This window comes from Amyelois transitella, chromosome 16, assembly GCF_032362555.1.
Source record: "Amyelois transitella isolate CPQ chromosome 16, ilAmyTran1.1, whole genome shotgun sequence".
In the NCBI taxonomy this organism is placed as follows: Eukaryota; Metazoa; Arthropoda; class Insecta; order Lepidoptera; family Pyralidae; genus Amyelois; species Amyelois transitella.
This window is the reverse complement of record NC_083519.1, coordinates 6,543,013-6,677,931: the sequence shown is the minus strand read 5'-3', so window position 1 is coordinate 6,677,931 and position 134,919 is coordinate 6,543,013. Positions and strand designations below refer to the sequence as shown.

The 134,919-nt window shown below is 34.8% G+C and overlaps 9 protein-coding genes and 1 long non-coding RNA gene across 11 annotated transcripts; 6 read left to right on the top strand and 4 right to left on the bottom strand.

Annotated features, from left to right (window-relative positions):
• The first annotated feature begins 14,057 nt into the window (after positions 1–14,057).
• Positions 14,058–22,024, top strand: LOC106129743 (regulator of nonsense transcripts 1). Its single transcript, XM_013328405.2, has 10 exons — positions 14,058–14,415; positions 14,644–14,831; positions 15,580–15,780; positions 16,072–16,142; positions 16,421–16,488; positions 16,813–16,928; positions 17,243–17,452; positions 17,664–17,834; positions 18,403–18,562; positions 19,146–22,024. Exons 1-10 carry the CDS (start codon positions 14,236–14,238, stop codon positions 20,883–20,885), a joined length of 3,105 nt encoding a protein of 1,034 aa, XP_013183859.1. The 5' UTR covers positions 14,058–14,235; the 3' UTR covers positions 20,886–22,024.
• A 1,108-nt stretch (positions 22,025–23,132) lies between these two features.
• On the bottom strand, positions 23,133–29,778 carry LOC106129700 (arrestin domain-containing protein 17). Its single transcript, XM_060948683.1, has 8 exons — positions 29,423–29,778; positions 29,173–29,328; positions 27,943–28,154; positions 27,489–27,671; positions 26,718–26,900; positions 25,021–25,200; positions 24,530–24,620; positions 23,133–24,145 (listed from the first exon to the last, which is right to left on the bottom strand). The coding sequence occupies exons 1-8, from the start codon at positions 29,535–29,537 to the stop codon at positions 24,000–24,002; spliced, it is 1,266 nt and encodes a 421-aa protein (XP_060804666.1). The 5' UTR covers positions 29,538–29,778; the 3' UTR covers positions 23,133–23,999.
• Positions 26,232–26,687, top strand: LOC132902678 (uncharacterized). The gene is made up of 2 exons (XR_009657199.1): positions 26,232–26,450; positions 26,557–26,687. It is a non-coding gene; the product is annotated as an uncharacterized LOC132902678 (long non-coding RNA).
• Positions 29,779–29,967: 189 nt separating the features above from the next.
• LOC106129701 (UDP-GlcNAc:betaGal beta-1,3-N-acetylglucosaminyltransferase-like protein 1) lies at positions 29,968–31,397 on the top strand. Its single transcript, XM_013328351.2, has one exon. It carries the CDS (start codon positions 30,088–30,090, stop codon positions 31,126–31,128), a length of 1,041 nt encoding a protein of 346 aa, XP_013183805.1. The 5' UTR covers positions 29,968–30,087; the 3' UTR covers positions 31,129–31,397.
• A 260-nt stretch (positions 31,398–31,657) lies between these two features.
• Positions 31,658–35,490, top strand: LOC106129702 (stress-induced-phosphoprotein 1). Its single transcript, XM_013328352.2, has 5 exons — positions 31,658–32,098; positions 32,299–32,452; positions 33,070–33,170; positions 33,457–33,580; positions 33,816–35,490. Exons 1-5 carry the CDS (start codon positions 31,847–31,849, stop codon positions 33,917–33,919), a joined length of 735 nt encoding a protein of 244 aa, XP_013183806.1. The 5' UTR covers positions 31,658–31,846; the 3' UTR covers positions 33,920–35,490.
• Positions 35,491–35,751: 261 nt separating this feature from the next.
• On the bottom strand, positions 35,752–42,437 carry LOC106129741 (integrator complex subunit 3 homolog). Its single transcript, XM_013328399.2, has 5 exons — positions 42,246–42,437; positions 39,459–42,080; positions 39,029–39,154; positions 37,878–38,006; positions 35,752–37,326 (listed from the first exon to the last, which is right to left on the bottom strand). The coding sequence occupies exons 1-5, from the start codon at positions 42,318–42,320 to the stop codon at positions 37,261–37,263; spliced, it is 3,018 nt and encodes a 1,005-aa protein (XP_013183853.1). The 5' UTR covers positions 42,321–42,437; the 3' UTR covers positions 35,752–37,260.
• Positions 42,438–42,824: 387 nt separating this feature from the next.
• Positions 42,825–52,366, top strand: LOC106129725 (heterogeneous nuclear ribonucleoprotein M). 2 transcript variants are annotated; one of them, XM_060948479.1, is made up of 15 exons: positions 42,826–43,073; positions 43,210–43,413; positions 43,519–43,681; positions 43,970–44,048; positions 44,483–44,597; positions 44,835–44,981; positions 45,373–45,711; positions 46,280–46,517; positions 48,224–48,336; positions 48,715–48,850; positions 49,164–49,234; positions 49,931–51,224; positions 51,596–51,680; positions 51,957–52,040; positions 52,269–52,366. In XM_060948479.1, exons 2-11 carry the CDS (start codon positions 43,228–43,230, stop codon positions 49,217–49,219), a joined length of 1,572 nt encoding a protein of 523 aa, XP_060804462.1. In that variant the 5' UTR covers positions 42,826–43,073; positions 43,210–43,227; the 3' UTR covers positions 49,220–49,234; positions 49,931–51,224; positions 51,596–51,680; positions 51,957–52,040; positions 52,269–52,366. The 2 variants fall into 2 exon arrangements, with proteins under 2 accessions (XP_060804463.1, XP_060804462.1); XM_060948480.1 differs by lacking the exon at positions 49,931–51,224 and having other exon boundaries at positions 42,825–43,073.
• An 8-nt stretch (positions 52,367–52,374) lies between these two features.
• On the bottom strand, positions 52,375–58,413 carry LOC106129570 (sodium channel protein Nach-like). Its single transcript, XM_060948643.1, has 10 exons — positions 58,247–58,413; positions 57,599–57,677; positions 57,261–57,379; positions 56,322–56,442; positions 54,787–54,959; positions 54,185–54,290; positions 53,733–53,881; positions 53,112–53,236; positions 52,622–52,915; positions 52,375–52,538 (listed from the first exon to the last, which is right to left on the bottom strand). Exons 1-10 carry the CDS (start codon positions 58,411–58,413, stop codon positions 52,375–52,377), a joined length of 1,497 nt encoding a protein of 498 aa, XP_060804626.1.
• A 17,049-nt stretch (positions 58,414–75,462) lies between these two features.
• LOC106129571 (putative odorant receptor 85d) lies at positions 75,463–80,465 on the top strand. The gene is made up of 6 exons (XM_013328166.1): positions 75,463–75,910; positions 77,793–78,099; positions 78,856–78,952; positions 79,553–79,663; positions 79,888–80,058; positions 80,412–80,465. Exons 1-6 carry the CDS (start codon positions 75,463–75,465, stop codon positions 80,463–80,465), a joined length of 1,188 nt encoding a protein of 395 aa, XP_013183620.1.
• Positions 80,466–96,974: 16,509 nt separating this feature from the next.
• LOC106129646 (odorant receptor 46a-like) lies at positions 96,975–104,568 on the bottom strand. Its single transcript, XM_013328251.1, has 9 exons — positions 104,273–104,568; positions 103,695–103,906; positions 103,045–103,157; positions 102,629–102,704; positions 100,785–100,953; positions 99,885–99,984; positions 98,549–98,662; positions 97,219–97,374; positions 96,975–97,028 (listed from the first exon to the last, which is right to left on the bottom strand). The coding sequence occupies exons 1-9, from the start codon at positions 104,566–104,568 to the stop codon at positions 96,975–96,977; spliced, it is 1,290 nt and encodes a 429-aa protein (XP_013183705.1).
• Between the last annotated feature and the right edge of the window lie 30,351 nt (positions 104,569–134,919).

The following is a 134,919-nucleotide window of genomic DNA, read 5'->3' as shown; positions in this document are numbered from 1 at the left end:
ATATGCCCAATATAAAAATAAAAAGCTAATACTAAAGTTTTTCTTCTGTCTACAGGGAAAGTGAACGCATAAGCCGAACCATCGTTTTCATTGAATTCAACTTCGAATATTGCTATAAAAACTAAATAAGTAAAACAATAATTTCCGACTCTATGCACACTTTCGCTGTCTATATTTCGTGTTCCTTTCAAAGCGACGGCATGACGGGTAGATACTTTTGTATTTTATTGCGGAGATCTCCATTGTGAATGACTTAAAAAATCCAAGTGTCAATAAATGTAACGTAGCGTAAATATCAATAAAATTCGGGCAGAGGCCTTCCGTCTTGCCATTGGCGACAAAGCGTTTTGGGAATATTAAAAAGATGAATGACTTTATGACAACTGAGTGAGTCAACAGACTTCCTTGTATTGTACCACTAGGAACAGGTATAAAAAAGCCTCGCTGAAAATGGATGACGAGGATATCTTTACATAATCAGATTTTGAACTAGTCTCCGCTTTTTCTAGTATGACATATGTATTCTTGAAAGCTCGACACAGCGCATTACTTCTTAACAAACAAAATTTAATGCAAGCAATTAAAGTTGTTTCGATTAGTTATTATATTGCCATAAAGAAACAGTTGGATGTCTACCTATATCAATTAGATATAAGATATAATGAATGAAGCTCTCAAAACACGCGCCAAATAAGGTTGCTTCAATCGCTCTCAATTTAAAGATTTGTCTCTACTTAGGATATTTTGTTATCTAAATTTTTTATTATTGACATTATGTCCTTTTTTTACAAAACGTGCGTAGGTTATGCGACACCCACTGGGAAAATTAGACATTGGTGTACATAGATATAATTTACCGATACGTCAATCATCTATTGTACTGCAGGCTAATCATCTGATTGACATTTAAAACAATTGATGCGATGTTATGATTATTAGTTCCTTTCACTTTATTATGTTCCGTATGTCCTGATAAAGGTTTAATGGAGAAGGTACAGAATACTCAAAATAATCTTGCATAAAAAGATTTATGAATGTAGATGAGAAACAACAAAACATAGGCAGGGATCGTGGCAATTGCCTCTGTTACCCCTCTAGAAAAGAGGCATGATAATATGTAGATTTATGTATGTCCTTGTTACGATTGATTGAGATATCATGTGCATTGTTCACATACATATACAGGACCTACTTGTTGACCAATGCATTGTGCAAGCTTATTCGAAAATAGTACCTAAGTACGTGCATTGGTTTCAGAAGTTTTCAGTGCAACTGCAATAAAGGCAGCAATCGTATGAATGGATGTGTGCGGCGATGCATTGTTAATGAATATGCTAATGTCATGCAATGCAGATTCAATACATTCTCTGACACTACTCCGTTATTCACCAAAGAATTGCAAAGGCTTATGCAGACTACAGAACAATTCTCTATAACATCTGAGACATATCAAAAAAGATACTTTTGAGTAACTAACTAATTCCGGATTGAAAGTTAATGTGTTAATGAATCAGTCAGTGTCTTTTAAATGTTTACTTAGACATGCGCAAAAAATAAAAAATTTTCTTTGTTGTCTTCGTTTCTTTCTTTCATACCCCGTGTAATTAAACTGCCTAAACAAACATACAAATTGTGAAACCTTTTTATCTGAGAAACAGTAAACTTACAATAAATTGAGCAGCGCGTCTCATCCTATGTTGCCTAAATATTTATCACGACGTGTGTGGTCTCTGTACAAAATCCATTTGGTATTCAGTGCACAAAGATTCTTTAGTGTAATCGCTAGACCTTAGCAGGATCTTTAGGTTTGTTCTGTAGATAAAAAATCCTTTTAAAGTTTTTATTTTTATCTTTTAAGCAGGTAGCTGGGGTGAGTAATTTTGACTCATTAAAGGTTTTGAAGCTGAGCTGCGAAAGCAGTGAAGAAAACGATTATACTATGATAAGGAAAATTAAGATAAAAAGAGAAAAATGGTTAAAATAAGAATTGAAATACTTACAATATGGAAGCGTTACGGTGTCACAACCATCAGTTCGACGTCACATTCACCAGTATACTTCCACCACATACATAGTGTTATTTTAATAGTCTCTGTATTTTCTGCGGGACAAGGCATATTATTTCAAGATTTGAACAGCTAAACCTACACCCATTATCACCTATTTTTTCCTTGCGAGGTAACCAGAGCCAATAGACTCGAAATCTAAGTCCACATTAAGCTGAATATCATAATGATGGAATCGTGATTAAGATAGTTACAGGTTGCTATCCCATTGCCTGAATGCAGAATCCCAAGTTAATAAACCTAGTAGGACAATAAAACTAGTATCTTTTTTCGTTATGATTTGTGTATACGGCATGGTACCATAGAAGAGGTAATTTGTGAGTAATGGAGCGTGTAATGACGAGGGCGTGGGTTGGTACAACGACTCTCCCATAAACAAGACATACTCCATTGAGCGGCCAGCGGACGGATTGTGGGTGTACGAAGGTAGACATTGTAACGCCATTAGCTGTAAAATAATTCTGTAAGTTATTTAAGTAAAAGCTAGTATAAGTTGCCAGAATAGAGAAGCGTGACGCACCGAGTGACACAGTACCAATGACTCTTTCATGACTTGTGACAACATTAGTTGGATTGCTAACTGATGCTGTTACGATGACACTATTCAACCACCAATGGCTCAACAAACCTTCCGGTAATACGCGCTGAATGATGGGAGGAGTGCGCAGCTCTCTCCTCCTGTCCACCCTTTCTTGACTCTGTAGAAAATCTATTTTATATCCCTTCAGTCCTGTATTAACCCTTATCTAGAGTTGACTGACGATACTCGTACACGTGACTTACCAAATTCTTAGGATTATATTCAAAAGGCGCACCTCGAAGTCTACTCCAGGCAGGTAGCAAATAATTATCTTCTGTTAGGTGTGTTAATTTCTATTATAAACGTCGTTAATGACTCCTTTAAACAAAGTATCTTGACAAGAACATTTACCTAAATATATGTAGTTGGATCAATAATCGTGTTGAGTTGGGCTGTCTATTGATACTCAATAGGTCAAACTTCCGGCGACCCTGAGGCCACACTCCATTCATGAGCTACACTTGCAACAGATAACATCGAACAACGTAACAGCTAATTGATTTCTCAATTGGCTAAGTAAACCTTTTTCTCAACTTATGTCAATCGGTCTTCATACTTTTTTTTCGATAAAATACATAAGATACATAGCAACTGACTTAATCAATAAATAAGAAGAAAGTATAAATAATAGAAAATCTGAATTGTTAGTGTAGAATAACATAATCAATCAAAAAATAGTCATGCCAAAAATACATATTTTTTTAATTTTGAAGAAAAATTTGGTTACAAAAAACTTTACTTAACCACTAACGATGCTTTCATCAATGAGGACATGCCATTATTTGGCACGCATCGTGATTTATTTAACTTTATCGAGTCGTGTACATGACTTGTTTAAATGACAATCATTAATTACTAATACATTAATTACAATGAAACATAGATCAACATAATTTGTTTAACATGAGACGAGATAGACACGATGTGAAGTCGTTTCCATGGTTTGAAGGAAGAATACTTCGACTCTGAACACATTTTGCTTTTTGACTATTTTTTAAAGGCTTAAGTATACCTTATATCTACTTTCTTTAAGAAAACTTATCTTATAACCTATCGTGTACCGTACTGTACCTGGAAATAATTAAAAAAAAGAAATTACTAAGGGGAATATCTAGCCGATGCTAAAGCAATTGCACCATCAGGCAATTTTATTTATTTATTTAAAAAAATATTGAACGTCTTAGGTACAATAGGTGGACTTAATGATAATAACATTATATATCAGTCAACTTTTAGAAAATAACCATAAAATAATCCGGTGTAAAGTATAGATAATGAAACAATACCGTATGTATTTTTGAGTTAGAATTTTATGAATACGCATTATTTGTGTGTGTGTACCTGTGAATTGTATTAAGTAACTTGTTATATCACTTACATAATTTTTTACTTATATAATTATGTGATTTATGCATGAGTTTGATGCTCGATAAATTGCCATTTCGCCACGCCTCCTTGTAGGAGCCTCCACTATGAATGATGATAATTACTGGTTATTGAACGAATCTAATACTATAAACCATGAATTCTTTATTAAGTTAATTGTTCCATACAAAAAGAGGTGTCTTTTACGTCACACTCTTCGAATGGCTGTCATCTACTGCAATTTTATTAATGAAAATGCATCAAATAAGTACCTGCTATCCATTAATTGTACCAATAGCGCACTTACGTAATAATGTTAACTGCTGTACGAATCTGTACTTCAGGGCATTACCTCTGCTATACATGGGTGTTACAATGCACGTCGTGATAATCAAATTAAATACAGTTACGTCATGAGGATAAATATGGGAGATTCAACTGTCATAACCTGTAATGAGTGTTAGTACATTTGCTGTCAAATAAGGGCAGTCGAGGTCAGAAAACCAAAATGGAACGAATTTTATAAGGATAAACAGGATATCAAAGCACATTTAAGTCAAAAAAACGAAGCGTTAGCACTTCAGCGTAATTATTAAATTAAATCGGTAGAATATACAGAAGATAAAAAATCTTTAATCTAAGCACGTGGCGTGGTTTTTGCTTCTCTGCGCGCGCGCCGCAAACACTACAAAAAAATACATACATTAAACGTTATCTTTGCTCAGACAATAAACTCCAAACATCATACTTACTCTGTCGTTTTAATGATGGGATCGTGATTGAGTTTGAAACAATGCTCTTAGTACTGCGCCGATAGTTTACATATAGCCCACGTTTATAAAAATTATTCATCTGATTAAAAAGTGCGACTATTGCTTTTGCCTTTGATTTATATTTAGGAGTTGATGAGAGTGAGAGATGTTTATTACATTCATTTAATTCAACTACCTTTTTACTATAGTTTCTTATTTTAGGAGCTTTTAGTGGGTACCATACATAATTATGCTTAACCTTGTTGCCTATTAAAATAAGCTTCAAATTCCTAGCTAGCGTCAAGCACGCAGCTCGTTGTAGAACTCATAAACTTATCGGCTATAAATAGTGATAACAATCAGGTATTTATACTGATGAGTCTAAGGTTAAGGGATTATCCCCTAGGCGACGTGCACGATTTGCGCCGTCTGTGAAAGGTGAGTCAGGGTTGTTATATAAATGACAATAGACCCAAGGAAGACCGTTTCGTCATTTCATCTGCAGAGAAAGCTGTTCTAATGAGGACTGTCTTTGGGATTCTATCCATCTCATAAAAAGAGGTAGATAACTAACAAAAACAACTACCAACCTCACAGTTGCTACTGAGCCGTGAACTAAATTGTCTGCAAACATAAAACAACCATCTCGTAAATTGTTCTTAATTTAGTCTAGGTAAATAATACTCGGTCTAGTCTGAGTTCTAGATACCATTCGGCTTGTTAACGTCTGTTCACTGCAACTTGCACAACATTGAACTGAGGAATTTTAACTAAACACACATAACATGCTAATATTATTGCAGTTTATGATATTTTATTGCGAATGAACTACTAAATGTTATTATTTAAGACTGCATTTGATGTGACAAATTTTATGAGAATTGAGAACATTGTTTATCATTAGTTAGTTACACAATAGACCTAAATGTCATTATTTCTGTAGGAACCCGAATACCTGAGTACCTTCAGAGAGGAACATTTATCATAATATTATTATTTACCTACCGCGGGATATTCACGATCGTTGACAAGAACTCTACAACCTTCCACGCGTATTATGGTTTAAAAACATTTTTTAAACATTTGATAATTACACGTTATGATTATATCCCCTTTGTAATAATCTTAGACGAGGGATAAATAATTTTGAACGGGTAAATAAATTCAGTAATTCGGGTCCATGACAGAAGATTATTGTATGTACGATGACCACAAGCAAACATCGTTAAATGTTAATCCATTGAAAACATTGGTTCAAATAAGTCTATTGCTTTTTATTGTGAAGTTATAATTTAGTAGTGAACTTTCTTCTCATTAAACTCCATGAAAATTATAAGCACACATATAAATCAATTCGTTGGTAAATGAGGTCGGAAGACTAATTTTAGTAATTGTCCAACTCGTAGACTCATAGATGTTACGAACACTAAATCAATTCAGACGTAAGCCCATAAAATCAATTCATTTTTTTATTGTTCCAAATAACTATTATACTTAGCTATGATCAATTTAACTATGATCAAGTTCGAAATTTGAACAAATTATATAAGGACAATAATAGTCAAAAAGTAGTTATCTTTTTAATACTGCGAGTGCCAGTTGTTGGTGAATCATGATAAAGACTGGCGCCGAAAATGAGTATATTTCCCAGACTAATCCTTAGGCCTACCTGTGCAAAAATAAAAAAAAATTAAGATCGCGCGGTTGGTCATTCAATGGTCTAGTTACATTCCTTTCTGAAATGCAAAAAAAATTACGACAAATTGGTAACGTGAGATCATGGTGGTGAATCCTGTTGTAACGTGGCGCCGAAACTGCCTAGTTACCAAGTGTTTCACATACATACATATAATCACGTTTATATTCCTTGGGGGGTAGACAGAACCAACGGTCTTTAATAAACTGAAAGGATACGTTCAACTGTATGGCTTAAAGAACGACTTGATATTCAAAAAGGTACAGTTTCCAAAAAGTTGACCACAAGAAGAATCCCAAGCTTATAGCCTTTCCCTTGCATCGTCTTTACGATATCCTCGGGAAAGTTTTAGAGTGTTTAAATTCTAAGGTACCGCGGGAACCACACGGCACTGTTTGACTAGAGAATAAAATCGAAAAAAGATCGGGCCGTAATTCTTTCTTCGATTTTATTCTCTGGCCGAGATTCGATTTTATGCTTGAGGCCGAGCATCAAGTGGTCATTCAGTGGTGCATTCTGAAAGAAAAAGAACAGCAAAAAATAGTGATGACAAAGATGACAGTCACTGCGTATCCTTCCGATACTGTGGGGCCATGGTGGTGAATCCTGATGAGCCCTGGCGCCGACACCGGCTATTTGTGTATGACACACTCGTAACTAATTATTTGTACGTGCCGACTACTCGGCGCTCTTATTCGATCAAACAAGGTTAAAATAATATTAGGTAGCTTATGGCCGTAAATATAATCTATAATGCATAAAAATGCAAGTATCTAGTTTAGTGGCTAGTGGAAAGAGGTAGTCTCTGCCTACCCCCTTAGTAACGATAATAGCTTCTTAATTCCATCATTAAGCCATACAGCTGAATGTGACCTTTCAGTCTTTTCAACACTGTTGGCTATGTCAACCCCGCAAGGGATATGACGTGATTTAATGTACAAAGGACGACATCATATTTTTGAACGGTTGCATACTGCTGGCAGTATCTACAAGCTATAACCTTATTAACCTTAATACCAAGCTACAACTATGTACTTACCTTGGCTACCACCAACCACGGCATGATGTGAAAAGAACTTTTTCTGATTGGCCTGCGTCTTGGACGTTTATCTATTTCAATATTTATTATAAAATATAGTATCTCGTAACACAAGTCTCGAACTTACTTCGAGGCTAACTCAATCTGTGTAATTTGTCCCGTATATATTAATTTATTTATCTAGTAGGTATATTCCAATTCTTATTTCGAATTCGACTCGTATAACCACATGCGCATCTACGAGCTGTAAAGTGTAATATGAAGTCAGAAGCAAAAATATGTCGTCACTGTCTAATCTAGGTTTTAGGTAGTCTTAGCTTTCACGACCACTGATATTAGGTCAGCTATCTACACACCTAATTACATTTTATTTCGCGCAATAATATAATTCAAATAGATTTCGCAATTGGCAAAATTTAGGTTTACGATTAGTACCCACGCGCAAACTCTCCTCTATCCAGTAACGATTTCTCGTATCTAATTTTACGATACAAATCCGTCCAGCGGAATAGATTTACGATTGTGTGCATACAGAATACGGGTCGGCTATCGTCATGATGTCATTTATGTTTTATTGCCTACACATAATACAGCTGTTCGGCGATTTCCCTCAGATTTGCATATGAATAGATCCCGATCAGTGCCCTTGCATTACAGTATGGCAATTTAAGCAAACAACTCATGGCTCAATTACATCCCATTGTCCCTGTTGCCTATTACCTAGGGAGGAATCTGGGTTCGTCAGTGTACGGGAAATCGACCCACGGATAAGCAGGTTTCCATCGCATAGCGTTCTTCGCTTACGTCGTCTTTACGATATCCATACGAAAGTTATAGAGTGTTCTTCACTTACCTTCTTGTAAAATTTAATTTTAAATTAAAACATTAATCCTTCCTTTCAAAGGTACCACATAAATATACATCATATATTTCCAAAATCTAAGCTTCATTTTACACTTAAAAAAGTAGATTAAAATAAATAAATAAAATAAATAAATATAGAAGTAAGTTCGAGACTTGTGTTATGAGATACTAACTCAACGATACTATATTTTATAATAAATACTTATATAGATAAACATCCAAGACCCAGGCCAATCAGAGAAAGTTCTTTTCTCCTCATGCCCTGGCCGGGATTTGAACCCGGGACCTCCGGTGTCACAGACAGTGCGTACTACCGCTGCGCCACAGAGGCCGAAAAATAGAATTTTCATGACGGTCTTTCAAGAAATCATTGAATAATTCCATGAGATGTTTCTATTAATCATACGAGCATTATTATTAGTTCACACGAGCCCATCTCATTAACTACTGAACTTGAGCAATGATGTTACCCAAGTCGGAGGACGTCATATACTAGTTCACAACTGTTCCTTAAACAGAAATACGGCTTCTAATTCCGTGCCCATTGCTCTTTCTGTTTTCACATTAGACAAGACATTTAGTTAAGGACGTAATGAACAATAGGCTCTCTTAACTTGTCGCTATTGAGTCAGAGATTGTAAGTAGAGTTGGTGACATCACGACTGGCGCCGATCCGCACCAATTGTCCACAATTGTCTCGTGCCAGTCTCACAGTACGCACACGTATAATTTACGACCTAAGTACTTAATAAAATCATAGCGAGCAAATAATTATATTGACTTTTATTGGCTAAACGACATCGTAAAATTTATAGTAAGTTTTAGTAGCAGTTAACAATCTGTATAAGAACGTTCGATTGTCACACGAGATGTATGAAGCAAATAGACGCAAATAAGTTAAGGGCATCGTTCTCATCAATCAAGTTGTTTGCATCAATTAACTTAAATTTTCAGTCGACAGCGAGAGCGCAAGGAAATCTGACACCGGTCATATTGTACCGAACGCATCAAGTATATGCAAGATGCAATCCCTTAATTGGAAGTACACACATGTTTCATGTCAACTTGTGACCCTGATTTATTGGAGCTGCACTGTACATAAGCTGGATAGAAAATTTAGTCAAAGTTGGATACATTATACTTATGTAATTATTTGAAGGAAAAATGTCACAAATTTGATATACAATTTTAGGATTTTGTCTATACAGGAACTAAAAGTCTTGATGAAAATGCCAAGGCAAAATTTACAAACATACCAAGTGCAATCTTGTTACAGTGAGGAGCTACTATAAAATCTCATCCTTTTCCACAGGCCGGCAGGGATCAGATTTACAAAATTCGTTGCTTAAATTAGGGCTAGATTCTAAAGCAATTGAAGAAAAAATTACATTAATCATACAGCACGAAACCCCATATTCGATTTTATTATTAACTAGCTTCAACCTGCAGCCTCGCCCGCGTGAATGTCGCGCCATCTGTAAAAAGCGATGAATTTAACGCCATCTACAAAAAGCGATGAAATTAGCGGGACCTACACGAGGATACATTCGCAAATCCCACACGAACTATAGTTTTTACCAGGATGAAAGTTACCCTATGTCCTTCTCCAACTCTTAATTATTTTGCTATACGTGATATTTCAAGAAAATTAATTTAGTAGATAACCCGCCATGAAGCGGTAACAAATAAACTTAGGTACTTTCAAAAAATCGATTTTGTTAAACTTACTAACAAAATCGAAATCCCAACTAATATTATAGAATAGAATAGAATAGAATAGAATAGATTTATTTTCAAAATTGGATACAAGGTATCACTTATTGACGTCACATAACTTAAATCTAATTATAACTACTACCGCTTCCAAAGCGCATGTGTAGAAGAAGCGGCGAAACAAACTACACTGCAGCATATAAATGCTATAATATTAGTTGGGATTTCGATTTTGTTCATAAAGATAAGATATAATCATAAAGCGATGTTTTATGACATGGACTTTGTTTTTCAACTGCATTAAAATCGGCATTAAACATTAGGGCGAATATTATTCAAAAGCCAAATTATAAATCTTGGAAACAGAAAAATTAAGGCACACTTATTAGTACCTATTATACTTTGCTTTGTATGAAAGGGTACTCGCAGCTTTGGTACGAAAGGAAAAAGGTAGACGACCACATAAGTAATAAATATCAAACATTTTTGATTTATTAACTCGTAAAAGTATACTTACTACATCAAAGCACCAATGAACTTTTGAAACACATTTTTTTTCATTTGTTATTTTCTTTGCACTTGTTTCGATGACGTTGGATATTAATAGCTGGAACTTAATCCTTAGGTTTATCGCCTTACTGGGTTCCTTAGGTTTAGACCGCTTCTTTCTTTTACCATTTCTTTTACCGGTACATAAGTACGTTTCAATTTGGTCCAAAGGTTCGACGGGCAGATAATACCTCATGGCATCAAGTACACCTTTTGTTAATTGTACGTGTAATAGCAAGTTCTCATAGGTATTATATTATACCATGCAATTAAAGCGAGAAACTTAGGTAGGTATCCTTTTTTAAATCGATTAATTAAAAGGTTATCGAACAGATACTTTTTTACTCGGTTTTAATTTTATTTATAAACTTTTGATGTTAGAGTGGAGACCAGGAGTTCAAAACCAAAATATTAATTAATTTATTGTTTTAATTTCATTTACATACCTAGAGATTTAGTTAGCTTAAGGTTCTTCCATTAGCAACAGAGGGAACCCTTAGCTCTCAAACAGCCTTGTTCGGAAATCTTTACAATAAAACAATATTGCAGGCATAAAAACATCAACGATCCATAAAGCATGATGAACGCCCTTTTTATGGCAAAGCTGGCGGCGCTTCGCTTTATGATTTTTAGAAAATAATTTCAATAAACGTTATGTATCAATGATAATAAACGTACTTATGCTTGCAATAAAATACCCATCCATACGCATATCATTTTATTATTACCTACAGCAACTAAAGCATCTATTTAAGCTTGACTAAATAAAAGCATACCGTTAATTCCTAACATAATTTTATTGGCGTCCCACTCAATAAATGTTGTTTGCAAAAATTACAGCGTTTTTACCGCAGCATTTCAATGGATTTTGATGTTGGTACTTAGCTTGAAAAACGGCAAATAAACCTGCACCTCTTTGATGGTCAGCGACTGGCTGGCGGCCAACTGTGGGTTTCCGAATTAGAAGAAATGCACTGTATCTATTTACATCAGTACATTTGTGGTCATACCTCTTAGTAACAGTTGAAGTTAAGTAATTTAACATGAGACGTGTCTACCTTATTACGAATTATCACGCCTTCATTTTTATGGGTATACCTATAAAACTTCAGGTACTAGGTACACCTTTAACGCCACATTTAAGGGTTAATTCCTTGTGAATTAATTAAAATACCTCAGTAATTTTTAACATAGGTGCGACTTATTCTTTTAGTTAAGGTTTACACAACAGGTTACAATCGATAACATCGTCTAAATTAATATAGACTTAACACTATAATCTGGAGTGAAACCCCAAAAACTTATCTTCTTATTATTTTAATTCCTTGTAAGCAAGTGGCACATACCTACCTACGTAGATTAACTAATAGACAGTACTAATAGTAATAATGCAAAATAAAAAAATAGATAAGTAATAAAAAAAATTGAAAACCTTCTTCTGTTGTTTTGTTCCAACTCATTACTATAGGTACAGTCTAATTAGAGGTGGACTTTCTTATTAGACTGATTCCTATGCATCTCGACTTGCGTCGTCAAATTAATGGATTTGGTTGTCGTATGTCTAAAAAATCCTGCCTTTATAATTTTTTGAATAATCGGAGCACCAACAGAATACTTCCTTGCAAATTGTTATATTTTATTTTCTCATTTTTCAAAAAGTACTAAATATTCTGTGACAATAGATACTACTTGAAACCGTCATGATAAAATTTTGCGGCACGACGTTTGGCAAACCGCATTGTTTCTTGGAAACTGGAAATGCAATAAAATTTGGCGGGTCGTCAAATCCGCGGTCGATCCTGCCGTTAGACGACCGATGTGACCTACTTTTTATTATGGATACAGTGCTGACCGACGCTTCGGGTTCACGCAAAAATAACCACCCATCGAGAGCTTGCCTGCTCCAGTAGCCGCGATTGCTCGGAAAGCGGAAGATATTGCAAATTTTATTACTTAACCGTCGTCGACCAAATTCAAGGAAAAATCTTTCTAATATTTAATTTTATTAATGGTTGTAATCGTGTTATTGCTTTAACACTTGTGTCATTATCATCTTCATAGCGTTAGTTTCGTCCTGGGGAAACTGGTTCACTTGTGTAAAATCCTGATTCACGAGTGGCTAAAAAGGTAGTAAGGTCAGTTAGTTATAGTCAAATGAACAGCTACAATACAGAAAATAAAGATTCTATTATAATCGAAAAGGAACTGAAGGAGGAACGGTTTTACTCTATTTGCTATCTTTCTCTCTACAGAACCAATAATAATTCATAAAAACCTATCTGAACTGGTCCAAACTACCTACCTACTTGAAAACTGGCATAATAATGTTATAGTAAGACTACGGAAAGTATATCGGGATATTTCCCGTGTTCAAGAAAAGTGCAAACGGTTAACTCCTACTGCCTCACTTAGGTATGTTCTCATGACACTGTCACTACGAGTATCTCTGAATCTCATTTAAAAACAACCATCCAGCTATGTGTGGCCATGGAATCTTGAATTAATGAAGAAATAAAAGTTTATTAGCATCACACAATTATATCTTAGGTATAAAAACAGTTGCCTAGGTACCTACCTACAGTAAACAGTTGTAATACTAATTAAATCTCTTGTTACTATTGGCTCTGTTTACCCAGACGATTATGTGTATGTAATTTGTGTTACACCTTCAATATAGTCCAGTCCAGTCTTTAGTTTCTCCGTAGAGCTTAACATAGCTTTTTTCATTCAAAATGGGTACTTATATGAATTCCACAATATTCTAAAGTAGCATCGTAGAGAAATGTAGAATTCACATTTTTTTTTATTGTTGTTTTTCTCGGGCCTTCTATTATAAAAGGACTGATAAATAATATCACAAGAATATAGAAGAACAAAATAGGATAAGTTACATCAATAAATGTTATACCACTACCTGATTATGCGATTTAGTTATAGTTACTCCTTGGATTATTTATTTAATTGCAAATAATTAAAAGCCGGAGAATGAAGAGCTAAGCACTAGAACAGGAACTTAGTATGCAGACCGTAAGAGTTTTAAATATTGCCGCTTCGTTTGTTACCTTTTCCGTGTCCTTTATTTTTTTTAATAATACAAAATCCAGTTTATTTTAAACAATGCGAAACACAACATCCAAATGTGCGAAAGAGGAAAAAAGGAACTTTTATGCATCTGAATGAAATTTATATTTTATATAAATGTGTATGTACATACATCAATATTTTAAACTTTGAAACTACATTATGATGTATAAAATTCCTTTACATCACAAAATAAAAAAATATTAATTCTTGTTTATGGTATGACGTCTGCGTAATGTTTTTCAACATTTCAAGCTGAATTCGAGCTCTCATTGGACAATCATTTATTGCACCATTATTTTAAAATTATTGATTGGTGTATTCGCGAAGAGCTGAACAATTCAACCAATAAAAGACCAGAAAGTAAACGGAAACAATCCATGTGCTAACATGGCGATTTCCCATCATTCTTCACGAGTCGTTTGATAATCATTGCGTGGCTGTTATGGGAATATACTATATCAAGCCTGTATTTATTGTTTTTTAACATATTTTCTTTGTTTTATGAAAAATAATTACATTGTGTAAGGATGAGTGTTGACGCGTACGGTCCGAGTTCGCAAACGCTCACGTTTCTTGATACCGAGGAGGCTGATCTTATCGGAGCTGATACTCAAGGCTCAGAGTTTGAGTTTACCGATTTTACTTTACCTTCCCAAAGTCAAACGCAAACATCTCAGCATGATCATGGTCTGACTACCTCGCATCAGGTAAGTGTTCTAAAATGTCACTTTGTTGTCATAACCTTTACATGACTACGTTGATATTTTGATATCAAATTTACATAGATACATACATACATAAAATCACGCCTCTTTCCCGGAGGGGTAGGCAGAGACTACCTCTTTCCACTTGCCACGATCTCTGCATACTTCTTTCGCTTCGTCCACATTCATAACTCTCTTCATACAATATCAAATTTGGTTATTATTATTCAGGTTAACGGCTTGGGGCGCTCAGAATTAACTTCTAAAGTTTCTAGTGTCACTAACGCAATAGCAGAATTGCAATTTGAAGAAGAAGATGAAGCACTATATAGCAGCAAGGAACTCCCGGACCATGCATGCAAATATTGTGGAATTCATGACCCTGCCACGGTCGTCATGTGCAACATATGTAACAAATGGTGAGTATTATTATCGCCAAAGCTAATGGTGTCAATATTTAAAACATTATATGGTTATATTGTATCATACTAGTTTATTTTGCAATAGTAATAACTAAATAGACAGCAAAAAAGTATCTTATCTATTGCTTAAATTTTTTACATTTTGTTATTTTGGCTACAATGCTTTTCTTTTTAATTTTTACTTTTGTATAGAGCAAATGAAAAAAATCTGTTAAAGACTTTCATTTCAATGTGAGTAGTACTATTGCCATGCTGTGTGGTTTCTGACACTTTAGAATCAAACCACTCTTTCCCATTGATGTCGTAAAAGGCGCCTAAGGTATAGGCTTATAAATTTGAGATACCTCTTGTAAGCAATGGGCCACCAACCTGTCACTTTTTGAATCTCAATTCTATCATAAAGCCATACAGCTGAACATGGCCTTTCAGTCTTGAAGTTGACTCTTTCCACCCTGCAAGGAATATAGACGCGAATGTATATAGTATTAAACAGCTTTAAACCAACTTCTCACACTATATGCTGCCACAGTTGATAGTACAATATTTTTTGCAATACCAGCTATAATCAGCAAATCATACTATCATATCACCACATGTTATAAGCGAAGTCCCACTATGTTCTCCTTCAGTATGTATGCACACCCATCTTCATGATCTTAAATGCTGTACATATTTCATACAGAAATGACTTACTTAGCAAATCTGTTAAACATTTCTTGATCTCATTTCTGTTCACATGCAACAGGTTCTGCAATGGACGAGGTAACACCTCTGGCTCTCATATCATCAATCATCTGGTGAGAGCCAAACACAAGGAAGCGGCGTTGCATCGTGATGGACCTCTGGGAGAGACCCTGCTTGAATGCTACTCATGCGGTGCCCGAAATGTGTTTGTCCTGGGCTTTATTCCTGCTAAGGCTGACTCTGTTGTTGTCTTACTGTGCCGGTATGTTGTTCAAATAAATCTTTTTTCATACACTTTATGCCTTATTTTTATGCAATGGACACGTAAAATTACCAAATAGCCGTCATTAGTGTGGAAATGAATTATTTAAATGGCTTACTATAAAAGACATTTTTGAAATGAACAGATTCAACATTTGGAACAGAAAGAAATTACATCAAATAATCTAATTTCTTTACAAATTTTTGAACAAACGAGATTGTTTTATTTGTTTTATCACAAGTGATTTTGATTTCTGAATGTCAGTATTATTTGTATTGCTTCCAATTTCAGCCAACCATGTGCTGCTCAAAGCTCTTTGAAGGATATGAACTGGGATCAGGAGCAGTGGAAACCTTTGATTTGTAAGTTATTTTTTTATTTAAATTTACATTTACATTGGTAATAAACACCCTACAAACCTGGCTTAAGAATGGGCCAACAAGACTTTATTATTTAAATTTTGATGCTCTATTAAATTAATTGCTTTATTAAATTTCATCTCATCTGGGACTGGAATTATTTGGTTTTATTTTAGAGTCTCAAAATTTTGCCTAACAATTTTCTTTTATAATCCTCATTGTACTTCGAAGTATTTTATTTTCTATACATAAAAAAATTACAAAATGTTTTTTTTTTACAGCTGACCGTGCTTTCTTATCCTGGCTGGTGAAGGTACCCTCTGAAGCTGAGCAAATGAGAGCTCGTCAGGTGTGTTTATATATTTTTTTATATACAATATTTTTTTAACATCCCTATATCAAACTAGTGCAAACTCCTGAATTTATTTTAGATATAACTGATACAAATAAAAAGGTAGTTCAATATTTTTAAATGTATAATAAGCATTTGAACCCTAAAGATTTTCTGTTCTTTAAAGATTTAGTTTCACCCAAAAAAATATGACTTCTGCGCTATCCTAATTTAGTAAAAACTGAATCTAGTATTGCATAGATTTATAAAATCTTTTTGCATTAAAGTGAATAAGAGACATATTAAAATAAAGGTATTATATATATTTGTCACAATTTACAGGTGACACCGCAACAAATAGGTCGTCTAGAAGAGCTATGGCGCGACAACGTTGACGCGACGTTCCAAGACCTGGAGAAACCTGGGGTGGATGAAGAACCTCAGCAGGTTTTGTTGAGGTATACACTTAAGCATTTCTAAGCTGAGAATCCAACATAAAGCTGCACAGAGGTTGTGGTTCTCTTTAATATAACTAGCGCTGTTAATGTCGTAAAAAATCATCTAGTGTGGGCTTCCACGCTTTTGTGGTATAAGAAAAACATAGTGTGCGCCACCTGCTTTTTCCTCCTCAAATTGGAAAAGTCAGTCGAAAATAAGGTAACGCAATTTAGGCTAAATTTTTCACTATCTCTGAGTTTTAGTTCTTCTTTGAGCTATTAATAAAATTTAATTAGAGTGAACAAAATGTATATTTTCTTAATTCAACTTCCAGATACGAGGATGGATACCAATATCAGAACATCTTTGGCCCACTTGTCAAGCTGGAGGCAGATTATGACAAGCGTTTAAAGGAGTCCCAAACTCAAGAAGGCATCGAAGTGCGTTGGGACGTGGGTCTGAACAAGAAGACCATAGCATACTTCACTTTGGCAAAGACGGATAGTGATATGAAGCTCATGCATGGAGATGAATTAAGATTGAGGTATGTTTTGGCTTTTATTAGTATCTAGCTAGCTAGACAAGTAAATTTTTTTGTAGACATGAAGACTGGCATTATATGAAAAATGTGTAGATTCTTTATGTGGTGTAGAGCTGCACTAAGGGAGGATTTCAAGAAATTCCCTCAGTAACGGGAATTATTGTGTTTTTTCGTTTTACACAGTCCTATAATAATATGTAATATAATGAAATAGATACGTGGGTGAGCTGCACAAGGCGTGGGCAGGTGTGGGCCACGTGATCAAGGTGCCCGACAACTACGGCGACGACGTCGGCCTCGAGCTCAAGAGCGGCGCCGGCGCCCCGCTCGACTGCACCTCCAACTTCAACGTCGACTTCATATGGAAGAGCACCAGCTTTGACAGGTCAGTGAACTGGAAACTTGTACTTCTATAGAAGAGACACTATCGCGCCGTAAATGTTGTAATAGACAAAGAGCTAAAGAATTTTTACTTAATGTAATCATGATCTAAGGTGACCTGTCTTCTACTAATAAGCGTTTGTTGGCCTCTGACCATATTATCACCAGACTTACCTAGTACATTATACAAGGATCCACTCATCATGGAAACCACAAAGCACCCCTCTTAAGAGATAATAATCTTAGATTTTTCTTTACTAAAAATGCAAAGAAGATAACAATTTGTTATTAAAGGGTTAGTCCCACCCAATATTATCAATAGTAAGTTTGTATATTTTTTCTTCACACCTATCTTCTAAATCATTCTTCTTTATATTGCATAAGAATATATACATATATTATGAGTCTGGAGATAACCATAGGGTACTTTTCATCCCGGTAAAAAGTACAGATGTAAATAAAGAAAAAACTGTATTCATTTCTAGGCGGCGCTTATTACGCTCTGGCAAACATGTCATCGACATATAGTTTCTTTTTTTATAAAAACTGATTTAAGTTGACCTCTGTTCCAGAATGCAACTGGCGCTCCGCAAGTTCGCGGTGGACGACTCGTCGGTGTCGGGCTACATCTACCGGCGGCTGCTGGGCCACGAGGTGGAGGAGGTGCTGTTCCGCGTGCACCTCCCCAAGCACTTCAGCGCGCCTCACTTGCCTGACCTCAATCGCTCGCAGGTGAATTTTTTTTTTTTTTTTTTACGGGACAAATTACACTGATTGAGTTAGCCTTGAAGTAAGTTCGAAACTTGTGTTACGAGATACTAACTCAACGATACTATATTTAAATAAATACTTATATAGATAAACATCCAAGACCCAGGCCAATCAGAAAAAGTTCTTTTCTCATCATGCCCTGACCGGGATTCGAACCCGCGACCTCCGGTGTCACAGACAAGCGTACTACCGCTGAGCCACAGAGGCCGTTAATTACGAATTACGTGATTAATAATAATATATATGGGACTAATTATCTGAAACCATAATAGTATACTTAGCAAAGTAAGAGCAAAGCTGAGCACAGCTTACATCTGATTTCAAACACAAATTACGATATTGTCACTGGTTTTAGGAGAAGCTTTAAATGGTTTAGTGATATGGTTTGAGAATTTAAATCAGTCCAATATGTTACCAATTGATGAGTGATGCATTACGCATTAGATACTATATACTTGGGTAACATAGACTATCATAGCAGCATCTGAAACAACCAAAAGATTTTATTAATTGCGTAATTTAACCAACTATTTTATTGCTCTAGGTTTATGCTGTAAAACACGCGCTCCAACGTCCACTTTCGCTTATCCAAGGGCCTCCCGGAACTGGAAAAACTGTTACATCAGCGACCATCGTCTACCAACTTGTGAGGCAAAACGGAGGCCCCGTTCTCGTCTGCGCGCCTTCCAATACCGCCGTTGACCAACTCACTGAGAAGATACACAGAACTGGGTTGAAAGTTGTCAGATTATGCGCCAAATCCCGTGAAGCTATGGAGTCTTCGGTTTCATTCTTAGCCCTACATGAGCAAGCTCGCGTACTAGGCTCCGCTGATAGTGAACTACGGAAATTGACTAGACTCAAAGAAGAAGCGGGAGAATTGTCTGCAGCTGATGAGAGAAGATATCGCGCTTTACGCCGCGCCGCTGAAAGAAGACTGTTAGACGCCGCAGATGTTGTCTGTACCACTTGCGTGGGCGCTGGAGACCCGAGAGTGGCTCGAATGAGATTCCAATCTATCCTTATTGATGAAGGCATGCAGTCTACCGAACCGGAGTGCATGGTGCCCGTTGTACTAGGAGCTAGACAACTTATCCTTGTAGGAGATCATTGCCAGTTGGGACCAGTCGTTATGTGCAAGAAGGCGGCTAAAGCCGGCCTCAGCCAGAGTCTTTTCGAGCGTTTGGTCGTGCTCGGTATCCGTCCTTTCCGACTTGAAGTACAATATCGTATGCATCCGGAATTGTCACGTTTCCCATCCGATTTCTTCTATGAGGGCTCCCTTCAAAATGGCGTTAGTGCAGAGGAGAGACGCCTTCTAAAAATTGATTTCCCATGGCCGCGCCCTGATCGCCCGATGTTCTTCTATGTGACTCAAGGTCAGGAAGAAATTGCTGGGTCTGGAACATCGTACTTGAATAGGACTGAAGCTGCTAATGTTGAAAAGTTGACAACACGCTTTTTGAAAGCCGGTGTGCGTCCCGAGCAAATCGGAATCATCACGCCTTACGAGGGACAACGCTCTTATCTGGTACAGCATATGCAATATCAAGGAAGTTTGCATGCTAAACTGTATCAAGAGATCGAAGTTGCCAGCGTAGACGCGTTCCAGGGTAGGGAAAAGGATATCATCATCATGTCGTGCGTTCGCTCGAACGAGCACCAAGGAATTGGATTTTTGAGCGACCCTCGCCGATTGAACGTAGCTCTGACGCGTGCCAAATACGGGCTCATAGTAGTCGGCAATCCGAAAGTGCTCAGCAAACAGCCATTGTGGAACCATCTTCTAGCGTTCTACAAGGAGCGCCGCGTGCTAACTGAGGGTCCTCTGTCGAACCTGAAGGAGTCCGCGATACAGTTCGCGAAGCCCAAGAAGCTGGTGAACGCTCAGAACCCGGGGTCGCACTTCATGTCGACGTCGATGTTCGACGCCCGCGAGGCGATGGTGCCCGGCTCCGTCTACGACCGCGCGCGGCCGCCGCGCGACCCGCTGGCCTACGTGGGCCCCGAGCGCGCCGCGCTGCTGCACGCCGCCGTGCCGGCCGCCGCCTTCGCCGCGCACCGCGCGCTGCGCCCGCCGCCCGCCGCGCGCGCCCGCCGCCGCGCCGCGCGCCTCTCGCAGGAGCCGCTGTCGCAGCAGGCGGCGGCGCTGTCGCTGTCGCAGGGCGCGTCGCAGCCCGACTTCAGCCAGGAGTCGGGCGCGCCGGACTGCCCGTCGCAGCCGGACGGGCTGCTGTCCCAGGACTCGTCGTTCCAGGGCGGGTTCCGCGCGCGCCAGTACTGAGCTCGCACGACGGCGCCCCGCGGGCGGCACCAGCGCACCCCTCCGCGACCTCCGGAGCGACACGCGGCGAGGACTCCCTGCCGGACGAGGTAAATTCTTCGTATATGTTACAGGGATAGAAAAACGTAGATAACGCAACATGAACTCTATGGGCCGGAATTGTCTGACGGATCGAAGACTGACGCGCGACATGCGAGCGGACGTCTGTAGATTTCATAGTCGAGCATGTTAAATTTAACTAAAAATTGACCGACGAAAATGCAACAAACGTTTACATCGTGAACTCGTTTTACGTAAGCGTTCTTGACTATTTCAAGAAACAATAGAATTATTGAGTGTTGAAATCGCATTCTTTCACCTTATGACATTTTGTTTTCAATTTAGAACAACGAAAAGATTGGCTAAATCTTTACTCACTATACCTATCCTACTTATTCGTTTTTGACCTTCAAACGGCTTTCTCACATCAACTCTCATCATCCTAAATGAAATAATTATTCCTTTTATTTTTTAACGTCAAACCTTCTAAATAACGAAAGTACATATTTTGTTTATTAGGCTGAAATATATTAATATTCTCGATATGTCTTTTTATCATAGGCTTCACAATTTTTCCATTTCACATTGAGGTATCAGTGTCAGATCTAAACTGGTAGTAATAATGTTTAACATAAACGACTACTTAATTGTTTTTCCTTCTCAGAATTATGTTACTTTAAACTAATTCAAGTGCAATTTTAGAATAAACGCTGCATAATAAAACCTCATCAATAGTTTTACTTCGGATCAGTTATAATTTAAAATATTTGTTCTTACTCTTATTTTACGTGATTGTATTCTTTCCAAATTTTATATATTTTGTTATATCAATTTTAAAAAACTTACTGATGCCTTTTTCTTTGGAACACTGTGAGAGAATTTAAAAGCATTTGGCGCTACGTACAAGAGAATGAATTTAATTCATCAGTTGTTGTAAGAATTATGTTATTGTAAAACCCAATTTTTATATCTAAATCTTAGTCGTTTAGTTAAGGAATTAAGAGTATTTTTTTTTCAGATTTTTGAATCTATACTGTTATCTTCTGGTAATCTTATTTATTTTTGTGAAGGGAAATCAATAAAGAATCTGTCATGAAGTATTTCGTTGTTTTCATTAAATATTACTATCGAATCTTTACCCTTGCAATGCATTTGTTTTGGTTTGTATGAACAAGTCAGTTTCTCTGCCGACGAGTGTACATAAAATATTATTCAACATAAATACAAAATAAAATATTATTCATCATACCTTCTTATAATCGGGTGATTAAATGTAGGTATGTGTCTTCCTCACAAGGGTTTGCGGGAAAGACAGAGACCATGCTTGAAAATACTGAAAGGCCACATTCAGCTGTATGGCTTATTGATGGAATTGAGATTTCAATAGCGACAGGTTGCTTACCTATCGCCAACACGAAGAATCCCAAGACTATATATCCCCTTACTTAGTCACCTTTTACGACATCCATGGGAAATATGGCGCGGTCCTATTCTAAAGTGCCGGGAAACCATGGATAACATTTGAATTGCATAACTTTTACAATAAAAGTTTATCTATACTAATATTATAAAACTCAAGAGTTTGTTTGTGCGCGCTAATCTCAGGAACTACTGGTTCGAATTGAAAAATTCTTCTTGCGTTGAATAAACCATTTATCGAGGAAGGCTTTAGGCTATATAACATCACGCTGCAACTATAAGGAGAAATAAAAGGTAAATGTGAAAAAAAAACGGGGAAAACTATTCATCCTTGAGAGCTTCAATGATGCCCAAAATAACTATACCACGCGGACAAAGTCGCGGGCACTATGGCGGTATGGTGAGGGAAAAAGGACTGATTGAACGCGCCGCTTTATTATACTGTTCCTATCCTTTTTCATTCCGCACAATACGATAGTGACAGCATATGAGGTTTCTTCGGAGCTCGAAAACACTCGATGGCTTAAGAATGGAGCCATAGAATATTCAAAATTTAAACCAGTGATTGATGAAAAAATATGGCCGCGTATTGATCGCTCCGCTCACAGTTAATAAAAATAGTAAAAGTGCTGCTCTACTTATTAAAGGAGGGAAGATAAGATTTGCCTTTAATCATTTGTGAATTGAACCCCAACAATGAATACCGCCAATGGGTAAACAGAACCTCAGAACAAAACATTTGGTTGAATAAGAAATTATTTATTACAAAAGATACAATAAAATTTGTTTATAAATTAATAACATAACGACTCACTTCTAACTTAAATACAATAAACTGTTCCTATAAATAATAATCGAGTTTTCTAGTACATTTGAGATTTCTAATACATGAAGCCCTTTCAGAAATACTTTGTTAAAACATTCTGTGATAAAAATTATTTCATCAAATAACGAAATAATATCAAATGGACGAATATTTTTTACGGTAATAATTCAGCCTTTTATAAATAATCTAAGGCATTGGCAAATCACACACACTTGTGCTCGAGGTATACTGTTAAAGCAACATTACATAAACATTATTTTATATTAAAATATTAAATGCCAATAAGCTCGAAGCATTTTCTTGTGTATAGATTATTTTAATATTATTAAAATTATGATTACAATCAAAAAGTTATATATTGTATTGTAAATATAAGATTCTTTAACCTATTTGTGCAATTTTGACTGCGACTCCTCAAAAATTGGGAAGACATTAATTCCTTCCACTTTAATTTACAATTGATTATAAAACTACTGGATGGATAACGCCACTTCATAATGTGAGATTTCTTATTTGACTTGTAATATTTGACAAATTTGGTTTCTGTCTATTTTTCTGTTTACAGCAAATAATACATTTCAATTCCTCTTGTGGATATCGTCGAAGGCAACTACAACAAAAAGCACTGACGACTAGAAACCATCCTAAATTAAACAGCTAAAGATACGCCTCAGCTGTTCACTACAAACATCGAGACATTATAACCACTTTTTAGGTAAAACACCAATTTGAAGTTTGCATAATTATAAACTCACCGAATTATACTTTTTAAACTGTTACTTAATTTAAACTTGGTCAGTGGCTCAAAAGGTTGTTTAATTATTTTTTTTTTATTGTGGCAATGGTGGAGGTTGTACTGCAGCATATGTGGGGTAGTAGGGGGCAAATTGAGGAGCCCTTATCATCGTGTGTTCATTGTCACCTCTGTCCTGGATGGTTCGCGCCGTGTACTGAGATTCTTTGTATACAGGTTCCGCTGGAAAATAAATTTATGTGTTGAGAAACTTTGGGAAAGTACATTAAGATTTGTATTTATATCATATAGTATGTTTCCTACATAGAAGAAAAGTATGATAGTTATGTAGATAGCGACTAGGTATAGGTAGGTATGTATATAAATCTTATATGAAAAAAAAATTTTAACAACTTTATCAAAAGGCTCAACTTAAAAAAAATTTACTCTAATAGTAATAAAGTAGTTTCTCTATTCTGTGCTCAGTATAAAAGTATACCTCGAAATAACTGTGTTAGCAAACCGACACAATTATATATTATCAATTATTTTCACAGCATTAGAAGGATTCATTCAATGGCCTTCAAAGCGGAGACTTTGATGCTATAAAGATAAAATAATACTCACTAAGTGTGGGGTACAATCCTTGATATGGAGGTTGCCCTGGCATCACCCAGCCCTGGGTCGGCTCGCCTCCGCCATTCGGCGCCGGTGGTGCCTAAAGGAAAATGAATAGGCATATGTGGTGCACACGGAAAAGCTCATAAAATTATTTGATTTTCCCAATTTACCGTTATTGTTTTTATAACGGTAAAATAATTTTATGAGCTTCCAATGTTGGTCTTAAGAAGAAAAAAATATAGTGTGGACAGTTTCTCATTCCACACATATTATAATAGGAATCCAGCAATAGGCTTATAAACTTGGCTGTACTTGACACTATCTGAATAAGCTATGAATAACCTATTTTATATGTAATGATAATCAAGAGCGCTGTTCTGCCTGCCTGTGCCTACAAAACAGATTGTGCTGCTATCTTACGTCTTATCTAGACCTGGCTCTGTCTACCAAAGTCTCGTTAAAGACATCATGCATGTATAATTAATAATATAACTCACCGAAGGCAGTGCCGGTTGGCCAGGGCCGACGGGCAACACCGCCGGCTGCCCGGGGGAGTATTGCCCGCTCGGCTGCGCCGGGACGCCTTGCCCCGGCATACCCACTAGTGGTACTGTACCAATGGTTATGTACTTCTTGTCTTTTAGATTTATATGCATTCCTGATACTACACATTCCACCTGCAAACGTAGGTTTGGTTTAGTTGATGATAACAGTGAAAAATCATGAACGGTCTTATGTATGTCTGTATGCTTACTTTTATGCCCTCGTAGTATGGCACGCGCCAAGAACAATGGCTGTTTCACTTTTTATTATTACGTGACATGAAACAATAATAGTGTAACGCGCGATAATATCGGTATCGCGCGTGCCATAGTACCTACGGGGGCTGGTGCATGATATATGGCTTTTAGACATCGGTATTCTTGAGCCATATAGCTAAACGTAGCCTTTGAGGCTTGAACTAATGGCTATGTCTACCTACCTCGTAATATGTATGTGTGTTAGTGGATTTGTAAAGAAATTACGAAATAAAATTCCAAACGACAGCTGATGCTGTTCACTTGGCTCTTGCTTTTGGCTGTTGTCAAAACCTTCGATGAAATTATTTTTATTCATGAATATTTAATACGACAACCGGAATCGGACAGTTCTTTAGTAATACAAATAAAACAAAAAGTCACTCAGTTGTCGACCCGGCTCATTCTATCGTAAAAACTTGTCAAACAAACAATGCATCATCATGTGTCAGCCTCACAGTATTGTATAGTTTATACAAGCTGGATCTTAGATGACATAATCACTCAAAATACGAAAGCCTACTATAAAAACACCGTCAAGGATTTTGTTTAGGAGCGATATCTAATAGAATTAATGCTAATTACAATATAACAGCCCGAGTGCTACTGCTGAATAAAGTCTCAATGTAATTTTTGGTACGCAACCTTCAGAACACGATACCAAAATGTCTTAATTGTACAATCTAAAACATTCATTCATACAATGGTTTACACTATTAAATACTTAGTGATTGCGATGTTTTATCAAAATAAGTTTCACTCTATTACACCGGGACAACGGCTAGATCAATTTTGATGGGAGTTTTAGTAGTAGATAATCCAGTTAAAGGATATATATAAGGGTTGTCCACCCTTAACACTTTTATTAAACTAGAAATTACTTTAAAATTATTTATATGGCAAAACAACATTTGCCGGGACAGCTAGTTATTATCTAAAAAGCTTTATCTAATCCTGTTTCAAATAGTTCCTCTATTTGCTGATAAAACTTTGTTTTAAAATAAACATGACTGAGTCACTTGTTTTCTTTGACATTACTTATCAGAAACTCATTAATGCAAGTTGTATAATGTGCATCACAAAACCTTCAATAAAAAGAAAAATAAGAAAGATCAATGAAAAAGTTATTAGTTGGTATTATTATTAACCTTTATTTGTTATTTGACTAATTTGACTATGACTTTGGCTGTACATCTGTATATCATAAGCTTTTAATTGATTCATGTTTTTTTTCAGCTCATGTATTTTGTGACCCATTGCTGATCTTGGCAATGCACAAAAATCATTTAAATTCCGAGCAATATCCGTATTAACCGTGAAAAATATTGTCTCGCCATTTCCTTTTTCTTCTACCTCTTTATTTAAACGGATGTTCGAAAAATAAAAACTAACTTTACCTTAAAATCATAGTCCAAGTCGATGATATTGCAATTGACGAGATTGGAAGGTGGAATCGGGGGTATTTCCATATTCAAGTTCCAATGCTTCGTGGAGCCCGCGGGGGCGGGGCCTTCCTGGACCGTAAGGATTATGTCTTTCGTTTTCTTCGAAGCGCCTGATGACGCCCGGTATGTTACAACCTACAAAAGAATTATACTGAACACCATTTATATTCATTACTGTTGTTTGATGGATTTTTGTTTCCTTGGCTTTTTTTTATGTTCACAGAATGTAATGTTATCCAAAGAGTTGCCCTATCTAGTATATATGTATACTATCTACATGTAAAGTTGCACACATATTATTTAAGCAGACCCTGAGTTTTTAGCTAAGGTGAATAAAATGAGAGAGAGAAAGTAAGTATTAAAGCATTTAATTAAGAAGTTAAAGTTTGAGCAGCGCTGAACATGCCAAATGCTCTTCGGTCTATCAGAATGCATTTAAATATTAAATTAGTTATCTAATATGTGGTTAGTTGATCACTCTATAATTAGGTTGACAATGATATTATATGAGGAAAGATCTCTTTTTTGTAATGTATTATTATATATACCTATACATAAATCACGCCGGAGGGGTGGACGAGACCACATATTGCCACTTGCATCCCTATCTTGCCACTAGATCCCTGCATACTTCTTTCGCTTCATCCACATTCAAAACTCTCTTCATGCAAGCTCATCAGATTCGTCTCTATTTTAATCTAATCTAAAAACAATACCACTTACTTTTCTTAAAAATATTTTGACCAAATGCACTTGTACATTGCTTTTGTTCTCTATATTAACAGTGATTGGTATGACTTGCCCTGGACAGTACCCGGAGACTGGCGCAAGCACATCTACTGAAAGTGGGGGGGAGGCACAGCAGAAACAGCAGAAAGTCTTCTCCATTTGAATGTGAATTGGTTCCTAAAAAAATTATAAAATATATAATTGGTAAACAAATAATCTTGCTGTAGCTTTTATCTATTTCAATATTAATACTATAATAAAGATAAATAATTTGTATTTTTGATAAAAATTTCCAGTTTGACCAGTTCTGATAAAATTTTGAAGGTTTGCTGTACTTGTCAAATATTTAAAAAAAATTCTATATAATAATTATATACAGATAAATATTTAGGTATTTAAGTTCAGTAAATTAAAACTAAATTATCTATATAAATTTAAAAACACTTACTCTGTAAGAAGGGTTGAGATTCAAATCCAAGGCATTGATCACTGTAAAGGCCATTTTGGTGTCCTGGTTGAACTTCCATGGCCTATCCAGGGTCACCTTGACAGTGTAACGCACATATCCATACTCTCCCTCAAAGGATGAGGGTAAAACAGGTGGCAGAGTGCATGTGAAGTTATACACTTGCTTTCCAGCCGGGATTTCTATTTCATTCCCTGTTGAAGAAATAATTAGTATCATCATCCATTTATAGGAACTGTCATTTTTTAAGTAAAGTAAAATTCTTTTCAACTCAACATGACAGAGACTAGATGTAATATAAAGTATGAACATGGCCTATGTAATTTTTTGAGACTACTACCCCACTCTGTATAACCTGTATGAGCTATCTCTTATCTGAAGACATATGTAGGTTTTTAATGAAATTCATGTGCAGAAAAAACCTTTTTTTAGATATCAGAGCCATTTTTATGATGCTGAACTAGAAGAGTAGTTAATAAATGTCTATTATCAAGCATTAAAATATAATAAACAGTTATGATCAACATAGCCATTTCCATATTTGATTCCTAAAAAAATCATGCTAATGAAATTAGTTATCTTATGGAAAATAATGTAAATAAATCAAGTAGGTGTACAAAAAGAGAAATTTAGAAGCTAAGAACTATCATGAATTACAGGAGTATAAAGTAATAATTTTATGCATGTATACACTGTCAACAAGAATCCTTTTGGATAAATCACATTGATGACTCAACAACACCAAGAACCAGGAGTCTATCATCATTCAGTAAGATAAATTGTGCGCTGCCTCTTTCATTATGGATTTTCCTTTTTATTTTGGTTGACCGAAAGAAATCCCGATTGGGATAAGTCCGTCATTGTATATATTCTTCTATATCCAATGACTGTTCTATTTTTGTTACATTTTATGTGCAATAAAGAGTTTACAAATACAATACAATAAACTGTATACCTGTGTTTAAGGTATGCACTAAAAACCAACAAACCAGATAACATTTATATCTTTTCCATAGGATTCTATGATTACCAAAAATATATTTTTATTTATTAAGCATAAAATCACATACCTTACTTCTACAATTTATTAATTACTTTACTTTAATATATTAAAAATTTACTTTTTCTAAGCCTGTGGAAGGATGTTAGATGTTCTGTGATTAGAATACATTATTAATAATTAAGCTTCCTATAAAAGACAGGTGTACTTACCATTGCTACTACCGAGAACATAATAGGACACTTGAAAGTACTCCTCATTTCCCGTGTGAGTTGTATCGTTTGATTCTGTTTTCCCTTGTTCGTTCTCTTGTTGCTTACTTTCATACCATTCGGTATGAGCTTCGCCTTTAAACTGGACTTGTATTCCTAAAAATTAAGTTTACTCATAACATTCCAAAGCAAATTCATCAGTACTAAAGTGATATGAGTCACAAAAATTAAAATTAAATATTACGCTTACCTCGAACTTTCTTAGGACTATCGAAAACGTACTCTATTCTTCCATTTATAGTTTGACCCGCATAAAACGTATTTAGCTGATTATCTAAGTAAATATTAGCTTCTTTTAGCCCCATAACTTATTAATCTATTTCACAATCCAAAAAATAAAATATAATAGGTAAACAAAACCGTCGCTGCCTTTTGAGTTGAGTTTGCTTGTAAATTCTCTGACTGGGAGCTGGCTAACTGGGCTAGAACTAGCGATGAGCGATTTCTACTAAAAGTAATCGAATCAGTCGATTGTTCAAATAAACGTGATGTCAGTCGATTGTTACCGTAAATACAATTTTTTACCGCAGTTTATTTTTAGTACTAAACTTATTTCTAGTACTAAACTACTAAAGCTTTTAGTATCTTGAACATTATTATTAGCAATTTAATATAAATGATGGATAATATAGTCTGTGACACAAAATTGTAACTTAATTTATAAATTTAACTCACAAATCAACTGGCGGCGTGACTACTTTTTTTGTTTATATGTTAGATAGATGTCACTGTCAGTGTCACAAAGAAGAGAAAAATAGAGAATTTTCTTTATAAATAAAAAAGTTTCAAAACATAAGTCCTGTTCCTATTTGTAAGTATTCAAAATGTTTAAATGGGAAACAGAAAATCATAAAAATGGTCGATATCTCTGTAATTATACCTGTGTATAATGGAGAAAAATGGATAACCTCTTGTATGAAGTCTATTGCAGAACAAACTATTTTGGATTATAATTTGAAGATAGAAATTGTGGCTTGTAACGATGGCAGCAATGATAACACACCAATTCTACTTAAGAAGTGGCAGGAGAATTTTAGCCGGCGTCAAATAAATTTTACCATTTTTAGTTACCAGAAATCTAAAGGTGTAGGTGCTGCTAAGAATGCTGCGGTTAATAACAGTGTGGGCGAATTTCTGTGCTTCCAAGACATAGATGATTTAATGCAACGAGACAGATTACTTTCGCAATGGAAAGCAGCCTTCTATAATCATAATGCCCTTGTGGGCAGTAAGATATCAAGAACACCTGTGAATTCAACTCCCCGTCTTACTCGTTGGGTAAATAGCCTTACTCCGCAACAGCTAAAGTTACAAATTTATACATCCAATGGACCTACTATATTAATGCCAACATGGTTTTGCCATAGAAGTGTGTTTGACAAAGTAGGGGGTTTTGATGAAACAGGTCATGGAACACCTGAAGATCTAATTTTTTTCTATAAACATTTAGACTTGAATGGTGATATAATAAGAGTTGATGAGGAATTGTTAATATATACTTATCACAGAGAAGCCACTACATTTTCTGTAAAACGAGATCACATTTGGAGAATACAATTACGCAGACTTGAAAATATTATCTTTCCTGAATGGGATAAGTTTATTATCTGGAATGCAGGAAAAGCAGGGAGAAGAGTAGTTCGCGCCTTAAGTCAGAGTAGTTTAGAGAAGGTTACTGCTTTTTGTGATGTTGACAAAAAGAAAGTAGGTCGTTTGATTGAATTGTATTGTCCTGTTGAACGCAAAGTTATCAAAAAGGTACCAGTTATTCACTTCAATGAAGCAGTTCCTCCATTGCTAATATGTGTTAAGTTTGATCTTACTAATGGACAGTTTGAAAATAATCTCAAATCTATGAATCTCAGTGAAGGTCGAGACTATATTCTATTTAACTAAGTAATTGTTTGTTAACTAAAATTTTTTGAATTTTTACATATTTATGACAAATAGAATAAAAAAATATTGATACAATTTATGGATACTGAGTGAGTAATCAGGTTGTTTTTCTTGTGATACCTTTGAAATAAGCGGCAATAAACTAAGTTCAAAGCAATTTATTTGACGTCAACCAATGTTGTGAAACCAAAAGTTAAGACAGTTTAAAAGGGATGTTGAAATGTCCCATAATGAAAAAAAAAGTTTTGAATTTGAATACAGACCGTGTTCGAACTAAACGAACAGTACTACGGTACAGTAGGTAGACCTCCGCATTTTCTTCTGCCAGGCTGCTTTAGTACAATTTATTTGTGCCAATTCAAAGATTCAAGTGTAGTAAAATTTGTAATGTTTCTTTTTTGTAATAAGTTCCTTGTATCTATGGCCATAAAGTTGAACCCAAGTGGTTTACCAAGCTGAAATGAAACAGCTGACATCACGCACGAAAATTGACAGTGACACCTGTAATCAGTTTACAACTTTTCAGTTTTAGGCAGGTCAGCAAACAAGTCGTCCAAATTAACTGAGAATCAAACGAACTATACATATTTTAATTTTATTTTCTTGAGTTTATTAAACTAAATTAATACCTAGTGGATGCTAGTGTAGACTCCCTGTTTAGTGTTAAAACTGAATAAACAAAGCTTTATTTGATTACGGTATCTACTACACTGTAAATATGGATGAGACCAAAAAGGGATCATCACAAAGTACCCCAAGTATCGAGGAGCTAAAAACTATAGGAAATGAATGTGTTAAAGAAGCAAAGTATATTGAAGCTGTGCTTCATTATACACAGGCGATAAAGATGGATCCAAATAATTATGTATTATACAGCAATAGATCTTATGCATTTTTGAAACTGGACCAGCATTACCTTGCACTTCAAGATGCTAATGAAACGGTTAGACTACAGCCGAATTGGGCCAAGGTAAGATAAAAGTATGGTCATTTACTTTTTATAATAATGGTAAAGATTTTCTGAAATGCTGTCTAACCTAATTGTTAGTACATTTCATTATCTTAGTCATAATGCGTATTTCTGTATCAAAAAAGCCAATTTTAACGAATTTCAGCGAGCACTTTCATATCACAATAGGACCTATTATTAAACTTCTTATACATTTGCAGGGATATTTTCGACGAGCAGAAGTTGAAGCTGCCAGTGGACTTTATGATGAAGCAATCATATCATACACCAGAGCCTTACAACTAGAGCCTCATAATCAAAAATTAATGGAGTCTATAAAAACTATTAGTGACACGCAGAAGAATAAACAAAAAGGTTTGTATCATGGAGACAATGGAAAAGTGGAAAATCTATTGTGTGGTAAAAAGTGTAGATTTGTGAACTCTAACGAAGTAAAGTAAGATTAGTGTTTATGCCATACGAGATAGAAGGGCCATTATTAATTAATGTTTAATATTCCCAAGTAGAAAATATGGTAAGAGTTAGTTGATATGTTCTGTGCATTGTTCTTTGATGAAAACAGAGAGAAATCATATTAGGGAGAAATTATCTAATTAGTATTATAAAAAGCCATGGTCATTGGACAAAACGGATGTATTGAAGTTACAGGAAAAAGGTAAAAAATGTGTTTAGCTAGCAATCTGTTACTATCACTATCACTGAAACTTAATCCCATTATTTAACCTGAACATGGCCTTTTACTAACACTATAATTTCATTAATGTTTTATACTTAATTTTTCATTCCTCATATTTTTTTATCCTTTGATATTGGCTCTCATTAAGACATTCATTTGTGTGTGGCTATAATGTTATAATATATGTTATAATAATGTTATAATTTGTTTGTTTGTTAACTCTTGATTGCCCATAAAAAGAGGAAACAGTCATTTATATTAAGTTAGTAAACAAGACTTTTGTTTCTTGTTACAGTAAATCAAAATATCATATGGATTTGTACATGTCTGGGCTTGATTGCGGGTATAGGAGTTGTTATACTAGATTTTATGTTGACTTCAAATCCTACACTAACGGTAAGTAGAACTATTGAAACACTTTGAAAAATCATTAAAGACATAGACTTAAAAGAAAGTCTCATTTAAAAAAAAAATATTGCTTCTTTATAACAAAACTAATTTTTATGCCATATTTCATCACCTACCTACATAATTAATTCAATTTATTTTGAAAATTGTTTTTGAACCTGTATATTAATAAAAAAAAATTGTTTTGGTACTAATAAAAAGTTAAAGTTTTATTGAATGTTGTGTTTGTTTAACAAATATACAAAGACCAATAAAATGTTTATTTATATTTCAGCACCCTTTAAGTATGGTAGCATTTTCGATCGCGCTTTCAGGTCTTGGGTGGGCAATAGGCAAATCTGCAACATTGATGACTGCATGGAATGCTGGTAAATCATTGCAACCTCCTGAGGATTTAGGTATTAATTTTTTATATTGAATTGATACAGAATACATTACAGCAGACTATGATGATACTAATATAGATTCCTTCAATATCTTGGATGCATAATGCTGGATTCTTGAAGAAATACCTTCATTAAGAAACTCAGTTTCCAACAATATTGGAGGATGACTGGTTTATATTTCTGTGTTTAGTACACAAATCTCATCTTTTAATCAATACTGGGGTAATTAATTGCCTTTTACTTGCAGGTGTAAGTAATTCATCTGAAGAAAAGGAATCTCCTGTTCACGAGAAAAGAACTAAATATAGCAAAGCACAGGCTCGGAAAAGATATAAACAAGGAAAAATTTAGTCAAAAGATGTTTATATCTGTTGATATTCAATTTCAGCATGTATGCATAATGTCAAACATTTATATTTGCATTTTTGATTTTACGAAAGTGGTTAAATAGGTTTAACTTAGACATTTTTAGTTATATACCTTTCAAATATTGGACATTCAATTTAGGAAGGCTTATTGATTTCATTTATTCAAATAACAATAAATCTGAGTTAATATGATTTGTCAAGATAATTTCCAATTTATAGCAAAGATTGAACTTAAACAAGGCCAATCAGTATTTTAAGACAGTTGGCTCTGTCTACGCCGCAAGTGTTATAGACGTGATTATATGTTTGTATACCTGTTTGCTGTAGATCTAAAAATGGTATTTGACATTATGCATATCATCAATTTTTATTAGCCTTAAATTTGCTTGGTGTGGGTGAGTTAAAAATAAGTCTTATAAAGTATGAAGTGTTAAAGCGTATTTTATGACTTTCGTTACATAATTATGTACCAAAAGACAAAACAATAGTGTTGGTGTCACTATTTTCAATTTAATTGTAAAAACAAGAATGCGTTTTAATTTCGCAAAATCATTTAATACAGCGTACCTATAGAGTTCTTATGAATATGGTGATATGATGGTCTAATACAAGTTTGTAAAATCAAAATCTGATTTTTTTATTGATTATTTTCCAATAATATATATACATAATCAATAATAAGTTATTGCATAATTATGACCATTATAGTCGCATTTGTAAAACCATCTATGTATATAAAATTATATAGTGACACTAACCTATAATATTCCAGTTTTAGTAATAGTAAGTTACATATCTTGTTTTAGTTTTTATAAGTGTTATCAAATGACCATTTTGAAATAAGACATTTTATATGAGGTAGTCATTGTTATAAGAATATTATTGTCGTTTTGTCAATACACAGGTCCAAGGTATACGGCTAGAAACATGGCGAAGTTTATTTGAATGAACACACAGTAAGACATAATTATAAAACTTGACATCCTTTAGTTTATATTAAATTACAGTCTTAAAAAATGCAGCGTCCTCGCATGCAGCATTGTGTCTAGGGCCAAGAGAATATTTTAAAGCGTAAGTTAAGAGGAGGATATATAAAACCGGGTCAACCAAGTGGCTAACATTGTTACCATACCATACCATGAAAAAAAGAACCAAACAGCGTGCCATCGTGTACAGTATACAAGTACATAGTGATAGGTACAAAAGACGGCCGCTATGCAGGATCGGCTATTACATACCACGTACTTTGTCTCATAGTATTGGCATTTTAAGTTATCCCGGTCTATTTTATTTCTTAGCCATTCGGTTTGGTACACGAATTATTATTTATCCTTTTCAACTTGCAACCTTTTGGTGTACTGTGCGTATATGTTCATGCGCATCATGTTGTTTTGATATCGGAAATTGTTGTGCAAATTTTGTATAATATTATAAATTTTTGTACTTAATGTAACTGTCAAATCTTGCAATATTTGTTTATCATGTGATTTTTTTTTAATTGAAGAAATATATCGACTTAAACAGATAATTTCGTTTTTTTACATATTTAGGCTTTTTCCTCACTTCCTGATTTGATCAAAGTACGTTCATCTAGTCTAGGCCTACGTGGCCAAACCATTAGTAGTTATTTTCTTTTCTATATTTTCTGTTATCATAGTTTTCCTGTATCAAATGGACCGACAGGTAAATTGAGTGCCAGGACAGCAGTCCTGGCACTCAATTTACCACGACTCCATTTCGATAGTTGAGGCATGAAAAAAAAGCAAACGCTCTGTTTTTTTATGCCTCAACCCCAGAACCTTGTGAATTAGGGTAAATGAAAACATATGTAGGGGGAAATACTTTATTGATCCTAGTGTAAAACGTATTTCGAAAATCGCATCAATACAATATATCCTTTGAATAAAAATCTTGGTCTCATACTTTACACTTAAAATAAATCGACACTGTATGCGGAAATTAAAAGACTGTACACCAATATCGTACCTAGCTTTACAAATAATGACTATTTATAGGCTAAAATATACAGTATATGACATGACCAATTTAATTTTGAAACATGTGCACGATACCAAACAGTTGATTGGTTATTTTCATTTGAAATAACACTTTATAAATTAGACAAAAAATACTTTTGTATTGTAAAATACTTTTTATTATTAACTTTGTAAATAAAAATCGGAATTAAGTACTTGTGATAAGCTATCTTATTTTAATTAAAAACTCATAGTTGCATTTTTTTTCGAAGTATGAATTCCATATTTGAAGCGTATTTATGAATGTGAAACCACTTTCAAGTAAACTAAAGTTCAATGTATAGGCAACACTCGATTCATTTCTAATGTAATTTTGGCTCATTTTTGTACAAAAACGTCTCGTGGCCAAAGCGATCGAAAAGTAATTTTTACTGCGTCGACGATCTTTTGGCGTAGGTATCTTTGAACGAACATAAAGTTGTATGATTGTTCGCCTACGTTATTCAAAATACATGTCTTTGAATGGCCCTTGCAGAATGATATGATCACAATTTTCATTTGGAATTGAAACAGAATACATATACATTTTTGTGCTCATTTCAAGGATTTCCCTTATATACTATTTCCTCTCTTTGAGAAGAACTTAACTATGTTTACAACTTGTTCAGTTCGTGCATAAAATGTCAAGTCATGCTAAACAAAAATCGGATGTACAAACAAAACTTAATTTCAGCAAATATATCCTAAACCAGCCAGAATGGTTGAAACAACACATACCAAGGCAGCTTTACATGGAAATAAGGTACTATTCTTAGAATTGCACCTGTGTGTTTGATAACAAAAGGGGTAACAAATAATTTATTGTATAGAATGGCCCATAGTTCTTGGAATATGGTAATCAACGTACAAAACAATGTACTAATGAAAAGCTCTTTGTCTTAGTTATCCGAGAGGGGATTTCTCTAGTGGAAAGAAGATAAACTAATTATTATTTTTATCTTGTTGTTGTTTTCTAGAAGCAACCTCTAAAATTATAACGAGTTCTTAAATAATGACAAGACGAGTCCATTATTTGATGTAACTATAGCTTCTATCCAAACATTAGCGCGTATTTTCAGATCAGTGTTTTATAAGGAAAATCTGAATAGAAATAGCTGACATCAAATTGTATTCCAATGAAGTTTTAGGCTTGCTTCGAACATTTAACTTCATTTACACGTATTTTATTTATTCTAGTTTTTCCTTAAGAATTCATGGGCCAATAATCGAACAATATCTACTAATATTGTTTGTATTGTAGAGTTGCACTTTGGTGTTTAAAATTACCATTTTTTTTCCACAAGATATGTCAATCGCTATCAGAAATCGCCTTCTTCCGACGTTTAGCTTGTTTGGGCTTTACGATCTCTTCCTCCTGAAAATAACACGATTGAATTAATTAAAATTATTTTACAAATAAAAAAGGAACTTGATTGGACTAACCTATTCTCGTATCCAACCGTAGACCGTCATCGTATCTCCCATCCATTCGGGAGATACGATGACGGTCCGGCGGAACCGATTATGATTTGTTTTTTTTTTTTCTTGTTTAAAAGGTTATTTTTTTCAAAGGGTTTGGATTTAGTTGGGTGTGTTATTAGCTAATTGTGTTGGAAGTTTTTAAAATACTTATATCATCACTACATAGTATAAAACAAAGTCGCTATTTTAGTCTTGTTTGTCTGTATTAAATTTTTAAAATTACGCAACGGATTTTGATACGGTTTTTTGTAACAGGTAGAGTGATTCAAGAGGAAGTTTTTTATGTATAATAACATTGATTTTTTCCGAATTTTGCACCCGTGCGAAGCCGGGGCGGGTCGCTAGTGTTTTTATAAATTTAGTAAAATATGCTCTTTGTTTTTTTGTATCGACGAATATATTGTTTTATTGGATGTGTAAATTAAAAAAGAAAACAATATTTACCTCGCTATCATCATTGGATGAATGCAAGTTCTGGTTGATCGGCATTGACATGGACACCATTTTCCTAGCTCGCCTTGATATCGGCAGTTCATCTTCCCATACTAGGCAAAATAAATCGCCGTATTGTCTCTGTAAAAATAAAAAGCCAAGTAGTTTATAGCATGCAAAATTAAATGGTTGCAACGCTACTTTTGATTTTTTTTTTTTATTTGAAACATTTTATTATTACGTACCTATTACAAATTTAGTTTATCGGTAGTGGTTCGGCACGGGTGACCATTCGATGAATATTTTTCTCGAGCTATTTTTTCAGAGGTTTATGTATCCTAAGCCTAACTAAAAACACTCAAGGATAAAATATATTTTAAAATAATATTTAAACTGAAAATATTTTCTTAGAATTGGGCCCGAAGTAGACGATTACGTGCTTATTGGCAAATTCTCTATTTTCTTAACATTTGAGGTGTTCAGTTTTCAGCTCATGTTGACCCTCATATATAGGTACTTAGATAAGAATAATAATTTATTAGAGCTAGTTACGAATTATGGATATATACATATATATAGCTTTATAGCTATATGTATAGACAGCTTTATTACTGTTTCTCCACGGCGGAAACCAAATATAGTTAGTTATATTTATTTATTTTTGTGGTCCACCATTGTTATGCTACATTGGTTATTACATGTTTTTGTTAACTTAGCCTGTCACGGCTTCGACTGTGGTACATAGCCTATAACACCTGTAGACGATGAACCTTTTTAATGGTAAAAGAATTTTTGTAACTGTACAGTATTCCCAAAGATTATCCTATACAAACAATCAAAGTAACAAACCTTACTCACGAGATAATTATACCATGTACCCATGACTACTATCGAAGTTATGTACATTAGTTTCAATACTAACCGATGCTTTCCGATGAAGGAAAATATCGTAAGAAAACCTGCACATTCAGGTAACTGGATGTGTTGCCATGATCGATCCATCGATCGACAGGATGGGTTCAAGTTAGATGGAAGTAGCTTCGTGTAAAAACCTGAGTCACCGAATCTAGGATCCATGTTCAAAGGCAAACCCCGGTCTCATCTCCAGAGCGGTAACTAAAAGCCAAGTGAAAGAAAATGGCAGGAAATACATAAAATCTTACCCGTAATGAATCACTACTGTTGGACTGCGCTTGCTGCAATGCTTTCTGCATACACTGCATGTTGAAAAGAGACATGTCATCCTGCTCTAGACAACATAGTCTTAACTGTTCCAAGTGCCCGAGCACCTGCGGAGATAACGACGAAACTAATTAGTGACAATCTTAATCGCTAACAATATATTAACACATTTTAAATAACGAATACGTCAGTAAACTTGACCATCAAGGTTTGGTTTGTATGAAAAAGGGTTCATTTATTTCTCTTCAGTTTACAATAAAATTAACAATTTTATCCGATTGTAAATGGAGGGTTATGTTTGTCGCGGATATATTTGTAAAGTTCATTGTATTTCATTTGGATAGTTCATAGTAGTTTATGAAACTTTTAGACACACATACAAATAATGATAATAAAGATCGTGTAACTTACCAGTTCCGCGGAGGGTGGCGCGTTTGGCGGTATGCTGTGCTTGCCTGGGCGTTTTCTCTTGTTCGGACTGGTGCCTGGGTATCGTGTACTCAGCAAAACCGATATTAAATCTCCGACTTTGTCCTCATAATCCTGACACCAATACATCAATGTTGACACAACAAATGTGTCCTCTTGATCTACTGGCCTACAAAATAATTGTCGCAAAACATCTGTGTTCGGTTTCTCTTGCTTCAGCATTAACAATACTGATGTGAGCGCCTCTGAATGATCCTTATAAGACAAGTTAGGTATTATTGGTAATACATCTTCAACGGAAATATCATGGGCAGTCAGTAATTGCCACAGGCAGTATTGTTCAAATGTTTCCCAACCGAGGCTAGTTGATAACATTGTTGTAATATCATCAGATTTAAACATCATCAGATTCCCTTGCAATGTGAGGCAGACTAATTGCTGCAATTGACTGGCATCCAAAGTGGAAACTATTGTATGAAGGAGTCTTATATGATTTTGAGCTTGGTCTTTGAACTCTCTGTACACATCTGGTATCAACCAAACTAGAACATTAGCATCACATTCCTGACACCTTTCGAAGTCATCTGCGAGACTTTCGCCTATTTTTAATTCCAAAAAACTACAATATTCTCTATACAGTTCAGCTTTGAATTTCATCTGTCTTCTTTTCGTAACATCCCTTTCTGCTCTAAGTTCTCGTTCGTAACATACTTTCAAATAGAACAACAAGTAGAATCCCACGTTATGATATATATCTTGTTTGTGTATTTCTTTGAATGTTTCTAATACTAGTTTTCGTCTAGCTTCTGCTCCATCTCCAGATGCTGTTAGAAAAGGGAACATAGAGAATATTGGGGAGTTCAATGCTGCATCAAGTTCTGCTGGTTTCGGACTACTATTGATGTGTAAAGGTGGAGAGTCCTGCACTGCGGCGGTCACTAAATCAGCAAGAGCCGTGGGTGTCGGCATGGGAGCACTACAGGCATTTAGTAAAGCAGTTGTGGCAGACGATGACCGTTCATCTAAAAGAGTCTCGGCAAATGGCCTTAATAAAAGGGGCATAGCATCTGCCAGTTCAGGCCGTTCTCGCGCACGCACTTCCGAAAGGGGTAAGTCATCATCATCTGTATCTTCTGCTATTACTGCGGCTTCCACTATAGCTGGAGGAGACTCATCTTCGTCGTCAGAAAATGCTGGCTCATCAGGCCCTCCCCTTGGTATTTCTTCATTCCCTTCTTCACGAATACCAGAAACTCCTTCACCATTTCCATTGGTACAAAATTCTTTAAAAGTTTCTCTTACTGTGGTTCTTAATTCTCTATCTAGTTTAGGTGAATCAAACAGTGGTTGTAAATTTGGCAACACCCGCTTTTCTATTATTTGCTGCAGTGAATTATAAATTCCTTGCTTAACTTTGTCAGCATATTGGGGATAGAAATTTGGAATGATTCGACACAGAAAATCTAGTAATGTGGCGGTGACTGCTGGATGTGAGCGCATTGAATGGTGCATGACCAGGATTGCTGGTTCTATATTCATTATATTGTCCTTCTCTGGATCATAGAACAACCAATCATAAAAGAGGGCAAGTTTAGCATTTGATGCTGCTACATTAGATGTACAAGTTGTGAGAAGCCAACCTATTACTGCCCACCGTGGAATGATGTCAGAGCACAGCAATTCATTAGTAGGGTGAATTACGCCAACTATGAACCTAATCATGTCACTGCGAAGCGACTGAGACTCCGGAGTTGCTAGATACTGTCGCTGGAACCATTCTTGATATTTTTTGTGGCTACCAAATCTGACTTGTGATGTCAAAAAAACTAATTTCCTCTCCATGTCAGGTGTCAATCGGGATTGTAAATATCTCCGTGATGTTCTTGATTGCAGTAATTGCAAAACATTTGTGAAAGTGGGACACAATGATTTCGGATTTAACAAAATATCTTGCCAAAGTTGGTTGAATTCTGGAATGCAGGCAACATTTTGAAGTAATCTCACTAAATCTCTTCCTAGGTTTATAACTTCTGAAAACCGCTCTCTTATTAGTGCTATAACAAAATTGACTTCCTTCTGACGTAAATTAGCCAGATGTGGTAAATTGTGGTCTTCTATCAATCTTAAATATGTGTATACTACCATACAAATAAGTACAGGTGATTTATCCAACCATGCACGATTTTCAATGTATATGTCCAAGAGAGATTCTACTAAGATTATATTCTTGGGGGTTATGTCACCTCCGGATGCATAACGCATCAGATTCCAGCACACGCTATCTACGCCAGTAACTACATTCCTTATCATTTCCTTCAGAAGCCATATTAATTGGTTACGGGTGGTGTCTTGAAATTTTAAGTATCTGTCTAGAATTAAGGTAGACAAATTGTTGAGCACACAAGTAAGACCATCTCTGGTGACAAGGGTAAGATCTCTGTAGCATTTTGTAGCATTGTGAGGTTCAGTCAGGATGGACATCAACATACCCACAGAAACTTCTTCATGGTTTTTACAAACAGCATTATTTAACGCGTCATGGGCTTCTTTCTCGCTACAATCGGCAACCAATGATTGAAAATAATTATAAGCTCTTTCATATCTCTGGAAAAGAAAATTAAAAGTTGTTACACTCAGATAATTGGGATAAAATTAAATTTCGCGCCATGTAGACAGTAGCGCCACTACTGTCGATATCAGAAAATAATGGTTGTACATGGCTGACTAAAACGATTCTTTGTTGGGAAATTGCGAAATTGAACTCGGTACCTCTTCTACGTCATCCTTGTTTTCTATGGCGGTGCACACGAATAGTTTAGGAGAATTAGATTTTCGCTGCTCCATAATTTGTAATATACTACAACTACTTATTTTATTAAAAATCTAGCGCAGGTTGTCTCCTGCATGGCTATCGTAGGCGAAAAATATTTATGAAGCAATACAATCAGAAACATGAATGTGTGCGTATGTCATGTCATCCGCCGCCGTGGAAAAAACAAAACGTCAAAGTCACACGCTAGGTGGCGCCATACGTGAGATTACGTTCCGTTTCATGTTATCTAAGCGGAACCAAGACTAGAATAGAAAGTAACTGTCTAAATTAACGAATGTTGACACTTGCTCAAGCAGAAATTCGGATTATAGACTATTGTTGTTTATTTGAAGTATTTAACACATTTCCAACAATATTATTTACTATATTATTTAGTTGTTAATGTCGTGTTGTGTGGCGTTTAATTACACACGTTTAATCCAGCCTGTCCAAGTCGATCAGACTTAGGTCGGATGAAGTCGACGGCACGCTGCACGGATCGTGACGGGGCCTAATGCTCCACTTCACTAGAACTGAAGTTGTTATTTTTCCGTTTCCGCTGTGTTTATTCATATATGTTTATCTCATTCACTCTCTTTATTCATTTCGTTGCTTGGTTGAGATTTTATCTTTGTCTTCTGCTCACATTGTTTCGTTTTCGTTGACTTTTGTGCTGCCTTCCGCGCTTCACCGCCATTTTGTGTATTGATAGATGTGTTGACTACAGTTTATTTATTTTAGGAAAAATTAAAACTAATTATTTTTACAGCATAAATTGCATAAAAGTAAGTGGAAAATATTTATTTTATATTTCTTGTTGTGTATTGAACTTCCTGGTTCGGTATGTATGTGTGGCTATGGCTATGTGCCGGCATCCTCGTTTTATTCAGTGATTATTACATACACACTGCTTTTTTCCAGGCTTTCGTAATTGAAATTATGGAAAACGACAGGGAAAGGGACCGTGATCGCTCGAGGCGAGGAGATAGATCGACTAGGTTTTCTGATGCGCCAGTCAGGGATCGCTCTAATGACAGAGAGAGACCTGAAGGAAGAAGGCTAATTGTTTCTAATATTCCTTATGAATATCGTTGGACCGAATTAAAAGACTTATTCAAGGAAAAGGTAAGTGTGCATATTTTGTGGAATGAGAAAATATTGTTTGACACTAGCAATAATAGTATTAAGTGCGTTGTTTTATGAAAATGTTAAAAGAAGTAATTATTTTAGGTTGGAGATGTTGGCTATGTGGAAATTTTCAAAGACGAAAACGGCAAATCAAGAGGCTGCGGTGTTGTCCAGTTCACAACCTCTGAGGCTACAAAGAAAGCGTTATTTGTCATGCACAGATATGAACTCAACGGAAGAAAAATTGTTTTGAAGGAGGAAGGAGGTGCATATTGACTTTGAATTCTAATCCTTTATTAACATCCAAGAAAATGATTAAAATTGAAAGGGATAAGCAAAATGGGAAGGGTGCAGTAATCTCAGTCCCAACTTTAATTTAAATAAATTAATTATTAAAGAATTTTAAGAATAATTAGAATAATAGAAGAATAATTTTTCTTAAAATCTAGGGGTACCTTAAAATATTTCATAGTTCAAAAAGAACAAGTCCAGTGGTATTTGTAATTTATATACATGAGTGTTCATATACATAATATAAATGATTTTTTTTCAGAAAATGAAGGGCGAATGAATACCTCAAGAACAGGAGGTGGTGGAGGAGGCAACAGAATGCCCAGAGAAGATAAAGATAGGTAAATAAAACAATAATATTTTTTAAATGAATATAATTATAGGTACAGGATAAATTGCACAGATTGAGCTAGCCCCAAGGTTAGTTCGGCGATTTGTGCTATCTCAACAATATTTCACACAATAGCCTAAGTTTAGGATAAGTTACTTTTGTTATAATTTATGTGCAATAAAGGGTATTCTTTCTATCTTTTTTACAATAAATACTAATAGATGAACATTCAAGGCCCAGACCAATTGTGTGTCACAGATAAGAACATTAATGCATGCAACACACAGACTGTCAATATGGGTTATATATTAAATGCATTGACAATTTGATTCAAAGCAGTGACATAACTGCCTCTTAAATATGGGATATAAAATTAAGTTAAACAAATCTCTAAAATACGGAGAATGTGATATAATTAAGTAAAACAAATATTTTTTTTTTCAGATGGGGAGCAAAGCAAAGAGAACCAGAAAATTTCAACACTTATGGCCTTAGTTTGCAGTTCCTAGATTCCATCAAAGTACAACCTCCACTAGTGAAAAAAGTTTTTGTTGCTAATGTAAGTATTATAAATTTGAAAAAGTATGTAATTAAATTTATTTGCTTTGATATTTTTAAATCATATCTAAATATTTTTACCTTTCTCTTTAATGTTCATGAAAATTATTTAATTATAGTGAAAACAACAACATAACCCCTTTAAAATGAAATATTATTTTAAGTTGTGGTCAGACCTATTTTAGCCTGGGCTTTTCAAATTTCTATGACTGTAAAACCATATCTTTCATATTTTCAGTTGGACTACAAAGCTGACAGAGCAAAGATAAAGGAAGTCTTCAAGATGGCTGGTAAAGTGCGTAACATTGATCTGGCTGTAGACAAGGATGGAAACAGCAGAGGGTTTGCAGTAATTGAATACGACCACCCAGTTGAAGCTGTCCAGGTAAAAATGATGCTTAAGGCTGAATTCTCATATAATTGTATATATTGGGGAATTATAATAGGGTGTACATGACTTTACCAGAGAGGAGCACAGTGTGTGCGTTTTGTCTACAATCCTCAATTGGGTAAGTCAGGTTACATAAAGCAACTCCCATCTGATAACCATAAACCTCGTATTGGATCGTGCTAAAAGCTGCACTGCATTAGATAAATGTGCCTGTTTAAAGTGAATTGATAAAATAGGTCTGGTTATGTTGCTTACACCTGTTGCACCAATCTGTTCTTTTAGGAACTTAATATGTTTATCATTCTCACTGCATTATATAAAACGAAATCACCCTTTGACTATCTGTATCGAAGCTTCTCTTATATAATTGTATAATTTATTGCAGGCCATATCAATGTTTGACAAGCAAATGCTTTTCGAGCGCAGAATGACAGTCCGCATGGATCGTGGTGTGGAAAAGATTGAGTTGAAATTGCCTGAAGGACTGAAAAGCATAGGTCTCGGTCTGGGGCCGAATGGGGAACCACTGCGTGACGTCGCAAGAAATTTGCCTCAACCCAATACTAATGGTAGTTTGGGTTTAAATAATGCCGGGGCATCAATAGGAGCCGGTGTTTTGGGTCCAGTGCCTACTGCTAGTGTGGCTTTGAATGGCCTCGGGACCGGATTGGCGGCAAATACTTTGAACACAAATTCTGCGTTGGGGGGAAATTTGGGTTTGCAGGTGGGTTATTTAACTTTCCTCTTTAAAGTTCCTAATGTTAGAAACATGCATTAATTATTTTAAATGTGACAGTTGGGTGGAGACAACTTTATTGCCAACTGTACAGCTTATTAGTATTACCACTAATCATGTAGAGATACATGTTTTTGGCAAATCCCACAGAAACTATAGTTTCTACTGGGATGAAAGGTACCTACCCTATGGACATAGGGATATATTAAGGACATAGGGATATATTAATGGAGAAGTCCTTTATATACGCCCCAAATTTTAAGATTGGTTCTGTATATAGGGCATACCACTTCTTCTTCAGATTTTCGTTGTAGCTATGTTGTTTTCTGAGTCTCTCGACGAGTCACATACACGAGAGGTATTTTCTTTTTCGAAATAATTAAAGGCATGATACTTGTTGTAGTTTTTATGCTTTTTTCAAAAATTCTAATAATATTATTATAGGATACTTCATATCGCTTAATAGTCAAATCTTATGGTTTCACAACATTGGTTGACGTCATATAAATTATAAAATGATTTAGTATGTTTAGTAAAAAAAACAATTTTGTTTCAGGCACTTGGCCTATCAGGTCTTGGCGCTCTTCAAAATCAGTTGCTTCAACAGGGTTTGACTGCATCTGATCTGGCGACGGTGCTGACTGCGCAAGCGCAAGTTCAGGCTCAGGCGCAGGTGAATACAGCTAATTTGGGGCTCAACAACACAGATTTGACTTCGAACATACTTGGAAATACGAACCTTGCGAATAATATAATGGGAAATAACTCTGGTTTGAGTAGCGGCCCTCTATCTGGTAAGTTTATGATTAAATTTGCGTATGTAAATTAAGTTAGGTATATCCCAATTGTTTCCTACCTTCGTTCTTGGCTTAAATTTGATGTTCTTGATAATGAATCTTCTCTAAAAATAATGATTTGCTTTGACATACAATTTCTACAATATTTCATATTTCGTGCCATGATGTTAATAGAGTGTGAACTATGTCTTTTCTCCTTTACACTGTTTCTTTGAGTGTCACCTATAAAATTGTTGTATTTTTAAATTTAGTATACTGTTGCTTTTTTTCTGTTTTTGTTTTGTGAAACATCATCTTTTATGTACACATAGAAAAGTAGAGGAAAAGGTGCAATTGTGGCCCCCGCATGTATTTTGGCCCCCATTGATATTAATACTTTCTAATAACGCTATCTCGCATATTTTTGATGGAACTAAATGCTAGTTGTGGCAGCAATATTTAGCACCCATCAAATACGTCAGATTTAGCTTCGTTCATCGGTCATTTGAATCAGTCGAAACACGTTTGTGAGAAAACTTTTTAACTGTTGTGATTATAATTTCTTAAAAATTGAAAACTATCGAATTTGTGTTTTTGTGTTTGTACGTTATATTCATTAAACATTCTTCTGCGGGATTTCAAAGGTAATTATGAAATTTAAGCATTTTATAAATATGTTAGGTATGTTTGTTTTGATAATATCAATATTTATAATGCGACCCCCTCACATTGGTTGTATTGTGGTCCCGGGGGTCACATTACATGTAAGACCAATTTATCAATTTCTTTTTTTTGTTTTCTCTTTCAGATGCCTAGACAAAGCGTTTTATCTCCATCTTCGAGGAAGAAACAAAAAACGTGGGACCCAGAAGAAATGAAAAAGCAGTTGATGCGGTGAGGAATAAGCTCATGGGATATAAAAAAGCTGTTAAAATGTTCGCTGGACTTCTAATCGTGGTAGAAAGACGACAACAGCAAAAGTAATTACATCATCACCTTACAAAAATCAACTGACTGAATCTTTGCGCTTAGAAGAGACTCGAGGACGAGTGCGTGGACGAGGACAAGGATGTCCTCGTGGAGATGGTGTCAGCGTGATCGCGGTTGAGGAGGCACTAGCCAAGCTGGTCGGCGCCAGAGAGATGTTACATCCAGCAGTAGCTCTGACAGTGAAGCAGAAAATACCGATTCCGGTGATGATAGCTCACATTTGAATAGAGTTCCTGAAAATACAGATGTTCTCTGCGTGTTCTGCGAAACCAACTATTCAAATGACAGACCTGGAGAGCAATGGATACAGTGTCAGAGTTGCGAATTATGGGCTCATACAGCCTGTGCAGGTCCAGAAGGCGACTATTATATTTGTGATTTTTGCCGTTAGGTTTCAATTGTGCAATACATTTAATATGACCCCCCCAGGGTGCCACATAACCATCACTTGATCTCATTATGCCAAATTTGATTACTTAAGAATAAATATTATTTCTGATTATCCGGTACGAGTTTTATTTATTCCATAGTTAAATATGCATAAACAAATGATTAAAGAACCCTATAAAGTATGTTTCAAGTTTCTAGGTACTTTACTTTTTTTATAAAGCCTCAAAAACAAAGTAGGGGGCCACAATACCACCTTCTCCTCTATACCATTTTTTATACATCTGTGATACGCATGTGGCCAACCGTACCTTTGACTTGATGCAAATTTTTCAATATACATTTAGGTTCAAACAGGCAAATGGGAGGCGTTCAAGTGCCCGGTCAAGGCTACGGTCGCGACTCTGGTCAACAGCCAAGTGGCAGAGATAAAGTTTCCGACATGGTTATGATCACAAATGTAAGTTTACAAACATGTTTCACCCCTCAATTTGTCACGTGGTAAAAGAGGTCTTGAGAAAACTCGAATGCTGCGTTTAGTTTAATTGCTTATTGGTGGAATTTAGATTCAGTATATCAGTATTTGGGAAGTGTAAGTTCCAAATCCGTAAAAACGGAGGTAAACTTGCACACACTTCCCATGTAGATTTTTAAAGTAAACTAAGAGTAGCGCTTACAAATTTAGAATTCTACAAGGGGACGGACTAGCAACCTGCCACTATCTATGAGACATTCAGTTGAACGTGGCAGATTGTAGGTTCTATTTATACCGTAAGGGGTCACATAATACATAGACATGATATGTCTATGTGATGTACATCTACATCTTTTTTAACAGCTGCCACCGACAGTGACTTGGCAGTTGATCCGGGAGAAATTCAGCGAGTGCGGCGACGTTAAGTTCGCGGAGATGACCGCGCCCGACACCGCCATTGTTCGCTTCCACAAGGAGTGGGATGCTGAGAGGGCTATCAGTATCCTTTAAAAAAATTCATTATATCGTCAAATTTTCATATGAAATCTAAATGGACTGAATGTTTGACTGACATTATAAGCCCAAGTAGTTTTGGAGGTTTAAAATTTGGTACAGTCAGTATCATATCTTTGAGAAATTACACTGATGTACCTGTGCAGAAGTAACATTTTTGTATGGCGCGAAAATATTCGAGCGCGCCATTTGAAAAAAAAATGACGGTATTTTTTGTCCTGCGCTTACTTTAGTAATTTAAGCAACTATGAACGTGTTTATGACATAAAATTTGTGAAATTCCTTAACAACATTTACAGACATGTTTGATAGGACACGCATTGATGGAAGAACTATTGATGTTCGTTTCTTCTAATTGTTGCAGAAAACGGTAAGTCTAAAACAATGCATTACCAGGAATTTGTAACAAAATAGGTTTTAGTCGCCAATTGATTATTATGTCTTATTCGGAATGGGTGAACTGGATTTTGGTTGTATGTTAAATTTTAAATTCCGGCGACGTAATCTGATGAATGTTTTTTGCATTTTATTTTCAATATACATCTTCGAATCATGATTGACATTAAATGATCTGATCACTCTTAATTGTTATAAGCATTTCAATTACCTATCCTGCTATCATTTTCTATATAGACGAGATGTAGTATTAGGAATCTTTTACTTTATGCCTGTTGATTTCTGCATATGTGTTGCAAGCGAAACAAATATTGATCAAGAACTGATCATAAGTCACACAAGTGGATGTCATAGATAATGCGCAATTATCAAAGTCAAAGTCATTCCTCGTTGAATCACCAACGTTAAGATAGTGAACACCGCTAAGGATGCAACGATGGTGATTCCTCTGGTTTTAATATGAGAACTATACTTTGTTTTATGACAGAATTAAGTGTCAATTTTTGTGTATGTGGGAAGTCTATACAAAGACTTGACAAACAGCTTTACAAGGAGGAGAGGTCTGTCTGTCCACGTGTTTTATTTATCGTCTAAAAGATATCATATAAATTGAGCAACATACCGCGAGCGCGGCATATTAAGTGAAATTGTTTGTTTTTATCTTTTTCAGGAATATGTCGTATAGAAGTCGATCTATTGTGGGGTTTGTATAACTCAGCCGCCTGGATAAACTCTTGGATTTTATTTTCATCGTATTTTTATCTTATCTCCAGTAAAATTGACTTATTCACAATTCGTAAAATGTTTGTTTTAGCTTATAATTAGATTAAGTGTCCTTTGATTGTGTATCAGTACATAATAAAATGAATTAAAGACGGTTTGATAATTTTTGTCACAATCCAACCATGGTGCATGCTGGCAGCATTACTTCTAAATTTGAGGCAATTGTTAAAGACAAAGGCATGATAAAGTGATGCTATCAAGCGGCGTCTTGTAACAAACTGTTTTTGGTATGATTATTGTTTGCCTATCTTTACTGTATCGATAGCTACGCTCCTATACGATATAAATGAAAGGGTCAGTAAGGTAAAAAAAAATGTCCAAAAGTATAAAACGGTGGTGTGTGAATTTGGTATCTCAGTAGAATTACATGTTTTATCGGTGGCCTGTCTATTATAACTCATAATCTAGTTAAGCAAGAAGAGCGAAATCATCTCTTATTGTCGATGAATACTTCAAGCTTTGCCACTTTTCGGCATTGGAATAATCCAACAATTGTAATATATTTTCATTATTTTTATAGTGGTTAATTTGTGCGAAATCTCTGGCTGAATGAAATCTCGGTTAAAATTTGGATTCGACGCCCGGCCGTATATTCTCTATTCGGCGTTTCAATTGTTTGTCAAAGTTGATACTCTTTACTCAGCAATTGTCAATGAACAAAAATTTGGGAGAGGAATTTGTCAGACACCGGTAATTGTAGTAATCCATTTTTCTTTTATAACGTACCATCAAGTCTATCAGTATGAATGATAATATTGCATCACACATATGCGATCAAAAGAAGTGTAAAAATGTGCTGGAACGCTACGGCTACCGATTGAAACTTAGGGTGCGCGATCCTTTGTAATATCCTGCACATTGTATGTACATAAAGGTTCTTTGTATTGAGGCGTCTTAAAATGTAATGAAATTTCGTGGTGTCATAACTACGGAGGTGTGGGAAGTTTCTTCGCCTGATAACCATAATGCAGACCAATTTAAATTTCAAACAACTATTACGATCGAGTCGGTATATCGTTATGGCTTGGAGTTCCCTGATCTAATTTGGGGAATTTTGATAATTTTGAGACACAGAAGCTAATCGTCGTTGGAAGGTGTCTTTTGAAGAGCGATATTTTGAGACGGCGGCTTTCACTGCTGCGTCTATCGCCTGGGTTTGGATATTCCGACTGATACTTCTGGTAAGTTGTTTAGTCATTGAAAGATTTTTTGACATTTGTGAGAGTTGCATGGGGTTTCGAATGTTTTCCAATTATGGATTGGACAAGTTTGTAACACCATGTTTATTGTACGGACATGCCTATCGTATGTTCGAGTGCTGTCTGTAAAACGTCGCAAGTCCTTGGATTCGTACGTTTACGAGTAGCATGACGAATAGTTGCGTCGGTTGTCACCTTAACGTTTTGTCGATATCGATGCTGCATAAAGTTAAGGTGTTGTGGGCTCTTGGCGTAAATAAATAAGTTCTTAAGAAAAATAGACTACGTCGATATGTACTTGGTATTATGAGTGTTTAATGTGCCCATTGTAACAGTAACTTCATATTTTTCAGGGTACGCAATGGCTTAAATGTGACGAATCAAGTTTCGTGAAAGAAACAAGAAATGTGTTGCGCGATTTGTAGCTGAGTCGTAAAGGTATTTGACAAATTTATTTAATTTATTAAAAAATATCGTTTTCTTAAATATTAATTACAAAAGACCCTTTTCGCTGGAATTTTCTTTTCAAACATTAAATATAAATTAGAATTTTTATTATATAAATTTCTAATATAATTTACATACTTAAAGCAGGTTGTGAAATATTCGATTTGCTTATGTTTTTTCACTTTATTTTTTCCATTTAATTTTAATAATTTTGTATTTATGTATTTTTTAAATTATAAAAATATTTAGTTTATTTTTTCATTTCAGATTCAAATAAATTACATTCACATTGTAACTCGCAGAAGAATGCATTCTTCTGCTCGCTGTAAGCAAGAAGTAGCGACATCTCAGGTAAATTGAGTTACAGAACCGACAACTTTCCACTTGCCATGGTCCCTGCATTCTTTTGTTTCAGCTAAATGCTCGTCGGTTTAAAATATCTTTCCTAAGATACGTATAATAAATTAGAAACCTGTTACAACTTTGAAAATATGCGCGGGTAATCAGAAAATTATTTTTAAAGTATATCTAATTTATTTTAAATTAACGAAAATTTTTATAATAATATTTTCTTCCCAGGTGCGAGTGGTCTTGTCCGACTGAAGAGTGAAGACAGAAGACTTCGAAAGTTGACTATTTTCTTTATTTTAAAAATCGAAATAAAGATTATAAATAAAGCTTCTGTTTACTTTTTTGTATTGCCCCTGAATTGACAACACAGATAGTTTATCCCAAGTTCGATTGAAGTTATTATTCTCAGTACAATTATTTTCGTAATAATTAATATTAACTCCATCAAAGAAATTGCTGATGTGCCCATTATTAGATTCATAACGCCAAATCCTCTCACTGCAATAAGAAAAAGAAATTGAAGATTGAAATATTAATTTTTTTCATTCGTTTTAAAGGACCTGGTTAGCAAAGGTACTTACAAATAATATCGTAGATGCTAAAAATAACGTCCCGCATTACTCGAATCTTCGGGAACGAGGTTATACTGATCCTTACTCTGTCATTTTCCTGCCCCAGCAAAACTGTTTCGACGTCCTTCAGATAAACATCTGATTCGCAGCTACTTGGACAGTTGCAGTCACGCGGCGATTTCGGCAAATCATCTTTGTTTGCGAATCTTTTCCATGTCCTCTCAGATGTTGATAATTTCATTAATTCGTTTTTATATTCCTTTATACATTTGAGCCGTTTTAGATCACATACTTCCTCGTGAGCTGATAAATATAGGAAATGTAGGTATCAAAGTCTTTCTGTACGGGAAATATAGGTTTCCTTTTTTTAAGTGGATTAGTGCCACTACACTAATAAAAAGTTTATGTCGCAGTGAAGTAGTTCAAATTGGCAATTTAGTTTTACAGATAAGGGTTTGATTGAACACCGGGCAATCATAAGTTAAAAATAATTACTTACATAGATATTTGTAAAAGTGCGGAACGCATCTGCATAGTTTCAACATCATGCGAATTCTACATTCCAAAAGACAATGGTTGTAAGAATAAACAGGATATCTTTTACTTATTGGTTCGTCTAAAAACCTGAAAAAGAAATGAAGCTCAATTTTAAAATAATCATCATCCACCCGGCGTTAGTGCCTGTTGCGTCCTCACCTTCTGCCCGGGGTCTCTACTACTTATAAAGTAAGTCTAATTTTTACACGTATGTAACACCGAAAATCTATATATTTTATATTCGATCATTGAGATCGAGAGGGCGCAAGAAGCATCCAAGTGGATTCACATGGATTCTTCGTCCGGGCGATAATTCTAGTTATATTCTCACCATGGATAGGAGCCCGGGTTGCTCCTTCTGACCATGATCCTGGATTGAAGACAGGTTTTGAATTGAAGCGACTCCCGCCTGACCTTCGTAACCGTTGTATGGACCATCCAACCCATATTGGATCATGGTAAAAGCTGCATTTAATAAATATGCCTAATACCTTAGTCGTTTTTAGGACATCCATGGGAAAGAGATAGAGTGGTCCTATTTTTAAGTGCCGGGAACCACACGATAATTACACATGGATGTTACCTGCACTTTCTGTATCTCTGATAAAAATAGTGAACCAAGTCTGTCACACGGGTGCTCCAGACTTTCACCGCTAAGGACGTGTAACTTCTACCAATTTGGTAGGAAGGAGAGGTGGCGAGAATAACCTCGTCAGGGTGGTGGATGAAGAGCTAGAAATAAGTTGTGTTCTTATTAATCTACAAAAACGTCATCCCTAACAACGTAAAGATACATACGTCTTAGTCCCTTTCTATGCACTAAAAGACTCGCCCAAAACCAAAAATTTATGTTTTAAGAAGATGTATCCACATACTGCAACCATTCAGCATTAGGGAATACCTTTGTTTTGTTTCTCAGCTGATTTAGCTTGTGGAGCAAATAACTGTACCTAAGGATTATTAACCTATCTGTGCTGTTGGTATATATATATGTCTTATAGTAAAGAATTATGTATTATTCGAGAGTAAATAAACCTTGAACTCCTTAGCATAATCCAAAAGTTGAATAAAGAAGTCCTTGTCATAAACGGACAGATCAATGTTGGTTTTCTCGTAAGGAATTAGTTGTTCTTCCGATACACTAAAACAAAGGAAAAAAAATCGCATAAATTGATGGAGTTTTTCAAAAACACCTCGGAGGTGCAGTCGCATTGACAGTCCGAAGAAATACTGGCAATTGGACAATGGTCTTAAAACCGAGACGCTGTACTACTAAAGCGGATCCCAGGCTCCGAAATATAATATAGTGGCGGAGGATACAACTTGGAACGCCCAAGATGAAAGAGCATTGTCTAACACCATAATGTCTTTGTACCTAAACTTAAACTTACAAACGATCAGCTTCAGATGTACCTATGCATAAATTTTGATAAAATTCCCTAAAATACACGAAAGTTTTTGGAAAATTTTATCAAAATTCTTATATGTAGATATCATTTGAAAATGATTGCAAATGTTGATGTTGTGAGTGTGAGCGTAGGTAGGTACCTACATAGTTTTACTACTAAAAGAGGTTTCTTTTTCAGTAGGTAGCATAAAAAACCACAGAATACAGAGATTTAGGCAGTCGTACTTACGAGGGATCATCATAAACAGCGACATTTGAATTGAGAACGTGGCACATCCCTACTTCGGTCAAGACAGAGTTGACCGAGATTGGCCAGTTGGTGCTCGTGGTCAAGCAATCGTTACTAAATTTCTTTATCAATAAAGATGATAATGCTCTAAAGTCACGTGGGTCTATAAATTCCTGTAATATGAAGAATAAGTAAATCAAATTTCAAAATATGAAAGAACTAGCTGTTGTCCGCGACTTCGTCCGCGTAAATTTCGAGTTGAATCTTAATCATACAGTCAGATACAGACAGACAAAAATGTAAAAAAAATTAATTCTCTATCCGTTTCAGGCAAAATACTAAATGTACAGACAACATATTTTTACCGTTTTATTATACATATGTAGTATTTTGATTTTCAGTTTTTTTTAATAAAATATTCAAACAACACAAAAATATTTTATTATTAAAAAAAATATTTTTGTTGGGGTTCGAACTTGGACGCCAACTTCACAGTATCACGCACCAACCACTGGACCATCGAGGTCGAAATTAAAGTTGACCACATACATATCTACATATTACATATGGTCACGTCTATATCCCTTGCGGGGTAGACCGAGTAGTGATAGGTTGCTCGCCCATCGCCTAAAAAAGAATCCCAAATTTGTAAGCCTATCCTTTAGTCGTCTTTTAAGACATCCATGGGAAAGAGATGGAGTGGTCCTATTCTTTTTTGTATTGGTACCACAAGGTACTAAAGTAGACTAACAAACCAAAAATCTTTTTACGTGAGAATTACGCATGTTATGTGCGGCAAAACCAGAATATTATCAAACTGATTTTCACTTATATTTATATGTTACAGGTATTATGCTGTCGTACAATGATAAATGACTTTGAATTTTAAATTTCGCAACTTATTTGCAGGCAAACTTATGCCTTTAGTTCACTCAAATGTCATGTCATTAGGACATTAGGTGTATCAATGCCGAATCCCGGAATTTTTGAGGTACAGAAATACGTTCCATACTAACCAAACACCCCAACTTTAGGTAAATATGCATCCGAATATCCGATCTCTAGTGATCATACATACAGACAGACAAGAAATTAAAAAAAATATATTTTTGCTTTTTTTATTCATTCTAAGTGTCCCTCTATCCATTTCAGTCAAAAATACTAAATGTACAGACAAAATATTTTTTCTGTTTTATTACATGTAGGTATAGATAAATGAAACTCCATTTGTTGCACACAAAATCTAGGAAAAAATTAAAAATATTCCTTAAATTGTATGAAAAACAAAAGCCACCTTATTGCAATAAGTACTCTTTTCCAAGGAATTTAAAGTATTGGAATTTTATTCGAGTTTCCATGAAAACTAAATTTTATTAGTTTTTATAAGAGTAACTGAAACTGATTAGCTTCCGCACCAATACCGGTCTATCTAAATCAAAGCCTCGATAGACTGTTAAATTTATTCCTAGAGTTGTTATCAAAGCTTCTGGTCCACCTACCTACGTAAAATAATGTACAAACTAAATTTAATTTACCTTAGAAAATATGTTATCGTTGAAAGTAATTAAGTCCAGGTTGTCTATATTATTCAATGTTAAAGTTGCCAACGTTTTCAAAGCGTCCGTTAAATTCGTTTCTGTATTTTCCTCGATTTCGCTGAAATCACTAGATAACAATTTAGTGTATCTATTATCCACACTAATAATCCACATCCACATCCACACTAATAATAAAGAGGAAAGATTTGTATTTTTGTATGTTTGTGTGGAATAAACTCAAAAACTACTGGTTCGATTTTGATAAAATTTGGCACAAATATAGAATAGACCTTCAAAAGTGACATAGGCATAAATTTGTTTTTACTCTTTGTTTATTTCAAAATATAAAACACAAAAATATGTCCACCCGTGCGAAGCCGGGGCGGGCCGCTAGTGTTAAATAAAACGCAAAGGTGATTGACTGGTCTATCAATGTACGCTGAAGACTGCTCTATCAATGTACATCCCAAACTACTGGCCCGAAGGGATATGCTAAGAAAGAATTTCCAAAATTCCCGCGGGAATGAGCGGGAATTTGAACGCGGGTGGAGCTGCGGGCGTACTCTAGTGAACTATTAGTAAAAAAGTGCAAATAGCAATGACAAAATAAGAAACAAATCGGAATAAATATAAGATTATTTATTATTCCAATTCAAATGATTAAAAAACAGTTAATTCCAGTTTGGCCTACAATGACGCTCCTCTAGTGAGGCAGAGTGGAACGCCTAAAATATTCGGAATGCAATCTGGAAACTAAAATGATTTAGTATATATTGGTTCCAATTTTTGCCAAACAGAAACTACTGAAGAATATAATTTTTCTTACACACTTTCTATAGTTTAATCTGTGTTTATTAATATTCCTATCCGCAGCAGATAGTAAAAGAGTGATAAGGACGTGATTATATATCTGTATGTATAATAATTCACACTAACTTGGCTAAATTTTGTAGGTCCTCTTCATCCAACACGTCGTCTGCACACAGCGTTATAGCCGGGTAAGATATGTTCCAGTTAAAGTAATCTATTTCCAAACCCATCACTACGGGATCTTTCTTTAAAATTGTTAATATAATAATAAATATTAAAACTTTATAAATATAATTATAATAAAAGATTTTTTTTAAATACATACTTAAATGATTGTATGGAACCCTTATTGTGTAGGTAAGTGCGAACCGCACTTGGCCGGTTTTTTAATTTTATTTTGTGACTTGTTCCATTTTTCAAAATATACGATACAATTTATTATTTATTATTATACAAAAACTCACAAAATATCTCTCATATTGTGACGCGATCAGCGAACCCACCAGACCGAGGCTGCATATAAAGCTGCATATCCAAAATAACCTGAAATAAGTACGTATGTAGATGTATTGGAAAATCATATTTGTTCTCTTCTCGTCCCATTTATGACAGTAATTAACTACCAAGCTATCGAATCAAGTAAATCAAGTAGAACTTTTAAGTAAAGAGCTTACCATTAACAATTATTTGATTTGAGAATGTAGTGTCTAATAAAGATAATCAATTGGCTATACGAAGTTGGTACCATTTTAATTAAGTAGAACTCTATCTAAGGTTGGTGGTAGGTACCTACCTACCAAGAATTATTTTTCTAAATTGAGAATATATTTTTTTTCAAGCCAGTATCGGCCTGTTACTACTTACGACCTGTTTGATGAAATTGTCGGATTCTCGCTTCTGAATCAAAAGGTCCCGGGGTTCGAAACCAGGTCTGGTCAAGATGGAATACGATCTTTTTCTGATAAGCCTTGGTCTTGGATGTTTATCTATTTAAGTTTTTATAATTAAATATAAGTAGGTAGCATCGTTGAGTAAGAATCCCATTAAGTCTCGAACTACTTTGGGACTAACTCAATCTGTGTGATTTGTCCCATGTATGATAAAGTATTTACCTCTCAATCCAGTGGATCTCCGTGTCGACAATGTAAGGCAGTCCCTGCGTATAGCAACTACGCAATTCTCCTCGTAAATAATCCCTGATTTGTTTGTTCCTGCTCCTCCACACGTTATCGCGTTTCCTTTGGAACTGTTTCCTTTTAACCTTTGTTAGTTTTTTCATGACTATTTTCATTTGTTTATACGATCTGATGAAAGAATAATAAAAAAATATTTTTAAGTACATGATTTTATTACTATCAGAATTCAGATTTGAACTATATGTAGAATTTTGAAATTTGATATAGTATATTCATTCTGTCACTATTTGAATCTCAATTCTATCATCAAGCCAAAAAGGAGAACGTGGCCTATCAGTCTTTTCAAGACTGTTGGCCCTGTCTACCCCGCAAGGGATATTGACGTGACTATATGTAAATGTATGTATGAAATTTCTTACAAAACGAACGGATAAATTTTGTTGGTATCTAATTCTGAGTTTTAAAAACAAATTCATAATAACACTTTCGTTAAATATGGTAGAAAGTGATAAAAGTGTACTGATATTTAAATAAAGAGAAGATTGGAGTATTTTACTTGTTAATAAGATACTAGCTTTACCCCGGGGTTCGCTCGCGCATGTTATCGTTTACTGGAAATTCTATAAATGTAGTCCAATAGTTACAATTGCGTTGTTAATACAACGCAATATTTTACTGTAGGTACATATTTTGTAGTATTTATAAGCAATTTGTAATGTTCAGTACATCGAAAATAGTCGGTATAACTGATTATGAGCACTTCGTAGCTTATTGCAGAATCATTGTGTTAAATTCATCGTAGGATTTTTGTTCTTAAGATGGCCATTAGTCATAGAAAAAAGTCTACTATGGCTACCCGTTCATTAAACAAATAATAACGATACAAACCACACATTACCCAACTGGTTGAAATACCAATTTCATTGCAAAAGATAAATTCTCTACTAACAATGCTTTTTCACGATAGGTACTTACCCGTTTCAGTGTGTTTACGTATCGGTCGTAGAAATGGAAATGTAATGAGCGTTCCACTGAAGCTCGTTCTAATTACGAGGCGTTAAACCTTCGTAATCTGTGGAGCTTCAGCATTACAATTTATTTTATTACTCTTTCTTCAGTTCCCTTATTGCCTCGTCTCTCGGATATGGCCGCTGCAATTAAGAACAATTACTTGACGTAGTAATATTCATGAGAACATTTTAATTGGTTGCGGAGTTAAAATTTAAGTGCGGAGTGGAAAGACACATAGCGGCGGTATATACATATTTGGAGATATAGCGACAATGCTATGTGGATGAAAATAAGATGGATTGGTAAATTAGTGGCAAGAAGTATCGAAATACGAATATGAAGAAAATATATATCTTAATAATTTATTAGTTTGTCCCAGCTATCCGCATATGTAAAGACGTGATACTTACATATATCTACATAATATGTAAACATGCGGATAAGAGGCGGAATTTATGCGGATATGTAGGTATACATCTTATTAAATTTTTAATTCAACAATATGTCCTCTAATTCCGAGGTATCCGTAGTGTTGACTTTGACCAACAAGGTCTTTGAAAGAAGAAAGCAACATGTAAGTTTCAATAGATGTATCATGTACATGTACATAAAAGGCAACGTTTAAAATTTCTGCCTGACAACGACCCTCTTCATCACAAAATAACACACTATGAACAGAAAATTACAAGTACGACTCCATGTCTTTTTGTTCATTCAACTGAAACCACAATAGGCATATCGAATAATGGGTAGAATATCAGAACATAATGATGTATTTACCTTTTGAAGATACACTAAAATAATTTTGGTTAGCGTATCAATGAACCATCTCAGATCGAATATGATGATTCAATTTATTGTTCGGTTGGCATTCAAAGAATTACTGTTTTAAACTGAGTACTAGGTTCTAATTGTTTTAAGTTGATATAATTAAAAAATATTAATTGCATACTTGATTTACTTTTAAAAGAGGAATGCCAAACTCATAATTTCCCTTGATTGACTTTTACAATCTGAGCGGGAATAAAAGCAGCTGACATAATATTCACAGCGCTTATAGACTTACTAACACTACCGTAACTATGGAAACATAGCATTTAATCACATCTACGTCCCCACGGGGTAAACAGAGCCAACAGACATCAAAAGGCAGTTCAGTTGCTTGGCCCAAGGATAGAACTATGGAAATCGGAATATTAAGAGAAATGATTCCGAATTGTAAATATAAAATCCTATCACTGTGGTACTGATTCTTATGGCTAGCAGCTAATGGATATATGAGATAAAACCGTATGAATATGTGATGTGAGTGAATGTCTATAAGTATGTAACAAGTGCAAAAAAGGAGTAAAAATTATGGCCACTTCACATTGAGTGTGATGCGGATGGAATGAACTTAGAAATTAACATAATTAAACCATAAGCTTTTAATTTCTCCAATCGTCGCTAATGAAAGGTCTAATGGAGAGAATCTGGCCAAGTGGAATTGAGCGAATTATCTTGATAAGTAATAACGTTATGTTCGACATTTAACAATATTATGATAAGTAAGAAATGTCAAAACTGTCTACTTAGAAAAAAAAAAATAACATTGTTTTGTGCCCCAATATACATATCTAATGAGGACAAAACAAGCTCTTTATTGTTAAATGTTAAAGAGTGCTTTATATTAATTAATTTACATAAATAGATCCGTAAATATTATAAGGTCTGTATTTTATTCAAAAATGTGCAGTTTTAATTAACTTTTATAAATTGCAGTTTCAGTTGGTTTTTAGAGAGGATAGATTACAAAGTAGTAATATCATTTAAAAGAATAATCGAGTTTGTTATTTATTATGAATTTATTTTATACAGCTACATTAAGATCACACCCTTTCATTGTGACGTCAATCAGAAGATTGAATCGTCGAGACACAAGAAGGTACAATACAAGCGAACTTCATTATTTATTGACGAAATCTTTGGCAAGTCGCTGCTTCCGACTGTCTGTCGTGAAAGCTTTGCGGTCTGATTCTCAATAGACCCCGTAAATGTAATTAGTGATGTAGTATATACTCTATAAATGTCTTGAAAGCTTGCTACTAATAGATTTAGAAACATATTCAGAATCAGCAATAGAGTCTACCTACTGTTTAAATTGAAACTACCAACTGATTGATATAGAAACATATATAGCTACTATGAACATTTGATATTGTGATCTGACTATTTTTAAGTGGGAAAACAACATGACATTAACTATGTCTTTAATTCATTATTATCTCTAAATTGATTTCTATTGTAAAAATTTCTAAAGTAAAGCCTATGTCATAAACTTGGATTCTTTTTTAGGCGTTGGGCTAGCAGCCTTTTTGAATTTCATTAATAAGCCGTGCAGCTGAACGTGGCCTTTAGTCTTTCAAGACTGTCGGCTTCTGTATACTTAAGTGAAACCTACCAATTAAAAGATGTAGAGTTATTTTTATTTACTGCGAAATAATAATAAATTATATGGACATTATAAGTGGATAATGTAATGTTTAATAGAATTAAAATGTGACAAATTACACGAGAATCGAAATATTTCTATAGTAATAAGACCTACATTTTTGCAGTTTTTTAGTAGGATAATAACCTATTACCTAATATTATTTTGTCTACTAAATGGTACCTGTTCCATTTATTTGACAAAGTGGCTTCGTAAACAATTTAGTAAAATTACACGCTTAATAAATTATGAACGAATCTACTAAGTTGCAATAAACAAAACAAGACTTCGTTCATCTCAGACAATAACAAAGTTAGCAAACGTAACATACAAACTAGAAGTGATTCCAACTTAGGAACGTGAGTGATTTGACGGGGGAGCAATGTATTCGCTTGCTATAAACCCCGCGAGCCTCGTGTTTTGCAAACACTAACTTTATCAGAATGCCGGTGTTGTATTCAAGAATACCCTAATCGGCCATTTGCTAGAGTTAAGCCCCTATTTATTATCGTAACTAGTGAAGCACTATCGCTTTCGGGCGCAGTCAGAGATCGTTTCGTGTTTCTTACACGACCATTTGTCTGAAACCCTCTTACTAATTCAACAAAACGTGAATGCTGCCGAGATAACAACGTTTCGGGGATTGCCGATAGAATAGCCCAATCGAAACCAAACTCTCTATTCCTACTATTTATATCGCGCGTATGTTGGAGGTGTACACAAGGAATCCTTTGTTAGGTTTCAACTCGAGAGAGTGCGATTTATATCTCGTTGTTTAAGTTTCTGGTTTTAGGGTTGATTTGTTTGTTATCCTTGAATTGCAAATTACTACACATTAGTTAAGAGAAATCGGAATATTATATATGACAATAGAAAATATAGAAATACTTTGGTGTATCTAAATAGAAATCTATGAAATATGTACATTTTCCGCGCAGTTTTAACGCTTTCAAATAAATCTTAGAATGGAGATGATTCCAGATAAATGTGCCTTACCATTTCTATTATCTATTTAGAATTATATGTAAAATGTTTTTAAATTTGTAAATGAAATGAAATTGACAATTAAACATACAATTTATTAAGTTATAATAGATGCTTTAGAGTAAGGGTAGTAGTAGTGATAATAGTGATATATGAATAAACAATAAAAATATTTTAAAGCAATCTCATACTTACATACTACATAGAACTGATAAAATGAATTCTTACTATGCAACACTGGCTGTCCCGGCAAGAGTTGTTTTGCCATATAAATCATTTTTAAGTAATTTCTATTTTAAAAAAATGTGAAGGGTGGACAATCCTTATCACAAAGAGGTATGGAAAATAGCTGTTGGCCGATTCTCAGACATACTCAATATGCTCACAAAATTTCATGAGAATCGGTCAAGCCGTTTCGGAGGAGTACGGGAACGAACATTGTGACACGAGAATTTTATACAAGTATATTAGATATTCTATTGGTACTCTTAAGAAAGTCTCTCAAGTCGATTATCTTAAGCCGTCTCACATTTAGATACATTTGACTCAAGATATCTGCATAACGTCGCAATTACGTTCTTATTGAAATTTCAGCTAATTTTAAGCAGTGTACGAGTATACCGCAATACAATAACATTTTATTGTAATGGAACGAAGTGATACAAAATGAAGTAGGTATGCACTTATAGAGGTATATTATGTTTTAATAAACATATGTACGTACATATAACTCGATTTTATCTCTTGTGTGGTAGACAGAGCCAACAGTCTTGAAAGGACTGAGAGGCCTCATTCAGTTGTATGGCTGAATTGAAATTCAAAAAGTGACAATTAACTAGCCCATCGCCTACAAGAGAAATCCCAAGTTCATAAGCCTATCCCTTAGTCACCGTTTACGACATCCATGGGAAAGTTATGGAGGGTTTCTAAAGTGCCGGAAACCACTCGGCATGTAGGTATAGTTTAAAAGACTTGTGTGTTTTTAAAAGCTAATTAATCAAAAGTGCACGTATTTATTTTAAATAAAAACTCGTAAAACAGTTACGTGCCGACCTGGTTGTAAGGTTCATCTATATATATAAAACTCTTCCGTTACTGAGTGACTGACTGACAGACAACGCACAGTCGAAACTACTGGTCGTAGACAGCTGAAATTTGGAATGTAGGTTCCTTGGGATACGTAGGGGAGCACTAAGAAAGGATTTTTGGAAATTCAACCCCCAAGGGGGGGAAAAGGGGTAAAAACGTTTCTATGAAAAATCTTATTCCTTGGGTTTATAAACTTGAAACTTGGCATGAACAGGTACATAGGCAAGTAAATATGTTTGACATTATAAGTTTTTTCAAACTACCCTCCAATCGTGATTTAGGGGGTGCGATTGGGTGACTGATTTATTAACGCACAGCCGAAACCGCTCGGTATAGGAGTCTGAGATTTTGAACAGAGGTTCCTTTAGTAACATAAGTGAGCACTAAGAAGGGATTTTTGAAATGTCAACCCCCAAGGGGGGGAAACGGGATAAACTGAGCCGGGGCTGCGGGAAAGTTCTAACGAGATACCGTGGCCCCGGAACGCAAAGGGCAACTGAAGGAACGAGGTGGGTTTTAGTCAGTAAAAGTCTGACACTCCCTTCCGTTCCACCCAGAGCGGGAGAGGTCATTTGATGATTTCCCATCCTTAAAAAAAAAGACTTTGTATGACAACTTTCAGCCGTCTCTTTAACATACATAATAACATACATAATTATGTACATACATGCATAACATTAATAATATCACGCCTTTAAATCCCTATTTTGTGTTAACACTACCCATACAAACAGCTAAAAGGAAACAAGTGAAGAGACGAAATTTGTCCGCATCCATTTTCACCTAAATTCTTAACGTTAATGAGATTTACTTTTTATTATCAGGTCAACCTAATAGCCTCACATGTACGTATAACTTCGTAAGAATTTTCTTTCAACTCCTAACCGTTGAGGAGTTGTACCTTCCATCATCAGCTCATTCACATGGGATGATGACTATCAGACGCAAATACTTAAACAGAAGGAAATCCTGTAAGGCCTCTTCGTCCTATAAATCCTGTTTTTTTTTTCTTTTGAGACGATGATTTTGTCTCGCTTTACTTTTTCTATATAGATTTGTATGTATACTAATATTATAAAGAGGAACAATCTATTTTTTTATATGTTTGTTTGTTTACACATGTAATCGATAAACTCCGAAACTACTGAATCGATTTCAAACATTCACCATTAGAAAGCTACATCATCCCTGAGTAACACAGGCTATATTTAATTCCAGTTGTAACAAGATTTCAGCCTGTGGAAGAAAAAGCCCTGTCGAGATCATTACAAAACGCTATATATAACCGAATTACACGTGGGCGAAGCCGCGGGCGGAAAGCTAGTAGTTTATATTTCTTAAGTTTAAATAGCTTTCAGGCACCGCGCTGGATAATCCACAAAGCGGGCAACACCGGAGATTGGGCTTGTGAAACCAACTTCGACTAAGAATAATGACCTAAAACTTTGACCAACATCTGTTATTTCGTAGTGCCTTATATAAGTACATAAAATCACGCCTTTTTTCCGAAATGTAGGCAGAGACTATATCTTTCTATTTGCCACAGTCCCTGCATACTTCTTTCGCTTCATCTACATTCAGAGATCATGATAAGTTGGAATAATTTTATAGGCAATCCATTCTTTTTACCCCTTACACCAGACTGACTTTAACTAAACGGATGAGAAGATCTGGTACACATAATATTTTTCTCTACCACACGATCATAGGAACTTTACAGTATTATATTTTAATTTACCTATTAAAAAGTATAATTGAGTCGATGATGTACGATAGCAATTTTCACTCGGAATCAATTATGTCCGCAATTTATTTATGGGAAGCAATTTTCTGTCACGCCTTATTTATTGTGGGTACTCGTTAAGATCGTTTTACAGTATTTAATTAATCTGATATTATTAATTTCCTGTCACAAATGCTTGCATACCGGTGGTAGGTTGTAAAATTAATTAAAAAATGTATATAAATTTCACGGATGATTGGAAATTGCGAAGTTATTTCTGTATATATTTATGATTAGTTTTATTTTGAGTTGTTGTTTGAGTAGTTGTCTGTGAATTGTATAAATTAGGATTCTTCTTTAAGGCGACGGGCTAGCAATCTGTTGCTATATAGGTTATATCAATTCCACCATAAGCCATACGGCTGAAAGTGGCCTTTCAGTCTTTTCGAGAACTTATCCTATGTCTATTCTATAATTATTAAGACATCTGCGAATTGGAAAAAGTATTCTTCTTCACCTAAAAGCGCTCACCATCATCCTCCTAGCTTAAGTCCCGATGGCGTCTTTACTTCTCGGGTTCATTTTATATTTTATCTTGTTTAACTTTTTGTAAAACGCTATTAAATCGCGTAATTTTTAATAATAATATTTGTCCCGAAGCAATTGTAAGTGTATAATTTTTTTGTAGTCGCCAGTTTTTTAGTGTATTGAGCAGTTCGCTGCTTTTGTATTATATTTGGAAGATTTAAATTGCGAATTGTTTGAAAGTCGTTATCACACCTACGGATAAATCCTCTTGACAACAGTCGTGATTCCGCATACCAATTCGGCAATTTTTTTCGCCGTCGTATTGGATTTGCTTGAGTTTTTGATTCTATTAATAAAAGTGTTTCTTTTGACTTTTGTTATTTTTAGACTTTAATACTGGGAATGGAATTTTTCAATCATCGCCTGCGAACTGCGTATAAAAAGTTAAAAAGCATTATCTGCCAGTGTTTCAGAAAAATGTAATCGTAGCTTTTGATTATTACGACTGTAAGCTCTGTGTCACCCATAAGACAAAAAGTTATGTATCTAATTGTGATAAATGAAAAAAAAAACCCTGAGTTTGTTCGCTCGCTGTATGCGGCCTTTTTAAGATATCAGTATTCACATTCACGAACTCGCATCAATACTCTGAAAGTGCTGAACCTCTCACCGACTGCAAGGATATTCCTTAACTGCATTAGGCTCTGAAATATGGCAATCGGCGCGAGTGCACCCACTGCACATTCCCGGAATGTGCAATAACAGACGAAATAAATCTAAGCGGCCCTTGCTTTCGGCACCGGATTGGCATCGACTATCCGATAGCTGTGCAGAGATTTCACTCCGTAATTTGCGGACTGGTTTTGACGATATATTCCACGTTTTTCCTTTGAATCTTTGGAAGTGAGCGAGATCGAAATAATGGAGTCAGACATACTACATACGTAAAGAACGGATAGCTAGTATCATCGCAATGGATAGGATAAAGAGCAAAATAATTGGTTGGCAAGGGAAGGTTGGTAGACAGGTGAACTTTTATCAAATCAATGACGTTTTGGTGGATGGTCCGGGCGAATATACTTAGCTCGCAAGATTGATGAATGTAGATTAAGCTAAAGCAGTTGGCGGGGATTGTGGCAAGTTGAGAGATGTCAGTCAGTATCTCCTTGTCTTTTCGGGAAAGAGGCGAACTCATAAGTTTTATTAGAATGTCTGGCCGAATATCAGTAGTAGACAAAACCACGAACATCTAACAAAAGAATAAGAAACAAATTTTATAATAGATACAACGTACAAGATAGAACTTATTCCATCCATATAAAGCGTTTTCATTTTAACGAAGCTATCTTAATAAAGACAATTGGAAAAAATACAATGCATAATACTTCACATTTTCAACCGCGCGTCATTAAAATGTCTTCTATTACAAATAAATATCATAAAACCTCGCATAAAACGTGGAAAGAGGTGGAAAATATAGAGGAAAACTATTGCGCTCCATACTTGATAGACTATTTTGCGATATAACCCATTTATAACTTTGTTATGTTCCGTGAAGAGTTTAAAATACAGATAAAATTTATATAGACTTTAAACGAAAATATGGAAGATCCGATAGTGTGTGCTGTCATGAGAAAGGAATGGCATTAAATATTAAAAAAAAATATTTATAAGCAGAAAAGTGCATGCTCGTTTGTCTTGGTCACGAACATGGTCTGATTGAAAATTTATAATAAAAAGGCAATGTTTATTCGGCCGGCTTCCTGATCTTTCAAGGGAACTTATCAGTAGTTTAAGTATCACGCAACGACCATTATGAATTTATCAGCTTCGATTTTTCGAGCTTTTTAGATATCCTATTCGTATTTGTGATCGTTCCAAGGTACTGCGGCAGTATCAAGCACTCGTTTAAGTAACCTACTAGTTAGAGAAAAAATCGTGAGGAAATTTCCGCATTCCGGCAAATGCAAGCGTTAGTAGTTATAATTAGATTTAAGTGATGTGACGCCAATAAGTGATATCTTGTATCCAATTTTAAAAATAAATCTATTCAATTCTATTCTGCAAGTGCAACCATGATACACCCAGCAAGATTACAGAGATCAGTTGGGAGACGAACGTGATTTGTGAAAACGTTACTTACTCACTCTGGGATTGCGGAAACAGGCAGGCCTCGGGCTCTACTCCAGAGAAGAAAAAGTAACCGAAACTTACTTGAGGGTTATATATGAATTACATATATTTAAAAGGAAAACTTACGAATATTGTGAATAACAGTTTAATGAAAAATGATACCTACTTTACAAAGGAGAGAGTAAAGTCAATATTGACTCGTTTACAATTTCCCAGCTCAAAAGCGACGCGACGGGACAACGGAGGCATCGTGCAATCGTACTGGGCAAACTTTCAACTAATTTAACTTTAAAATTGTATTTTATATTCTTATATCCTTACTATAAGTATAAGAGAAAAATATTGTCTTCTTTTTGTATAATTATTACTGTATTTTCAATTAAAAATATTGTCTTTTCGGAGTGGAACTTTCAAACGTGAACTCGACTTTTTATTGACTTTATAGGCATCTCCGTAACTCACATTAGTTTTTCATGTGGTAAATGACTTTTAAACTGAAAAACTAAACCTTACTTTTTATTACAATTAGTCCATTTTTCTCCTCTCACTTTTACCGATATGAAATTACACACATGATAGAAGTTATTGAATATGAAGTTTTTACGCGTCTTGTTTTTGTATAGGGATGATTATGGCACAAATATAGTTACAAAACTTGTGAAACAACTTCATACAAGTTGGCCCGATAACCTAACTTGCCCGCTTAGGAAATTCATATTGGTCTAACTATTGACAGAATGTGGGCATTCATGTGTGGGATTAGTTTGGTCTACCTATCAAACGCACGTTCGGCTTTGTGAGCGAAGTATTGAAAACCAAATTGCTGGGAACTATGCTGGTGGTAGTCACAAATATTTTGTGAGTCTTTCTCATTTTTCACGTAAAATTAAAAGAGAATTGTCCTGCTGTTGTCTTTCTTATCTTTGCGTATTCCCAGTTGCATCCTCTGCCACCAAGCTGCGGGATCCGGGGTTCGCTATGCGATTTTTGCTATTTAACTCTAGAGATGGGTCAAGTTTTACTTTATAGCGTTTTTTTATAAATAATGGTCGAAATGCGTTCGCCTTTTTTCGCTTACACAATTTTCTTTTCCACTAAGATATAATTTTATCTAGGAATTGTGACATAAATCTTATAATTATAACGAAGGTGGCGGTGACATGTATTATTTCGGTTCTAAATGAATGAGATATGGAATAAAACATATATGTTTTGACTTTTTGCAACTTGGCTTGTCTAAATTTTTGATAAGTTTGGTATAAAGGGACACAATGTTAGAATTGCAAAGAAAGAATTTTTAATAAACAATTTGAAGTGGCTTCTTATGAAACGTAACTCAGACAGTAATAATCATTTCTCCGGAATCTTTGCGAAACAAATTCGACATAATTTGAAAAACAAAAGGAATTGGGTAGGCACAGTTATTTTCAAGTAATATTTTATTTTCTTTTATTATACTTGTTCTGTCTACAATAATCTATTTTGTTCAACAAGAGAATAACATAGTATGAAACAATGAAACAAACGGCGTATTTATTTTCATGGAATATGACTTGTAGAGTTTTTATAATAGATTTCCGAAGATTAAATAAAACAGAGCAATCATTCGTAAATATCTAGAACAAATTAGCTTGTATAATGTCTTATTTTCTGTATTCAAATAGCGACTTTGACCATATACCTTAGAAAAGGAATTGCATAAAACATATTCAACTCGAGCATTTTCTAGGAACTCTACTGTGAATTTGTTGAAATAATACCGTCAGTTGGGATCAGATGTTAAAAGTTTTTCCTTCTACGGGAGATAATGCTTGGGTCCGTCGAAAAACACTTTGAGTACGTGACCTCCGCACTCTATCCTTTGGGAGTCCGCATTGATATATAGCAGTATTGGGTAGACCGAGACCAATTTCACCTAACTATTTCGTGGGGTGTGTAAATCTTCATCCGGCGGGAATTATCGCTCATTAGAGGTGTTTGGGTGGTTCAAAAGGTACCTCCTATGTTTGTCGAGACAACACTGTTACTACGCAAAATGTTACAACTTGGTGATCCTTAGAGGATTACTAGAATGATGTAGATACTTAGCGATAATTACAATTAATGAGAAAATAATTACTGACATAAACTTGTAAGGTAAAATCTGTTTCATGTCAAATTTTGTAATGATTATGTAAGCAAAATCTAAAACGGGAACGTTTAATTGAATTTTTTAGGCCGCCTTTCGGTTTTTTCGAGACTGCTGGCTTTGTCTACTCCGCAAGGGATATAGATGTGATTAGATAGATACATTTTTTTTTTCTGTTGTTTATTATTTTATCCGGCAATTAGAAACATGATGCGCAACACATCTCGCTCTCGTCTTGGTATGTGCTACCGAAATTCTGGGAATAATTTATACGTAGGTGGTGTGGTCCATCGACAAGGTCTGAATTAAACCTGTTTTCTCGGGTGTACGTCGTGATTTATCGCGCTACAATGAATAGGCATCCAACTGGGATGTGTCGGGGTGCCCAGTATCTTACAATTGAAATCCCCAGTCGATCGCTTTTGTACGAGTATTATTCTACGAAGGTAACACCGATACCCTATTTTCCAGCTCATTTTCATTTTAAGCTCGAATGCTAGACTCGTGTTACCATGGTCGTTGTTGATTCTTTCTGCCTCTTGTTTGTGTTCCCAGTCACAACTTAACAGCTACTTTCTCTTTTATAAAAAAATAAGTATTATAAAAATAATAAGTCGTATTAAATACTGACTTTCGAAGATTCTACTTAATGCGATACGTACACACGCACTAATTCTATTTATGTACATTGCCGATAGGATAACAATGGATTGTAATTAATCCAATCCAAGATCTTGTATTGACGTTAAGTCATGCGAGCACTGGAACATTTGGGAGGAAGGAAGCTCTGCGAAATGAACATGTATTTGTAATGGGGAGGAAATGTAACTGAACAGGCGTCCAGATATCTTCGGCAAATGGAATGTTCGAGAGAATTCTAGCATTTCCAGCCGGCCTGGCTTGTGTATCGCCACGTAAGTAAATATTGCGTGATGCCGGCTCCGGAGTCCCGAATTGCATTCGATTGTGGTTAGGTAAGGTAACCTGCAATACGAATCCTTTATTGTACCAAACAAATGCAATATGAGGTGAGGTAATAAAAATGTTAGCAATTTCGCCTTCAAATTTGTGTACGCCTCATTCTGTGAAATATACCTGTCTAATACATTTCTATTCCATGGTGGAATGCATAATATTCATGTAGGTATAATATTCATATATGTGTCTTATATTAATATAAATCATCCAAAATTCATTTTACTCGGAGTGATGAAATTACTGCACTGCAGAGGTTGATGATATTAGTAAAAATATCATAAATATACAATAATTCTTATCTCGATTAGATATTATGCAATTATTCCATTTACGCCAGTAATGACGACTGCCGACAGCCCTGTTATTTCATTAATTATTCTGCCACCCTACAATTTACGATTTTCATTAATATTTTTACTATTTTGGTTTTAAATTAATAACATAAAAATGTGTTCAAATATTCGAAAAAAAATCCTTGTCTTTGATGATGACGTTGGTCTTTTATAACAATAAAATCAATTTTTTTATTTCATTTTAAAATTGTCACCTGCGTTTCAACATTTTTAGGGCCTACCCTATCCCTACCCGGTACCCTAGTACCGATAACCAAATAGAAAAAAACTCACTCCTTACGTCACAAACATTTTATTTGCAAATTGAGCTTCTGTACTATATATCTGACAGGAAGGTAGAATGTATGATCCGCTACAAAATTATTCAGTGTGATTTAATAGTAGAGAAAGTAACTGAGGGATATTTTTTTTGAGAACATAGTGTTTAGAGCTCTCTCTTACTTTTAAAAAACTTATGCAGTAAAAAAATGTGAAAAGTAAACAGACTTGTCATTAAAATGGTTTGAACTAAGTCGATCAAGTAAATAAATATATTCGCGAAAGATTGAGTTAGCCTTGAAGTAAGTATAAGACTTGTGTTATGCGATACTATAATGATAAATACTTATATAGATAAATATCCAAGACAAAGGCCCAGTAAGTTTATCAGATATGGGATAAATTCCATAGTGGTGCGGAGCCGACTCTGACTTGACCAGTTGTGAGTCCCATAAATACCGAGAATATAAATCTACAGTCTAGTAAACAAGTTAAGAACAGCCGCAAATAATGTTCGTGGGTTTATAAATAAATCAGGATCGAAACTTCGGCCATTCAGTAACCTCTTTAAACCTCCTCGACGCGGCAACTTTTTAAACAATTTATAATAGTAGGCAAGTATAATACGGTTCCTCTAGCCGTAATCCCGATAAAGGCGTTAAAGCTGTTTATAGTGGGTTCCGGACACAAATAAGAGATGATAACAGATAGAATTCGTATTCAAATCATACTGCGGTCATTCTACATTACTCTTTTTGAGTTATCGAAGGTCTTACCGTGAGAAATCTGCATATTCAATCAACTGTATGTGTAACCATGATCTAATTAGTCGGGTTACTACTGCAAAACGTTGCGATGATTAAACAGGAGTTTCTTCGTTTAAAAACCTAGGCTTACCCAATCTAACTGGGTGGGGAGGATGCAACTGAGACTAACGTGAAAATTATGACAAATAAAACTTCGTACAATTGAGACTTTCACAATTTGCGTGTTGATTCAGTGTGAATTCAGAGAAGAATTTACAGAAACGCTTACATTTAATTTTTTCGAAGAATATGAGAATGACAAAGCAAGTTGGTTAGATTCAATTCAATTTCAAACTAGTTAGTGCTAAAACATTCCTATTTGTGTTTACCAATTTAACCACGAAGAATAAAATAGGTACATAAAGATTTATACTTCTGCTGTCAAGTTAATTTGTGACGCCGAACACAGTTTTGTAATCCCCTGCGGGTTTGGATCCCCCCTGAATACCAATTGGATAAAGGGTGGTATATTATTGGTCAGGCAGATTTCCACTACGTGATCAGGTAGTACAATACCGAGGGCCAAGTCTAAGTGTTTTTCCCTGTTACCCTTCTTAGGTGTAAGTAAATACCCACTTTGTCGGGTAAATGTTCTTGCCGATGTAACAGCCTGACTGACCAGTGTTGCATTGAAGTGCCTTTAGATATAAAGATTTGTGTTACTTATATGAAAGAAATTTATGTATTTTATTCAATTAAATTTATTACTCAAGTTCGACTGATCGACAGTCTAATGAATTTATTAAGGGCAGTGCCGTTCTAATAATTTTAGTCTAACGTCTTCAGAGAATTTGTGATGCAATACGTAAAGCTAGGCTATACTTAACATCGACTGCGGAAATTTATAAAACTTTTTTTGTAAATTTACATGAAACTCAATTAGTGATAGGTTGCTAGCCCATCGCCTACAAAAAGAATACCAAGTTCCTTAGTCGCCTTTAACGAAATCCATTGGTAAGAGATGGAGTGGTTCTATTCCCTCCTATTGGTGCCGCCGGGATCCGAGCGTTGAGCGCGATGAACAAAACGAGTTCTAAGGAATGCTCCATGAGAAGTATCCTTTGTTTTATTTATAAAATTATGAGCGTGGGCAAAATATCCCTGGTGAATTCCGAACCAAAATTAATTTCAACGTTAAAGCTGAAGAATTAACAAGATAAAGTGGAGTTAAAAACTAAAACAAGGCTAAAAGATGCTTTGGAAAGATAATGAGGTCCGTTCCGCATCCTTGAGCTTCGTGTTTTGTGAAAATAAAATAAAACCTATTTGTATAATTAGACCACCGTTGAATGAAATATGAGATTATTATCATGGAAAATTAAAATGATTTTATAAATCCTATCTAATGTTACTACTATCTTGTTCTGCCCGTGGCGTCTCTCGCAAGAATTCAGGTTAACGCGAACTAGTATTTGTTTTACTTTTAAGTAAACTTTTATTTCGCGTATAATAATTAAGAGTCTATTGAAGGATAAAGGGTACCTTTTACCTCAGTTAATACAATAGATCCTTAGGGATTTGCAAATAATCTGTATTCCTTTGTAGGTGCCGCTGATTTCGCGCGGGGCGACTTGTATTTTTTTGTGGGTGGCGCTAAATTTGCGCGGGCGGTGCCGTTGGTAAAAGCTAGAAATAACATAAATAAATGCACGTAGATGTTTAACGCTCCGTCTAATCAAAAATAATTAACCTATATTCGCACAAACTACGTCGATGGAAGCAGAAAACGTGACTTGGTTCCATATGACCTTTAGCTAAATTTAACTGAAATATGTGTCACAATTGTAAACAAACAAACATCGCATCGAATTCTGTACTTGCCAGCAATCAAAACGTCATTTGTATGAATATGGGCTTAATTGAGTATGCGTGTAACACCCTTGACATTAATTAACTGGGTAATTAATTGCTACGAACAATATGTCATGATACAAAACTTTCTAAATTTTCCATTACGAAGTTAATAGCTGCCTTCTGTTTGTGATTAATATTTTATTAGCCTTAATTTTGTAAGAAATAAAGGTGAATACTCATTGAGAGGCATGTCTTGCGAGTTGTTTAATAATAATAACCAAAAACATACAACTTTTATTTACGAATTTATGGAAATAATCAATACATAATCAAAATGAATACAAAGGAATGAGGCACTGCGTATTTCTAAAGAAATCTCTCCTAGCAAATCCAATTGAGGATAGATGAAGAAAAGGCGACAGGCGTGAACGACGTAAGCAATCGCTACTACAGAAAAGAAAAGTCTTTTGTACTATAATTACGAGCTCTATAGCTTTTTACGGGTAAGGCTGGCATGTATTTATCTGTTATCTTCGATATCCTGTAAAAATAGATTTAGATCTTATGAAATGAATAGAAAGATCCTTTATGCATACAAAATAACAATAAAAAATGAAGTCACTAATAAATATTAAATACAATTATGAAAAATTTAATGAACTAAAATTAACTTTTCATCTTCATACCAGACACAAAAGCCCGAAAATGCCCTTTGTTCGTTCAAAACCGTTGTTCAATTCTGATAAACTTTTCATTACCGTGGAAAAAGTTTAACCACTAATTAACCGCCGAACGAAAACTGGTCAAACCACTAATTACGAGGTGTAACGTTATCATTAAACTTTCTGAACGCGAAACAGTAATTTAATTCGTACAGTGTCCATTAGCTACCAGTTGCCAATACATACATTTTAGACATCTGATACGACGTAACAAAATGAAAACTAGAAAACTATTAAAGGATTTCTGTAAATATGTTTATTACGCTGGCATTGGCAACTATTGGTCTGAAAATATGTACCCAGAGACTGTCCTGTATAAGATGTATACAACGGTCTCATTTTCCATTTACACCACAATGATTTTCCTGGAAAATCTAGCGGCTTTGTTCGGTGATTTCCCTGAAGTGGAAAAGAATTCAGCCAATATGTTTTTCGCTATTCATAACATCGTACTAACTAAAATGGCCCTTCTTATGTACCATAAAGAATCTATAAGAAAGTTGAATTTCGAAATGGCTGCCGTTGGTGAAAAATTTGAAGAGGAACACGTTATGAAACGGCAGTATTTGAAAGTTAAAATTGGCATTTTATTGTATGTCGTTTCGGTTTATTTGTCGTTGGGCGCTTACGGAGTCGAGAGCACGAGACGGGCATATGCTGAAGGTACTCTGTTATTTACACTTTTATTATTATATTATTTCCTTGAATTTCTGTAGCCTTGCCTTGTCTTGCCTTTATGAGCAGTTAGAAACTAGCCAAAAAGGCTCGACTGGCTGTGCATAGGGGCGTGTTGGTCCCGACATTAATGTATGGGAGTGAAAGTTGGGTGTGGCAAAAGAAGCACAAAAGCAGAATAAATGCAGTGGAAATGAGAGTGTTAAGGAGTATGATGGGTGTGAAATTGAGTGACCGGATAAGGAACAGCGTGATAAGGGAATGTTGTGATGTGAAAGAAGATGTAGTTACAGGAATAGAAAAGGGTATGTTAAGATGGTTTGGTCATGTGGAGAGGATGAATGAAAGCAGGTTAACTAAGATATACAAGGAGAGTGTGGAGGGAAAGGTCGGAGTGGGAAGACCTAGAAGAACGTATCTTGTTCAAATTAAGAGGACGTCCTGGTAAAGGGTCAGGTCAAGAGAACCCGGAACCGCCGTGCTTGCATGAAGAGAGTTACGAATGTGGATGAAGCGAAGGAAGTGTGCAGAGATCGTGGCAAGTGGAAAGAGGTAGTCTCTGCCTACCCCTCAGGGAAAGAGGCGTAATTTTATGTATGTATGTAATTTCTGTAAAAATATGCTGAAGAAGGAAGATATTAACTTCTGTAGAAGGTACAAAGTTAAAGCTTTAACCTTAAATCCGGGTGTGACCATAGCTTACCTAGCTATAATGAAAGAAAAGGGTACTCGTATTTAAAATAAACAACTTTAGGATGAATCAGCTAGGTCAGCTAGAGAAGGCGTTTTCTAAAATTTCATGAGTACATATTGTACATAGTTCATATTGAACCAAAGTAGGCTTTTCAATCAGTAAATTAGTATACTATAAAACTCTAGTCCATGGATTACTTGAGGTGAATCCTTTTGGAAACAATCAAATATCCGTCCGCTTTAACTGCACAAAGTTGTCTGGTTTAATCATCTCCAAATTTGCCAATCACCGTGCCGAGTCCGTCAGAAAGGGTCGAGCAGGCGACAATAATAGCGCCGCCGCCGTTGTGCCAACTTGGCTTATTAGCATTGAAAGCGTACATAAAACCTCTTATTCAATTCCCAAGTCATAAGGTTATGAGAACATTAAAGAATATAAAGAATAGAATAGAATAGATTTATTTTCAAAATTGGATACAAGGTATCACTTATTGACGTCACATCACTTAAATCTAATTATAACTACTACCGCTTCCAAAGCGCATGTGTAGAAGGAGCGGCGGAACAAACTACACTGCAGCATTTTCATCGGACGTCAATTTAAAAATATAGATCCCTTAATCTAGAATACTTGAATTTGTATTTTTTGATATCCTAATAATTTTTTTAATTCACATAAAATAAAATAGGTGTACATAATGTCATACGACATTGTTGGCCTCCAATGAGACGTAGGTATGTATATAAAGCAAAATGACTACATGAATTTAGTTTTTAGTTATTCGTTTTTAAACCACAGAGTATTAAAGTAAGTTTACTTTATCTGGAACCGTGATTTTCCGATATCTGTGTTAACTAGCTAATCACCAATTCAGAATGATGTTACTTACGAGCTACATAGTAGCTAAAAAAAGATCGACAAAATTTACACCTTTTTAAAATTATGTGCATATTTCGAGTGCCCGTTAAAGTATCTTAAGTCAGAAGTTTAATAGTTCTCATTTAAATGCGGGTGAAATTAGCATTTGATAAGTTTTAGTATGAAAATATTTTACTAAAATAAATAAGTATATTTAGACAGAAAATAAATACACCCAAGAAATAAAAGCAACTATTAAAAATATCAACCCTACCTTTTTCTTCATTACTACAGAAAGAATATTTTTTATATCCTTAGGTGTTCCATTCTACACAGTGGTGACCTACTTGCCTTATTATGACGATGACTCAACAATTGCTTCATTTTTCCGAGTATTTTTCTACGTTACCTGGTTATACATGATGTTGCCTATGATGTCAGCAGACTGTTTGCCCATAGCCCATCTCGTCATGCTAGCCTTCAAGTTTATGACCCTATGTCATCATTACGACAGGATCAGGGAAGAGTTCGACCATGACGTTTTGACATTAAATAAGAAGAGGGCAGTAGAAAAGCTGAAAGCTGGGTTTTTGGAAGGAATACTAATGCATCAACAGCTTTTACAGTAAGTACACATATAACTTTTGTCAGTATCTCTAATACATGGAACTGCTTCTTTAAAAATATATTCTGTTTACCTATCTATATCTTTCCATGGATGTCGTAAAAGACGACTAAGGGAAAGGCTTATAAACTTAAGATTCTTCTTCTATCCGATGGGTGCCAGCCCAATTTGAATTTCAATTCCATTAATACAGCTGTACTTGGCCTGTTAGTCTTTTCAAGTCTGTAGGCTCTGTCTACCCCGCAAGGAATATAGAGTTGACCATATGTATTGTACATTCTGTTTCGGCAGTGTATGCATAGAGAGTCACTATTCCTTCCCTTTAAAATCAACGTAGTGACTATGATTTAATAAAATACTAAGTTTGTATTATATACTGATATAATACTGAGTTTTGATTATTAAAGACGCCTTTTTTAACTATCTTATATAATGTTAAAGCTATGATATAATAGAGATATAATATTTTTATATCTTAAAGCCTAGTCTGTCTGCCTAGTCTAAAAAAGTGAAAGACGTGACAATATGCATGTCCAAAATGTAACGGAATAACTATTTCCTGAAATTTTGCGTGGCTTTTCATCTGTAAAAAGTCTGATGAAAAGTTTTAATGGAACGTTCCAATTGTGGTCGTACGGCTCTAAGTACTAACGTTAAAATACCTAGTAAACTGCTTTTCTAGCCAGACGTACAGTTGGGCTCAGCACAGCTAAATTTCGAGTCTCCGACTGTGTTTAATTCACCTGTATTATTCAGTTTAGCCGACGAAATACATCGTGTTTTTGGGATAATAATGTCACTCCAAGTTTGTGAAAGTTCTGCTGTTGCGGTTCTGCTTCTGCTACGCTTAGCGGTGAGTATTAAAACTTTCCTAATATTATATCTTTAGAAGAAAATATAAAACCCACTTTAGAAGTAGAGAATTGATAAAAGAAAGATTCTTGAAGCAAGAAATTAATGTCGTTCCTAGCCTAGGAGCAATTTGTATTCGATGTTGGAAAAAATTTCTTGTGTGAAATGTTAAAACAAATTCTTTATGAGTAGGTAATAAATGGAAAATTTTAATTTAGAACTAAGATTGACGACGGATAAGAATACTTAATATTCTCTTTGAGTCAAACTCAACAATACACCTCGCTGTATATTTGATAAAATTTATTCATAAAAGGTTTAAATATAGTAACTTGTTTCTACCTCAATGTACAGATTCAATCACTACTTTTTTTTTCTTTATTGATTTAGTAGCTTTTTATGCGGGGTTTCGCTTCCGTGCGAACTTAGGTTTAGTCTGTCTCTGTGCCAAAAATCATCGAAATGTCAATTAGTTTTTAATCCTAACAAACAAAAAAAGTCAATTATCTTTTCTCTTTTAAATATAAGATTGAAGAAGAGAAATGATTCTTAGTACTAGGGTATACGTTATGCAAATGATGAATTCAAAATTTGTTTTCAGTTGTCTCCTCACATGGATCTTACGAACGCATTTATGACGTATACGTTTGTATGCTCTTTGTTTATTCTCTTGGCTCTTAATTTGTGGAACGCGGGAGAAATAACTTATCAGGTACTTTCAACAGGTCTAGCTCTATATAAAAATATTTTGTTGATGTTGGTTGCTTTTTGTGAGTTGTAATCCTAAATTTTTGATGCTAGAGTTTATTATTCGCACTGACTTAAAAGAACTGCTATATTATAACGGCTTGTATGTTAAAATACTAAAGAAACTTTCAAATTGAGCGAGGACAGTAAAACAGTTTGTAAAATGGAATTAATACTACATTTTTACAGGCTTCGTTACTATCAGGGTCCATGTTCTACAGCGGATGGTATCTGTGTGAGATGGAAGAGCACGGTAAAGACATCCGCCATTTTGTTCTCATCAGCTGTGCGCAAGCGCAAAAACCACTCATACTAAAAGCGTTTGGAGTACAAGAGTTGTCATATGAAACATTTGTATCGGTATAGTATTATTTTTTTTAACAAAATAATAATAATAAAAAAAAAATATCGCCAGCAAACATTCAGAAAGTAAATATGATTGTGGCAACATTCAGACTACAATTACACTCGAAGATATTTTTTTATAACACTCAGCTTTATGGTGACTAAACTTATATTATTACTGTAATACTTATAAGTTATAACTAGAAATCCCTTAAATTTACATTGATTCACGCTTATTGTCTACATTTATAAATTATTAGTTGTGTAGTGATGTTATCCGAATAGCCGCCCTTACGCTTATCTTTTATTTATAAACTATCCGGAGATGTTTGTTTTGTAAGAGGAAAATAAAATAATCTGTGTTGCAGGTTGCAAGGATGACTTATTCAATCTTCGCTGTATTTTATCAAAGAGGCGAGTAATGAAGTAAAATTAGAAAATGGAAAATTCAGAGGATTTTGCATTTTATTACATAAATGGAACAGTAGTATTTAAAATATTATGCAAAAATGTGAATTATGTCAAAGACTCCATCGTTCGTGTTATTTACTTTTCAGCCTTAAAAATCTCTCATTTAATTTATAGAAAGAAGAAGTGGCTAGAAGTTAAAATGTAATTGTTTGTGTATTATTATTTTTTAAACCTACATCAGGCTACTGTCCAAAGAATTCAAGGAACATTTAGTTTAAAACCTTTTCAATTAATAATTGGTTTGTGCTCGGGATATTTTGAAGCCTGAAGAATATTTAGTTTTCTTAAAACATACCAAAAAAGAGCCACGGGCAAACAGCTATATTTATTTTATTACATGCTATAAAGTTCAAGATATAGCATGCAATTATACATACATTAGTAATTCAAATTTACATTTAAGCCAAAAGAAGGTTTATCAACAAAACCTTGTATTTATTTATAAAAAAAAACTATGTATATAAAAGATTGAGAACCTTATGGCATTTTATTGTTTTCTGGAGCGAGAATAACTTTTGGTATTTGATTTTCAAACGTCGGCGTAAACACTCGGTACTATTCGACGAATCCTTTTACATTCTTTTATTTAAAATGGCGTCTTGGTTTTGCAAAAGAGGTTTTACTCTTTTCCATAATTTCTATTTTATATTGAGCTCTTTGAAGTTCGAAACATTTTATTAAAAGATTCCAGTGTGTGAATGAGTCTTGTTGCATTTATAGATGTGATTTTGCCCAATTTAGTTTCTTGTTTATTTATAAAGGTTTTTGTAGTATGTTTTTCTCCAATATGAGAAAATTACTAGTTATATCTTAAAGAGGACTATATAAATATTTATGCCCTGTATTTTTTCTATAGGTACATCCTTTTTATACTCTGAAGTTATTTAACAGGTATTTGGAGTTTACAGCATTGAATAGCACAAATTTTTGAGTGATGGTTATTCCAGATAATGAGCGTTTTTACACCGTCTTACTTTGTTACTTTTCTTTCCTTGTTTCACCGTCTCTTATGTCAACGTCGATAAGGTTGCTTTTAAAATCGAATAGATTGAATTAAATCTTGAGGATTCAATATCCTTTTTATTAACAAAGTTGGGCAGCACCTGCGAGGCCGCCTTCACCTACTTCTTGATAAGCCCACTCCAAACTTTGCACTTTCATTTTAATATCATCAAGATTGCAGACACAAATTGTTACTTAACTAATTATATTGATTGATAAAATAAACATTTCACAAAATTTTGTTTACATTAATATTGTAACGTTCCATAACAAACAGAATCAGAAATATAGATGAAATGACATTTGTTTGTTTTAGACTTTTCATGTAGTTGTTAGAGATATTGTTGGTGACAATTAAAATATTCTATCAAAGCCACGTCGAGCGTGTAGTTGATATTAGCACTAACGTTACAGATTTGGGGTAAGATCGCTTGGGTGGCATTACCATACGTCAATACTTATCTTTGTGGCGGCGCACTAGGTTCGATTTTCAGCTGGTAAATTGTACTACACTCTTTGTACCTACATATGTAGATGCTTAGATGCTTATAATGTAGTTGCTCCCCGTGTAACGCTTTTTAATACATCCCATTCAAAACAAACTTAATAGGATCAATATGTCAAACCGTTAATATTCAAAGAGGCACGACATAAATTACGGAAGACAACAGAAATTTAATATCGCCGGTAAAGATGTAATTTTACGTTAAAGTTTAGCAATAGATAGCAAGTTTGGCTCATTGGAACTCCTGTTCGGATAGGGTTATTGAGTGCTACTTTCCACCTAAATCAATATGCTTTCAGGGAACAATGCCTCTCCAAGTTACCGTTGAATTTACATCACAACTTATTGTAAAAGGCTCTTTGAATTTCATACCTTCTATAGCATTGGATGGCAAGATAACTTGTCCGGTTAGTTTCCGCTGATAGGATAGATGGCGGTCTTTTTCAATTTATAGCCTAATACGGTCTTGGACTAAGTAGTATTATCTAGTTCTTAAGTTATATATAAAAGCTATAGTATACTGGGCCTTTTATAAAGTTCCGGTCACTATGTGCCATGCACTTACCACTTACCGTATAGATTTATAATTATATAAATTTGAAAAAAACATATAAATATATTTGAAAATGTCATTTGATGGTTTTAATTGTTTTATAAATACATACATATTTCACATTACGGACAATTAAGTTATCGGCCTACCTTTTGTCTATTACATGATCACCGTGTCACGCTACGGGTTGTGTCACGTTATCGTCATTTGAATCTCGGGGCCGAGTTGCTCATCCAATGTTTATTATACTTTCTAATTAGGTAAGTTTCGTCTGATAAAGTTTATAAAAATTTCAGATAGGAAATGTAATCAGGTGTCGTTTGGTTCCCGGCACTTAATTGGAATAGGATCACTCCAACTCATACCCTTGGATGTCGTTAAAGGTGACTTAGGGATTGGTTAATAAACTTGAAACTTTTCTTGTTGGCGATGCGCTAGAAAATTGTCACACACACACACATCCGAACGTGACCATTCAGTCTTTTCAAGTCTGTTGGTTGGACGCAAGGGGTATATACGTGATTATATGTATGTATGAAGAAAATGTAAGCAGCGTTAGTTTAATCACACTAAAAATGGAATTGGAGAAAAATCGATACATCATACAATCAGCAGTGCAACTAATTAACTGACGTAGATACACTTAAGTTTCATTCGAAGGTGCAACTTCTTACGTAACATTTGTTGAATTCTCAAGACTAGTTAAAGTAATCCTAAAATAAAACTTTGCGGAAACGGTATTTATGGCATTCTATTGAGAAGAATACTTACACCCTCCTTTCTTAAAACTATAAGTTTTTACGGTTCTAGGAGTTTTGGGTTCCAATAATAGTGAAAGTGTGCGGCTATTAGCAGTTCGGTGATCGCCGACTAATGTAGTGTGGTCATCCTGGTTAAAGGACAATTCCGAGTTCATCCACAACCCTTTAATATTATTTGTTAATAGATTTTGCCTGCGGTTAAGCCCTCATTATAAGTACCTTATGTTATTCTCCGTACTCCACGCTATATGAGTGCAGTTCAATGTAATTTCACGCAGATCTGTTCATTGTTTTAACTGTGAAGAGGTAACAAATTTACATTTATAATATTAACATAGAAAGTATGGATTTCGAGGACAGTAACTCGTTATTAAATTTTATTTAAGTAATTAATATGCAATGCATGCTGTTTGAACCGAAAAATTTAACAATTTTTGTTTTTTAACATTTTATATAAAAATCAACCCTTGGGAGTTGTAAAAAAATCTATATGTAAACAAAAAAAAACAAAACTGCAAAATATATCAATTATGATATTTGTTTTTGTACCTTTGTTTTACAGTCAATTGCTTCGCTTATTGTCAACTCTTTGAATCTGCAAATAAATTTTGCGAAAAATTTACCAATTTGATAAATATCTGCTAAAACCAACAGCGCGAAGCAGAAAAAGGCAATTGCGAATCTACAATTTTCTTAAAAGAAGAGATCCATTCAAGAACATGAATAACGTGAAATTATCTTTACATTCGGAAGTGCGCCTTAACGCATTTAGTTTTATAACTCCTAATAAAATTTTAGGTACTATTGGAACGGTCGTCTTACCCTAATGTAACTGATCGTTCTGGAGAGGCTGATGTTGAGATATTGAACTCTTTATCAGATGTCCAAAACACTTGATTAAGCCTTTGTGAAGAGGTTCTTTGATAGGATTTATTTTTGGCTACGTTTGTCAAGTACTCTTGGAGCTTATCTCTGTATAACATGGTATAAGAATTATATATATCTTGGCATTTCTCTTACTATTTTTCAATTATTGCCAACGTAAAATTGCTAATTGAAGAATGGGAATATATCAAATATTGTGATAACATAGGCAAAAGTTAATCAGTGCCCTTTAAATGTATGTCTAAACAAACCGGTTTTAGAAATTTAAAATTACTGCGATTCAATAAGCCCAAAGTACTACGGCCTTATCAATTTAGTGAAACAAAATCGATTAAGTGTAGAGCTAATAATTTCCTCGCAGAATCTCGAGGTGTAATGTAAATCAATCTCGTCTTAATTTCGTTACTTGCAATTAATTGGAGAACACGCAGATATGAGTGTGTTTGGAGCCCTCTAATTGATTATATCTCATAAATCAAATTAGACGTGGCGAATATTCTCGCACTAGGTATATTAATTTCACGTAGGAGACATTTCATAGATTATCGTGACGTGTGACAGTAAAGAGTATGGTTATTTCTTTATTAATCAATTTTTTGATGCTTATTTTACACCCTAGGTAATCTAACTTTTTTTTTTGAGTCAAAGTCAAAAATTCCTATCCCAACTAGTTTTATAAATGCAGAAGTAAGTGTGTTTATTTGTTACCTCTTCGCAGGTGACCTACGGAACTGATCTTAAAATCTCACGTATATATAATTAAAAGTCTCGAGAAGGCCATAGGGAATATATCTTTCATTTCGGTAAAAAGTACAGCTCCAGTGGAAATTTAACCTAAAAACCTTTTTCTTTTGTAGATGGCATTAAATTGCGCAGGCAACGCTGCGGATAGAAGGTATTTGTATTATAATTACCTCATTACTCAAACTACCTTACATAAGGTACCTAGGAATCAGAAATATTACAGGGTATATTATTTATTTACATTCAAAGGTTTTCACATCATTAACGTCAAATTAACCCTTTTCCGACCCGGGTTAAAACTGAGAGCACACTTGAAAGATGTAATGGAAAAAGCCACCGACTCGATTTTAAGATCATTTGTAAGTCTATACTCGTGCAATCTGATGTCACATTAGCACAGTTTATGGCAGGTTTAACGCAGAACACCTACGGCTCGTTAACCCCCTATCATTGGCAAATAAATTTCACCGTGACGTCACGGAAACTCCAGCTTTTCTCGATTACACGAACTTAGTGTTAAACTCGATCTTATTGCTCATCCATATAGTCCAATTTGCGGTGTACTAACGACGGACACAGTTTAAAATATTGGAATTCCCACTATAGTAATAAATGGCAGTGTGCAAACAGTTCGAAGTATTTTATATAAATTCGTCATTTTTGCAAAATGTTGAACTTTCTATCAGAAATTCTGTTAGGGTAGTTTATTCCGTCGAAATTTATGGGATGTAAGAAAATGAAATGAAATTCACATTGGAAAAAGTGCGTAATCTATATGACAAATGCAGAGGCCTATTCCCGGGGATCGTGAGATATGGATGTCATTAATTTAAAACAAAGTATACGGTCCCAGGAGGTTGCAAATGGATCTGTGAGTATTGGCGAGCATTTGTTTGATAGGTTGAATGTAATGTAAAAGTACTCTGTTTACGATTGGTAAGAACATATTTCTCATTATTTGGAAGATTTAACAACCCATTCAAGGGATAAAGCTTTCGCAGTATTTTAAAACATTGACAAATATTTTTACATTACAGAGACTTTGAATTCTAGCTATAACTGTTTATAGAGACTTAGAAATTAAATTCTTCTTTATTGCGATTGGCTAACAACATGTCATTATTTTTAAATCTCAATGGAACACTGTAAATACATAATAATAATAAAGAGAATTAATTCATATTTTTGTACGTATGTAACAAAAAAATAGGACTTTGTGAGTGACAAAGGCTACATTTATTTCTAGAATTACCTGACGGAAGCGAAGAATCTTACGCAAGATAAACATGACCATCCCATGATATACATGATATCCCATTAAAAGCTAAGACGTGATATATATGTATTTTATGTGAGGCCTTACTCTCAAGAGCAATAGATACCTAGATTTACTCAAAGCGATCCCAGTGCAACATCTGTCGTTTCTCAATATGCCTAAATTAATATTGACAGTTTAATTTAAGCAGTCCGTTTCTAGTACTAAACGTACATACAGTACAGTCAATAGAATATCAAAGGATATCATAAACACCACTATATTCGAGGAGAAGCAGATCTATTGTCCTGCCCTTTGCGCCCTTTCACCGCGGTGCCTTGATGAAAGCCATAACACGTGTAGTATAGTATAATGGATATAATAAGAATATTAAAAAATATTAAAACACTTGGAAGTTTACTTTACATAAATACAAGTCAAGTTAAATAAAAGCTTCTTATTAAAAGCAGGAAAGATATCGATATGCCAGCAAGCACATTTTGTATAATTCCCGAGCAATGCATTCATTTAATTAATTAGTTTGTGTATTTTATATATCTCTTTTGCCACAAAGTTTTTCCGATTGCTTTCTTGGCTGCTTAATGCTTGGAGTCCGTGAAAGACAATAAAATTCTATTTAAACTAGCGTTCAGGCCTACGTGCTGTATAAAAATTGACAAAGATTGAACATCCAGAAATGGCGACCACAACGACCTTTTGAACATCGCTGTCCTTTTCTACCCTTTTTTTCTTGGAATTTGTGCCGGTAACATTTCATCTCTTAAGACAGGAGCCTGTTTAAACTCTTTCACCATGATCTTGGATTGGGTAAGTAAGGTTTTTACATATAGTGCTTACCATCTGACGTCTACAACCTTTGCAGGGGGACTTAACCCATATAGGATCATGGTCAAAGTTGCACTTGCTGAAAGTGACTATTCACATAGCTTTCACTAAATTCATGGGAAAGATATGGAGTGCGGGGAAGTTACACTTACATTTACGTTAACATAATAATATTTATTAATACCTTTTAATAATATTCGTAACGAAATCACGCTGGTTTGTTGCACCTTTGCAACCACATTTGAGCAAATAAATATGATTTGATTTAAAAATTTTCAGTGGACTGTACCAGCTACAGGTTCAACTAACAATGAACGAGACAATGTCGCCTGGGACGTTTTAGTACGTACAGTTCATATCTTTAGGTACTGAAATAAAGGTAAGAACAGTCTTAGTGTATTTTATTCAAAAAATGAGTTTGTTCAATTAAGTAAGGGTAAAACAAAAGCTAATTTATGATTTGCATCTGTTAGTTCATTTTGTCTTGTAATGGCAATAAAAGTTTATGTATATTGCTCGTACACTGGAGAGCGTCCGCGTAAAACAGAAACCCAGTTAACTTCCGTTTCCGTGGGAATTTCGGGAAGTCCTCTCTTTCGGGAATTCCCCTAGACCATACAAAGAACCTACTTACCAAATTTTAATACCAGAGCCAGCGTTTGGACTGTGCATTGTTAGTCAGTCACTAAGTAAGGGAAGAGTGTTGTATATATAATTTTTGCAATAAAATGGCGTACTTATCAAAACCTTTATTTTAGTACATATAGAAATGGACAATACCAAGTTTACGGCTTTATAAATACAAATGCTGAAAGTAGTAAGTTGGGTCAATTTTGTTAACAAAAGACCACTGAGCACCGGCGGAGTTGTAATAAAATTTTACTTTAGGTTTCCAATGTAAAGTGGCAAAGTTGCACTTTGGCCTGGAAATGACATTGGACTAGACTTATTTTGAGAACTTAACATTTCGTAAGTGATTTCATATTATTACTCGGATGTAGACTAGTAACATAGTTCATTTATGTAATGGCTTTAAGTGAGTATTAAAGTGAAAAAAATTGACAAGTCATATTTTACTTTAAATTTTGGAACTTCGTTTAACCAAAGGAATATCAAACGAATTTAACAACTAGATCGGTCAATCTGTTAAATCTTGTAAAATTAACTATTTATAGATATACCGAAAATTCCTGGCTCAAGGGTTTACAGTATGCATTTATCCATTTTTAATCAACTTTGCCACATTTTTATTCACAACTACATCATGACCGATCATTTAAGAGGAAACCAAACAAATTAATACACGTATTGATAAAACTTGAGCATCATACGTGTTTACCTCACGGTAGGTCAAGCACAAGTGATGTCATAATAGACTGGCTACTGTGGCTTCGACTAAGTGGGCTTTACCTAAAGTGGGCCACTCATATGCTGCAGGGAAGTCTAGTGTAAACGGTGGTGGAGGCAATATCGAAGCTAATGGTTACGACCATTTAGGCAAAAGTCTCACGTATTATATTTATTTCAACAGAAAAATTCCGTTAATTGTCGTTCCCGTGGGAATTTCGTGAAATAACTTTGCTCCGGGCAGAACAGTCAGTGAATCGTTAGACAAAGCTTTTATCTAGTCAGCCCATTGCAGAGGAGTTTTCCATTCCCTCGAGACCTGACTTCATTCATTCAACTTCATTCAATCCGGATCGGATATGGGTTAGGTTTCCCTCCAATGTTTGAGGAGGTCAGGCAAGAGTTGTTTGGTGTAAAAACTTGACTTACTCAATCGTTGATCTAGGTTCATAGATTATTTGGTGTGAGAAGTTAAAGGTGTTCCTCGGGCTCCTCTCCAGAGAGGTGAAAAGGTACTGCCAAGAAAATGAATCAAGTATAGAGATGTTTGTGCGCCGTTGGTCTGGTAGATATGTATGTATATATAATAGAATCATTGTGAATTATAACATGCAGTAAAGGAATTCCTCGATTTGAACAATATATGAAGCTCGCATCTCGCAGGCAGCGTATTCACTGGCCAATCTCTTGGCAGCCGTCCAGGGTTCCGGAGACCACCGTCCAAATTATTGATTGCAGAGGACAAATTGCATTTATGCACACCCGGCAGTACATACTCGCATTTTATTACGTCGGAATTCAGCTCTATTGAGACTTAAGTGAAAATGTTGCACGTGAGAATAACAAACGAGCTGCTTTTTTTATTCTTACCAAAACATATGAATAAATTATTTTTTATTAGTGTCTGATAGGTTATGGTGAACAAGGCAAACGTTCAATTGACATATAATATAAAACAAAATATAATAAGGAATAAAAATAAGATTATTAATTTTAAGTGTTTTGTAATTTGTTATATTTTTATGCGTAATAAAGAGTTTACAAACAAACAATAAGTCTCAAGACTAGAAGAAGAAGTTTATTATTGTCGTCAACATCTTGACGATATGTTTAAATACATGCTTCAGGAAAAATAAAGCACACACTTAGTATGAATGAATTTAAAATAGAAATATTTCTGTTTGTCGATAAATCAAAAGAGATTGCATACTGAATAGATTGCGTCAGTAAGGATGGTGAGATTTTTATTTTCTTGTGTTTACGACTACATATATTTGAAATAAAATTTGTTAGATATTACATTATTTTGTTGTTAGTCCATGATTTTAGTAGTAGGGATTTATGGACATTGCCAAACGGATAGGTATGCGTTCTACAATAACGAGTGTTAGACAAATAAGTATAAAAGTGAAAAAAAAACTTGGTAATGTATACTTGATGAATATTTTATGTTATATTTACTGAGTAATACGAGTAGATATTAGTAACCAACATTAATTTTCTAGTTTTACTAGAAACTAAATAAAAGCTAAAGCTTAATTATAAAACTTAAGAATAATTGTGTAAGTAGGTAATTTTTAATGAACCGCGGTCAAGATTAGATTATAAATGTAAACTTAACCCTTAAATAATAATGACAACAGTCTGAAAATTCATAAATATATCTCCTGTTTAACATCGCAGCCTACGCATATTACAAAAATTCTTTCACACACAGACAGAACAACCTAGCTCTTGTTTTCATATCCTGCGATACAAAATTGACAGGGTCTAATTGAATTCCGGGCGCTACGGGGAAGGGCCGCGGTCGCCGGGTAGCAACCGTTTCGTCTAACCCTACATGTCTGTATTTTTCCACTCCTGTCGACCTAGTCACTCAACCATGTGCTATCGATCGTTTTCAGACGTAAAATGAAACGTAACGGACCTAAAAGATGGTTAGGTTGTATTTATGCTGCTAAATAATATTATTCTTCATATATAATGTACAATACATTATGATAATATTAAGAACGTCAACAGTCGTTATTATTAGGAATTATCGTTTAAAGAATTATCATATTTAATTAATTGGTAAGAAAAACGCCAAAAAATAAGTGCAGTAGCATTGCTATGACATTCTATCATTTCTCATAATTTTATAAATATTTGAAAGAAGTTTGTCTGAGGGACATTAACGAGTACTTTTACACACAGGTGGGAAGAACTAGACCTTGAACTTTGCCCTTTACAAATGCAAACTCGCAAGCGGATGCTACACTCATTGGTTTAGGTTCGTATTGTCTTGGCGTAATTAGATAAAAAATATATAAAGTGGTTTTACTTCGAAATGTTCAGAACAGACATTCCAAAGAAATCTATATCTTAATAATTTTAAAAGCATTCCGTTTTCTTAGGATGAAGCGATATTATGTTGAGAATGTTTAACATCCTATTTTTCCAAGCAAATGAGCGTACGGAATTTACGACATATTTTTCATATTTTTAAAGGCTGTGAGGATAATATTGGGTTGCCTGGCATCCAGTTGGCAATTAGCCAATGTGCAATATGTGCATATTGCGTTTGTGCGACGCTCATCCCGCCATCTGTTGTTACTAATGGTGGCTCAGTCATATAGTCATAGGCAAAGTCATAAGAACCAACCGATGTAGATGAAGGTACTTATGGATAACAATGATCAAATAGAATTTCGTTTGGGACCTGTGAGAAATGTGTGATGCCTCGACATTGATTTCACATATATAATATGAAACTAAGTCTCACTTCTTGGGAATATATCTAATAACAAAATGTGGTGGTATTTACGCCAGCCGAAGAAAAAACACAGATATAACCTACAATATCTAACAGACACTAAACTATAAAGATAGATGGTGACGCATGTAAGAATGTATTCATTATACCTACGGTATGATGACACAGGTGGGGGAACGGAACCTATTAGATCCCAGATCACCTGGATTAACTTATAAAGAACAAAGCCTCGAGTAAGAGCTAGTTTATTAAAATTAATAGTTTCCTTAGGCGTTATTAATTTATCTGCACTGTAGGGCATAATTAATCACTGGGCACTAATCTAATTAATAAGCCCATTTATTATTAAGACAAATCAGCGTAGTCCACGCGAATGACGCATTTTGCCTTGATCTAAATTAGCTTTTAAATAGAGCTCTCTCTTCTATGAGATTGCCCTCACATCGTCCCCATTAATATTTCACATTAGGTTATCAACTTCATACTTGGATGCAAAAGAAAATACCTACACATTTTAAATGCATGAAAAGGATAATTTCGTCTACGTTAAGTACGCTATACAAATGAATATAAATCACCACCAATATAAGAATAACATTATTTTTTACTTGAATAACAGACATACATACATATAATCACGTCTACATCCCTCACGGGATAGACTGAGCCAATAGTTATACAAAAACTAAAAGGCAACGTTCAGCTGTGTTATAATTTACTCAAAATATTGCACCAGCGCCCTCTATAACATTTGGCTGTATGTAAACTATGCCTTAATGATGGAATTGAATTTATAAAAAGAAACCCAAGTTTATTCGTCATTCCCTCAACCCCTCAATAGTCCAACCTCCTTCTATTAATTCAAAATCTTTAAATTTTCCTAAAAATATTAATAAAAACAACCTCATTTTACGAAATCCATTAGAAAGATATGGTATCCCTTTATTTGAGTTTTCCTAAAATTATTTATTAAGTATTCCTGAAACTGCTGTGGCATGCGAAATATATGATGACGCTGTAACGTATAGTCCACGTTGGAGGTTACATACAGCCTTGTCTTTTGAGTTTTTTCAACCAGCATTAAATTTGAAATTGGAACTAAGCATGGCAAGCAGGTGGCCGCCAAATAGCCTAATCTAGCGTTTTAGGGAATAAGTAATGTTACCTGGCATCTGTCCAATGGATCGCGATTGCTACTGCAACCTGACCGGTTTTAGGTCTCCAGTGAGATGCTTTACTAGCTATTGGTTATGTTGGCCATATATTTCGTGAATTTTAAATTTTAACTTTGTAAGAATATCTTTCCTGATTCGTCTTGCAAGAAGAACATAATTCAATATTTGAAACGTGATGACCATTTTAGGGTTATATAACATTTTGAGTATGTTAACATAGGTAGGTACCTATGTTAATTTTTTAAATCATTATATTTCGAGCATTTCGTAAGGGCAGAAACGTGACCAAGAAGGCAAAAAGAGTAAAAAATTACAACACCGATATTGATGAAAAATTATATCGAATATTGATAACATTAATAATTACATTGACTTTATCAATATTCGATAACATTTATTAATATTTGATAACATTGGCTATTTTTTTATTAGAAAATTCTCACGGGAGCGAAGTCAAAATCAAAATATAGTTTTATATATAACTGTTAACATTTGCTCTTAACGAGGTTATGCTGGCTAGAATCCAGGTTTGGCCGACTCAACTTGGCCACGATAATTTCAGCTAGATAAATTTTACGCTCCTTAAATGCCAGCGTAGAGGGTGCGGAACGTCGATGAAGTGTGGCGTGGAGTTAGCTCTCAATTTTATTTCCAACTTTGAATTATATTAGGTCGCAGTATTTTTCAGACAATATGTGCAAGATACGTAGAAAGTTGTCGGAAAACTATCTATGAACGAGATACGGAACGTACTAGAAATATCTCTGACTGATTTATGGTCCCAATTAATCGGCTACCAGGTAGATTTATTGATGCCATCTTGGAAAACTACGGATGAAAAATAAATATTTTTTGGAAATATTTTCCCTCAACATCAGAATGATTTTGGGGAGCAGATGACATTATCCTAGAATTGTCCTAGCTAGACCCTCCTAGGTCTGTTAATGAGCATGACTAAGGGTTTGGAGTGGAAAAGACTTAGACCACGAGATCTAATAGATAAAACTTTAAAATTGTCATGTGGAAATACATTCGAATTACGTTTGTTTTTGTCCATCAAAACCGATCACACAAATTGTACATAATTCCCTAAACTTAACCGATATAATTATTATCTTTATTAGAATTAATACAAATCCTGTGATCTATCACGCTGCAAAATTCAGATGGTAGTCACGCGCGGGCTCTTTGGTAACAGAGCACTTGTGTCCTTAATATGGCTGGTAAACGTCGGCTGGCCGTCCGCCAAACACCCCGATAATTTACCATCGACGTGCTGCATGCAAATTTAAGGCCCATTTCTTATTTCTCATTGGAATCTGGAACGAATTTCCCGAATAGTCCAATAGGAAAATTGCTATTTGTGCGAAATTAAAACTGGCTGGAAAGTAATGCCGGCCCGCTCATTTGGGGTTTTCTGTCTGGATTCTAGAATATTATTTTGATATTGCGAACGGTATTGTTACAAACGTTTATTGAGCAGATCATCTGAATTTACGAATGAAAAAGGACTGATTTTTCTATCAACGCAAAGCCTGGATCAATTCTGTAGAAAATAAATGTACCAATAGGTGTGTCGATAGGGTGTCTGAAGAATATTTTGCCTATTGGTAGTGTTTTATAGTAATTGGATACATAAGTAATGTCAACTATTCCACTAAATCTTCTCCAATACCATATCGGCTTTATTTTTCACCGACTTGACCCCAGTTAACCCTGAAATTTGGCCTACAGCTAACTGTAATTGCATGTGTAAACCAAAGTTTTTTATTATTTCTCTCTCTTTTACTCTCTTAAAAAGCAACTTTCACTCATCAGTAGTACTTAATAGTAAGTAGTTTACTTAATGCCAAGTGTAATGTGCGTAGCAGCAAAAATTATGAACTACGATATAGGCACATGTAAATAAAAAATATATTAAAAAATATACAATAAAGAGGTCACTGAGTATATGTGATATTTCTCCTCATATTAATTCACTTTTCAATTTCGCGCGTAGAGGACTAGGAAAGCAATATCGTTAGGGACGCCGTGATAGCGATAGTGTGAACTGGATTCATTACAGTGGAGTTATGAGCCCTCATAATCCTTGTGTACAATTTTGCTTTGCAATATACTCGTACATAGGTATAAATGTTCTCAGCGTGTGTGTGTTGTAGTTATGTCGTGTGAAGAGTTATTTAAATTTGTAGTTTATTTTTGTTATTTGTTGTAATTCAATTAACAATCGTATGTAGTAAAAGTATGTATGTATGGTTTAAGATTTTTAAGGATTTGTAAGGTTATGATTTTCTCATCGTCTGACAAATCATATTGAAAAAAAAACGTGTTAAGAAACGATAAAAGGCAACCGAAAAGTGGTGACTCCATTTTATATATATGTATGTATATATATGTTATGTAATGTCATGGTAACAAAATTGGAAAAGTCCACTTAGCAAAAAATTGACTTTTCCAATCATGATAACCAATTTAGTTTTCATCTCGCGAAAATTGCCATATCCTACTCTCTGGTATTCGCACTGGACTGAAATTAAACGCGGATTTCCTGGAAGTGGGGAATCACAAAAGTTTTAAAATGTTTTTGAGTAGGTGTTCTCAAGGGAATCAAAATCAACAGCGATTAAAAGCTACGTCCTGTAATAAACAAAATTTAACATTTTGACATAAATTGTTTATCATAGAAAAATCACGTTCCGACCTGACCTTTGATCTTTATTCTATTTATAAATGGTACTTTACCGAAAACCACACCAACAAGTCAACTCGTTTTCATAGATAAAAACATTAGGAAGTCTTCCTCCTCTTGTCCATAGTCCCGGTTATATCCTGACCACTCTGGAGATGAGCCCGGAGTACGTACCTACGTACTGGGTGAATCCTGAATTGGACGGGTCAGGTTATTACACGAAGCGAATCTCATTAGACCTCTGCAAACATTGCAGAAAAAAAATAACTGATAAATATCTGTATCGGATGATAACATTGATAATATTCCTCAGCATAGCTGCCGGCGCGCTGCGGTGGCAAATTATTCCAACAAGTCTTCACTCATTAGGGTCAAACTTGCGTGGTTAACTATGACGGTCGTTGGGATGGTTCAAGTGAAACGAATTTGTTGTCATTTTCCAACAGCTGGAACGTGTAATGTGACACGTGTGTATAATGATATTTCCAGGACCTTATATGATATTCTCAACCCAAAAAGTTTGAATAAAAAGAATATTTTAAGATGTCAAGTAAATTTTATCTTCAGGCTTCATAACAGTTAAATTTTGACAAACGTTTTATTCATCATATTAAAATAACTTGAGTGTTGTGAATAATTGAGAACCACTTTATGGGCTGGAATTTATGAGTAGCGTTATTGGTGATCGCCAGACTAATCGATTCATTTCTCTATTTCTGGGACGTTTTGCAATGGTCGACACCAAAATGCAACTTGGAAAGGTCAGTTATTTTAAGAGTGTTTTTTGACGGTAGTTCAAAATTATGTGCCACATGCTATACTTCGATCATACCGCATGGTTCTTCTGCATCGCCTTACCACTTGCCATTTCTTGACTACTTCTTGAATTCAAACTCATTTAATTATCAGTCATAAATGTCGCCACGACAATGCGCCATGCATTTAAATTTTCAGAAACTCCGAAATTTCATCATCATAATTTTGCCGTTGAAACGAGCATATCGAATTAAGGCTATCCTCACAAATCAGAGATGTGTCCGGGATATTCGTCCCATTGACGGGAAAATATAATAGTAGGTACTTATAGTTCCTATATAATTTTTCATCCGGTATCTAAAAAAATATAGATTCGTTCACTTCGCATACATCCGTGCAAGTGATGGCAATGAAGCTTAAATGTACACTGACATTTCTAGCAGGGTTCTGATGTATGGGGATAAATCTTTAAAATATCGATTACGAACTAGTTGGTAATTACGTGAGGATTTTATTGAAACAGAAGTTTCCTATAAAACTGCCTGATGAAATTTATCGGTGCCCCGACCTGCGTCATTGGCACGCGGGCGCGCGCGGCGCCACCGTCGCGAATTTGCATAGAAACGTAATCAATTTCCATTTCTTTTGTTTGCCGATATTTTTATGGATTCAGAGCAGAAATGTGCGTATTAATTAATTTTATGCTTAGATTTCATTGGTGTGAAGTGTAGAGGAGGGGCATTAATTGACCTTGATCAAATCGGGGACGGGCGAGAGGTCAGGTCAAGGGTACTATAAACAGAGTTTGCATGAAGAGAGAAATTGATGTAGATGAAGCGAAAGAAGTATGCACGGGTCGTGGCAAGTGGAAATTTAATCTCTGCAGAATCTCTGGAAAAGAGTCGTTATTTTATTTACATAAGTAAGTTTGGGGACAATTACTTAAACTTACTTATATACTATAAAATCAGGACCCCACTCCTAGAAAATTCGCAGAGATTTTAAGATTGAAAATTTTTGCCACTTAAAGTATTTGTCTCTAAATTTTTAAATAATTACAACAACTCCAAATTACTATTTTATATTCCAAATTACCTGAAATTTGATATAAAATGTTTGATATGTTTCTGATTGTTTCACTCTTAATCTTACCAAATTTACCCAATATTTTGGGTAATTCTTTAAATTTATTTCTTCATATTACTCATTACAGCAAACGCCTTGTAAGACCAATTTATAAGCTGTAAATAAACAACAATTATTTTTATGTAAAGATAAACTATATAGTATACAACGGTATATAGCCGTATGGCTTAATCTTGAAAACACTGACTGTATAGTCAGTGTTTTCAAGATTGTTGGCTATATTTACCCCGTGAGGGGAAAAGACGTGATTGTGTGTATGTCAAAAGTAGAATATTGGTCAATTACCACAGTGTAAGTATCCAAAGAAAGGGTAAAAACTTTTCCAGCGGTCAACCTCATGGGTCGTTTACATCTCTCCATGAAGATTACGATGTACTTCATTGTCTTTGGGTCAGTGCTTATCCATGGTCCTTCGAAAGCCGCATGGCTAAGGTCAATGCTCTGAAAAAAAGGTTTCGTTCAAGAGATATACATGGATCGTGGCAAGTTAAAAGATGTAGTCTCTACCTACCTCTTCGGGGAAAAGTCGCCATTCTGTATATATGAACGTATGTAAGCTTACAACATTTTGATTCAACTCTTAGGCGATGGGCTAGCACACTAAGTTACCAGCTGAACATGGTCTTTGAAACCAATTGCTCTGTCTACCCCGTTAGGGTAAAGGCGCATTTATATATACGTATGTAGGTAACCTTGGAATATACTTGTTTTATTAAAGGTGAATATTATACCATACCATAAACAAAGATATTTCAAATTTATAATTTTCTCGATAGATTCCCAATTACAGGTGAATTGAAATAGTATTTGCACCATATTAATATTTTTCACTACAATAAAAACATTTTCTCAGTTACAAACAAAGCTTTTAGTCCCCAAGCAAAGCGCGGAAATTTATAAATTACAGCATTTTTCCAAGGAAACAAACAAACTAAGAATGACTAGCGCAGTTTCAGTGCCTTTAGCTTTTTAAACTTGAACTTAAACACATTAGAAAGCTTCTTTCGGGAGCAGAGTTACACTTTTATGTGATAACAGGAAACAATTTATATTTTATCATGGCAAATTTAAGTTTTAGTGTCTCAGCTTCTAATCATAACTTCCATAACAAACATACTTTCTGAAGAACACTCTTGGATCTTAGACACTAGCGGGCCCCTAATTCTTTCCAAAGGTCACGTCTTTATGACTACAGGGTAGACAGTCACAATGGCTACGTGATCGTGCTGATGACCTATACTAATATTATAAAGCTGACGAGTTTGTTTGTTTGAACTCGCTAATCTCAGAAACTACTGGTTCGAATTGAAAAATTCTTTTTGTGTTTAGTAGACTATTTATCGAGGAAGGTTTTAGGCTTTTTTTTAGGAGTTTATCATCATGCTGCAACTATAAGGAGCAAAGAAATAATGGAAAATGTGAAAAAAAAAACGGGGAAAATTATTCATCCTTGAAGGGTTCGGTGATGCCCAAAATAACTATTCCACGCGGACGAAGTCGCGGGCACAGCTAGTAGCTTATATAGACGTCAATACAATGAAGGGACAGTTAACAGCAGAAAAACTTGGCCTACTTTGGTTTTGGTTTGTATGAACAGGGTACCATCTGTACTTACCTTCCAGATTAGTTCATCTCCAAACCAGCACAGAATGAAAACCTCAATAAGCATACATGTTAAGTATATTGCCATCCACATTATCTGCATAGGGTGCTTTGCCGGTTCGTCGATCTGAAATTACACATGAACACACAAATGCGTGTGGTGCCTGGTGCCATGAGAAAAGTTGTCTGGCAGAACTAAAATCCGGAAATTTTCCGAAACAGCTAGCAAGACAAGGCATAAATGTCTATAGATAAATGAAACATTGCCATAACCAAGCCGTACGCATTCAGACATATTCTTTAGTCGATATGCCATTCAATTTACTTAATTTAACTTATAGGCTAATGAGTTAACATATTAAATTAAATGTCGACAGACATGTGTTTTATGTGACTATTAACTTAATTTGTACATCATCGTAAAATCATTTATAGGTTATAAAACACTTAATTTTGTTTAACACACTGTACATTGTACATTGGAGTCAATCGAGCAGTCTATTTGGAATAAAATTTGCGTTTCCAAATAGTTCGATCGAAATTGGAAAAAAGTATCTGTACAGTTCGACTATCGAACTACTAGGTAGAACTAAGTGGAATATACGTAAAAAAACCTAAATCTGCTACTATGACAATTTAAATTCCTTACAGTTAATGCAATTTTCCGCCAGAATGATACAGGTAAACTGTGTCTTCATAACGATACTTTCTATTGTTACAATTTCTTTATAGACACAGGAAATCCTAACAATACTGCTTTTAAAGTAATCACAAGACCTGAAAGCTGTAAAATTTTATGGAGCTAACTAATTTGTTGTTGAAGAAAATGGAATGAGCGAGCAATACAAAGGAAAATTGCCTCGGGACACTTTACAACACAGTTTGCAAGTATTTTTTTTAAGTTCATCTGTGTTTATAAGATTAAATATTCCATGATACAGTTAGGGCGTGTTTAATAGACATTTTTATTTTATTTTTTTATAAAATCTGAAAGCTTTATCTAAAATAAAATTTGCTCATTATTATCATAAGCTGCGTTAGAAAGTGTAGTTAGAAAAGAAAGTATAGTGTGTTTAGGAATAAAAGCAAATGTCTTTAAACTCGGTTTAAGTAGTTTTAAGTAAATTTAAATCTAAATTAAATATTTCTTTCTTACTTATTTTATTTAAGATCAAGTCTACCTGTAGGTTATGATATCACTGTTAATACGCTAAAACTTGATAAAATTTTATTCATATACAGGTAATTTTTCGAGGACACACATTTCAGAGGAATTTCCATGGGAAAAGCGAAAAATTAAGTTTAACGCGGTCATAACTACGGCAAAAGCTAGAAATCAAAACACTAACCGATAAAAACTGGACACCGACCAGACAAAGGACCATGACACTCAACATGAATTGTAAAGCGGACGCCAGACTGAACGCGCCCTCTATCATCGAAACGTATCTGTAAATGAGTTGATTTATTAATACTGGTTAAAAATTACTCACTCGGCCAGTAATTAATTTTATAAAATGATGTTTTAAATATGCTGAATTTTGTTCAGAACTGAATGATGAATGAAATAATTTGTGCTGGTTTTAGTAAAATTGATACCCTTTTATAATTGGGCATTGCCGAATAGGTTTTTCTGATAAAACTATTGTTACACAAATGTAGAGAGATCTGTATATTTTTTTAAACAGCTCAATTATTCCAACCGATGTAACTAATTTGATTTAATTAAAGTTAAATGGACTCTTTCAAAATTTAATCCTAAGTTCGGATAATTAGGTAAGTTTTTAAGAAATTGAGGTTTCAAAGTCAAATATTAAAACTTAAATGCGTTTAGAATTTTAGATCATAAATATCGTGAATGAGCAATACTAAAGCGTTGCATTATGTTTAAATAGGTATGAATTTTTAATAACTTAATTCAAAGTAAATATGTGCCAAGATGTAAGCTTAAAATCTCTAGGGTCCGCTAAAATGTTCGCTATCATGTAATAGAGTGTGGGCATGGTTTGTCAGCCCTCCTCTGCCTGGATCACGATTCTGGATTAAGTAAGAGATCGGACCTCTGTAATTGTTGCAGTGGAACCTAACCTACATTGGGATGTGGTTATTATACATTAAATTGCCCGAACGTGCAGATATCCTCACGATGTAATTCTTACTCCACGTTCTGCTCTGCATATGTAAAAAAAAAAGATGAAGCAACGTTTTTAGAGTCTACTGCATGTCCAATCTTTTCTTAGGAACCTTACCTTATAATACTATTGTGGTGTTTAACACAATCTCTAAGCACGGAACGTATGTAGTACTCTTTCGGAAGGGTCCCAATTGGGTTCTTCGCCCTAGTCGCTCTCTGGCGGCGACGGTCCGCTATCATTGTGAAATGGCGGAGATTGAACGCCAAAATTTCTACTTGACCAACTGTAATTTGAAATTACACACATTTCTATAACCAAGGATAAAGTAGGTTACTTATGGTTCTCGCTTTACGTATTTGTTTTTTGTATGATAGTAATAAATAAATAAAAAAAAAGTCAGATTATTTTATCAAGATTCTTTTGGTATAGCCAGAAGACAGTTAGGCTTTATTTCTGGAAAAGTAAAAAAAAAAAAAAAGAAAATAACTGAATTGAAACCGCAAACTTTACGTTCGCTTTTAATTATATGCATTTTTATTATTATAGTTACCAACATTTATATTTATGGTTAAACATATAAAATCCAAAACATATAAAAATATGGTAAAACATATCTCTGGATTACGTGTGTGCGACCCACAAGCGGAGTGCAATCCGATATCGCAAAAAGATTGAATGCACTGACATGGAAACAAGTAACCAGATAGAGATGGGAAGGCGATGTGAAAGCGCGAGTGCAACGAAATGTTCATAATGTAAGTCAATTAAGTATACATATACAAATATATGGGACAAATTACATAGATTGAGATAGCCTTAAAGTGATGTGGAGATTTGTGTTACGGAATAATACTACAACGATATTATATTTTTTAATAAATTCTACTTTCCTAGATTATAGATAATATATATATATATATATTTATGTGTATATATTATCTATATATATATATATATATATGTATATATACTTATACATTTAAAGTCTTTATCTCCTTAAAAGACTAAAAGGCCGCGTACGTCTGGATATAAGTCAATTAAAAAGAAATATTTTTTACGATACCGTGTGTTTCCTGATATTTTAGAATAATCTCTTTTCCGTGCATGTCGTAAAAGGTGATGAAGGGAATAAGAACATTCATCTAGTGCAAGCTTTCATGCTAGTCTGGTAGTGAAGAAAAATAAAGTGTATACCAGTTGCATCTCTTCATGCGCAGATTGTTAAAGTCAATCAAGGGAATGGTTTATAAATTTGGGATTCTTCTCTTAGGCGGATGGCTAACAACCTGTTTCTTACTCTTAATCTGATTTTCCAGCACTTAGGATATCATATGTTACCGAAACTAAAACTAGATTTTCACATATTCGTTAAAAGCATTAATTTTATAATTTGTTCAGCTTTAAAGATTTTTGGCATACGGGAAATCCTTGGACATGAAAAATGTAATAGCTACAAGGACGACGCCAAAAGAAATTAGCACGATAAACACTAATTAGGGGCTAATGGAAGCATCACGTACAAACAGAATTAATTTTGTTGCTACTTGAAATAAAATCTTAATTGTTTACTTTTTGACTTAAGAAAGAAGGTACTGTGTTTTTGGTTGTTAGCCTTAGTCCAAAATACTTTGGTAAAGCGATCATTAAAAAATAAAATTCGGATTCAACGTTATTAAAATTGAATCCTTGAGTAAAATGAAGATGCTCGAGTTTAGCAAAAGATCAGGTTAAGTATACACTACTGAACTTGTATAAAGAATGTGTGGGAAACAAAAACAGTATGGATGAATCGTGAAAAGTATAAGGATGTGGTTAATCATCGGATAAGTGCATCATTTGTACATACAAATTATGTAAGAAACAAGTAAGAGTATTATATAGTGATCGCAGTAAGTGGAAAGATGTAGTTTTGTCTTGGAAAGAGATGATTTTATGTATAGGTGGTATAATCATCTTACTGGCAGAGGCGACAAATGCTGCAAGAATCGTGTCCATTGCTCCGTCTATTATACATGTTGCTGGTTTATAATAAATCTGAAATAAAACAAAATTAGAAGTGGTATTCTCATAGCCGAAATCTGCAATAAATAAATGGGCATAGGTTTCAATTTGTACTAATTTTTTTTTGTGTTACGTTACGGGAAACTGAGTTAACGATACTTTATAAATCTAGACCTGGTGACTCTTACCGCGCTTACTCTAGTTGCGATATCATGATACTGAAAAAGAAGTCTAACTCCCAGTGACCTTGTTAACAGGAGAATTTGACATGCAAGAATATCAATACGCGACAAAAACTAGGCAATGAAAGAAATTTTGTGGATATATGTTCTGCCAACAATAAAGTTGCATGTAAGTGCTTTTGTTTACTTACATGATGAATGTACATCGTTTCATATGCTGGCGACTTGTAAACATCGAAAAACGGATATTCCACATTCGTTGGTAAAATGGCAAAATGTTCTGTTAACGGCATAATAATTCCCACTGAAAATTCAATAGCCACTGAATATCAATACGTTTAATAAATGGCCAGTAAGTCAGCGAATGTGCCAATCAGTCGGGCATTAACAAAAATAATGTTTCACAATTGTTATTGGTCGATCATTTCCATTTCGGGAAATGTGTTGGAAACCGATGTGAAAGGTTAGATTAACAATTATACCGATGTATGAATTCGGTTTCTGGTTAGATATGCGATTTGTAATGGCTGTTATTACATTTTAAAAAGAGTTAATAGTGCTTTTATAATAACTTGATTTATTGGAAATTCTTCTAAGTATATCGTTAATATCTCAGCCCAGTTAGCTAAACTGTATGTAAAAACAACACAGTGCTTACAAAGCAGAGATTTAAATATAACTAAAAACTTTTGGGTTTTGTTTAGATGGTTAGGTAAAGTAAAGCTATCATTATTTGCCTTTAAGAGTAAAGTAAAACATGTAAGTACTTTTAGAATTAACAGTATGATAAATATACGTTGTAAAATTTCTTGTATGTATAGTACTCTATAAAAGGCTTTACCCGAGACCGCGCCAACACACATAGTGGAATAGTATGTCATCACAAAACGTGCAGTTTTAATACTTTTTCGAATAATCTCCCTGTGCTCTGCCTCCGTCGGCTTAAACTCTGTGCAGTACAAATACTTCAACAGATTCATAACTTTGTCCCTATTCAGCCAAAACACGCTCACTTTGAAGTACGTGTACATTTCACTCAGGAACAAGTATAAGCTGTAACAATATATATTTTTTATAAGGATAAATCGGATTGTGATACGGATTAAGGAAGTTCGACAATTATGATATGGAATATCTCATTCGATTTTAACTGCACAATTTTTAATAAATATGGATTACGGTTAATCTCAAAAGTTCGAACCCGGGACTTCCTTTATGGTAATCTAGCTAGATGATTTAGTGTCCTTAACAGATATGATAATAATATTTAAGCAAACAGTGACATCCAATAAGATTGCGTATAAAGAACTTAATCTTCGATATTGAAAGAAAAGGACGATTCATTTCATCGCTTAATATAATCCATTCAGTCAATGATCAAAGCAAATAGAATACGTTGTGCAAACGGAACATAGCTACCCTTCAGCAATGTCGCCAATATTTTCGCTTCGCTTCAACAAATACACAACTTCTCCGATGCCGGGTAAGAAACACACGAGCCATAACACGACTACCGTGTACATCATCTGGAGCCAGAATAGTATGTTTTTCGGCGAGAAGTTGTTGTACCACATGCCGTAGAACTTAAGCCAATAAATGTGCACGGCGTGATAAAGTCTCGGGTTTAAATCGTCCCAGGGCTCAAGAACGCCGTACGGAATTACTGGCTGTAACGGCGACAGCATTTCCTTCATATTTTCCGTGAGAATTTTCATTTTTTATTATATTGGGGTGAAGCGATGCCTTTGACGGTTCATTTAAGAATGCCTCTCGGAACTCATCACATGCGCCTTTGTACAAAGCAGAGTGGGAGAGAGCTGTAAAGTGGGTATTATACATTATTTTACTATGTTCAAAGTTAAGTGTAGGTGCTTAGGTGTGATAGGTATTACAATGTTTTAATTTATTTATTTCGGAAGGTCAAAAAATTTTATGACCGAATTTTTAAAATAATATTTAAACAACGGACTCTTAAGTATAATAAACCAATAAAAACTGTGAAATATATTTTTTTAACTAAAACCAACAATGAACCGTTCGCCCATAAAATACATAATTGGTAATGCTAATAAGTATTTTAGTGTTTTTGCATAAATTGCTTGCAATTTTGTTCTTGTACTCGTACTTAGTAAGTTATGTATTGAAGTTTTATTAAATCTGCTTAAGAAAGACTATTTAATAATCAACATATGTGCCTTAAAAGGGTTAATTTAATATGTCGTTGAAAGCAATTATTATAATTACAACAGCAACATAATTACCTTCATAACAAAAGACACCGCTCTCCTAACTAGGGATAATTGTGTTTTCAAAGAGTCTTCGTACAATAAGTTGATAAGTAGCATAAAGGGGCCTCATGTGATGTTTCAATTATTTATCAATTCAAAATGTTCAGTTCAGTTTTATTACGATCACATTTACCTTTCCTAATTTTATTCTACTCGTACTATGCAATCATTTAGAGACTTCTTGCTTTAACTAATAAATTCACGTTTAGAATGGTTGCATCGGTCAGGCAAATATCTAAAAACAGGTTTACTGCAAATGATCCCTCTTAGGAATAAGAGTATTTTTTGATGCCGGGAGCAACACGGAACAATTCAAAAAACAATCTCAATTTTTAAATTTCTTTTTTGTTCTTGATTATCTTAATTTTATTTTACCGCTGGTTTATCAAGAGCGGATAGGCATCTGGGAACATATAGGTATACTTACCTCCTGTTTCATAGACCAGTATTTTCCCCTTTTGTAAGAATTCTGGAAAATCTTCTCATACCCCTCTACTGTCACCGATGAAAAGTGCTTTCGGCTGAGGTTTGATCGATCACAAATTGTTTTTTTTAATTATTATATATACTTACTCAAAGATACATAGCATTTCACAAAAACAAAACAGAGTTGTAAAAAAGTGAATGCTTTTGGTTTTAGGTATATAAATTTGTTGAAAGGCGGACATTCAGGGTGAGTTCTGGCGAATAACGTTTTTGTTGAATTTATGGCTTTCCACGCCGGGCCGGTCCCGATTGGAAATAGATTTCAATGCACGTTTGAATTTGTTTTCAGTCGCAAAACTAGCGTTTGAGAGGCACTTGATCAAATTAAAATTAATTGCTTCATGTTTGTCATGCTCTAGAAAAGTCTGCGAAATAAGGTATTTTATATTTACGATATGTTGTCGTTGAACTTAAATTTTGTTTTATTAAGTGTTGTACGTAGGTCATACATGTATTTAACCAATTAAACTAACGAAAATTTATTCAATGCGTCACACGCACTAAATACTATTTCAGTTTTGTCTTCCGAATAAAATTCACACGCACAAAGGTTCTCTGCTTAACCCAATGGAAGACTGTTCATAATGCTATTAGCATTAAGTCCGCCTATAGTACTTTACAAATTGTAATTGTTACAATAAAGAATAAATAAATAAAATTATTTCAGCACATCACTACGTTCATAATTAAATCAACGATAGTACTCAGAAAATTGCCTTATTTCGACATAGGAATGATCAATTTTTTTATAAATAGAATTGAATCAATAAATCATCTGTCGAATGAGTCGGCCTTTCGGCGGCGAGGGTTGACTGATCGTCGGCTTACCCAAAATATATTATGCAAAAAAGTGATAAAATATGAAACGATTTATGTGATTCGCAAGGGGCGGACAAATTTACATAATCACCAACGGCGGCCCGCGCACAAAATGAAATACGTGATCTAACAAACAATACTAAAACAGCACAAATGAAAATTGGCTTTGTTTTACAAATTCAGCCACTTATAAATAAGGTAAAATTCATTTTTCGTTGTATTACGATCGCAACGGGCACTCCGTTGCGATCGTAATACAAAGAAATAACAACCTTTGTTTCAAATGCACAAAGCTAAATGATCGTAAAATGGAATCTTTACGGCAAAGTTATATATGTATATATCTATATAAATACAATCACGTCTTTGTTCCTCACGGAGTAGACACAGCCAATATTTTGAAAAGTTGAAAGGCCACTGTAAGTATGCGTTCATGCAATTACTTTATGGGTAAGTAAGGAAATGTTTACTTAAGATATTTGTTTACGTATCAAAATAAATATTTAATAACTGAACTTGAATAACGGACGATAACAAAGCTTCATTAATGTATTACGAATTTGGAAAAATTTCAGATTGCCTACTTAGGGTGATTCATCTCGTATTTCGTGGCTTCTCTTATCTACACTGAAACAAAGGGCGAGCAATAATTTCTAAGAGCTATATTTTTTCCCGCAAAGCCTGCGTAATGCTCTCCTCGGCAATTATAGGCCGTTAAATACCATAATGGATCTTATTGGTCGACCATATCGAGAGTGTATCTTAATTACTAATGTACAAGAATAATCCTCTGTGCCGTATTTTCGATGGTAATTCCAGCTTAATACATTTATATTTATATATAAACGTCTTTATCACTTCCGAGGTAGACAGAGCCAACTGTCATTGAAACTGAAACTGAACGTCCAGCTGTATGGATTTATTATGGAATGGACATTCAAATAGTGACGGCTTGCTAGACAATCGTCTACAAGAAGAATCCAAAGTTTATTAGCCTTTCCCTTAGTCATCTATTCCAGCTTTGTGCTGGCGATAGAATAGAATAGAATGGAATTTTCAAAATCAAATTCAAGGTAATACTTATTGACGTCACATCGTCAGAGTTTTCCCCGGCCGTCAATTTACTAATAAAGATCTCTTAAATCTAAATCGTGGACGAATGCACATTGTCCACATAAAAAAAATACAAGGTATATCAAATAAAATAAAAGTAGCGAATAGTAAACATTGAAAGAAATACTCTATTTCGAGAAGACTGATCGATCCGCATGTTTTTATTAGAATTTTGCAAACACAGTTGAGTAATGAACCGCTATTCATAGTTGTATTATTTTGGATGCTGATTGCTTGTGTAAGAATATAAATCAGCATCTTCTTGCCGTGTAGTTTTTAAATATGACCACTATATTACATATCTTTCCCATGGATGTCGTAAAAGGCGAAAGGGCGTGGCCGAACCACACGAGACGATTTAAAAGTACTCATATTAATATAATACCTATAAAAAATAATTAAAGTGAATGTAATAATTTCATACAGGCGTTGTCACAGGGCGTTGTGGAGATGAGCGGCAGATGCCTATACAAAGGGTTATACGGACACAATAGAGCGCGGTCCGCCGGACGGACATAGGCAATCGTCTTTGTACCCTAGTTTATGTGCTTTGTACCCTCCCAGTATTGGTTTATTGGAATCCATAATCCGGGATCTCCTCGCTCTCGGTAGGCTCGCAGTCGATGTACTTGTGATCGAATGCTCGGCTTGTATTCGATTGCAGACTCTTGTATTCGATTGCAGACTCGATTTAAATGTAAACTGTGTGCTCTTTTCTGCCATCAGAATGTTGTTTTTTAACAAGAGGTTGTAGAAGGATTTTGCGAACAAAACCGTTTGAAAAACTACTGTAAAATTACATACTTGATTATAAAGTATGTATAGCGTTAATTCGCTAGCTTTATTAAGAACAAACTATGTGAAGGAAATAAGCGTGATATTAGGTAGGTATGTTAGGTTAATAAGGGGTAGAGATAACATATTAAAACTACATATACACTTTGTACTTCTTTTGCCTCATCCACATTTATCAATATTTTTTTAATACAAGCTTGTTAAAAAAGGGCACTTACTATATTTAGTACCTTTCACTAGAATCTTTTTGGTCAAAATATGTTTTAGGTACATCTCTCTCTCTGTCATAATGTAATTTTTTTATCATTAATTGAAACTTGTGAACTAATCAAGTCGGGATATATCGAGTAAAATAAGTGCTTTGATAAATAGAAGCATGCCAGGAGCGTGAAATTTCAAGTCGACGGTCCTCAAAAGAAGACCGAATGAAAGAATAACTTCAAAGGCAAGATCACAGTGCGGCCCACCTCGAGCACTCCTTTTCAGAAACACCAATGGCGCCCTTAATCGCGAAAGACCTTAACTGTAACATAAAATATCCAAGGAACAGAAAATTAACGTTTTTGTTGTAACAACTCCAAACTATACGTATAGTACGTACGTACGTACGTATACGTACTTAGAAAACTGATACCATTTTGTTAATGTTACTTATGTCAAATGGGACTACTGGGAAAAAGCCGTTTCCCTTGTCCCGTACATGGGATACAGAATATTGCTCGAGAAACCACACATTGTATCAAGCAAAAATATGACGAACTGTTACTCGTATTTTATGTAGTATGTCAGTCATGTTTTTTTTATTAAGGAGGAGGTTCAACGATGTGGCGTTTCTGTAACTTCTATAAATTATGGCTGAGCTGCCATCGCGCGCTCTTTACAAGGACTCACTTAAATACTCGACAGGCAGTATCAAAGAAATTCGAGTATTCGTTCAAATCTCAATGTACCCGATTCCTTTCAAAGATTGTTTATTTGATGATGTTGTCTAATGAAATTAATGAATTGATGACAATACTCGAGACTGTCTCAATAGTTTTATGTGAATTTTTCAATGTCTGAGTTCCTACCGTAATATTAATTGGCAACAATAGGTTTAACTAGATTATTTGATTGGATGGAAAGCTTTAAAATATACATGTACAATAAAAACTTATTTTCACAGTTCATTGTACAAAGTGTTCCTATTTATAATATAAAATTTATATTCTATTGTCGAATCATATATACATACATAAAATCACGCCTTTTTCTCGGAGGGGTAGGCAGAGACTACATATTTCCATTTGCCACGATCTCTGCGTACTTCCTTCGCTTCATCCACATTCATAACTCCTTCATGCAACCTCGGCTGTACTTTGGACCTGACCCTTTGTATAATCAATATTATCATTATCAATTTAAGGATGATCATCAAACAGTCCATAGCTTTTTGTCCTTTGTATACCAGAAAAGAAAAACTATAAACCCTGTTTCTTACTGCCAAGCGGCACTATTTCTTATCCCGTTTAAAGACTTTTTACCAAAAAACCTATTCATTATCCCCATTTTTATAACCTTCAGCTATATTCTATGGCTTCAAGCGAGTTATCATTTTAATACAATTTAAACATCAGAAGAGAAAATAAATAAAACTTGCCACATCTTACACCAATGCCGTGAAATTTTCACTTAGCAACAATTACTCAAAGGTAACAACTAAGACAGCTGTGCTCATAGTTTCATCCTTTACTAAGTAAGTTATGAACTATCTGCGATCAGCTTCTGGACGTACTTTGCGGTGTTTGAGCTATCGATGCAAGTAAACAGAGCCTTTGATAGCTGGCTATTCATAGCTCTAGTTTGTAATGAAGTAATAAGTTAAATGCTAAAAATACAAGAAGAAGAACTAGTTATAGGAGAGTTTTGTTGTTTATGATGCAAATTTTCTGTCACTTTTTTTTTTAGATTAATTAATAAATTCATCAAGTAGTTATCCCTTACGGGGTAGACAGTGCAATTTTACGGGGTAGAAACTCAAAAAGAATTGATAGCTCGTTCAGCTGAATAGCTCAATTCAATAGTTGAATTTCGTTTCTCTTTATTATATATGAATTATGAATTTATCAAAGTGCCAACTCTTATCCAAATCGAGTGTAATTTTCTGTATACTTACACAACTACATAATCACTCATTTCGACAAAAGGTGAACCAATGAGATAAATTTAAATTAATTGTTCAAACGCGCCTTCATTATCAAAGCAGGGACTTGTAATCGAGGGAAATAGTTGCAATTATTGAATCAGCAAGAGTGATTACTCGGTACATTTCACTTTATTACCCGTTTTCAACGTCATACAGAAGGTTGAAATTGGGAGATGCGTATGTTTTGACGCATGTTCCTAATTTTATGATAAATAAACAGTAAGCAAAACAGTATTAATTACTTGCCTTTTGAATCAGTAGTCAAGTTACGAAATTAAAAAATAATTATTTTTTGTCTTTAAACTTTTCAAACAAGTAAATAAATTACGCATCTACGGAGTTTGAACCAATGGCCTCGTGTGATTAGGCAAACGTTAAGACTACGAAACTACGAAAGTTGTTAAATCATTTTTAAACATCCCTCAGAAATGTACTTCGAACGGCAGATAAATATGATCCTCGGTCCATTAAAATCAAATTACTTATATAACTCAGGTAAATAAAAATAGCGATGGGCAATAGATATCTCCTCATTTCCCTGACCTGTGATGGAGTCAAACCTAGGATTGGGGATTAGTATTCGTCACAGCTCACAGAGCCTAATCTATATGATAATGAAGCTCTAATATCATGCCACGGTATTGACACACCCTGTAGGTATTCAGGGTGCTAGCCGGTTATTCGTAGGGACAATGTGGACAAATTGAAGTGTCACGAGGTATCAGCGATCCAGCGTTCAATTTTATATCAATTTTATGGAGACGTTTGAAATGTTCCAGCGATTACATGAACTTTTTACTAATTTTGGTGTCTGTCAATATTCTTTATGTGGAAATCTTGTATTGGCACATGATAAATGTTGTCAGATTGGATAGATAAAACGCCTGAAAACGGAAAAGCCTATTAGTTTCCGTACCCGAAGAAATTTAGGAAAATATTCTCTGAATGCGCCCCTAGATCGCATGAGGAATCTTCACGTCAAATTTTATGTTTCTAGAGCTAACGGTTAGGGCTACATATGTATGTACTTGTACATACCTACATATAGTAACGTCTATATCGTTGTCAATTACTCAGTAGCAGAAGCGTTTTATTTATAGAGATTAAATTTTCGCAAATAGCAAATGAAAAACTGAAGATGAGTACTTATTTCGGCAGTGTGAAAGAGGGCTAAATTCGAAATTCTTGTGAGAAATAAACCAGGATAATTCGAATATTGCGCGGGGAAACCCTTGTGCACAGCTAGTCTATTTTAATTCCATTTGGCCTATTCTTCCACGTGTCATTTATTTTCAACCAAAAAAATACAGTCCACTAAAAATTTTATTTCAGTGGTAAAAACAAAATAAATAAAGACTGTGGAACAGGCTATTCTGTGCCTGATAAAAAAACACATGTCAACATATTCAATTTACGAGAGCTTTTTCCTTATAGCGTCATTCTGTATCTTTAACCAAATGCTATTAAATGATTAAGACTGTTTTAAATAACTTGTCATTGACGTGCTATGCATTTTTGAAGCTATCTTTTGTATACCTAAATAAAAACAAAATAGAAAACCATTGCTATAAGTACACGCTAATCTCCGCAAATACTAGACAGATTTTGATATTTTTTTTGTTATGTAACTGTTGATTAAGGCAACACATCTATAAATCAACTCTTCACCCTAATTTTCTTCTAAGCTGGAATAACCATTAAAACGATCATGTACCTAAATGGCGAGTTGGCATTTATAATAGTTTTGCTTGATTGAAGAAGCATTTGAGGTACTCAACACTTGAGGTAAGTACAAAAAAAAATATTGGAATATCTCATATTATGCTAGTATACGGAACGTACGAATGGTATCACACCTTTTTAATAGGCTATTTGACTGTAATAAAAATATACATTTCTTTTATGTCATCAGTCTTAATATTATTTTTTTGGAGCGATTTGTAATAACGCGAGATAAAAATATTGCATTATTTTAACAAAATCCGTCTCAGAAAATTTGGCTTTTTTATGCAGCTGTCACGTGACTAAAAACGAACGTGATTGGCTATTTCTATTATGACGTCAATTATCCATGAACAGACTGTGGATCGTACTGTTCCTTAGTGTTCACTATTATTTTTCAAGATTTTATAAGTGTTTGATCGCTCGGGATTACTCAGATAACATAGGTATTTAATAATGGAAACCAATTTTGCGAAAGCTGACAGTCGAAACCTACCAAAAGACTTTTGGTAGGTCCACTTTTGGCAAAAGTGGACCCAATAATGGTTGGCGTCTTCTTCAAAGACAATCCAGATTTCTATGCTGCCGAACTGAGGAATGTGAAAACATCAATGTAAGTATATCTTGGTAACCACTGATGTTAGATCATGATCTGAAACCACTTCTTGCGAATATTCAAATCCATCGGCATAGAAAAAAACGATTTCGTAGGAGATTTTATTGTTGTATTAGTGCATTTAGGCACTGCACAACATTTATAGGAACTCATTTTAATAATTTTCACACATATGACGTGGCACAAGTTAAATAAAACAAGAGAAAATCAAAACTTTTCGAAACACCAACAAGCTTTGTATGATATTTACACGAAATTTACGTCACTGCATGCCATGGCCGCCATATTGCTAAAAGTCGCGTTTTGGCGGCATATTTGAATATTGCATTTTCTTTTTCGATTTTTTAATAAAATAGCTGTAATAAAGGCAGAAAAGTATTTTTGTAGGGCTCCTTATAAACAAATAAATAGCCTAAGATAGTTTTTAGAACTTTGTCAAATAGCCTATACTGTTGGTTCTGTATATCTCGCAAGTGATATAGAGGTGATTATATGTATGTATGTATCACACCTAGGTAAAAATTGTTAATTACATAAATTCGTGTTGAATATAAGTTAAATAATTTAAAAATTAAAAGTGACCCGCATTAAAACACATTTATAAGCTGAACACCTGCTGCCCATGACCGTATGCAGTGTACCATTAGCGGACCGACATCGTACATTGTGCATTTGTCCTACTCCTACAGTGTACACTACAGTACAATCCGCTCACCAACCGCGGTGTTCGCATTACAACCATTCGTTTTGCCACTAACGATATAATAACAGCTATACTGTCTGCTCACCCGCTTTACTGCTAATTCGCTAATTAAAAAATGCTCTGGTTTTGTACTGCGTTTTTATGATGATTTTATTTTTGTTGTTTACTGTTAACATGCACGCCTGCCTATACTGATTAGGTTATTTATTAGGTTCCGACGCTCAATCTAAAGATATCGTTAATTTCTTTCCCCGTTGAAATACCTTAGGGTCATCTGATTATTTTCTGGAAACGATGCTCTAAATTCTTTATGGACTAATTATTATCTATAGTATATTCATATATGAAATAATGAAATTAAATTATTTCATCGCCTTTGTTTCGTTGCTACTATTTTAATGTTCAAGCATATTCCTTCCATACAGCACAAATTACACACGTTGATTTATATAATAGACTAGATTTATGCGGGGCTTTGCCTCCGTGGGAATTTCCAGAAAGGACAGTAGCCTATGTCATTTCTAAAGGTCTATTCCATCCGTGTGCCAAATTTCATTAAAATCGGTTTTTGAGTTTATTCGTTACAAAAATTAAAATCTTTTCTGTTTATTATTAGCGTGGATGTAGATTTTATGATATTATGAGAAACTGACACGGTGAGTAGGAAGACGTGCTAGGTTAATGAGCGGCAATTAAACTCAGTCTGAGTAATTATGGCATAGTCTTAACTATATTGATTTTACCGACAGCACTGCGGGTTAAGTCAGAGCACAGAGCATAGATCAGCGGGTTTGACATGTGGCAGTCCTGGCTTAGAAGAGAATTATTCTACGTGCCTGGAAGTAGGAGGAAACTTAAAGAAGATTACAACAAAAACTCTTAGTTAAAGAAACCCGTGCATGATTGACATCCTACTCATATTATGAACTAGCTGTGCCTGCGACTTCGTCCGCGTGGAATAGTTATTTTGGGCATCATTGAAGCCCTCAAGGATGCTCCTTCCCCGATTTTTTCACATTTTCCATTATTTCTTCGCTCCTAATAGTTGCAGCTAGACGTTATATAGCCTAAAGCCTTCCTCGATAAATGGTCTATTTAACACAAAAATAATCTTTCAAATCGAACCAGTAGTTCTTAAGATCAGCACATTCAAACAAATTCTTCAGTTTTATAATATGTATTAGTATAGATAAATCTAAGTGCCTATTTAAACTAAAAAAAATATTCTAATAGAATTATAACCAGAAATATGTACCTACAACTTACAAAAGAAAAAGAAATGAAAATAAAGTTGAAACGCCTGTGCAATACTATCTTGCCGTCGTCGGGTCTTCCCTTACTCCCTTAGGGAGTCGGAGTAGATTGGTCAGGGCTTTTGGCCCTCTTTAATGGCATCATCGCTGCCTACGACTGTAGGCAGGTCGATGGGGCGGCCGTGACGGCCTGGGTCTTCACGTCTTCATACACTGGGAGTTCCCATCGGCGGCGGCGTCGTCACTGGTCGACGACGTCTGCCGCAAGGCAGCGAGGGGAGGGTTTCACCCGACGACCCGGAGGGCGGGCGCGGAGCGGCGCGATGCCACGCAGGTGGCTGTGTGATGACGCGTCCGCCCTCTCGAATATCTAGGTTCTCCCACTTCAGGTCCCTGAGAATCGTCGAGTTCCTCACGTAGCGCGGGGCTCCGACGACTGCTCTGAGACTTTGGCTCTCTTGGGCTCTGAGTCTTCTCCTGTTGGTCTCAGAGCGGAATGCGGGATCTGACGTACGTTTGGTAGATCCCGAGCTTCGTCCTCAGGGCGAGGCTGGAGGAGACAACTGCGTGAAGTCTCCCCCTGGCTGCCTTGGTCATGAAGCTTGCGCTCGCCTCCTGCCCCTTTTATACCCTGCCGCCGCTAGCCGCGTCGAGGGCGGCAACCGTTACGCAAAAATAATCCTTATATCATGATTCAGTAGTTACGCGCGATGGCTTGTTACGGTATTTTATTTCACGTGTAAGTTTGGTGTTTCTATACCGATTTCGATGATTCTTTTTTTATTGAAAATTAATATTAATTTATAAGAATTACGAATGAGTGTGAGTGTTATTGGTATTATAAACATCAGAGTAAAGAAATATAATCAGAAATCTCCGAACTGCTAAGCTATTAGGAATTACACGTGTTATTGTGAGTCAACCATAAAAGATAGACTTATGCTGTCTTGGGATATTTTTTTAATAATTTTATGTAGAATATTTCCGTTGTACATGGTTTTGCTGTATCTTTAACCACTAAGGCTGCACACGCGACGGAAGCTTAAAAAATCAAGTAACTTCTCCCGTTTTCTCAATATTTCCTTTCACTGCTCTGCTCCTATTGATTGTAGCGTAATGAAAAGTATACTATAACCTGCTCAGGAGTATGAAGTATAACTGTACCAAGTTTCGTTAAAATCTGTCAAGTAGTTTTTGTTTCTATAAAGAACATACAGACAGACAGACAGACAGACAGACAGACAGACAAAAATTTTACTGATTGCATTTTTGGCATCAGTATCGATCACTAATCACCCCCTGATAGTTATTTTGAAAAAATATTCCATGTACAGAATTGACCTCTCTACAGATTTATTATAAGTATAGATGTAAAAGTTTGTGAGTTTGTCAGTATGGATGTTTGTTACTCTTTCACGCAAAAACTACTAAACCGATTACGATGAAATTTGGTATGTAGGTAGCTGAAGACCCAGAATAACATATAGGCTACTTTTTATCCCGGAGTTCCTGCGGGATTGATAGGGTTTCCATGCGGATGAAGTCGCGGGTGGTCTCTAGCCAAACATAAAACAATCGTCATTATTTTTCGGTATATTATAGTTTCAAGATGAGTAAAAGGTAATAGTATGACCACTGCTGTTCCTATTATAAAGTACCTATCACACGGTAAATAATATTTAGGTAATAATAGACCACTCCATCTCTTTTTCATGGATGTCATAAAAGGCGACTAAGGAATAGTCTTATAAAGTTGGGATTCTTCTCGTAGGCGATGGGCTAGTATCATGGCACTATTTGAATCTCAATTCCATTATACATCCATACAGCTAAACGTTGCCTTTCGGTCTTTTTAAGACTGTTGGTTCTATCTACCCCGCAAGGGTGACGTGGGCATATGAATGTATGATGAATTATAAATACCCATTACAGCCTTACTAATACCTTTGCATCATAATATGCAGTTTAACTTATTGACATTTCATTGGGTCCACTAACCATGTTAATCACGCCGGCCGAGCTATGAACTATCATTAGAACATAATTACAAACAGACCTTACAATATGTATGTGTATTGACAATAGGCTGATTAGAACGTTAGATGTCATTGTGTAGTTTGATAATTAGGTCAGTAATGTAATGGGTGCCCAGGCGCCAAGAGCGTTGGCGGTCGAACGGTGAAGGTTAAAATGCGTAAGTAATGGGTGTGGCATAGGTTCTAATCCTACCTCGGCCACATGGCATTTTTTGTCCTAAAAAGAGACCATACTAATGACTCTTTCCTGAGTTATGTACATCAGTTTGTGTGCTAACCTTCAGGTGAGGGAGAGATCAGCATAAAATCCTGCGTGTTGGCAAACATGGTAGTAGTTCACTATTTTAGAGTATTCTAATTTCAATGAACCAACTGAAAAATGGATTGCAAAAACAACGTGCGAGAAATATTGCCCGTGGCCCGACCAGGTGACTGATTGGTTAAATTTACTATTAGTTTTTTAACCTGTTCTCAGTTCTTCACTATATCATCTTTCCTACCATTTATTTACTTGGGCAATTAAAATATAGATCCCTTATGTAGATCGCAGCAAGTAGAATATGTCGTCTCTAGGAAGAGAAGGAAGGTATCCCGAAAGGGTAGGTACTCTTCCGGGATAGAGGCTTGTTATGTATGTATGTATGTGGAGTTCTTTAGTATCTGCGTATATCTTCGAAAATATCGTTCAGCTTATAAAAGAGTGATACACACATGTCTCTAGCATCTTTTCTTTAATGTCTCACGAGGTAGACACAGCCAATAGTCACAAAACTAATATCACATCCAGCCCCATATCATGACACGTACGACGCCGTTTTATTCGCGCGAAAAACTATCGCTGTCCCGTTTCACATCATAATAAAAAGCGAAACAGCGATAGATCTACGCGCGATAAAAACGGCGTAGCGTCTGTTATGCTACCGGGGCTGCTAGATGATTTAAGCGAGTCAGATACACTTAAAACAAGGATGATTCTAAAACTATTAATTAATTATTTTTGTCTACATTTTATATACATTATTTCATTCAAACAGTTTAAATGTATGTATATAGAACAAGCATATGAATCGCTATAAGTTCAAAGGCTGAATTAAAACCGGTTCTTTCCAACAACAATATTACGTTGTCACCGGGCTTCGTTTGTACCGGAAACAAACACTTTCCTCCTTCACAAATAACGTTTATTTATGCAAATAAGGGGTAATACCGAGTGTTACCGCTTCATTTAAAGTATTTTACTCAAAGGTGCTCCCCACTTAATTAGCTAAGTAAACATTTTTAAAGAAAGCTCATATTCTAGCGATAGTATATATGTTTTAATGGATATTAATTCATTAGTAAATAATTTGTATCGCCGTCCGCGTGACGTCTTAAGTATTTCCGAGCAGATTATTTCGTTACTGTGTTTTCCTACGATATGACTAATAATTAATTGCCTCGTTTTTTGGTTCATTACATCACCTGGGAAATAACGGCACGAAAACTAAAATATTTGTTTAAGAGTGAAATCTTCATAAGTCACTAAAAACTGTAAATATAAAAAAAACGGTTACAAAAACTTTACTTAGTTAATTGCAAGCATAGGATTTAACGAGGGCGTAAGAATCCGATTCGTTTAAAAGTTCGAATATTTTTACTTTGAGCCTAATGGGCCAATTAACAAAAAAAAATATGGAAATGGTACGATTCATTCAATTCTGTTTGAAATAAGGTTGGAAATTTCTGAAATATTTACAAAGAAAAAGAAATAACAGTGTTCGTAATCGTGTTTTTTAATACCGTAGAATTTTTTTTTCATTTACATTAAATACACACAAAAATTAAATGCCAATGTTTTTGTTTGACATATAAAAGTTTATAAATTATGTTTCACTACAGCCCGCCCGTGATTTCGTCCGCGTATGTATCTACATACTTTCAATTGTAAATTAATCTCTCCGAGAAATTAATTACTCCGTGATAAAAAGTAGTATCAGCCTATGTGTTATTCTGGGTCTTCAGCTACCTATATAACAAATTATATTGTAATTGGTTCAGTAGTATTTAAAAAGAAAGAAACGTAAAAGAGTATCAAACATACAAACACTCAAACTTTCGCATTTATAATATAAGAGGGATTGATAAAGTGAACCCCAATGTAGATTTAAGATCTGCTATATATTTATACTTTATATGGATATTTATTTTATTTAATTTTTTACTTAATATTGCCTTTATCGATACTTTAGTTTAAAATGAAAGTAGTCTAAAATTTATCTCCTCTAAAAGTCATTCTAGATTAGATCATTTACCATCTTTGCTTGAGTGGGGATCGGTCCCAGGACCTAAATCATCCATTGTCATTGACCATTAGACTGAAGAAGTCGTCCTTACATCATTTAAGTAATTAATTCTTAGTAAGTTAAAGTAATATATTACGTTCTTTATTGAGTTTTCGTCTGTTCTGTCAAATTCTATTATTAAGTATTCATCCACTTTTGACTTCGTAATATAGTTAAACTTGGCCTTTGTTGAATTTTCCCTTTTAAACGATAGTCGATATTTAATACAAGAAGATCATGATTCATAAATTATTTAAATGATATTTGTTTATTATGTGCCTCATTGAAGTAAGTGCACTATCAAGGGAAGTTTGATGGAATTCTTGACATCATTATTTTTTTTTTGTACTAACATCATTACATTTAGATTTATTTGATGCACTATCATTTTAACAGCAAGCAATTGCCGTTGATTGATTTTCTTTATTTGGTCAGAAAGATAAGTAAGCAGTTGACACACTTTTGCGTTCTACCTACCTACGTAAATAGGTATATAATCGAATAGGTACATACATATATAACTATATGGACATTTGCACGTGATGCATATAGTTACTTACATAGGTACCTACCTAACTTTACCAACTTTAGTATTATTGTACAAAATACAAATGTAAAGCACCATTGTCAGACTTAATGCTAGATGCATTATTTACCAGTCATCATTGGGTCTATAATATTGGGTATAATAATATGACCTTTTTATATTACTTCTTACTAGACCAGCATGCAAATATTTACATATTCTCTCTAAAAATCTCGAAACTTTCTTAATTTAATATTACGTAAAAGGACATATTAAAGCAGTCACGTTAATATCGTCACTCAAATAAATTAAAACAGTTACGATATAAAGTGCAAAGTGAGTTTTTAATAAAAGCATGTACCGGCGGTGACAAAGCCTCGCAGCTTTATTGTTCCTAAGCGCCAGTGGCTTCAGAATAACGCTGTTGGGAGAACCTTTTATACCTATTCTGAAATATTTTCAATCTATTCTAATGTAGTCAGTTTCTATTCATTATCAAGTTTTATATGGCTTTTATTCTAGCTTACAATAGTGAAATGCTACTCTTTAATATTTTTATTATTTCAATGAAGTAAGGGATAAAAAAGTTATGTGATATATAAAAAGTCAGAAAAGGAGCATCGGTGGTCGAATCGGTAAGTTTCCCGGTTAAAATGTGTCATGCGCATAAAGGCACAGGTTCGAATCCCACCTAGGCCTTGTATCAATGTCTATTTTAAAAGTTGTATACATTACTTTGAATACTAACTGAAGTTTTTGTGGTGAGGGAAAACATCTTGAGGAAATCTTCACATTCATGCAACTGGATGGGAAACCATGATCGATCCATTAGTCGGGTCAGGTTTATCTGCAGAGCCTGCCTCACTTAATCCAGGATCCATGGTCAAAGGCATACCCCGGCTCCTCTCCAGAGTGACGAGGATGCACCTGGGCTTAAAGCCAGGAGGAAGAAGATATAAAAAGCCAGAAAATCCAATTGAACCACTTCACTTTATTATCGGTGTTGTCTCGTATTGCTACGGTTCGACGTAGCCATTATGTAGCATTTACTTTTAGGAAAACTTTTAGGAAATGAATAAAAAGTCAGAAAACTCAATGCAACCTTGTCAAAGCAACCATTCAGGGCTTTAAGTGAGTGTATGGTATTGTTGCGTAGTCGTAACATTTTGCTACCAATCATCAGGCATGTGAAGGCATTTGGCTACGATGCAACGTAGCCTTTGCTTTGGCTACGAAATTTTTAATGTTGTCTTGTACTAGACCAAAGCACTTTAAAGAACTTAAATGTTTCTCAAAATTAGCTTCTCCTTATTTTTTTATACAACTATGCATAAAAAACGATTTGGCTTCAATGTGACCAAATTGAAAAAAAAAATATTTTTCTTTACTTCATACATACATACATACATAAAAGCACGCCTCTTTCCCGGAGGGGTAGGCAGAGACTACCTCTTTCCACTTGCCACGATCTCTGCATATTTCCCTCGCTTCATCCACATTCATAACTCTCTTCATGCAAGCTCGGCGGTTTCGGGTACTTTTGACCTGACCCTTTACCTTTTTTCTTTACTTCATTTCATTGCATATTCCAAAAATTGCATCGAAATTTCCAGGAATACTAAATACTTCGTCATTTTAATTATATATCATTATAATTGAATGTGATTTGATAAAATCTAAATACCTATTAGATTAATGTATTTATTCAAGAGAAAATATTGTATATTTGTATTTTTTAAGTAAATTACATTGAAATATCTATGAGAGCGGATCCCCGGCAGAAAGCTAGTATCCGAATAGCAAGAAAATCAACGAAGCCTGTTTAATAAAGATTACGCAACACGCACAATTGTCAGTTGTGGCACGTACCAGATGAAACCAATAAGCAATTATTATTGACTAGCTGTTGCCCGCGACTTCGTCCGCGTAAATTTTGAGTTGAATCTTGATCATACAGTCAGATACAGACAGACAGACTAAAAATGTAAAAAAAAAATTCACTTATATTTATATGTTATAGATAGCTGTCGTACAATGATAAATGACTTTGAATTTTATATTTCGTAACTTATTTATAGGCAAACTGATGGTTTGAGTTCATTCAAATATCGATAACTTTTTTTTTAGTGAACCGATTTTGATGAAACAAACTTTAAATGTTCTTCTGGGTTATAACAAAGCAATTGGTGAAAGTTTGTAGTAAATCGGTTCAGTACTTTCGGAGATAATCGTGATCATACATACAGACAGACAAGAAATTAAAAAAAAAATTTTTTGCTTTCTATTATTCATTCTATGTGTTCCTCTATCCATTTCAGTCAAAAATACTAAATGTACAGACAAAATATTTTTACTGTTTTATTATATGTATAGATGATGCATTCCCACGGGAGTTCTCAAACCGACATAAAAAATCATCGAGCATAGTTTTATTTATTCATTGCACAAAATCATGGAATTCTGTGATGTTATTTGTTTGCTCAATATTTATTTTTGCTTGGCCCAATTTTGATATCCCAATATGATATAAACATTAAAGTAAGTATTTTTTTAAATGGCTATCATTTGGTTAGAGTGGCCTAAAACTAATATAATGTAGAAGCATCATATAAAAATAAAAATAATAATTATTAACAAAATGACATTTTAATTGCCAGTTTTGTTTTAGCCTAATTATTTTTGTGTCATTATTAACATCATCGATCAAATCGAGGACACTTTGGTAAATGATCAGGTTAAGAGTAGCCTAAAAGACTGATGATTTGATGATTGTGTATGAAGCAAAAGAAGTATACAGGGACAGGGAACAAGTGGAAAGACATCTTTAATATAATATAATTCGTAATTTTAATTTTACAATTATTACTTGTAAAATGTGTTCATTTATCTTTACTTTAGTTAAAATATCTCTTTAATAAGTATTTTAGTAAGTTAAATTATCTATTTCATAAAAGGCGTGTAGAACTACGATGTTGGGAAAAATTATCCCCTAATTTTGTAGCAGAAGACAAAGTTACAAGGATGATTGACACTCAAAATTATCTACCTTCTTTGAAATATTGGAAGGCCAGAATTAATATTAAGTTCCGAACTCCTACGTATAGAAGTCGAATTATAAAGTTTGAAAAGCAAATTGACGTTTTCAAACCTCTTAGATCTATATTTTTGAGCATTACCATTTAAAATATATAGGTACATTGAACTTCTCGTATACCTCACTAGTTTAAGTTCTTCATATTTGTAAAGATGGTGAACACTTCTTGTTCTTTGACTATTTAGAAAACAGGAGGGGTGGACTGGTAGTGTCCATTATATTTTTAGAGTATAAAACAAATAATATTGTTTTTTTCCGATTATGGGATATTGAATATGATATGTTAACTCTAGGAAAATACACACAAATCTCTGGGGATTTACAGTTAAGTCTGTAGAAGATCCCCACGTTCCTCGTTACGATAAACTTCTTTTTAATATAATGATGGAGAGATTTAATGACATCTCTCCATCATTATATTAAAAAGAAGTTTGTAATGACAAAGCATTGTTGACTTAAATGGATATAGTCATCTATAAACGGTATCCTTATAGTCAAAGTAAAACGATATCCTAAAAACTTGAATGTAAGTAGTTGGCAGATTAAATTAAGTTCTGTTTATAGAAACAACGCCATAATTTTACCATGCCCGAGTGTACAGTAAGGATCACAAGGATTTGAAGTGCTATTACTTGAGACTGCCCACGTATTAATTAAATTTCTCGCTCCTTTAACCGAGATATTCTATGCTTAAGACGTCATATTTTGGTAAATGAACAAAAGTTATAGATCGTATCTTTGTATCGTATCGTAGATCTTAATATTACTTTGGATTTTTGAATGTGCCATTAAAATTGTGGCGATATATCTACGCTACGAGTCACAGCAGCCGATCACGCGACGCTATCAGCCAATAACAACGAAGAGTCTACATCGCACAAGCAAAGATTTCACGGATTGGAGCATATATGTTATTTAACCTCCGACAACATCGTTAAAGCCGCGGTTACCCAAGGTCTTCCCTTTGGTGGCGGTCGAACCGAATCATCGCTCTCAAGTCACAATTATAAATTTTGTTATAATAAAAATTCGAAATCTAGTCATTTCGATTTTTATGGTAGCCTATTTAGTCTAGAAGATACGAGTATACTCGTTATATTACTCATACGTCATGTTCATTCATAAGTTAGCACAGAAGAATTTTCCTATGCATAACAGCGTGGTGCGTATTTCTATGGATAACAGGCCTCAAAGTTCAAAAGCCTGTGGCAATCATTTTAAATTTACTTTGTTATTCACCCTTACTTTACATATTTTTCATGCTCCGCTTATGATTGAATTACTAGTAGCTTATCTACAAATAAACTGAAAAGTACAAAACAACTATAAATACATAATACAATGTTCTTTTCTATGTGACATTAAGATGGATGGGTGAAAAATTAAAATAAGAAATAAAAATATATTTTATTCTTTGTTTGCGTGAATCTAGTTTTTGAAATTTTCATTTATTTATAAATCATTTTACCTTCTGTTATACATCAGTCTAAATAAGGCATGCAATGTCACAATAAAGTAAACAAATAAGGAACATTAAAACTACATTAGTAGCTACGTTGAAGACTTACGGCTATCAAGTTGTTATACATCGATGGTTACCTAAAAAACAAGATGTAGTATTAAAATACCTACAAATATCACTTTCTTATACCTTTCGGGGAACACAGGATCACATTCAGCTAGATGACCTAATGACTGAAGTGAGATTCAGAGCTAGTGACAAGTTGCCAGCATATTGCCGAAAAAAAGAATGCTAAATTGATATTTCCAATGTTCCCGGTAAGAGGAACAGTTAAAAAGGCTAATGGGCTATTAACCTATTATTATAGTCCAATTTCAAAAACATCAGTAAAGACCAGAGAACACCAAAAGCAGGTCATTAGCAATGTAGTTGCAGTTGTAAAAGAAGAAATTCTTCATGTCAAACTCAAACTGCTCGGCCGCCGCGCCTCAGTGTGACGACTTTAAAGAGTTTGTTATTATTGCAGCTTGGTGCGGGTTCGCTTTCAAACTGTGCTGATTCTGAAATGTTTTTGGTGTGGCCAGGCCTTTAGTCATATAGCAAAACGAGACCTTTGAGTGTTGTAAGTATTGCTTTCTCCCAAGTAAAGATATGTAATTACTAATTGTACATCAGAGATAAATAGAGTATAATTCTCGCATGAAGAGCGACACATGTAACCCCTTTAAACTCTCATGAATATTCCCAAACATGTGTCTTCATTTACATGATAGTGATAGATGCATACGTTGCGCTGTGCACTGGCTGTGCATCCTCTAATAAACCAATTATGCACAAACGCAATGAACTAAATAGAACCTCTTAAGTATTAATACAGAAGGTACAATATAATCCTCTTAACCATAATAATGTTATGTGTATTAGTGAGGGGAAGTGGCGAAAGGTCAGGTCTGAAGTAACATTACACGAGCAAAAGTAGAATGCAGGGATCGTGACAAGTGGAAACATCTCTCTGCTTACTCTTACGGGAAAGAGGCGTAGTTTTAAATTCGTAATACTGCATACTTAAGTATTGTTACTGTTAATAGGATTATGTTGAAAACATAGATTTTAATTTGCTGAACAATTCGTGACTGCGTTATTTTTAATCAGTATCATACGGATAGCTGAAAACAGCATGTAAATTATATGATATAACTTCTTCTCTTTCGTCTTTGAATTAGTTTCGGTTTTCATCTCTCTAGAAAGTAGCCTTAGTTCTTAGATTGGGAACTCGTAAGTCAGATTTTTACACGAAGCCTCGTCAGTCTGACCTCCGCAACCTTTGAAGGGGAACGTAACCCATACACATGACTACACATCCAGGTGCTAAAATATGAATGTTTCCTCTCATTGTTAGAGCATTCGTAAACAATCAAGTTTACATAATTTAGAAAATAGTTATTGATTATGGTCACGGTATGGATTCATCTGAGCATTTCTTTTCGGGTAGCTTAACTATTCGATCACTGACACTCAATGTTAAATGTACCTTATTAACAGTTAATTGAGGTCCACTACGAAGCTACATCGGAACTTGTATTCGGTTCAAGAGTTATATTATAGGCCGGTTAAGCGAGGACTGCGGTTATATGGTATAACCCCTCAGCGAATAATTATTGGCTCATTAATTGAAGGGAACATTGGAGCGAATTCGTCAGCAATTATTCATATCCTACGTAACTTTGGAGCTAATAAATTCTTCGCCCTTCGGGGCCGGCCGGGTAAGTTATTACTAGGTTGAGTCCGTGATTTTATTCGCGTACCTACATGCTGATGAGATGTATTATACATTTTCTTCCATTCTTAACAGTTTTGAAAAATATCCTCAGTATACATATTATCGCCTTTGCAGATTTTGAAGATTTTTTCATTATAAATACATGTTTATACGTAATTATGGTATGAAACGTTGCAGGATCAAAATATGTGTAATGCGTAGGTATAAAAATTGCTGAGTCAGTTTCATTGCCGTTTGATTTTACAATTCTTGTGTGGTCAATTTAAAAATTAATATCAATTATAAGATATTCAGCAATATATTTTAAATTTGAAATATTCTTGCGTTCAAAATATTCAACAAGGAAATAAAGAAATGGCAAAGTGTGCAGTTTCACAAAGCGGTAGAAAGTTTAACAGCAGTGCTATATCCGAGCCGCAGGCATTTCATAATGTTGCTATGAAATATTATACTTTTCAGTGCATATTGCTTTTAGAGAGACCAATAAAATGTCGAATATAGCACTACCACAATAGAATATTCTGTCTCATCCTTTTTAATAAGTATGTCGTATGATTTAATTGGTTTTATCAAGTGATATGTGACTTTTCGTATTCGTAAAAGAAGAATCCCAAGTTCCCCATGAGAAAGAAAAGGAGTTTATCTTAGAAATAAGTAATTTTATTTCATTTTTTATTATGCTAAAATATGATATTTACAACATGACCTTTTAGAACATCCACAATATTCTGTTACTCGTACATATCTTGTTAGGAGTGTTTAAAGCGGATCTTGTACGTAACTTGATTAGACATGAACAAGTTGTTAGGATCCGGACTAAAACGTGTTACAGTTTAGGACTTCGCTTTAGCACAGCAATGTATTTGAATGCAGCCCTGGATTCCTCATATTCACAAGAATACATACGTATGTATGTATTCTTGTGAATATGTTTTATATTTGTAATGTATTCTTTTAGTGAACAATAAAGCATTTACTTACATATATCTATTTGCGTCTCCCTTGCGGTGTAGACAGAGCCAACAGTCCTGAAAAGACTGAAAGGCCACGTTCAGCTGTATGGCTTTATGATGGAATTAAGATACAAATAGTAACAGATAGCTAGCCCATCGCCTACACGAGGAATACCAAGTTTATAAGCCTATTACTTAGTCACCTTCCACGACATCCATGGGAAATATATATAATAGTGGTTCTGTTTTAAAGGGTCGGAAACCACACGCCATACACAAGAATGTTTCCATGTAATATAAAAACATCATCAACAGGACTCATGCAACAAGATCAGTTCAGAACGACGAACTTGCCTGAAGAAAGTAATGAATGAGAGAGTTCAAACAACAAATAATGAATGAGAGAGATCGAACCATGTAGTCTCTGTCCACTCCCCTGGAGAAAAGGCGTGATTTACTATGTATTCGTTATTAATAACAGAAGGGTTATACAACAAAATAGAAGCAATTTTGATGCGATCATTCGCCGGATCTTAGTCAAAGTAATTAAGTTAGATGCAAGCTGTTAAGATGACAGCAGACTTAACGTGTTAGTGTCCAAGAACTTTCCAACGGTACCTAATGTTGCACCGTCTGATTATTATAACGTACATAGATTTTGACGACCTTATAGTTACAAACTTTCTAGTCTTTATCTATTAGGGATTGGCAGACTGAAATTTCAAGTCTCTTATATCTAAGTATCTTTTGGACATACTCTCATTATCATTATACATGAATGATCATGTATGGTGATTTAGCGCGTTGGTACTCGAATCGGTAAAGTGCCCGTTATAATAGGTGTGGCCCAAAAAGGCACAGGATCGTATCCCATGTCGGCCATGCACCTAAGACTATTTTCGATGTTATTTACATGAGTTTGAGTACTAACCGATGCTCTTACGTTGAAGGAAAATATCGTGAGGAAACTTGCATATTCAGGCAACTGGATGTGTAACCATGATCGATCCAATACGGGTTAAGTTCCCCTGCAAAGGTTGCGGAGGTTAGACGGTAGTCGCTTCGTGTAAAAACCTGACTCACCCAATTCAGGATCCATGGTCAAAGATATACCCAGGGCTAGTGTCCAGAGTGGTGAGGATGCAACCGGGACTAAAGCCAAAGAAGAAGATCATGTATAACTAGAATGTATGTAAATTTATTTGGTTGGACGAGGTTGCCTAAGATTTGAATAGAAATATGACATTGAATAACCCAGACTAGACTAAATGATGTCTGTAAAGTTTTCCCTACGTCAGAATTAATGTAGTAGTTTGTCTAACAATGAAACCCCCGTCTTATCGATTACCTACTACCAGTTTATTAGATTGTATTCAAGGAACTGACGAGTCCGGATTCGGTATAGAGAGAAATTTGTTAAGGTTGAGAAGGTATTAAGACTCAATGAAATTTTGCCAAAATGATGTTTGGTTGATGTTGTGTAAAAGAAAATTTATTGAAAGCAATGTGTATAAGCGAATGTAGTTTACGAAATTTGGGATACTAAGAATAATATCTCTTTTCTTATAAAATAGAGCTAACAAAAGGATTATATAATAAAGGATATTTTTTGGAATTTTTAAAAAAACCCCTAGGTAAGCTGAAAGCCAAACATATACCATGCATACAACTCATATACTATTCTGAGCTTTGAACCCCACAATTCAAAGTCTACGTTCATTTCAATCTGTTAGTGCTAATTTTCCGATGAACCCACATGCTCATGCGGTAATTATAAATGCGTTACAAGTTTAGTTCAGTGCATGGCCACTAGTCGCAGTTCTAACGCCATTACCCGTTATGACGTCAAAGAGCGGGCTGTTACAAATGATATTATTCAAAATTGCAGTTGAATCAAGGGATATAGATAGCGCTCCAGACATGATGCAATTAGTTCAGCAGTTATACCTTACTGACTCTGAGATCTAGTGTTTGAGTTTGAGATGAAAATGCGGTCAATTCGTTTCAAGGATGAAAAGTAACAAACTGGAAGTTCTATATAGGTAGAGCTATTAATGATCCTATGGGAATATCTCGTTAACATAACAATTTTTTCCGCAAAAGAAGTATCTATGCAAGTAGAAAGATGTAGACTCATGCCTAGCTGACTAATTAACTACCCCTCCTACGGAAGAGGCGTGATTGTTTGTATGTATTATTTTAACGAACGTACAAAACATTTAAAAGTAAAAATAAATTAGATTATTAGTTGTCTTGTGGTATCTAAAAATATAAAATATCTTCATTTCTTTAAGCCATGTTTTTTGTTTGAAAAACATTTCAAATAAAACTCTCTCGTTATAATAAATTTCCAGTCACACGGTAAACTGCCTAATTTATTTCGACATCACAAGTATCTGTAACTAGTAAGGAAAGTTAAGCAATTAGCGAGTCCATGAAACATCTTCAAAAAAGTCGGCCGTGTTAGTTGGCCCCTTGAATGTAAACTCCTAACGACGCGTCACTCCCAAACTTTGCAAGAACTCCCAAGTATTTTTACAAAGAACATAGAGTAGCTTTTTGCCGGTACATAATTTCGACGATGAAACACTTAAGGCTCAGTCGGCTTATCTTAACTTTATAAAAGCGGAGTTCATAAGGCGGTATATTAGATGATTTCCAGGTGTGAAGCATCTGACGTCTCAGATATTAATTTCTGATGGATTCAGTAATCCGGGGTGATCCCGAATTTTAATGACCGCGTCGCAACGTTTGAAGGGTGATTCACGCTAGACTGAGCCCGATGCCGTCCGACCGATGTGATATCTATATGTATGTATAATCCTATAATTTGTAAATAATAAAATGATTTTTCCTGTTTTCTACTTAAACGACCTCAAAAGTATGCAGAGATCGTGCCAAGTGAATCGATACTGTATATATGTATGTATTTACGATCTCAAAAATACAAGGTCAAAAATATTTTATGAAAATGATAAAAAATGATCAAAACTTATATTTTACCGACGGACTGATAAGACACTGATCCATCACTGCCGCTCTTTTGTATAAGTTATTTCATTTGCAATTCCATACTAACGTAAGACTGAAAAGTTCCTTAACGAATGATAATCGTCAAGCGTGAAACGGCCTTTATGACATTTCATCGACAGCTACATTCGTATTCCATCCATAATTGATGCGGGGATTAAGAGGGAGTGTGATTCAAACTATAACTAGCTTAACTGACCCGCTGCTCATTACTCATTCAGATACCTCCGCATCACTACTTTGCTCATTTCAAGCGATTTCATCCCTAGATAACGCGGTCTTAGAAGTTGTGGGATGAATTGTTATTACCATAATTCTGTTACAAGATGCGACTGTTTGTTATCATGATGGGAGCCATTTTTGTAATTGCTGCAGGTGATATTACAGGAGGAAAGTTGGCAGTGGAGTACTTATATGTACTAAAATATAAATGTGAGATTATTTTATCTTGAGCTTCAGAATTTATAATGTAGGCTCAGAATTCCATATAGTATAAGATAAAAAATGACAGAAGGTATATTCAAAATTAGACATACATTAAATCTCGCGTCTTTCGCCGAGGCAGAGAAAGTAATTGAACTTAATCGCATTTAGTTAATCTTAACTGAGTCATCCTGGGTTAAAATTCAAAGAACTGGTAATATTTGCGTTAAATTCTAACAGATGTTATAATAGTTAAAGAGAAAAGAGACCTAAAGTCAAATAAATTCCATTAGCATCAAAGAATTGAATTTCTTAAATTACACTTCGTAAATTGTTAACGTAACACAAATAACCAAGAAATCCAACCCAAAAAAATAAGAATAAATATTAAAATATCAAACGCAATAAAACTAAAAGCAAGCTTGTTAACGACGGACTGTTTATCTCGAAATCTGCTTCTGTGTACCTAAGGGCTTCGACCCAAATAAAAGGGTCGCTCAAAGGTGTCCTACTAAGCAGATTGGGGTATACGTGACAAGACAGACAAGTGCCCGAGGGCTCTAATCATCAAGCTAAGTTACCTTTCCCGTGATATTTACCTTTATTTATTTGGATGTTCGATTGTGGTGTTAGCGTCAAAATCACTTGGTTGCATTGTTTTTTTAATTGGTTTGTGAATTGGTTTGCATTTCGTACGTGATAAATAAACTGTTGATGCTGAATAATGAAATTCTATCATTAAGCCTAACAGCTGAACGTGGCCTGCTAGTCTTTCTAGTCTGCTGGCTCTGTCTGCCCAGCAAGTGATATAGACGTCATTATATATCCATATAATGACGTCTATATCACTTGCTGGGCATCCATCCGGATGGATCCATATGATTATATGGATATAATCATATGGATCCATCCGGACGTGAAGACGTGATTACGTCTTTGTGTGTCAAAAGAATACAACGTACAATCAAAGTTACGAACATTAATGGTCTTAATTTAAGTGAGACCATATCGTCTCCGAACTAAACGTGTAAGAATGTAATGTCAGATGGTATCAATTCACTTTTTACTTTTTTTACGCATGCTTTATGAGAATTAATATATGAAATAAATAACAATACATGATGTAAGTTACAAAGTGTGAATAGAAATGTACAAGTTACTTAAACATGTGTGTATAAACAAGACTTAAATTGAAAAGTGTTAAATAGGTATTGATATTGTTTTTCAATATCATACAATTCTCATAAATTTCAATGTTAGTTATCCATTTTTCAACTAAAGAACTTTTTGCAGTCTTTTTCCGCTTATTTAGTAAGTAGTTAAAGTACAATAGTTTCTATACAAATATATTATAATTGAATTCTATTCAAATAGGTACAAATCATCATAAAACTGAAGGAATAAAAATAATGAAATTATAAAACATACTCGTATTTTACACGGTTTATTGATCCCAACTTTAAATGTTATTATTGTCTTAATTCCAAGTTACACCCCGAAATATTCCGCATATCACGATGTTGTAATGAAACAACATTTAAATTGGGACAATATTTAAACTTGGTCCACATGAGACCGGATGACGAGGGTCGAACAGACACCGGGATTGTTTATGTACGACCAAATTTTAATAACTATCTTGTTTATACATTTTATCATAGACTTGTATGTTTGCATAAACTTTAGTGTAAGCGGTGGAGTAGTCAAGGTTCAGTTTAGCATCTTTTGGTCAGAACGTGGACCATTATTTTCCGTTTAACTGGTCTTGATTATTTATTATATTTTATTAGTTTTCATAATAAGAATAATCATTTGAGAAAATGGTAAAATATTTCTATTAAACTAGTTGGGTTTGAGCTAGATGAAGGTCTACCAATGACCAGTATGAGTGACGTATTATTTGACATATTCTTCATACAGCGAAAACGTTAGGAAACCTGCTTGTTCAAGCAATTAAATCTATCTCTTACCATATAATAAGCGGGTATACGTTTCTTGATGGTCGTGATCAATCAGATAATTGAGTTTTGATAACAAGTATTATAACTTAAACAAAAAAATCTTAACTTCTTAATCGTTTTTAGTATTTGAGTGTTCAGTACTGCAGATTGGATACGAGTCTACATATTACAACCACGCAATTTCTCGTAATTCGCCCAGCAAACGATCCAAATAGCTATTAACATTGTATCGCTTTGTGACAAAAAGTATCTTGAGTGCTGTCGAGCAAATTCCAACGATTGTTCGTGCTACCGAAAAGAGCAAGGGTCTCCTTATAAAACAGTTTCATGAATATTTATACAGATTTAAGGATAGTGAAGAGCCGTTGTGTAAATAATTGCGGCCGAGCCGGGTCTTGAATTTAAATAGCTCTGTGTTAGCCCTCCTGAAGATCGTAGCGGATTCAAAGCAACTAAATACATTTTGGCGAATTACACAAACTGTCCTTTTCTGTTTTGATTGTATTTGCGAGGCCATTCGTTGTATTCAACTTAATTTGTTCTGTGCTTTTTGAGAATGAAAAATAAATGTTGTAATAACCATTTTACTGAATTATGTGAATAAATATATGCACCTACATTTTGCCCGAGATTCATGTTATATAACTATTGTCTTCTGGTATAAAAGTATACTTTATTCTTCTCATTATCTATTCCTAAGTGTGTACCAAATTTTATGAAGATTGATGAAGTCGTGAAAGCAACAGGAGAGACTAACAAACAAATATTAGTAAGCATAAAAGTATAGAAGTAATTATATTTATCATCGTTTTGGTTTTTTGTTATTTTAAATAAGTGTCTGGAGTCCGATTATGAATTAGAAAATAGTAAGCACTTTTTTCTATTAAATTTAGTGTTTTGATGTTACAAATCTAGAAACAGATTAAATGCACATTCAAAGGCATAAATTCAAAAGGCTAGTTAGTACCTCTGCTTGTACCGAAATATCACAATCTTTTCTCAGAACTAATCCTTATGTTAATCACCGGCTTAGCTCCTTTGCCGCGGTCTGCCGCTGTTGAATGCGACTGTACCGACTTTGTGGTTTTGGGGAGCCTCAAACCACTTTGCTGCTGGATTTTCAATGAATCTACGAAACTTGTACTTGCCAAATGAAAAGCGTTTGTCCGTATGACAAAATTTGGTACCATCTGCAAATAGGATTCAGGCTAAAAACGTTGTTTAAAATCTGCCGTATTATTCCTGTTCGATTCCCAGCCTAAGTCCCAGTCTAACAATACATATTGCAACTCTCATTCATAAAATGACAAGGTTCAATAAGCGTCCAGCCAAAGTGTATCAATTATTTAGAAGCATTAAAATAACATGAAGTGTCATCAATTTGTTGAAGGCTAGGCTGAAAGACATTTTCAAATGTTGCTATACCTACACAGAACAAAAAATGTAATAGAATGAAGTGAATCATAAATAATAGGATATCAAAGGCCTACAAAAGGGGTATTTACTTTGTTAAGTGATCTCGATTCAGTAGCTAAATCTGCCGTCAAGACAAAGCGATTTCGTCAACCCATTCAAGACGAGATGGATTTCAAATGAATTAAATGAAATTACTAAATAAAGGATATCTTGTGACTAAATGAATGGAACGGTTCACTTTATTTTTAAAACCTTTATTTTTTAAAAGAGTAGAAAGTTTTCAATACTTATTTAAGGAAAATATTATAAGTGAAATTTTTCTTTCATATTTTAATAAGCTATGCAAATATTTGCGTCTGACATTCATCATTTGAAATATTTGAAAAAAAAAAACTAGATGAGATTTGAAGTCAGTAAAAAGACATTTCATTTTGATTATTATTTATTCTTTTTTTATTATTTTTACAAAAGCGCAGACAAGTACGAGTAAATGATAAGTGTATGTACTCTCTTACAGGGTAGACACGACCAATTGTCCTTATACATAAAAGCTATAAAACTAACATGACACGAAGAATACAATGAAGACAATCAAACCCGTTATTCCTGAAGTGGCCGACTACCTTAATAACCATTACGCCATAGTATTCGTCATGATCCTTAAAACTATTGTTTTTGTCGTAAAGCAAAACATAGTATACATAGTCCCACTCTCATTAGGGCCGTCTCACTATCCGAACTTAGCGAGAAGCCTCTAATTACTATCGGCATCAGCTTTCGGGTGCCACATGCGGGCTTAATTCCAAATTCAATCTTTGCCTGCCAGCTTTGACAAATAATTGTGTAAAACATAAGTGCACAATCTGTATATAATCTCTATACTAGCGGCCCGCGCCAGCTTCGCACGGGTAGAATTTATATATATAACCCTTGAAATATTGAATCTATAAAAAAAACCGCATGCAATTCCTTTGTGTAATTTTAAAGATCTAAACATACATACACACAGGCATAGGAAAAGACGTGGGAAGCGAATTTTCTTTATATTACGTAGTGATAGTGGTATATAAGTATACTAGTTTTT

What these genes read in the sequence shown, in the direction of transcription:
- LOC106129743 (XM_013328405.2), top strand. Translation starts at nt 14,236, where the DNA reads ATGAGTGTTGACGCGTACGGTCCGAGTTCGCAAACGCTCACGTTTCTT. An exon ending in TGCAACATATGTAACAAATG is followed by an intron (nt 14,832 to 15,579) that starts GTGAGTATTATT and finishes CACATGCAACAG; the next exon opens with GTTCTGCAATGGACGAGGTA. An exon ending in AGCAAATGAGAGCTCGTCAG is followed by an intron (nt 16,489 to 16,812) that starts GTGTGTTTATAT and finishes CACAATTTACAG; the next exon opens with GTGACACCGCAACAAATAGG.
- LOC106129700 (XM_060948683.1), bottom strand. Translation starts at nt 29,537, where the DNA reads ATGGGGCTAAAAGAAGCTAATATTTACTTAGATAATCAGCTAAATACG. An exon ending in ATCTCAACCCTTCTTACAGA is followed by an intron (nt 27,672 to 27,942) that starts GTAAGTGTTTTT and finishes TAATTTTTTTAG; the next exon opens with GAACCAATTCACATTCAAAT. An exon ending in TCAAAATATTTTTAAGAAAA is followed by an intron (nt 26,901 to 27,488) that starts GTAAGTGGTATT and finishes ATTCTTTTGTAG; the next exon opens with GTTGTAACATACCGGGCGTC.
- LOC106129701 (XM_013328351.2), top strand. Translation starts at nt 30,088, where the DNA reads ATGGTCGATATCTCTGTAATTATACCTGTGTATAATGGAGAAAAATGG.
- LOC106129702 (XM_013328352.2), top strand. Translation starts at nt 31,847, where the DNA reads ATGGATGAGACCAAAAAGGGATCATCACAAAGTACCCCAAGTATCGAG. An exon ending in TACAGCCGAATTGGGCCAAG is followed by an intron (nt 32,099 to 32,298) that starts GTAAGATAAAAG and finishes ATACATTTGCAG; the next exon opens with GGATATTTTCGACGAGCAGA. An exon ending in CTTCAAATCCTACACTAACG is followed by an intron (nt 33,171 to 33,456) that starts GTAAGTAGAACT and finishes TTTATATTTCAG; the next exon opens with CACCCTTTAAGTATGGTAGC.
- LOC106129741 (XM_013328399.2), bottom strand. Translation starts at nt 42,320, where the DNA reads ATGGAGCAGCGAAAATCTAATTCTCCTAAACTATTCGTGTGCACCGCC. An exon ending in CGCCACCCTCCGCGGAACTG is followed by an intron (nt 39,155 to 39,458) that starts GTAAGTTACACG and finishes TTATCTCCGCAG; the next exon opens with GTGCTCGGGCACTTGGAACA. An exon ending in ACAGTAGTGATTCATTACGG is followed by an intron (nt 38,007 to 39,028) that starts GTAAGATTTTAT and finishes TTATTTTTACAG; the next exon opens with AGACAATACGGCGATTTATT.
- LOC106129725 (XM_060948480.1), top strand. Translation starts at nt 43,228, where the DNA reads ATGGAAAACGACAGGGAAAGGGACCGTGATCGCTCGAGGCGAGGAGAT. An exon ending in AAAAAGTTTTTGTTGCTAAT is followed by an intron (nt 44,598 to 44,834) that starts GTAAGTATTATA and finishes TCATATTTTCAG; the next exon opens with TTGGACTACAAAGCTGACAG. An exon ending in GGATGCTGAGAGGGCTATCA is followed by an intron (nt 48,851 to 49,163) that starts GTATCCTTTAAA and finishes CAACATTTACAG; the next exon opens with ACATGTTTGATAGGACACGC.
- LOC106129570 (XM_060948643.1), bottom strand. Translation starts at nt 58,413, where the DNA reads ATGAAAAAACTAACAAAGGTTAAAAGGAAACAGTTCCAAAGGAAACGC. An exon ending in ACGATAACATATTTTCTAAG is followed by an intron (nt 54,960 to 56,321) that starts GTAAATTAAATT and finishes TTCATATTACAG; the next exon opens with GAATTTATAGACCCACGTGA. An exon ending in TAGCATCTACGATATTATTT is followed by an intron (nt 52,539 to 52,621) that starts GTAAGTACCTTT and finishes TTCTTATTGCAG; the next exon opens with TGAGAGGATTTGGCGTTATG.
- LOC106129571 (XM_013328166.1), top strand. Translation starts at nt 75,463, where the DNA reads ATGAAAACTAGAAAACTATTAAAGGATTTCTGTAAATATGTTTATTAC. An exon ending in TGCTTCTGCTACGCTTAGCG is followed by an intron (nt 78,953 to 79,552) that starts GTGAGTATTAAA and finishes ATTTGTTTTCAG; the next exon opens with TTGTCTCCTCACATGGATCT. An exon ending in CGGGAGAAATAACTTATCAG is followed by an intron (nt 79,664 to 79,887) that starts GTACTTTCAACA and finishes ACATTTTTACAG; the next exon opens with GCTTCGTTACTATCAGGGTC.
- LOC106129646 (XM_013328251.1), bottom strand. Translation starts at nt 104,568, where the DNA reads ATGAAAATTCTCACGGAAAATATGAAGGAAATGCTGTCGCCGTTACAG. An exon ending in ATTGGCGACATTGCTGAAGG is followed by an intron (nt 103,907 to 104,272) that starts GTAGCTATGTTC and finishes ATATTGTTACAG; the next exon opens with CTTATACTTGTTCCTGAGTG. An exon ending in GAGATGAACTAATCTGGAAG is followed by an intron (nt 97,375 to 98,548) that starts GTAAGTACAGAT and finishes CCTTTTTTTCAG; the next exon opens with AGCATTGACCTTAGCCATGC.